At 35.4% G+C, this 119,716-nt stretch overlaps 11 protein-coding genes and 1 pseudogene across 13 annotated transcripts; 7 read left to right on the top strand and 5 right to left on the bottom strand.

Annotated features, from left to right (window-relative positions):
• The first annotated feature begins 38,369 nt into the window (after positions 1-38,369).
• On the top strand, positions 38,370-41,820 carry LOC110687809 (transcription factor bHLH62-like). Its single transcript, XM_021864453.1, has 8 exons — positions 38,370-39,670; positions 39,766-39,945; positions 40,081-40,146; positions 40,273-40,341; positions 40,444-40,515; positions 40,638-40,841; positions 41,135-41,219; positions 41,361-41,820. Exons 1-8 carry the CDS (start codon positions 38,759-38,761, stop codon positions 41,396-41,398), a joined length of 1,626 nt encoding a protein of 541 aa, XP_021720145.1. The 5' UTR covers positions 38,370-38,758; the 3' UTR covers positions 41,399-41,820.
• A 9,651-nt stretch (positions 41,821-51,471) lies between these two features.
• Positions 51,472-57,172, bottom strand: LOC110687808 (transmembrane protein 208 homolog). The gene is made up of 6 exons (XM_021864452.1): positions 56,883-57,172; positions 56,589-56,686; positions 54,851-55,044; positions 54,468-54,552; positions 52,157-52,222; positions 51,472-51,922 (listed from the first exon to the last, which is right to left on the bottom strand). Exons 2-6 carry the CDS (start codon positions 56,670-56,672, stop codon positions 51,830-51,832), a joined length of 522 nt encoding a protein of 173 aa, XP_021720144.1. The 5' UTR covers positions 56,673-56,686; positions 56,883-57,172; the 3' UTR covers positions 51,472-51,829.
• A 363-nt stretch (positions 57,173-57,535) lies between these two features.
• LOC110687671 lies at positions 57,536-60,797 on the top strand. Its single transcript, XM_021864297.1, has 5 exons — positions 57,536-58,008; positions 58,313-59,722; positions 59,834-60,260; positions 60,346-60,489; positions 60,654-60,797. Exons 2-5 carry the CDS (start codon positions 58,314-58,316, stop codon positions 60,795-60,797), a joined length of 2,124 nt encoding a protein of 707 aa, XP_021719989.1. The 5' UTR covers positions 57,536-58,008; position 58,313.
• Positions 60,795-61,595, top strand: LOC110687807 (branchpoint-bridging protein-like). The gene is made up of 2 exons (XM_021864451.1): positions 60,795-61,252; positions 61,326-61,595. The coding sequence occupies exons 1-2, from the start codon at positions 61,076-61,078 to the stop codon at positions 61,584-61,586; spliced, it is 438 nt and encodes a 145-aa protein (XP_021720143.1). The 5' UTR covers positions 60,795-61,075; the 3' UTR covers positions 61,587-61,595.
• A 286-nt stretch (positions 61,596-61,881) lies between these two features.
• Positions 61,882-62,355, bottom strand: LOC110687670 (uncharacterized protein At4g04775-like). Its single transcript, XM_021864296.1, has one exon. It carries the CDS (start codon positions 62,353-62,355, stop codon positions 61,882-61,884), a length of 474 nt encoding a protein of 157 aa, XP_021719988.1.
• A 4,089-nt stretch (positions 62,356-66,444) lies between these two features.
• Positions 66,445-67,542, top strand: LOC110687806 (jasmonate-induced protein homolog). 2 transcript variants are annotated; one of them, XM_021864450.1, is made up of 2 exons: positions 66,445-66,590; positions 66,695-67,542. In XM_021864450.1, the coding sequence occupies exon 2, from the start codon at positions 66,704-66,706 to the stop codon at positions 67,283-67,285; it is 582 nt and encodes a 193-aa protein (XP_021720142.1). In that variant the 5' UTR covers positions 66,445-66,590; positions 66,695-66,703; the 3' UTR covers positions 67,286-67,542. The 2 variants fall into 2 exon arrangements, with proteins under 2 accessions (XP_021720142.1, XP_021720141.1); XM_021864449.1 differs by having other exon boundaries at positions 66,474-66,590; positions 66,698-67,542.
• A 3,485-nt stretch (positions 67,543-71,027) lies between these two features.
• Positions 71,028-78,241, top strand: LOC110687805 (probable xyloglucan glycosyltransferase 6). The gene is made up of 5 exons (XM_021864448.1): positions 71,028-72,172; positions 74,649-74,957; positions 75,244-75,534; positions 75,610-75,723; positions 76,903-78,241. Exons 1-5 carry the CDS (start codon positions 71,408-71,410, stop codon positions 77,539-77,541), a joined length of 2,118 nt encoding a protein of 705 aa, XP_021720140.1. The 5' UTR covers positions 71,028-71,407; the 3' UTR covers positions 77,542-78,241.
• A 1,251-nt stretch (positions 78,242-79,492) lies between these two features.
• Positions 79,493-83,993, bottom strand: LOC110687804 (peptidyl-prolyl cis-trans isomerase FKBP62-like). Its single transcript, XM_021864447.1, has 13 exons — positions 83,646-83,993; positions 83,461-83,547; positions 82,173-82,433; positions 82,008-82,082; positions 81,810-81,890; positions 81,531-81,725; positions 81,355-81,447; positions 81,091-81,266; positions 80,882-81,004; positions 80,646-80,792; positions 80,426-80,553; positions 79,859-79,965; positions 79,493-79,780 (listed from the first exon to the last, which is right to left on the bottom strand). The coding sequence occupies exons 1-12, from the start codon at positions 83,827-83,829 to the stop codon at positions 79,866-79,868; spliced, it is 1,650 nt and encodes a 549-aa protein (XP_021720139.1). The 5' UTR covers positions 83,830-83,993; the 3' UTR covers positions 79,493-79,780; positions 79,859-79,865.
• A 12,707-nt stretch (positions 83,994-96,700) lies between these two features.
• On the bottom strand, positions 96,701-100,231 carry LOC110687803 (peptidyl-prolyl cis-trans isomerase FKBP15-1-like). Its single transcript, XM_021864446.1, has 6 exons — positions 100,078-100,231; positions 99,919-99,974; positions 99,000-99,062; positions 98,732-98,822; positions 97,284-97,388; positions 96,701-97,021 (listed from the first exon to the last, which is right to left on the bottom strand). Exons 1-6 carry the CDS (start codon positions 100,124-100,126, stop codon positions 96,912-96,914), a joined length of 474 nt encoding a protein of 157 aa, XP_021720138.1. The 5' UTR covers positions 100,127-100,231; the 3' UTR covers positions 96,701-96,911.
• Positions 100,232-103,455: 3,224 nt separating this feature from the next.
• Positions 103,456-107,541, top strand: LOC110687581 (annotated as a pseudogene).
• An 841-nt stretch (positions 107,542-108,382) lies between these two features.
• Positions 108,383-111,835, bottom strand: LOC110687802 (pentatricopeptide repeat-containing protein At3g25210, mitochondrial-like). Of its 2 annotated transcripts, XR_002504467.1 has the most exons (2): positions 109,725-111,835; positions 108,383-109,419 (listed from the first exon to the last, which is right to left on the bottom strand). XR_002504467.1 is itself a non-coding variant. In XM_021864445.1 (1 exon), the coding sequence occupies exon 1, from the start codon at positions 111,633-111,635 to the stop codon at positions 110,367-110,369; it is 1,269 nt and encodes a 422-aa protein (XP_021720137.1). In that variant the 5' UTR covers positions 111,636-111,835; the 3' UTR covers positions 109,610-110,366. The 2 variants fall into 2 exon arrangements, 1 of the variants encoding a protein (XP_021720137.1); XM_021864445.1 differs by lacking the exon at positions 108,383-109,419 and having other exon boundaries at positions 109,610-111,835.
• A 3,884-nt stretch (positions 111,836-115,719) lies between these two features.
• Positions 115,720-118,421, top strand: LOC110687801 (probable glucan endo-1,3-beta-glucosidase A6). The gene is made up of 3 exons (XM_021864443.1): positions 115,720-115,930; positions 116,646-117,950; positions 118,035-118,421. Exons 1-3 carry the CDS (start codon positions 115,882-115,884, stop codon positions 118,073-118,075), a joined length of 1,395 nt encoding a protein of 464 aa, XP_021720135.1. The 5' UTR covers positions 115,720-115,881; the 3' UTR covers positions 118,076-118,421.
• The last annotated feature ends 1,295 nt before the right edge of the window (positions 118,422-119,716 follow it).

Raw genomic sequence — 119,716 nt, 5'->3', positions numbered from 1 at the left:
GGATTACTCATTCAGGGGTTACTTGAGAGGTTACTCGGTCAGGGATTACTCGAGGGGTTCGGTCATGATTACTCGAGGGGTTACTCGGTAAGGGGTTACTTGAGGGGTTACTCGGTCAGGAGTAACTCAAGTAACCCCTGACCAAGTAACTTGAGTAACCCCAACAATTCGAGTAACCCCTGACCGAGAAACTCGAGTAACCCCTGCCGCATACAAAAAATTGTGTAATAATGTGTGGTTAATTATCTCTAAGTAATACTATTACTGAATTTGGGAGTGAAAGATTGCATTACATTCAAATTATTTTTTCTTGATATAATATCTTATTGAATAATATCTTATACAATAAACGATATGAAAAATATGTGAATACTTTTTTAGAAAATGAATCACAATTATATGATTTAGTGATTTTTTTAAGGAAGTGAACCACAATTATATAAAGAAGTGAATACTTTTTGTAAGGAGGTGAATAAATAAAAAAAAAAAAAAGGTTTTGGAGGGAAATAAACAGCATCAAGAAGTGACACGTGTCATTCTTGGTGTCTGTTTTGGTATTATGTTATTGATTATTATTATTATAATAATTATTTTTTTTACAAAAATGCTAAATTATGTACTTAAACCTTAAGTTTTCTTTTCTTTTCTTTTTCTTCTTCTTCTTTTTTTTAAAGAAAAACCTTATGTATTATTATTATTATTATTATTATTATTATTTTGGACGAACTAATTTTTGAATTGGGAAATAATGGACTATATAAGGTGTTATATGGTTGGAGGTAAAATACATGGGAAATTCTATTTCCTAAGAAATGGATATGGCATGTGTTGTTTGGTTGACACAAAAGTATCAAATTGGGGGAAATAGAAATTCCAAGGGAAGTTTGAATTCCCATGAAACATGGGAAATCACTTACCAAGCCCCCCTTGGTAAGTCACATTTCCCATGGTTATTGTGGGGCCTACTTGTATTATCAGCACTAATTTCTCATATTTGTTCCCTTGATTAAAATATAATTAAGCTAACTAATAAAACATAGGAAATCACTTTCTAGGAAATTTAAGTTCCTACATCTTTAACCAAACAAACAAATGTCAAATCCTAGGAAATGGACAAGGAAAATTACTTCCCACAAAATATAATTTCTCATGGAAACTCATTTCCCATATCAACTAAACAACACCTAAGAAATACACATATAGCCCATTACTCAATTAGCCCAACCAAAATATATATAATTGTCTTTGACCTTCAATTTTATTTAAGGGTAATAGACTAATAGGGTATTGCACAAAGGGTTTGGAAAATTAAAGTCATTATCATTTTTACATCATTATTTCTTTTTTTTGGTACTAAAGAACGATGGAATTGGACGAGAGTAGGAGACATGTTCCGTAGTACTTACTATACAAAGGTGGAGGTAAGATAATTGTTTAAGCAATGCTTAAATATGTTAGGTTATTAATCAATAATCATCGATCAATCAATCATCATCAATCAATCAATCAGCCTATATACTAAAAGATACACTAGCAATGACACGTGTCATATCCTGGTATGTCCTTAGGGTTTTTTTTTTTTTTTGAATAAAATTTTATTAAAGAAACAAATCTTATACAAAAATCATTCACTAATCTTATACAAATTACAATATAATTACTTAAAATCAAAAAAGATTTGACAAATCTTTAATACAAATTTTTTTTTTTTTAAAAAAAAAAACATTCTTAACATAATTATCATCATTTTATATCTAACATATCTTTCATTATCCTTTATTTTGATACAAATTTATCAACTTTACAATAAAAAACTAATTATGATGATAGTTTAATAATGATTATTGAAAATTATAGTGCATAGCACGGAAACTAACCTAGTTATTAGCAACGTTCAATCAATAACTTGCTTTGTAGAGGTATGAAACGATAATGTAACAATATAAGTAAATTTAGTTATATATAGTAATATAGGGTGAATGCCTAATTTTCTAAGAGACAATCCATATTTTAATTTTTGAATTGTACTAATTCTTGTGTGTACTTTAGCATATTAGATACGAAGTATATTCCTCTAATTCACTCTTTATCAATCACCAGCACAAAAAGTAAAATTAACCACACAAATATAGTATTCAAAATTGAATCTACTCATTTCATTTGATTACTCTCTCCGTTTTTAAATACTTGCTCCATTTTTTAATGCACGGATTTTTAGGAGAAATTGGAGAAAGTAATAAAATATGAAGGTAGTGGAGTAGGTGAAAGAATAAAAATTGTAAAAAGAAAAAGTAGTTGAGAGATTTGGAGGAGAGAGAATATGAAATTAATAAAATATGATTTATGTTGGGTCACTAGTTGAGAGAACTGAATTAAAAATTGTAAAAACTTTCCAAAGAAAGAAATGAAACAAGTATTTAAAAACGACCGAAAATAGAAAATGGAGCAAGTATTTAAAAACGGAGGGAGTACAATATTAATCAAACTTGTACCATGACATTATATGATTCATATCTTTATTGTGACTAGACTCGAAAAACGGTTTGTTCGGGTTAGGTTCGGGTCGGGTCAATTTTGGGTTAGCAAATATTCGGGTCGGGTTCGAGTCAATTCGGGTTTTGAGTCACACTTCGGGTCGGGTCAATTTTTAGGATCAATTTTCGGGTCAATTTTGGGTCGGTTCAATTTCGAGTCGAGTCAATTTGGGTCGAGTTAGTTTGGGTTTCGTCTAGTTAGGGTCGGGTTACCAAAATAAATTCACTTAAAAAAAATAGTTGGAAAAATAAAGTAAAATCGTTAAGAAAATAAAAAAAATTGTGAGTACCTATTACTTAGAGAAAAAAGAAGCCCTAAAATAAGTAATTCACCATTTCACCCTATTCATTTCAGGAATCGGGTCACTTCGGGTTTAAATCGGGTCGGGTCACTTCGGGTCAGGGTCACGTCAAGTTCGGGTCAGGTCATGTTCGTCCGGTTCGGTTTAACTTCATTTTGGGTGAGGTCGGATTAGTTCGGGTTCGAGTCATTTTCGGATCAATGGTTTCAGATTAACTTTCGGGTCACGGATCGGTCATTTGGATCGGGTCAGGATTGCCAGGTCTAAGTGTGACCGTGTGAGGAATAAAGATCCAAGCTTCCTATAAATAAAATCAAGTTGATACTCTTATTCTCAAGGTGTTATCTAATCAAATTAAAAAATATGGTAATTTTTGTACGAATAGATACTCAGTAAATAAGAACAACATAATGTGAATTTCACGCTTCAAACTAATTAAGTTGGTTAAATTGTTGATTTAAGCTTTCACTGTATTCAACCATCTTAGCCCAAACAACCTTATACCCAAAGCCCCAACTTGCAGAGTTTGCATAAGTCGTACTCGCTCTTCTGTGGGCTGTAACACTCCATGTCAACCCAGTATCCTATACTACATCAATGCTATTTTAGCCCATATATATTTAGCCCAATAGCCCAATCGGTTAGAGTGCATAGTCCACATCTAGAAAATTTATTTACTCCGTCCTATAATATAATGTTTTTTATAATGTTTTTTTTCTTTTTCTTTCTTTTTATTTTTGTTTCCACTTTTCACGAGAATGGTATAAGTAACGTGTAATACTTGTACGAAGTGACTAATAAGGAGAGGGGCCGAGGGGGGAATGTACAAGGCTAACATTTGTGTCGTGGGTTCTAAGTTACCTGGGTTGGGAAATCTCATTTAATTAATGTAATATGTTGTGTTGGCCCATTTAATAAAACGTGTCAGAAATGCTTATCAACAACTCGTTTTTTTCATGTTCAATTCGTGTCGTGTTATACTCCCTCTACAATTAAAAAACACAAAAAAAAAAAAAAAAAAAAAAACAGAGGGAACATTTTTGAAGAGCATTCGGAGCGCCATGTAAGAAATATACTTATTTCGACCAATAAGAAGAAAGATTTGTATTTTATTTTTGAATTAAAAAAATTATGTCGCCACCTAGATAAAAGCAACGAATTAGATTTGATATATCTAAAATTTTAATGCCATGTAGATTATAATCCACGAATTAAATTATTTTAATGAAAAAAATAAAGTAAAAATATAGGAAAAGATAAATTTTTAATTCAATACTACGAGTATAAGAAATCCAAAAAAAAATATACTAAGAAATATTTAAATGATAAACGCTTATAATAGAGTTTGATACCTATTATTATAAGATAAATTTTGATAGTATTTATGATAAGAAATACAAATTGTTCGTTAATTATAATTAAATTAAAATTTGTGATATCTACCATTATAAATTGACACATCATACGACACAAACAAAATTTCGTATCAATAAAAAACCCTATCAAGCGAATTTTGTGTTAGTAATTTTGTGTTAATTTTTGGTCAACAATGGCCGGTAATTTTTAGCTTAATTTTTAAAATCCCAAGTTAAATTAGTATTTCTAATTATTACTTACATTGTATTAATTTGGGATACTCAACGATTTTATGTTTATGTTTTATTTACTAAATGTTTTTTTACATGCAGGTCTAACACATCATACGACACAAATAAAATTTCGTATCATACAAAACCCCATCAAGCAAATTTTGTGTTAGTTTTAGGTCATCAATGTCCGGTAATTTTTAAAATCTTAGGTTTAAATTTATATTTGTAATTATTAGTTACATTGTATTTATTTAGGATACTTAACGGTTATTTGCTTATGTAATGGCATACGATTAGATGTTGTATACTTAATATATAGATGACTTTGGTTATTCTATCGAATAAAAGATTGGTTATTCTATCGGATAAAAAATATGATAAAACAATGAATACTGATTTAGGATTTAAATTATTCAAAATTTATCATTTCACATTAAAGATTTTATATAACGGAAAAAATATCATGTTTAAAATTTATTTATACAATAAATCAAATAATTAAAAATCTTAGATCAAAAAACCGTGCATCGCATGAGCTTCCAATAGTACATAAAAATGTTAGGTAAAAATGTCAAAAATAAAATGACCTTTCACGGGTCTTCTAAATATAAAACTATCTTTTGATTATTCTAAAATAAATCAACCTTTGACATGCTTCCGCTCAAAATAGAACATGACCTGTTGGTGATTGGTTTAACAAGTTTGTTAGGACACGTGTTTCATTGTAATTGGTAGTTTTTTTTTTAAAAAATATAAAACTGATTCTAATTTTATTTTATTTTATTTTTCTTAAAAAAAAATCCATAAAACCACTCTCCTCCCGCAAGCGCTGTCCAACCGTCCACCACCAACACCTCCCTTCCCCGCCAGTAAAACCCATCTCAACCCCTCATCCTGCAAGCCAAATCCATCCCCACACCCCTTCACCTTCCCTTTCCTCTATCTCCATTGAAAGGTGAGTTAAATTAGATGGGTGAGCTAAATCAGAGGGATTTTGGTTTTGGGGTGGAGTGGGCTAAGTTACCGGTTGGTTGGATAGGATTTCGGGGTGGTCAGGTGGAGTTTAGGGGTTTCCAATTGGTTGGGTGGGTTATTTTGGTGGTTTTCTAGGGAAGCAGTGCCGGAGGGTGAAGGGTGGGCAGCACAGAAGGGGGGGTGGAAGGGGTAGCAGAACGGGAATGGGGAGGGAAGAGGGTGGTAGTACGGGAAGGGAAGGAGAAATTTTATTATTTTGTTTTTATTAAAAAATTAAAATCAATTTTTTTATAAATGAAAATGTTAAAATTAAAATAAAAAATCTTAACCAATCACAATACAACACGTGGTTGGTGTAACTTATTTGATCAGATTCATATCAAAGGCCGTTTTATTTTGAAATAATCAAAAGGTCGTTTTATTTTTAGAAGACCCGTGTTTTATTTTTGACAATTTTTCCAAAATGTTAAGCTCATTCAATATCTTTATCATTAATTCCATAAATTATTGTTTTGTTTCTTAGGTGAGTTTAGTGATATTTATATCATCTTGGAGGAATCTTAATACTAACCCAACCCGTTTAATTAATCATGTTGTAATCTTGTAAACCCCTTAAGGCCCCGTTTACTTCACTTTATTTTTGCTGAACTGAAATTATTTTTGCAGAACTTAAATTGTCTATACTGAACTGAAATTATTTTTACTGATTTTCTATTATATTTCTTTAAGTTTACTGATTTTACTGAACTGAAATTATATTTACTGAACTGAAATTATTTTTGCTTAACTGAAATTTTTGTTACTAAACTGAAATTAATATTACTGAACTGAAATTATTTTTTTAAGGCAAAATGAACAGGGCCTAACACTAACCCAATTTTTTTTGTATCAGTTCGTATCATATTGTCGTGTCATATCAACTTTTGCCAGCTCTAATACATAGTGGTAAAGTTATACACAATATATCATTTTGAGACACACAAAAAAAGACGAGAGAGTACGATTTTATATTCGGTTTAAAGAATTACTGCTGATCATCTTTAGACCACAAGGCACAACCTAAAGAGTTAGTTATTCTTTTTAAAATTCTGGGCCAAAGCCCAATCAGACCAATCCCCAATCCCCTAACACTTGATCTCAAAATGGGTCATTTTAGCCCGACCAATAATCTACTCTAGATTTTACAAATTTTAAGAGTGTAGTTTTTTTTGAAGGAATTTTAAGTGTGTAGCTTGTACAGCAAAACTCCATATATTTGAGTAGAGACCAATAGTTAATTAGTTTCATTTTGTCAATCATTAGTTATCTTAATAGTAAGTGGCTAATAGTATAAGATAGTGCTTTCATTGGAAGTTAGTATATTGTGGTAATATCTGTGAAAAGCTATTGGATCCAAAAAATTTGTGTCTAGAGGGTGCATTTTGGATCTATTTCCCAAAATATTCACTATCTTAATACAAGTATATGATACATGTCATATTGTCATACATTTGCTTTCGCTATAGTCAAGATTGCCAATCATAATTTTCAATTTAATTAATTGCACCTCTACAAGTTAACTATTAAAATCTAACCAATATCCACTAATTATCAAGATTGTTGTCCATAGTTCAAACGATTTGAAATATAAATAAATAAAAACTTTTATAAAGGCTTTTTTTTTTTTTTTTTATTATCAATTTTATTTTATGGTCATTTTAAAATTTCAAAAGTTGTTTGTTAGACCATTCTCAGCAGTGAGGAAAAAAAAAACCTCTCAATCTCTCTCTACCCACTTTCTCACTCCTCCCATACAATTTCTCTCATCAAATGTTTTTTTCACCACAGCAATGAGGAGAAAAAAAACCTCTCATCACTTTCTCCTCCACTATTTTTTAATTTATTTTTTAATTACGTTTAAAAATAATTTAATAAAAATTTATAATTACGTTTAAAAATATTAATAATACTAACTAGAAATTTTTTTTATAAGAAATAATTATAATAATAATAATAACAAGAAGAAATTGGGAAAATATGTTAATTTCTCTAATTTATGGGTTTTTTTGAAAGTATATCAAAATGCATGTCTATTTATAGAGAAAAAAATTTTATGGTCGTTGCTGAATTTTTTTTTTTTAAAAAATAATTACAACGGTTATATTTCAAATACAAAATATAACCGTTGTAAAAAAACAACAAAAGCAGTGGGGGCTACATGTTACTGTTCATCACCAAAAGCCCTCAACTCTTGAGGGTTTTTATTTTCACTCATCGGTGAGTGTTTTTTCACTCACTGATGTAGTGTTCGGATTTTTTTTTACACCCTTATTTTTACTCGTGAGGGCTTTTCTCCTCACTGCTGGGAGTGCTCTTATAACTTATATAGTGAAGCTAAACGTAGTCCTATATGAACCAGACATGTTGATTTTAGTGTTAAATAAAAACTTGAAAGTTTGTATCAATAAAACTAATTAAATTTGTCAAAAACGGCCAATGAGAGGCCTATTATATTCATCTTCTTTTTTATTATACTTATTTTATTTGAACTTAGCCTTTTTTGTTTTATCTGAACTTATCATACCTATTATAATATGAACTCATCATATCTTATAAGAAGTATTATTTTAACTTATTTTTACTTTACTAAATGATATACATGAGTGTTTTTGTACTTATTATTTACTGTAATAAGTCATAGAGTATAAAACATATTCCTGAACCTCAACCATCAACTTAACCTTTTAGTTGAGTTGGTACATTAATAATAAGTTAAATGAAAGAATTACTATTTCTATATACCCCATTTTATCACTTGCGCCGCTACTTAAGTGTATAAAATAATAAATCGAAAAGAACCGACCAATATTATTTAATCTCCCTAGATCTTAAAAGAAAACATAAGATAAGAACAAAGTAGTACAAGTGTTAATCAAGAGAGAGGACAAAAAACACTAATTTAATTAACTACAAAAGGGAAGATGTAAAAAGCCAAAGACAAAGAAAAGCAGTTCACCAGCATCACCACTGACGATTGTACTAATAATTCCTTAAACCATTCTCTTAATGAATTATTACTTTAATTAATTTTAGAGATAAGACAATAACAACTTGTCAGTTAATTATGTAATTATGCAATATTATACTAATAATTAACAAGGTTGTAGAGTAGTTTATGTTGTACGTGTAGTGTTAAGTTGTAGACAAAAGTTACAGAACTATTTGGAACAAACATTAGTGTATTCTTCACAATATAAGCATATAGTATAAAAGACATCTAAGAAACAATTATTAATTTTAATTTGACAAAAGAAATATTATATTCGGTGTACAATAATTAGAACGAAAGTACGTACCACCCCCTACGATAATAAATAAATTAAGATGTAATTAGAAAAATAATTAGCAAATGGGGATGAATTAATTATATAGGTTGAGTAACACCTCTTATGTTGGAAGTATGTCCTAAAAATCCCACCAAAATTTTTATAATAAATTTAGTTTAATGTTTTAACATGATGAAACATACATTAGCCTTTGTCACACGAGCACCCAATCAAAAGGCTATTGGTTAAGGTTGAATTATTTGTTTATTTTTTGATAAGTAGTATTCCTATTTTTCAAATGGAAAAGAGCATAATCCCCATCATAATGACTAAGGAGACTAATTAATGAGAGCCATCAAATTCACATATTGTAGGATAATACACTTTCAAATGTTTTTGAATTGTATTTGAATATTTCATTATCGATTTGTCTCTTACAAACGACCCATCACAATTTTATGATATTTGACAATGATTATTATAAGTTTTATAACTTTAAATTAGGCCTAAATCTGAAGCCTGTTTCATTTTAATTTTGAAGTATTATATAAAGTTATAAACCCCCTCAATTTTAATTTTACATGTTTCTAGTATTCCTCAAGAGTAATTAAATTTCCTCTCGCTTATCTATATGAACGTGACTAACATATTGTTAGTAAATCATTTGAATATGTTATCTTTGATGTAATCCTTAAACTTTCTTACATATGTCACAACAAATTAGAAGCCATGTTATCCTTAATTGTATGTATGCGATTTTTTTTACTACAAATAACAACGAAGAACACAAATCTTTCACAAATAAACACTTCAAATTCTATTAAGAAATCATACTTTAATTTGTATCCTCACTATACATGAAGTTGTTTAACTAGTAAATTAAAGTTATGGATAATCAATACATGTGCTCACTCGATCAAAACAGGTAGATTATAATAAGAATAACTTCAGTTTGAAAAGAACGTTATTTGTGCCTCTACAAAAATACATACACTCGCTCTCTTTCATGTACATAAACCGAAATTTCAAGCTTGCTTGCCATTTGTGACAAAAATGATGAAATTTCAATCCTAAATTAACTGACGACTTGAACATAGGTAGTAGTAGTATGTATTCAACGTTTCAAATCCTAGAATATCTTTCATGTTTTATTAACATTATTATGATGGACTTCCCCATCAACTTCAAATAGTTACAAGACCATCAGCCAAAAGTGCCAAAGATACTATGTATCAATTTAAGTGTGGTGCCCCATTATTCATGCAATTGAGGAATCATCCCAATATTTATTAGTAGTAGGACTACGTACGTACCACTAAAGACATAATCACACAAATATAGATAAGGTGTATGTTTCAACCTTTTCAAAATATTTTCATTAAATATGAATATTAAAGGACCATCCACTTATAAAAAAATCATTTCACTAGTGTTTATTTATAATTTTATATATTTCATGTATCTATCGTTTCTTTAAAATACCATATATACGGCCAAATTTGTTCTATTTCATTCTATATATTTATCTTTGAAAGATACTCAATCGATATTCAATTCTTATTATTATATGTAATAATTTTGTAGCATATAATATATGATATGTGATCTATCTCCATAACATCTTGCTAAGTTTTGGTCTGGGAGAAAGCATTTCTATCACTTTCAGCTTTTATTTATTTCCTTAAAAAGTGAGTAATGGCTAGGTGTGGTGAACTTGTAACTAACTAGATCGAATAAATCAAACAAAATGCTAAATTTTATTTAATAAACAATTAAACATTGAAATATGTTGGACACTTATATATATTAAACGATGAAATTGAAGAAGTCTAGTACAATTGACTTACCAAATCTTTTAGTGTACTAAAAATATCTTAAATCGACTTGCAAACGCTAGCAAACAAAAGTGTCAAATTTGCATGGTTACTTAAATTAGGTAGTTGTAGGTTTCGATTTTTTATAACAATAATTATATGATATCTTGGAATATTTCTACCCTCTTTTAATATGAGCTTATTCTATCTGTATTAGAGAAATCATCTTGAGACGGTAGGCTGATTTTGAGAAAAAAAAAATTATATACATCCGGGTGCAAAAAAGAAAAAAAACAACAAATAAATAAATGAGCAAAAATTAAAAGTACCTTTAATTTGGATACGGTGCACCTACCTTTATATGCATGCACCCGAGTGTGTATAAAAAGGTATTTTAAGGTGTTAGATTTGGAGTATAATTAAGGAATTATTTACACTTTACATGAAAGATGATAACTTTGATTTTCAAATCCCCCTAATTAGTTAGCTTACCACTTTAATTAGTTAAGCTCATTAGAGATATATCATAATTATAAACGATGGAGACTAGAATTTTAGATCGAGATAGAAAGGAGATAAAAAAAAAAGAGTACGCCAAGTAAGGTAAGGAATAAAAGAGACATGTTACAACTGGAATTAACGGTAGTTCATGTTCAATTTGTTTAATTAATTTTGATAAGAAATGTAAACTAGAACAATGTTTAGAGAGAATGATAAGATCAAAGAAAACATTTTTTTTTAAATGTAAATGTATATTACTAGTTTACTCTAAAAAGAGAAAATAATTTTTTTGTCAATTTTCATAGAAACCATCTAAATGAAGTATATAAAAAAAAAAAAAATTGCCATTTAATTTAAGCATTGGGAGATTTTTTTGACACAAAGCATTGGTTGCATTGCTTGACCAAACACCATGGTAGAAAATTTGTAGAATACATACAAATGCTCCTTTCAGCCATTGGTAGTCATATTTCAAAAGACCACTATAAAATTTTCATGATAGGACTTAAAACTACTAGTAAAACTTTAGATTTTGATGCAATGCATGCATATTGAGCTTATGTAAATAAGTCGATGCCAATTTCTTTATCTCTTATGGTCAACATAATTACATTTTTCAATCAAACAATTAAAAGCTTTCATGATATATAATTATCAAACAATTAAAATAAAGATCGAAGTAGCCTATCTAATTTAGTTTTTCAATCATTATTGTATATAATAACCTAGGGCATCATCCGAGTCACACACTAATTTCCTACTCTAGCTATATTAACCAATATAATCACTATTCCTCACCTGACATACGTAGCATGTACTAGGCCACCTCTCAAGCCAACCCAGCCCCCCTAGCTCATCCTGCAGGCCAGCCATTTCTGCTACATCTAATATTCAAATACACAAGCATGCACAGCTGACCTAAGCCAAGGAATTGTATAAAAGTAATCACTGATCGATTATTTATTTATTAAGGAAGAAAACTTGGGTTTTCATAATCATAATTGTAGTAATAATAACTTCCATAATAAAATATATATCAAGCAATCTTGGACACTTGGTTATGGTATGTGAACCCGACCGGAGCCCGGTTGAACCGGCAAAGAGAAGGAATAAATTGGTACAATTGTTAATTTGTAATCAATGAAACATAATATAAACAACGTATTAGCTTGCATCATACTATTTACAGATCTATTTGACTGAATATATCGTGCAGAGCATAACAACACCATGAGATTAACTTATTTAGGCAAGAGTAAAATTCATTTTAAAAAATGTATATGACGGTTATATTACATACTACATACATCACTATAAGTTTAATTAGCCCCCTAAATTGATAATAGTAATTCACAAATAATTGACTTTTATATGATTTGAGGTCACTAATACGAGTGCATGCCTTTATCTTATCAAACTTATTTGATCTAAGCTAAGTTGAGCTTATTAGATCTGATTGCAACTTATTGAAAATTTGAAATTGAATCATTAAATTGCAACTACTTGGACCTGATTGCAAAAGTAGACCTAAATGAAATTTATTGGACTTGAATTTATTTTATAAGGTGAGAATACACCGTTTTGTTTACAAATTAAAATACCCATTTAATTTATCTACAAACAAATCTTAGGCCCTATTTAACGGTAACATTTTAAATAGCGATTAGCGTTTGGACTAAGCCAAAACACTTATGGAAAAAAAATAAAATAATAAAAAAATAAAAACTAAACTTACTATTCTTGGATAGCGGTTTTTTTGGGGGTTTTAACCAATGTAACAAAAAATTGATATAATACTCATGGAATTGAACTAAGTGGGAATTAACTTGCTAAGATGGTAACGTGAAGAATAAATAATATGCTTTGACTTTGCATAAGAGGTACATTTCTGTGTAAATGGCCACTTCCTAATTCCTATCGTGCTACATTATATTATATACGAATAGTTCTGAATGCCCAACTTATATATTGTCGTTGGTTGAATGATAAAGGAAATAATGCTTAATTATTTAGATACTTATAATCTCTTAATAACTTCATGATTAATTTCAAACTACTGAAACAAAAAATCATAAAAATAATTGAATGCTATTTTTCTTGCATTAAAGTCGTTTATAATACTTGATTACAAAATCTTGCTACATATACTTATACGAAGTATATAAGTTTTGAGATTTCTTGTGTCAAAAAAAAAAAATAATAAAAAAAAAATTATTGGAGTAAAGAGAGGAAAGATAGGTGACTTCTCGCCTGATCGGACCGAGCTAGTCCGATCGGACGCGAGAACAAGTGTTTTTTGATACGTCCGGGTGTCTGGTCGGGTGGTACTGCCCGACCGGGCGCAAGAGTAAAGTTGATTTTGGTCGTTTGTTCGCCCTATCGGGCGGGAGCTCACCCTGCCAGGCGCGCCACCAGGCGGAGCTCGCCCTGTCGGGCGCGAGACTCACTTGGCTACGCGTCTTCATTTCTTCTCCTTGGATTCTTTGTTTTTGTAACCTCCATATAACTCCTCCTTAATAATGTGTTGAACGGGTTTTTTATTCACCATAATTTCTTATGAAGGCTTTGTCTCTTTGGATTACTCAACTCTTGATTATCCCATCTTTTATTATATATTTCATGGTTGAGAAAATCAGATTACAAGATTACATCCAAACACATTAAGCTAAACACATTCCTCTTTTTCAGCATAAGTTTATATGACTCTAACCTCTCATCCAAAAGTGCATTTGTATGAGAGTGGTGTGTTAATCTTAGGGAACGTGACGACGAATACAATTGAGCACCACGGTTGCGCCGGAATTTCGTTTTCAAGTCAGTGATCTGCATCACGACACACCATATTTGTTCCATTGATTATAAGATCAATTTTTCGATCTTATTGTTTATTTCTTTCTCGTAGTCTTGAAAACACCTTATTTTACAACAATAAGTTGAGATTTCACTTTCATATTTAGTTTTTTTATTTTTTTATTTTAAAATAATACAAAGTACATGAAGTTTATAATGTGTATATTTTCATTCCTCTTATCTAAGGAAAAGTTGTTATAGAAAATTTATAAAATATCACAAATTAAAAAGATCTAAAGATGTGATAAGATTATAATGTAGCTATAGGTGAAATTCCATACTTCGTACTAAATTTGGATGCCAGCAATAAGATTCTCAATAAGTCTTGTATAAGGCGGGTTTACGTTAATTTTATTGTAAAACGGTTAATTTAAGGGTAACTTTAGCAATTTTTATGTTAACTTTAACCCCATTAAGGATAACTTTTAATTTTTATAAATTTGATTGTATTTTAATGTGTAATTTCTAATAAATATATGCTTTGAAGGCTAATACGATTAATCTAATAGATTATTTTTAAGGGTAAAATTTTTGATATAAAAATGGTAACTTTTAATTTGTAGTATAAAAGGGTAAGTTTAAATATTTTAGGGTAACTTTAACCGTCTTACATTAGCTTAATGAAAGTCCGTCTTAATCAAGAATTTGTATAAGATACTAATCAATAACATAACATAATAACATAATACTAAAACAGACACCAGGGTGACATGTGTCACTTACTAGTGCTGTTTTTTCCCTCCAACTTTTAAAAAAAAATCTATTTTTTTTTAAATATCCATTGATGGATTATATACAGGATTTTCCATAAATTTATTTTTTTTTAAAAATATTTACCATACATTTACCAAATCAGAAAATCATTGTCTAACATTATACATATATATTAAATTAGGTCACTGGATACTGTAATTTTTATTCTATTTTTTTAATATATATATATATATATATATATATATATATATATATATATATATATATGAATGCAATGTCTCCTATGTAATTAAGAAAAATATATTAAATAAAATATTTTTAAATTACAACTGTAACACTTATACGTGCGAAGTATATTACTGTCAGATTGATTAAAAATCTCAATTTATTGTTAGGTTTTCAAGTAATTCAATAACAAGAACTACTTTAACAATTGTGGGAACAAAACCTAACTATGTATAATTAATATTGAATTATACAATAATCCAAATACAATTCAATGTATCACAACCAAACACCAATATATCAAAGTATTACAGAAAACACAATGAAAACACTAGTTGTGAAAGATAATATACTTGCCTCTACTCCAAGCCTTAACAATCAACATGAACATGAGAAAACCGGTGACCACTTGAGTCTAATTCCTTGATACACTATCTTAGGCGTATGAATACTTTCCTAAAGAGTTTAATTTCCCCCCACAATGGTGCCTGGGTTTGATCCGGAAATACTCTTTAAGATACAAAAGACAGCCCAACGTTCTTTGCACTAAGAATCGATGAAAGATGATCAATTCACAATATAGAAATAATTGCAAGAGAATTCTCACAAAAGTTTGCAAGAAATTTGAGAGAAAATGTAGAGAATACTTGTGGAGAGAAGAAGAGAAAAATTCTGTGTATCTTCCCATCTGAAAACAAGCCTTTTAATAAAGACTTAACCGTCATAATTTCGCGAAAAAACAGACTGGCGCGGGCGCGCCTCTTCTGAACTTGCGAAATTCACAAGGGAAGGCAGAGTGGTACGCGGTTTAGGCGCGACCACAGGCGCGGGCGCGCCATCCATGACACGCGGGCGCGCCACCAGACGCGCGTCCGCGCCAACTTCACCCTTCCAAATATCCAAATTCCAGTGAGGTCCGCGGTTTTAGCGCGCTCACTGCGCGACCGCGCCTTCACAGCGTGGGCGCTCCTCATGGTGCGTGAACGCGACACCATTAATACTCTAAATAATCCAACAATCCTCCCCCATTTAGAGTGTTTCTTTAAACATTCTCCACTTCTTGCAATTAACCCACATCTCATGCATCAATGTTAATGTCCCTTCGGATTGATTTGACACCTAGTACAACACACTTCACGATGATCATATCCCATGATTTCCTTATAAATTGAATCACACGGATATATCCAACCATTCGAAGGTGAAGTACACACAAGACAAATCGAATTTATCATCACTTGACACTTTTATACAGCCATGTGTCCGTATCTTTCATAAGTTCATCGAAGTCTATATGTCCAACTAGATTTCTTGAAGCGGCTAAACTTCGAACTTATATAGGTAGGTTCTCATATACGCGAATGTGCCCTTGTGACAAGACACTTACATTTAGAGCTTCTCAATTCTAAATCTTTGAGAACTTTTAAATGACGCTACCTTACACATCACAAGTATCATAGCAATATGGGTCATCAAATATTGCTAACAAACATAAAAAATGCGATTTAACCACATTGAATCTAAGACTTGATGTTTCTTCAAGCGTTAGATTGGGTTTCACAAATTTGTGTTTTTGGACATAAACCCATTCCATTCATAGCAAATATGATGGAATGTCTTGTCATTGCCTTTGTGAAGCAATCCGCCAAATTCAATTTTGTTGGAACATAGTCAAGACTTATGACCCCATCATGGATAAGCTCTTTCACTAGGCTATGCCTTAGTGAAATATGTCGAGACTTACCATTGTACACTTGACTATAAGCCTTTATCAACGCCGAATTGGAATCACAATGGATTGCCACCGGTGGCATTGGCTTAGACAATAAAGGCAACTCTATCATGAGATTCCTCAACCACTCAGCTTCCTTACTAGCTGAAGCAAGAGCAATAAACTCTGCTGCCATAGTGGAGTTAGCGATGCAAGTTTGTTTCTTGGAAGACCATGAAATGGCACCTCCTCCAAACATGAATACCCAACCACTTACAGAAGAGTCATCCTCTTTGTAAGTGATCCAACTAGCATCCAAAAATCCTTCTAAAACCGAAGGAAATCCACTATAATATAGACCATAGTCTAACGTACCCTTAAGGTACCTCAAGACCCTCCTTATTGCAAACCAATGTTGTGCACCCGGGTTACTAGTAAATCTACTTAGTTTTCCCACAACCAATGCAATATCCGGTCTTGTACTAGTCATGGCATACATCAAGGATCCAATTATCCTTGAATACTCCAATTGGGAAATCGTTGTTCCCGAATTCTTAACCAATTTTACATTGGGTTCCATGGGGGTGTTCACAGGACACTTATCAAACATATTGAACCGTTTGATCATTTTCTCTATGTAATGAGATTGACTTAATTTAAGCCTTCCATTGTCCCTAATTATCTTGATGCCCAAAATGACATCCGCCTCCCCTAAATCCTTCATCTGAAAAGATGAGGATAAGAATTCCTTGGTCAATTCTACTTGTTGTAGACTTGTACCAAAGATAAGCATATCATCAACATATAGAAAAATGATGACACCATAACCATTGTAATCAAATTTGCTATATATACACTAATCAGCTTGATTCACTTTGAATCCAAAGGACAAAATTGTGTCATCAAACTTCCGATGCCACTGCTTTGGTGCTTGTTTAAGTCCATACAAGGACTTAACCAATTTACACACCTTATCTTCTTGTCCTTCCAAAACAAACCCTTCGGGTTGTCTCATATACACTTCTTCCTCTAGATCTCCATAAAGGAATGTCGTTTTGACATCCATTTGATGGATTACTAGATTATATACCAAAGCCATTGCAATTAACAACCTTATCGAGGTTATTCTTGCAACCGGTGCATAAATGTCAAAATAATCAACACCATGCTTTTGCCTAAAGCCTTGGATAACCAATCTGGATTTAAATTTCACTATGGAGCCATCCGGTCTCATTTTCCTAGTGAAAATCCACTTGCAACCAAGAGGTTTGCAACCGGAAGGTAAATCCTCTAAAACCCAAGTTTTATTTCCCATGATGGAATCCATCTCATCATTTATAGCCTCTTTCCAAAATTCACTATCTTGGGAAGAAATTGCTTCACTATAAGTTTTTGGGTCACTATCCACATTGAAACAATATGGAGTAAGTAGAACTAAGGGTATCCCGAGAACCTTCCAATAGGTAGATTATAAAATCATCACCATAGTTCTTAGGTCTCCTATCCCTAGTACTCCTCCTAACTTGAGGAGGTTGAACATTCTCTTCATTGAATGTTTCTTCATGAGGAGGTTCAAGTTGTACATCCAACTCTACTATCTCCCTATCATTATCACTAATTTGTAGATCTTTAGGTCTACTCATTGATGAAAATCGGTTTTCATCAAAAATTGCATCTCTTGACACTATAACCGAATGAACGGAAATATAGTCATTTTGTTCTATTACATAGAACCTATAGGTTTTTCTAAACTCAGCATAACCTATAAAAATGCATTCCAAGCCCCTTTCACCGAGCTTTCTCTTCTTGTTGCCGGGCACTCTTACGACTGCCCTACAACCCCAAACCTTGAGATACTTCAAGTTTGGCTTTCTCTTGTACCAAAGTTCATAAGGAGTAGATTCTTTTCCCTTTTTGGGAACCCGGTTTAGAATGTGACATGCTGTCAACATTGCTTCACCCAAGAACCCTTCACTCAAACCTGAGTAAGATAACATGGAATTAACCATTTCTTCAAGGGTTCTGTTTTTCCTTTCAGCTACACCATTTGATTGTGGTGCATAACCAGCTGTAGTCTCATGAATTATACCCAAAGATTGGAAATAACTTGGATCATAGTATTCCCCTCCTTTATCAGTTCTTATTCTCTTAATAAATGAATCTACTTGCAATTCTACTTCTCTTTTATATATCAAACTTGGTTAAAGCTTCATCTTTGGAATGCAAAAGATACACTTAACAAAACCAAGAATAATCATCTATAAAAGTAACTATGTATCTTTTGTTCCCCAAAGAAGGCGTACTATGAAAATCACACAAGTCATTATGGATTAGTTCTAAAATGTTAGAACTTCTCTCAACTCTCTTAAATGGAGTTCTAGTGATCTTGTTCAACATGCAAGTAGAACACTTATTAGGAGAAATATCACAACATGGAATCAAATCTTGTTTTGACATGAAAATCATTTTATTATAATTAATATGTCCTAATCTAGAATGCCACAAGTCAAATAAACTTAAATCAACATGATTATCACTTGCATCAACATTCAAACAAACATCATCAAATCCATACATGTCCTTCAAAGAAAGCTTAAATAATCCATTACATAAATAACAACGACCTATGAAATTTGTTCCTCTAGTAATAATACACCTATTAGCTTCAAACACTAGTTTATAGCCAAGACTATTCAGGGAAGGCCCCGATACAAGATTCCTACTAATATCCGGAGCATACAACACATCCCTAAGAATGATTGCATTCCCCGAGCTAAACATTAGTTCTACTTGTCCTCTACCAAGGACCTTGATGGTTGAATTGTTCCCCATAAAGAGATCTTCTCCATCACCAACCTTGTGAAAGGTTTTGAACCAATGCCTCATCTTGCATACATGCCTTGAAGCCCCCGAATCAATCCACCATGAGTAATCATCCTGCACCATAAAAATGTTAGGATCCGTTGCATTTAAATCCAAACCAGAATTAAATTCAACCTCATGAATCGGATTACCTTTGGTGCGTTGGTCCTTGCTAGTTCTAGCATGGCCCTCCTTGGCTTTCTCCATCCTTTTCTTGTAAGAAAAACAGTCCTTCTTGCGGTGACCAACTTTACCGCATTCCCAACAAGCAAACTTGTTATTGTTTTCTTGCTTCTTGGACTTTCCCTTGAAAGAGGTATTATTCTTCCTCTTTCCACTAGTGGAAGCACCAGTTTTTCCTTCCTCCACCAAATTACCAAATTAATGGTAGATGAGCTTGGATTCCCATCCTTAGCATTTTCCATGACTCTTATCCCTTCTTCAACTTGAAGATGGGTGGCCAACTCGGACAAAGACATGTCCTCTTTCTTATGTTTAAGCTCATGCTTAACACTTTTCCAACTAGCAGGTAACTTGTCAATTATACTTGAAACAACAAAAATTCATCCATAGATATACCATGTTGTTTCAAGTTCCCATAGATTCGTTGTAATTCATGAAATTGGTCCATTATGGACCGACCATCAACAAACTTAAAATTATTAAAATTACTTACTAACAACTTCTTACTTGATGCATCTTCAGCCATATATTTCCCCTCCAAAGACTCCCAAAGCTCCTTGGCCGACTCCACATTTTGATAAACATCAAAAAGATCATCCTCCATACCATTCAAAATATGACCACGACAAATAAAGTCATCGTTGTCCCATTTTCACCTTTCCCGAACATTCTCCAAGGATTCATTCTCATGTTCACTAGGTCTTGGTGTACTAATGACATAGGCTACATTCAAAGATGTAAGAAGAAAGTACATCTTCTTCTTCCATCTCCGAAACTCCACACCGTCAAACTTCTTGAGTTTGACAAAGTTTGTGGTCAATTCTTTCACACTAGACATGCTTGCTAAGATAAATTTAAACTCTTTAGATTGTTAGGTTTTCAAGTAATTCAATAACAAGAACTACTTTAACAATTGTGGGAACAAAACCTAACTATGTATAATTAATATTGAATTATACAATAATCCAAATACAATTCAATGTATTACAACCAAACACCAATATATCAAAGTATTACAAAAAACACAATGAAAACACTAGTTGTGAAAGATAAGATACTTGCCTCTACTCCAAGCCTTAACAATCAACATGAACATGAGAAAACCGGTGCCACTTGAGTCTAATTCCTTGATACACTATCTTAGGCGTATTAATACTTTCCTAAAGAGTTTAATTTCCCCCTTAATGGTGCCTGGGTTTAATCCGAAAATACTCTTTGAGATAGAAAAGACAGCCTAACGTTATTTGCAATAAGAATCGATGAAAGATGATCAATTCACAATATAGAAATAATTGCAAGAGAATTCTCACAAAATTTTGCAAGAAATTTGAGAGAAAACGTAGAGAATACTTGTGGAGAGAAGAAGAGAAAAATTTTGTGTATCTTCCCATCTGAAAACAAGACTTTTGATAAAGACTTAACCGTCAGAATTTCGCAAAAAAACAGACTGGCGCGGGCGCTCCTAAGCAGGAGCGTGCGCGCCTTTTCTGAACTTGCGAAATTCACAAGGGAAGGCAGAGTGGTACGCGGTTAAGGCGCGACCACAGGCGCGGGCGCGCCACCAGACGCGCGTCCACGCCAACTTCACCCTTCCAAATATCCAAATTCCAGTGAGGTCCGCGGTTTTAGCACGCTCACTGCTCGACCGCGCCTTCACAGCGCGGGCGCTCCTCATGGTGCGTGAACGCGACACCATTAACACTCTAAATAATCCAACATTTATAACCTATATTATTGTCTTTTCATTTTGGTAATATATTCAATTTGTGTACAGCTAGCTAAAACATTTATACATGTCTTCTAGAATTAGTGTTATATTCCTGGGTGTAAGTCATAACTGTCTTTTTGTCGGCTCTGTTATGCACGTGCCTGAGTAATACTCCCCAATTCATCATTTCTAAGTTCTAACCATTTTCTTTTTCTGAAAAAAAAAAGTTCTAACTATTTTCTCTCTCTCTCTCTAATCTCCCTATTTCTAGATTCCATCTCTTCCTCTCTCTTCAGTTTGATATTTTTTATTTTTGTTTTCGAATGAAGTGTAGTTCCAATAATGGTGAATTCTAGATAAATCTTCTTCTTCTTCTTCTTCTTTTCTTTTTTTTTTTCTTTCTATTTTTTGTTTCATAATTCTGATTTTGTACTAAAATTTTGTTGAAATCTAAGTTACAAATTCGTTGATGTGTAATTTTGATTTTTGTACTATAATTTTGTTTCATAATACTGATTTTTGTTCTATAACTTTTCTTTTTTCATGAATTTTTTGCGTGTAATTCTTGCTCAATTTTTGCATCTATCGCTCATCTTACTTTATTAATTGCTCAATTTCTGTTTAACTTTCATCAATGTGTCCTTAATTGTGTTCAATTTCTGTTTAAATTACATTATCGTGTCATTAATTGCTCATTTTGCTCAATATTTTCGCGTGTAATTGTTTTCCTTCTATATGTCATTAATTGCTAATTTTGCTCAATTTTTTTGTGTATTTTTTGTTTTATGTTTGCTCATTTTACGTATGTTTGTTCATTTTATGATTTTTTTGCTCATTTTATGTTTGTTTTTTCATTTTATGTTTGTTTGCTCCTTCATATTTTTTTTTGCTCATTTGATTTTTATTTTAGCATTTTTATGTGTTAATTTGTTGTTTTTCTGTATTTATTAAGTTTGCTCAACTGAGCATTTTATTTATTTGAGCATTTTTAGTTCAGCAAATTTTAGGATACTTAGGTATTGAATTTGGAGATTGGTTTAGGCCATTACAATGCGGAGATATTGTAGGAAATTATGAGATAGAAATCATACTATTGCAAGAGGATGGCAGAGAAAATAATCATGAAATAGCCACAGTATATGCATCTGCTAGAAACTCCTTTGGCCCTTTTGAAAAAAGCATACATAATTACATAGTGTAGGAAATAGTCATATTTAGCTCCTTAATTATAGGAACAGAATATGACTAATTATGTTAGGCATATATCTTGTATAACAGTTTCCTTATTTTTCTATGTTTCCTCCTGTATAAATGTACCAATCTTCTACAGGGTAATACACAGAAAAATTAACCCTTAAAACATTCTCTATACTTCTGCTATTCTAAACATGGCATCAGAGCCGTAAGGTCGATCCTCGGGAGATCGTTCTTTTTCTGGTGCTCATCATCTACCGTAACTTACCTGTGATGGAAGAATCACCGGAAAACACCAACTAACTTATTTCTATGGAACAAATGGAACAAATGTTTCAAATGTTTCAAAAACTCAACAAAAACCCAACCAACACCGAAACAGGGACCTCACAAACAGTGCGTGTCGCTGAAAAACTGAACTTCACCAATTACACCAAATGGTGTAAACTGATGCAGATAGAGATTGGTGGCCGGGGAAGGCTCAATCACATCATCGCCAACCCCGTTTCACCAGACGATCCAGAGTACCAGCAATGGGCTCAAAGAGACTCGATGGTTCTTTCATGGATCATTGAGAATATTGACGGAGACCTTGTAAACCAGTTCTTGGACTATAAAAATGCCCGAGATTTATGGAAAGGTATTGAGACTCTCCTCAGTAGCGGGAGAGATGAACTGCAGATCTATGATCTGAATTCGAAGGCTGCTTCTATGAAACAAGGGACTGACACTATAGAGGTGTATTTTAGCAAATTAAATACCCTCTGGAAAGAAATTGATAGACGAATGCCCAACCCGATGAAATGCGCAGAGGACATCACATTGTTTAACTCGTTTATACAACGACAGAGGTTGTATCTGTTTTTGGCCGGTGTGAATGACTCGCTTGACAAGGAAAAACGAGATATTCTGTATTTAGATCCCCTTCCAACCATTGATGCCACGTATGCCTCTATCAGACGGGAAATTGCCCGTCGCGGTATAATGATCGGCGACTCATCACTGGGACGAGGTCCCTCAGAGGTTGGAAGTGGTCTCGTCGCTCAACGCCATTCGGATTCCTCATCCCGGCGAGAGGATAAAAACCACCTAAAGTGCAGCCATTGCGGGGGGGACAAAACACACCAAGGAGGGGTGTTTTAAGCTCATCGGCTACCCATAATGGTGGGAGGACCTAAGACAGCGCAAAGCCGCCACCAAGGCCACAAAGACCGGCGGCAAGGCTAATGCCGCCATCGGAGAAGGCGAACCGACCAATACCAGTGGGGACCCACCTACTACCGTCACTGACAGGTGAACAGGTACGAGTAGCGAGGATGGGTTCACCGGATTTTCTGGTGAACCATGGCTGAAAACGGAGGAATTAACGGAAAAAGGACATGGAAGGTTTCTAGAGGAAGCTTCCTCTAAAAATTTCTGTGAGGCAACAAATGAAACCCACAACATAAAAACCGGAAACCCTCAAACACCCTGTACCCCTCATTTTTTTCCTTTTAAATCAGAAGCCCAACCCACTAAAGCCCAATACACTCCTTCCCTTCATACAACTTACGGTTTAGGCCTCATGTGCAATAAATCCACTTGGATTTTTGACTGTGGGGCCACAGACACTATGTCCTACGACCCGTCCGACTTTCATTCCTCCAAATCCACTACCCGTACCAAGATTCAGACTGCAAATGGGGAATTTATTCCAATTACTCAGGCCGGAGATGTAGATATTACATCAGAAATTCATTTAAAAAATTGTCTCTTAATTCCGAGTCTTACTCACAAACTCTTATCCGTTAGTCAATTAACCAAGGAACTAAACTGTACAATTCTAATGACTTCTTCTGATTGTATTCTACAGGATGCTCAGACAGGGCGGATCATTGGTCGTGGTATTGAACGAGGAGGCCTATACTATGTGGACGAGGCGACTCAACAGGGTAACGCTTTGCTTGCTCATGGGTCACCGGAATATCAGATCTGGATGTGGCACCGACGGCTAGGTCACCCATCTTTCGGTTATCTTAAACGATTATTTCCCTCTTTTAAGGACATTGATTTTGTTTTGGATTGTGAAGCATGTGTACTTGCAAAAAGCCATAAACACTCTTACTTTCCTAGTTTGACTCATGCTGCTAGACCATTTACTTTAATTCATTCTGATGTATGGGGTCCTGCACCTGAATTTGCTTTTCATAACTATTCTTATTTTGTCTTGTTTGTGGATGATTGCACCCATATGAGTTGGGTTTATTTTCTAAAAAATAAATCTGAAGTGTATGATGTGTTTATAAATTTCTACAACATGATCTGTACTCAATTCGATGCCCATCCCCAAATCCTCCGATCTAATAACGGGGGAGAATACATAAACCTGGATATGAAACAGTTTATTTCTGATCACGGCCTTATTCACCAGACCACCTGCCGGGATACTCCCCAACAAAATGGGGTAGCTGAACGGAAAAACCGAACCCTTCTTGAAATTACTAGAGCCATTATGTTAGAATCCCATGTTCCTGTCCATTTTTGGCCAGAAGCTATTGCCACAGCCACATATTTAACCAACCAACTACCTACAAAACCTCTTGCCTACCAAACACCTCTTGGCACTCTTTCTTCCCATGTTTCCATTCCATCCTATCATTCTTTACCTCCTCGGGTGTTCGGATGTGTTGTCTATGTTCATCTTCCAAAAAGGGTTAGAAATAAACTTGAACCACGAGCCATTAATTGCGTTTTTATTAGGTATGGGGTTGATCAAAAAGGGTACCAATGCTATGATCCCATTCAAAACAAAATCTACACCACTCTTGACTGTGAGTTCTTTGAACACTCCTATTACTATACCCAGCTTGGTCCTCAGGGGGAGACTACGAGTGATGACCTTAGCTGGTTAATAAATCTAGAAATGATGGACCATGACCCTCCAACACAAGTAGGCAATACCACCGATGTTGCCACTGAAACGTCAGTATCAGCTCCTTCTCTTCAATCCACTCCAATGGCGACCACTGAGCACCCTGAGTCAATATCAGTTGAGGTAAACTCTGAAAACCATGAATCATGTATTGTTCCTACTGACTCTGTATCTGTTCCTAGTGAAAATTGTCTAAACAGATATGAGTTACCTCCCAGAAGCACGAGAGGTGTTCCTCCCAAAAGATATGACCCGGAATATGAAGACCAACGATCTAAATACCCCATAGAAAAGATCAGCAATGAAAACTTGTCTGACACAGCTGTTGCCTTCACCGCCTCCCTATACTCCACTACCATTCCTAAAACCGTGGAAGAAGCTCTTGAAGATGAGAAGTGGAGACAAGCTATGGAAGATGAGTATGTTGCCTTGAAAAAGAACCAGACATGGGAAAAATGTATCCTGCCTAGAGGAAAGAAGAAGGTGGGATGTAGATGGGTGTTCTCCATTAAGCACCGGGCAGATGGAACTATTGAAAGATACAAAGCAAGATTGATGGCCAAGGGCTACACTCAGACTTATGGGATCGATTATTCAGAGACGTTTTCCCCGGTAGCCAAGATAGATACGATACGAGTGTTGTTCTCTATAGCAGCAAATAAAGATTGGCCCTTGTATCAGTTTGATGTCAAAAATGCCTTCCTTCATGGAAGCATTGAAGAAGAGGTCTATATGGAAGCTCCCCCAGGATATTCTCATGATTTTGAGGTTGGAGAAGGATGCAAGTTGAAGAAGGCCCTGTATGGTTTAAAACAGTCCCCAAGAGCTTGGTTTGGAAGGTTTACTAAGGCTATGAAGAAGTTCGGATATAGCCAGAGTAATTCTGATCACACTTTATTCATAAAAAGGGCAAACCAGAAGATCACCTGTCTAATCATATATGTAGATGATATGATCATCACCGGAGATGATGAGGAAGAAATTGCTGCCTTGAAAGGGAAGTTGTTTCAAGAATTTGAGATGAAAGACCTGGGAAACCTGAAATACTTTCTTGGTATAGAAGTCCTAAGATCTAAGCAAGGGATTTTTATTCATCAACGAAAGTATATTCTCAATCTTTTAGCTGAAACTGGAATGTTAGGATGTAAGCCGGCCGACACTCCAATTGTAGCAAATCATGGTCTTCATATCGTAGAAGGGGCAAAGGCAACCAATAGGGAACAATATCAGAAGATTGTGGGAAAACTCATCTATCTAGCCCACACAAGATCAGATATCGCATATGCAGTAGGGGTAGTAAGTAGATTCATGCATCTCCCTCAAATACATCACATGACAGCCGTAATGAGGATCCTGAGATATCTAAAGGGTACAGGCAGCACCGGGATTTATTTTGGCAAAAATGATAACCTCGATTTAATTGCTTACACCGATGCAGATTGGGCCGAGGACCGGGATGGAAGAAAATCCACTTCTGGATACTTCACCTTGGTAGGAGGAAACCTTGTCACTTGGAGAAGCAAGAAGCAAAAAGTAGTAGCCTTGTCAAGTGCAGAAGCTGAGTTCAGAGGAATTGTGAAAGGGATAACTGAAATCCTGTGGATTAGAAAACTGTTAAATGAGCTCGGTTTTCCTCAGAAAACAGCCTGTAAATTGTTTTGTGACAACAAGGCAGCAATAAGTATTTCTGGAAATCCTGTTCAGCATGACAGAACAAAACATGTTGAGATTGATCGACACTTCATCAAAGACAAGCTAGAAGATAAGATCGTCAAACTTCCATTTGTTCGATCAAAGGATTAGTTGGCAGATATCCTAACAAAAGCTGTCAGTACTGAAGCCTTCAGTAATACTTTGCGTAAGTTAGGCATTGGGATTATGAGTGCCCAACTTGAGGGGGAGTGTAGGAAATAGTCATATTTAGCTCCTTAATTATAGGAACAGAATATGACTAATTATGTTAGGCATATATCTTGTATAACAGTTTCCTTATTTTTCTCTGTTTCCTCCTGTATAAATGTACCAATCTTCTACAGAGTAATACACAGAAAAATTAACCCTAAAAACATTCTTTATACTTCTGCTATTCTAAACACATAGATGTTCACCCTTGGGATTAAGCCATTCAATATGTAGGTGCACACACCCAGGTGTAAGATGGATATGTTCTTAGACTTAATTTATACTATGCAGTACTAATTTACAAGCTGGCTCAGTTAAAATGTCTACCTATGATGCAGAAGGCTGGTTTTCATTAGCCATTAGCTGATTGCAAGTATCACTATAGATAAACATTTTCTTCCTGTAGGACTGTAGGAATAATCTTCTCAGAATTATCTTAGGAAACTTTTGGCTAGAAAGAATGGGGAAAGTGAGACTAAACCCATAAAAATGTAGGAGAAAGATCAAAGAGATGCTAAACAACTCTATGACATTCAAATATGTGCCTTTAAAATAACCTAACTTGTAAGCAATTAAGAAGAAGCTCCCCCTTTCTAATGCAGACTCCTGGATTTGGAGGATGAATTGTTAAGCGACTCTTGTATGAATTAAGCCAAGCTCTATCACTATATCAACAAATAATCTGTTGTAATCTTATAGATGGGGCAAAATAGCAGTAATTACATCCTAAAATCAGTTGTTAGCTTCTGGGGGTTACCAAACAGGGCTTAGATTTAGGTACAGTATAATATTTCTTCCTTATTTGAACAAAAATTATTAGAGGTTTAATTACTCCAGCATGTTTTGCTCTAATTTTGCAGCTCAAAGGCAAGTAGGGGAAACTGCCTTGAATAATAACATTTTCAAATCACATCAGACACTAAGACTGGTATTGCACCTGCTTTGATTGAAGTTTATAGCCAAGCATTTACTAGTTTAAATTGTTAGCCTATTAGCTCAATTGGTCGAGCACTGTGTTTCTACATTGCATAGAAGATATAGGTTCAAATCTTACATAGGCTACTAGTTTAAAACATTTATAATTGTACTCAATTGGGTGTACACAATAAGATATTATAGTCACAATCATTTCATCTAACTTATGATTACTCTTATCTTCAAAACAATGTTGCTCATTTCAAAGATGAGCAATATATTTTTGCTCATTTCACAGATGAGTAAATTTTTTTTGCTCATTAATTTTCTCATTGTGATTAGTTTTACAAATTTGGAATATATGTATGATTATTGGACTCGAATGAGAAAAAAAATTCGATACATGTTTGCTCAAATTTCAGAAGTTTTGTTCATTTGCATATAAATCTAATTAATAAACTTATGTGGGATTCGAACCCATTTTCTTTGTGCATTTGCACAATACTCTACCAATTGAGCTAGTAGGTTAGTATTATGAGAAAAATTGTCAATAGAATCATCTCAAATCATTAGTGAAGCATATCTCACGTTGAGATTGTTCACTTGATAACAAGAAAACAAGTTTCTTTACCCTAAACTGTAATCAAAGCTGTCTAGTGACTCGTATGTGTTGCCTATATTATACGTGCCCATATTCCAAAAAAATTTTTAAAAGCAAAGCATTAACCAATGATGCTTATCATAGTTAATAGAAGCACAAGTAACAAACAACATCTTATGTATAACAAAATTATTACTACCTCCGTTTCATATTTTTTGCAACTTTGGGGTATTATTTGTGATATATAAAATATTCCAAAGTTGCAAAAAATATGAAACGGAGGTAGTAAACTATTTGCTTGATTCCGAAGACTAAACCACATACTTCCTCTGTTTTCTTTTAAATGCAACATACCTTTTAGACACGTTTTTTTAGGAGTTGATTAGATTAGGTAAACGAGTGACTTCAACAAAATAATTTGAACACCAAATTTAGCAAAGGGTTAGGTACTACATGTATAAATTATTTTGATTAATTTGTTTGTTTATATTACTTAATCTCTTTCTCAAAGTGCGTGTCAAGAAGGTGTGTTGCATTTAAAAAAAAAACGGAGGAAGTACTTTTTATTTACTCAAAAAAAAAAAAAAAAAAAAGAGATTTACCTTAGGTCCGAGATTGGCTCCATTTGAAACACATGGGTAACGACGCTAAATCATGGACCTAGTGCATTGCTTCCATCCTTCACAAGCACTAGGCCATACAACCTTACCTTATTTCTTGTAAGCCAACCACCTTATGTCATGTTTTATGTATAAAAGAACCTTACCGATATGCAAAACTAGAATACACACGGCCCTCCCTCCACCACCTCGTCTAACCTTGCCTCCTCGCATACCTTCCTAGTAGCCGGGCACTAATTGATTAGAGAACATGAAGTTTAGTCTCCTCGTCACAACCGCATCTCAGGCACTTTGCCTCAACGTTTGTCACTCTTTTGTTAAACCCAACTCAAATAGGGATAGCTCCATTACACGTTCTCCATAAATTAAACAAACCTTAAGGGAAAAGATGCTAAATGAGAAAATTTGATTATAAAAAACCTCACCTCAATTTTTAATCAAATTTAATCGTTTATCATATGTGAAAGAACAATCATCAAGATGCTAAATGAGTTGATTTGATAATAAAATGTTAAGTACTGATCAAATGTAAGAAAAAAATAACAATAAAAAAAAAAAAACTTTCAAAATCAATGTTGAATTATATTTGCTCATTTAGGTTTGCTTATATTTTTTAATAATTTGTAAATAAAAATCAATTGTTCATTAAATTTTCTCATTTATTTCGGTTTGCTCAACTACTGTAAAATTTCTATAATCAGTAGCAAATTAGCAATTTATGCATAATAACGTTAAATTTATAAATTTAATTTGCTCATATTAAATTTATTAGAAATTTATGTATTTGAGAAATTCATCATCAATTATGCTCTGCAAATTTGTTATTAAAGTTCATGCAAAGAAATTCGAAAATTTCGTATATAAAAAAATAAATTAATAACTAATAAATGGAGATAATAATACCTGGTGGATTAGATTGTTGAACGATTGTCTGAATTGGATCATATGAACTGAAATTAATTCCCCCATTATTACAGAGCTTGTTTAACGATTATTGTTTTCAATTTCTGTAATTTGAAGATTTAAATTCATGAAATTGATGAATTAAATCTTCATACCCATAATTTTTTCGAAATACCATGAAATTGAATATCCCCTTGCCAAAAATTGTATATGTATTTAGGTTTAATTTTGCAGAATGCAGGAATTCTTTGTTGAACGTTGTTAATCGTGAAAAGAGGACAAAAGAGGGAGAAAGTCCAGTTGGGCAAACTAATCGGAAAATTGCTAAAATGCCCCTGGGTGTAACTAGAGGAAGGTACACCCGGGTGTACAAAACAGGAGCTGCATATCTTCAAAAACTAGGTAAATTTTTATATATATATACTGTTAAATAAGGTAATTAGAATTTTCCTAATCAGAATAATGTCATTATCAATGATTACATTTTTTTTTTCTCAAACTTTATTTTTTGGCTATAGAATTCATTTCATTTAAAAAAAATTATTTTGATAACATATACGAAATATATAGAAAAAAAAAACACGAAGGGTGATAACTTTGATGTCTTTGGTATTGGATAAAGATTAAATTTAAGTTATTTGGTTAAAAATAATTTTTTTTGTTAATACATCATAAAATATAATTCGATATAATTTAAAATAACTGTGGGGCACGGGACTTTAGCTAGTGTAGAGAAAAATTAAAGTTATGGATTAGCTTTCCTAAAAAAATAATTATGCGGACTAGCTGATTAAGCTCAAACAATTCCATTTTTCAAAAAGAGCTCTTAATCAAGACTTTAACAAGCTTCTGGTTGAAAAGCTAGATTTTTGCTCAGGCCAAACGTAATTGTTGTAGGCAAACAAGTAAGCTAAGCCGCTAAGGTTACTTACACCACGCGCGACGAGGTGTTGCAAGGCAGCATTATTTAGGATAATTATGCACGGCTAACATTCGAGGAATCACGATTGCAAGTTAGATACGTACAGTCTACAGACGACTGTACTATTGCAAAAATGTATGGTTTAGCAAAAAACATCATATAGTTTCTTCTATTATTTCTTGTTAAATTTTTTAATGGTTTCTTATATAAGTCAAAATAAATATTAACCATAATAGAAACTAAAATGTATAGGAATGGATAATTGTAAACTGTTGGCACCCATGGTTTATGGTTTTGATGAGATAGCCTAAAATTAGTGGACAGTAACAATTGATTAGGTACGTAAGTGTGAAAATTAGTGCTTATGATTTTAGAGGGTACACGATAGAACAGCTAGCTAAGGAGTAGTTTCTAAAGTACTCATTTTTATAAGATTTTATAGTAGTTTGCCAACTTTTTCCTCTTTTATGAACAAAAGCAAAATAAGCCAAAATTAGCTTTAATACTTTTCATATTATGGAAACTGAGATTGTATTATTACTAGATGTGTTTAAATGTTTAATGGTATAATGTAATAACATAGAGGACATACATTAGGACAATGCCTTCTTTGCTTGATTTATGTCTGTTCTTACAGAAAAAAGAAGTACTTATATTATTGTCATAGATAGATGATAATGTAAACCTAACGATTTAAGTTGGCGATTTAAGCGAATTACTGTATACAAGCAAAAACCATGCAAAAATTGCAAGATGCGTATAATCTTTTATTTTGTGACAACGGAAATATCAGCGAATTGGTATACATTATACAAGCCAAAATAATTTAAAAAATTATTACAAGATTCATAGATTATCTTTTACTAAGTATTTTGTTACAACAGAAATATCATTGACGATTCACACTTTCAACATAGTAGGAAACACAAAATTGTTTATTGCTGAAATAACAACCCTTCACGAAGGTATTAAATTAGCAATTAATTGCGACATTTTATCAAATAAATTATTATAAAATTAAAGCCGATAACCTTCTATTCATCAATTATGTTCAAGGCTCGTGAGCCCGTTGCCCATAGAAGATTGATCACTTAATAAGTTGAGACTATGAGTAAAGGACTAAAGGGTTTGAACCCTCAACAAAGGTTATTTCCTTATTACTTGATTGGGCCATTGCATGTTCTTTAATTTTAAGTTGAATTGAATTGCAGTAAACGAATAAACTAATTTAAAGCTGAACTGAATTCAACTAAACTAAGTTAAAATTATGAACAAAATTGAAAATAAGTTCAAAAGAACAAGGCCTTAACAGGGCCAACACTAACTTAGTTGGTATATACAAAGTATATTTTGAGATTTTAAACTGTTTCTCCTTAGATATCTAGCCTGACTCCAATCAGTGAAAAAGGAGTGTCCTCAAAGGTACCCTTGGGCTTGGCTCGAACCTCAAAATAACATCCAAATAAAACTCTTAAATAGTGCTAGTGGTATTTTGGAGGTGCACAAGAACTCTAAATTCCAAGCAATATTGCCAATTATGTCACACCGACCAAAAATTATGGTCAGCGGATAAATTTAATGCAACAACGTAATCTGTCTAATAGTTATAGTTTATAGCCTACAAGATTATCATTATCATAATTCCTATATTCAATCATTGACCAAAACCCTACGTTCTAATTTAATGCCCACTCTATTAAACAACTTTTTTTCATGGCTTTTATGTCTTATCTTGTGAGTTTTTTTTTTTTTCTTTTTTTTTTCTTCTGATTATATAACTTCTCTTGATCGAGTTGGTTTCTATGGTAGCTAATTATCGTTCTCTATACAATTTTATATGAATAATTGCATGATTAACATGTAATCAATCATCTAACAATCAATAGAATAAGAAAATCGTATATAATTAAGCATTTTCTTTTTTCTTTAAAACTTAAAAGCATTCATTTTAATATGTTTCAAGGTCATATTTCTCAATTTTAAGTGTTTTAGGAGTATAAAGTTATTTTTTTTTTTTTATTTTTAAAAAAATTATTATTTGTTTTGATCCATACATGTGTAATGTATGTATGTCTAGCTAATACTAAGTCTATTAAATTGTCTTAGCTTAGTTAATTAATAGCAATATAAAGACTTAAACTAAACCTTCTATCAACTTTAATTGTCGTTATGGTTAAAAGAATAAAAGATACTCGTGCCCAGCATGTAGCCAATGCATAAGTAAAGTAATAAAGTAGGAGTCTCAACCAGTCTTATAAAAAAAACATACGAATATCTAAACTCATTTTTATTATCTATGAGTATTCACATTTCCTAAATGAGTCTAATTAGTTTGAACCATTTTTTTTAGAAACATTAAGCATTATCCAAAAAAACAAAAAGATATCATAATTCTTACAGATCTAATATAAGTACTGTACTATAGTAATCTCTTCCATTACTTTCTTTTGAGGAGGACCCGATACCTCAACTAAAGATACATTTTTTTTGTATCTCAAATGACATATTTGTTATTTTATGCCTATGAATTCGTGCACAGTGATCATTTAATTGTTTTATTATTTTTATTTGGATGCTCATGACTCATTACACGACTGCACCCCTCTTCATCCTTCCTTTCTTGAGTTTCTTCCTCCTCCCTTCCTTCCTTTTTCTTTCATTTTCAACATTACAATGGCAGTTTCTTGACTTTCTTCACCACGATCTCATACAACAACCCAACACCACAACATACATCAACAACAACCCATCAAGCCGCCGAATTCAACGAAAACCCTAAGAAAATTGGAGAAATTAAGGGCATTGTTAACCCTAAAGGGTAGGTGCTTTCCCTCCTCCATTGAAGTTGCTATACTAGATAAAGAAATTGAAATACTATGATCAACGATTAACACTAAATTGTGAAACTGAAATTCGATAATTAACTGGGCGTTTGATAGTAATTCGATGGTAAAAAAATTGCAATCATCTTATCTCAGAAGTTGCTTCAAAAGGTGGAGAGGAAACTCAAAGGCTGCTTCAATGGAGGTACTTGCGGGGAGAGAGAAAAAAATAGAGGAATGGCCGTGAATGGAAAAAAAGGGAAAGAGAAAGTGAAACTACATTTTTATCCCTACCTTATTAGTTGAAAAGACAACTTTAACCTCTTGAGATATATTGAATGTATATAAGAAGAGATACTTGTATTTTCTCCTTTCTTTTCTCTTAAAAATAAAGGAAAATACTATTGTTGAATCGAACAAATGTACGTGAGATAGCTCATTGGTAGTGAATACCGTCTTAAAGCCTATATACATATATACTAAAACATAATTGTTAATCTGAATAATATTCTAAAATAATACGAAGTATTTCGTATATGTGACTAATGCATGTGTATTAGCTACTATATATTTAAATAGTGAGTATTAGCTCTAAGCTAGACGAATGGAATCTAATCTAAGATTATTGAAATAACAATTTAAGTTTGTTTCATTTGGCCACCATCTTATATATTTTTTATTAGTAGTTAGTAGTTCATCAAATATTAAAAATTATTGCGTAATAATACAGCAGGAATCCAATTTGGAGTAATTCAAAGTGTAACTTACGACTTTATTTTAATTAATTTTTATATTAATTTTGTGTAGAGAACAACAATTAAACCAAAAAATAAAAGGGGTACTGATGAAGAATATTCCTACAGTTTTTCCACAGGGCACGAGAAATTCTACGCGCCCAAATTCAAAGTCGAATAAAAAAGTACAACTATACAAGTAGAATTACGTACCTAAAGACTGAATATCCGTGTTATAGATGGTTCCTTGAATATATACTATATCACAACTCATCATTAACTTCATAACTTGGAATGAATTTCCAATGTCCAGCCTTTCATGCCCACTACACTATCTACGTACCTAGTACCTACATATAGGGTTAGACGTTAATTACCATGAGGAAATTAAAGAAACCGTGTATTGGAGAGAAATATGTTACCAATTTTATAATGTTATGTAATGGAATTGAAATTCAATGCTTTCATATTTTATAAGGTGAGGGTACCATTCGTCCTAGTTTCTAAGATTGAATCGATATTAAGATTTGAGATTTTAGGTCCGTGAGAGGTTTAAGAGAAATATGTTACCGATTTTATAATGTTATGTAATGGAATCGAAATTATAAGGTGAGGGTACCTTTCGTCCTAGTGTCTAAGATTGAATCCTTACTAGAGGGTTGTTATCGATATTAAGATTTGAGACTTTAGGTCTGTGAGAGGTTTAAGAGAAGTAGCCTGGAGAATTTCGTTTACAATAAAAACATAATCGAATATTGTTTGTAATGTGTATAAATTTTACAGTAGTCGTTTGAAATATGACTATCATAATGTCTTAATGATTATATAGTTCATAACTGACATATTTTTTCCAAGTAATTAATTATATTACTTTATTTTTGGCATAAAATAGTATTATCAACATTTTTAAATTATCAAATTTTCAATTTTATTTATGTAATTTTTACTCTTATTTTATAGTTTCTCGAAAAATATTAATTTATGTTGTATTAAAAATTTCAAAAATTATATTTGCGTTATAGATATTAGAAGGCTAATTATAGTCATTTTATAACGTAAAAAAATGAACCGATCATATTGTAAAAAATAATAAGGTAGTCATTTTTCAAACGACCGCTGTAAAGTAGTAATTCTAAATTTGATAAAAAAAATACATTGATTTTGATTCTAGCTCTTGGCCTTGACAAATATTGTTGACATTAAATATACCATCGACACATATAGCCTTGAATCGTAAATTTGCACGTGGGATTTACGGTCACACTATATTTGTGAAGTGCTAAATTAAAAGTTCAAGGTGCACAAAGTTAGAACGGGAAATAAGACTAAAGATTATCCATTTATCCAAGCTACATATGACAACACCATAGTCGTTCTTGCATCACAACTCTGCCCTAACAAAGAGAAAATTGAATTAGAAATACTTCTAGATATAGCTAGCAATAGTGGAGTGATTCACGCCACCTAAACATCAAAATAAGATATCATTGTAAACAATAATTTAGCGACATTGGCGATGATAATTAAGATTTGATTTAAAGTTATCTTACGGGTTAGAAGAGAGAAGAAGAGAAAGAGGTTGGTAGAAAATAGGAAGAATGAGACAACGGAGTTTGGAAAGTAGAGAAATCACTAGAGGTGATGCATGCCGTGATACTATGGTCAAGTGATTCGGAATTTATCTTGAAGGAAAAGAACGGTTTTTATCTTTGTTGATAAACATGTACACTTTTTCTCGTTTTTTCTTTTGTATTCTAGTCTTGATGTATGTATATATAAATTTAATTAAGTGTGGAATTTAAGTCCAAGTCATGTTTAATGCAAACCAAATCAACCAATCATACATGTTTATAGCGTAAACTATAATGAAAATATTTGAAAAGTACTAAGTCATATATAATGTCCTCATAATCTAGTCAAATTGAGTTAACTAATTAAAGCTTACTTTTGTTATATTTGATGCTAGACACTAAGGTTATGTACCGTCAAGTTTCAACCAAGTTTTCTAGAGATTATTTGCTCAAGGAATGATGGAAACTAGTATAAATATCTTTCTTTTTTTTTTTTTTTCTCCCTCTCTCTCTTTTTTTCCTTTTTTTTTTTTTGGACAAAGGATTAAATTGCTTGCATATATTGAAATAATTTAAGCTAAAACAATAAGAACTAGGTCTATCAAAACTTTTACGAGAGCAAAGCTATGACTCTATGAGCGACACTTGCTCTTATGAACACAGGATAACAAACCAACATAAAAGAAACTGCTTTCTTAGTTGTCCCATGAATGTTGGAATCACTTTGTAGGTAGCATCACCTTGATATCTTGATCATGTGTGTAGTTATTCATATCGATATACTTTTTTCTAGCACTTTTACTTACATAATGCAGGGAAAAACTGAATTGCTAATGGTAAAAATAACATTATGTTCTTGAGTGTAACCAAAATTTGATAATGACATGGATTTAAGTGATCGACTTTACTTATGTTATGCAGGGGAAAAAACTTGCGAGAGTTGAGATAAGAAATACTCCGTACTTCGTATATTTTTGTTCATGAGTGTAGCCAAATTTTGGTAATGAAATGGATTGAGGGATTGATGAGAGGCAAAAAGGATATTGAGATGAGAGAATGTATGAAAGAGGGATGAACAACTCCATTTTATTTCATGAGTGTAGTAATTATGTCTACTTGCAATGAAACAATAAGCGTTTGTGCAAGGGTTCGATTTTATTTTCTGATTTAGATAGTATCTTAGATAATATTTTATCTTCTTGTACTGGCTTTAATTCCGTTTCTTGGTGCCATGTTAGACGGGATGGGAATGTGGTAGCTCACAACTTAGCCCATCTAATTCCTTTTGGTGTAGAAAATGTGTGGGAGAACAATTGCCATGGCGAAGTTTCTCCTTATGTAATGATGGATAAGTTATCAATATATAGCACCCCTTGCAGTTTCTCAATAAATATATATATATACCGTAATACAGAAGTATTTGATAATTTAAGTGATAATTGATAACGGTAACAATAGTCATAATTCACAATAAGGTCAAGATAAGATAGTTATTTAGCCCCATGAGTTAAAACATCACAACATTAAGTTTAAAAATTAAAAAAAGTTATAATAAATCAAAAGTTGAGAGAATAAGATACGCTAATCAACCTTTTTCGTATTTTTACACAAAAGTTAGATTTTCATTCAAAATAATAATGCATAATGACATAATGTCATCTACAAAACTAATTATAATACGATGTACGAAGTACAGAGTATATGTTTTTTTAACTATCGGATCATTCACTGATGAAAATACCAAAAGCCAACGAAGAAACTAGGAAGAATGACGGATTAATAATTGATCACACGACAATCCCAATATTATAGACCATGTAGACATGCAAGCGATGCAAAGTAGAACCCAAGACTAAGAAAAAGGGGCAATTCTTGCAACTTCACCTCTTCAAGTCCTTCATCCGTCTTTTGCGGAGACTAGAAAGAATTCTGATAATCCTTGATGAATTTGGAATGCTAGTTATGCGGGAGTCAGTAAACCTGTACTATGTCTTATTAACCAGGTCAAACTTTCCCTTTCATCTACTTTCAAGAACCCACCCCGTAAAATATCATTTTCCATTTTTCTTTATTTTTTATAAAATAAAATAAAATATTTACTCCCAACTAAACAGTCCTTTTTAATTTCCTATATAGCTCCATTCTTCCCACCCAAATACCCTCCCCACTTTTTTTTCCTCCCTTTCTCAATTCTTCATTATAACACTTCCCCTCTTTTCCTCTGCTTTTATTTATTTTAATTATTCAACCCATCAAAAAAAAAAAAAAAAAAAAAAAAAATTGTAACACCAAGACAAACTCTAACTTACACTCATATGCAAAAACCTTAATAATCTCTGAATACTATTCACAACTCTCGGTTCGAGTTGGATTAATTTAGACTCTGAATTATGGAGAAGGAATTCTTTCTAAACACAGGCATACCGCCTTCACTACACTTTGATCATCCATTCTCTTCATCCACAATGCCAACATGGCAAGCTTTGTCGAGCGCAATGGAATTACAATCACCTGATTGTTTTCTATCTACACCGCCTCCTACTTCAGCAAATGACAACTTTGAGTCCGCCTTAAGCTCTATGGTGTCCTCCCCGGCCGCCTCGAACCCGGCCTTGTCTAATGACAATTTCATGATAAGAGAATTGATTGGTAAATTAGGAAACATTTGCAGCTCCGGTGATGTCTCCGGTGGCGGCCACCATGCCCTGCCACCGTACATTGGAAGCGGTGGTGGTAATCGTAGTGCGAGTAACTCGTGTTATAGTACACCACTTAGTTCACCACCTAAGATGGGCGTGTCATTATCTAATCTTGATCATCTAGTCAATGATAAATTTCCTACCTTAGGAAATTCGGTTGGTTTGAGGTCAAATTTACCGGCAATGCCCGGTGATCCGGGTTTCGCGGAGCGAGCAGCAAGGTTTTCTTCGTTTGGTAGTCGGAGTTTCAACGGAAGAACAAGCCAGTATATTGTCAATAATAATCATAAGAGTCATAATCGTAGTAACGATAGTAATAACGAATTTATACATCGATCCAATAGTAAGTTAACAAGGGTTTTAAGTAGTCCTTCGTTGCTTAAGGAGGTTGAAAATCAAGGTGATGAAAAACTCAAGATTGAGAGAAAACAAGGTGAAATGTGTGGTAATGATCATGGTGAATTCTCTAATTCTAGAGAGAATTCGTCGGTTTCCGGGCAAAACCCGGCACCCGAAAATGGATCAACTAAGAAGAGGAAAGCCCCTGCTCCTAAAGGAAAAACAAAGGACACTCTGCCTCAATCTCCCCTACATACAAACAAAGTAAGTTCATCATCAAAAAAAAAAAAAAAATCAAATATTTTAAAAATTAGAATTTATACTTAGAATCATATTTTGATGATTGTGTTATGTTTTAGGTGTCTCAAAATGGTGAGGATTCAACAGCAAAGCGAAGCAAATCGGAAGAAGGCGGTGTTTTGAAGACAGAGGAAAACAGAGGTGATGCAAACCAAAAGCCTCCAGAAGCGCCAAAAGATTATATTCATGTTAGAGCAAGAAGGGGTCAGGCTACTGATAGTCATAGTCTTGCTGAAAGAGTAAGAATTATTAATACTTTGATTCTAATTTAGAAAGATTACTAATTTTTCATAGGTTAAGAATTTAATTATATCTTAGCATAATTAGTAATTTCCTATGATTGACTTTTTCTTAAATGTTGATGCTTACTTCAGGTTAGGAGAGAGAAAATTAGTGAAAGAATGAAACTTCTTCAAGATCTTGTACCTGGCTGTGATAAGGTGCAACTTTTTTCCATTACAATTTTCCATTGATTTTGAGAATTTATTTACCACTAAAATTAGTGAAAAAATCAAACTTTTATTTTGGAATTTTTGTTTTAGTAATCTTGAACTTGCTAATTACAGGTAACAGGAAAAGCATTAATGTTGGATGAAATTATCAACTATGTACAATCATTACAAAGACAAGTTGAGGTAAAATTTAAGGCTTAATTAACACTAATCACACTCAAATTAGATTATAATCAACTTCATTTTCCTTAAACTAATTATATTTTATTGTTTTTGTTTACTTAGTTTCTATCAATGAAATTATCATCTGTAAATCCAAGACTAGAGTTCAACATGGGAAACCTTTTCTCAAAAGATGTAAGTTCAACTTTAATTTTTCTACTATCTTTATAATTAATTCAAAAGTTAGCATATCTTTTTCTTCCACAAATTTACTTTATTATTGACTAATTTAAATTTCTTTTTGGTGGTAATTTCAGGTGATCCAACCAAACAACTCCTTGCCGCATCCAATGTACCCATTAGATTCCTTGGCACCAAGCCTTTATGGCCAACCTCATCAAAATCATCCTTTACAAGATAGCATAACCACCACGGCCCCATCTTCTATGGACCCTTCACATAATCAAAATCATCCTTTACATTTACATTCCCTTGATGCTTTCTCTAATGGTCTTCCTCAGGTAATCATTTTCCTCCTCTTTGTCACACTTATTTCCGGCTCATTATCAATTAATAAACAAACTAGGACAATAATAATTAATGAGATTTTGACCCAGTAGTTACAACTCAGGGTCTGTGTATGATGGGTCACTAATAACCAGTTGCCCGATCAACAAACCCTTTTCGTCTACATTTATCCTATACACTAGGCTAGGTTTAAATTTGGCAAAAACTCATAATTAAGCCAATACGTGTAGGATTAAAGAGTAATTATGTAGATTATGCGACTAATGAAACAATTTTGATTACACAGCTACCATCATTATGTGAGGGGGATCTTCAAAGTATTGTACAGATGAGTTATGGACAAAAGGAGAATGGATTCCAACAACAACATGGTAATTAATAATCTTTGTTACTAATAATATGTGATGATTAAAGTGTATCTATAACAATAATAATCTTTATATTAGTGCAAATTGATGTTTAATTTAACTTTATACTAATATTTTGCTAATCTTTAATTTTGTCTTGTGTAGGGTCAAATCCATCACCACTAATGAAAATTGAGTTCTAACCACCAATCATCAATCTTGAATATGATTGCCAGAAGAGAGGGAAGAAGGAGAGAGAGACAGAGAGGCTGCTTGATTGTACATACAAAAAAGAGAATTGAATTATTTCCAAGGCCATTGTCTAAATATCTAATCAAGAAAATTATTTTTCCTTTTTTTTTATCTTTTATTATTACTATTACCCTATTATTCAACATAGATTCATCTCTCCCACTCATATTTTAATTTTGTATTGTCATTAATTATTTTTTAGGTGTAGTTATATGCTTATAGTATGTATCCCTTGTAATATTCTATGATCATTATGGTGCAAAAGTCATGGATTTGCACCTCCCAATGTAACATATTAAGTTGAAGAAAGGAAAGGAAAGGAAAAAAAAAAATAGTTTTCATGTTGTTTGTGAAACTTTTGTTTTTCCACTAATCAAGTACGGGTAAACATATGCACTGTGTACTAGTACCTCTACAAGTTTTTAACATTTTGATTTTTGTCACTATTCACAAATTAACCTTTGAATATATACGTACTATTATGTATTTAAATTTATCTATGTTTTTTTTTCTTAATAAATTTTACAAATACATCATTTGAGATATTGCTAGCTATAGTCAAGATTTTATATTGTCAAGCATGAAAAGATGAATTGTTACGAACTTTTAGAATCAAAGGTAATATATTTTACCATCTCCATTACAAAAATTTAATGTTTGGATAATAATAATACTACCTCCGTTTCATAATTTTTTGCAACTTTGGAATATTTTATATCTCATAAATAATACACTAAAATTATAAAAAAATATGAAACGAAGGTAGTAAGTAAAAATCTAAATGATGGGGGTTAAAAACTTGATTTATTTACATCATGATTAGTCATAATATTTTCTTGATTTGCCTAAGATTTTAATGATGCATCAAATCGTGTTAAAGTGGTTGGTTACAACTTACAAAAGCATAATTAAATTTATGTTGTTAACCAGCTGTGATTAGTGGGGCCTTTTTCTTTATTGATTTATTTATACTAAACAATCATAAGCTTGAATAATTACAATTTTACAATGTAAGTTTTCCTGAATTATAGTCAACTCATGACTTATGTCATTTTCTTTTTTCTTTCTTTTTCATTCTGTAAAAACTTTTTACTATGTTATCCACAATAAAAAAATCAAATTAAAAAGAAGCTTCTGTTCTCTTTTTTCACTGCAATAATCAAACAAAATGTAAAACAATAATTAAAAATTAATTAAATTAATAAATAAATATCAGTATATAATTTAAATCTTATCCTATAATAAAAATCTATTAAAAAAAATAATTTATGAATTTGGAGCATCAAGAAGAATCCCAGGTTGGCAGAGCTGAGATTCTTGTCCAGACCCAATGAATGAAAACAGAAGCTTTAATTATCTCATCAATACTTTAATATGTAAATTGTTTGATTTACAATCATATTTATAAAATTACAATAACTATTTTTAAAAAATAAAGAAAAAAGTTAATTAAACTAGTGGATTTCAGCTAAAAATAAAATTAAAAAAAGATGCTTTTTTACCACCTTAAGAAATTAGAATAATGTATTTATATTAATAATGGAGAACTAGTAAAAATCCAGTTTCTTGGGTTTAACAAAAGATTACTCAATTGCAGCCTTTAGCAATTATTTAAAATAAGAACAGTATTATTGGCCTGCCATGGCAGAGTTTTTAGATTAAATTATGTGAAAGATGCTTTGAATTTGTTGGGGTTTAATAATTTAATTAAATTTTTAACAAAAAGGGGTTAATTAATGGAAGAGTTCGGTTTAATAATAATTATATTAAAAAGAAAGGGGAGTAATAGTAATAATGTTTCAGGTGACAGCCTTGTGTTGATTGGTTTATAAACCAAACCAATCATTTAGTAAAACCGTGTCTGACATTTAATGCATATTATAATCCTATGACTTTAATACTTGTCTTCCTTTTTAGCTCTATTAATCTTAATGGTGAAGGAGTGAGTAATTTGACATGCATGAATGTATCATCTATGTGACTATGTATTATTGATCATTTAAATCTTCAAATCTTTGGTTATTTGTGGTGTATGCACATTTTCTTTCTTATTATATCTATTTTATGGAAAATCATAATCATATTCTTGCATGTATGAGAAGCTCAAAATACAATTCGTTTAGTACGAAATTGGTTTTATTTGTCGCTTTTTTAATAATTGAAATATGTGTTTGACTTTTGCAAGTAATTATCAAATGGAGTTACATATACTTTCTCCGTTTGTAATTACTTGCAACACAGCCTTGTGGTACGCTATTTGAGGTCGAGATTATATAATGTAAACGGACAAATTATTCAATATAATTTTTTAACCGTACTCTAATCCTTGTGTTAAAATTATTTTGATATAAATTGCTCGTTTTACTTTCACTAATCATCTCCTAAAACTGTGTACCTAAAAGCTAGGTGTGTTGCAAGTAAAAAAAAAATAGAGGAAGTATTTGCTACGAAGTATGAAATTACTTATATTGCACAATTGTTGACTAAGTTCACTCTCCCTTCTTTATTCATTCTTAATCCTTGAATTTCTTTCTTTTATCATCTAATAATCACCCTTAGCACAGAGGTACATCCGTACGTGATAGAGTATAAAATATATTTCTGAACTACAACCATCATTTTAAACTTTTGGTTGAGATGATCCACTAACATGGTATTAGAGTCAGCGTGACACAAAGGTCACAGGTTCGAATCTCATCCACCCCTCCTTTTAAAGTGGAATATTAAGCGCAAGTTATGAGGAGGGTCCATGTTGCATCCACACTTTACTCGTGGGTGTGATAGAGTATAAAACATATTTCTGGGCTTCTAGATCGATATATAGATTAATAATTCTAATGGCATTATGTGTAAGTCTTCACCCTAACCGTCCCTTTTAACTCAAGGTTAATTATGAATACCTAATATAACAAAATTAGGTATCCAAATAATGTACATTGTCATTTACGTAGTATATGTTTAATAGATTAGTACTCCATATAAAAACAGTATCATTATATTTGTATCAAATTAGAGTCACAAAGCATTATTGTTTTGTACTTTGTACTTCTATTATTTTGATAAACAACATTAATTATAAAGTCTATGAATTATTGCTCATAATGTTTTGCAGAGGCTTTAACTGATTGTCTACAATGTCTTTGACAAATTTTGTGGTTATTCACAAACTTGTTTATAAAGCCAATTAAGTTGTTTCTCAATCTTATAACGTGTTTAATATATCTCATCATCTCCAATTTGAAACTACGTACTCATACATAACATTCGTTTATAAGCCGATTAGTCCAATAACAAGCCAATTAGTTCAATAACGGTTACAAGTTAGATTTCCTTCACTTAAATAATTAAGAGTAACCCTTAAGAAAGGGTTTCTTAATCTTACCGTACCCTTCAAATCTTATACTCATAAAAAGTTATGGTCTTCCTATAATAAAATATTTGCTCCTTCATCTAATACGAAGTACTATCGATGCTGCCTTGTTAACTTGCGGTTTCATTTCCTTATTTCAGCCGCAAAAAAAATTCATGAATTTGATTTGTTACGCCAGAGACCTCGAATACAGTGATAAACTACCCATAACAATTGAAAAATAAAACAAGATTAATTATAATATAAACGATAATTAAACCATGCAGTCCTCTTGTAATAATCAATTAAGTATTCTAATAAATTTTAGCGGGTAAATAGTACGTTATCACTTAATCACTTATCACTATTTCTCTTGGATTAGTCTTTTTAGAATAATTTTAACTTTGGATCAATTTGATGGTAGAGAAGACTACAAAGAGGGGAATTGTCGGATTAGTTTTTTAAAGTATCGATCATTTAAGACATATTTGATTAGACAGATTCTATTATGGAATCGATTGTAATGAGTTAATCAAAAGTTGAGAATTTAAAATAGTAACAACAAAAAGTCTGTCCATCGATCTCTATTGTTGGTTGAGATTATTCATGTTAATTTTTCTTCTAGTTCTTATCTTATTTACAAGGTTGAGCTACTTGTAATATGATTAAGATTTTCCATAAAAAAAAAATAATAATAATAAATAAATAAAAAAAGGGACATTTTGAATTGTCTTTTTCATGTTAGATTATGTTTAACATGAAAGTTGAAAACCATCAACCAGCAGCACAACAAAGAAATGATTAACAGTCGTAGTTGAAGAAACCTTTGCCTTTGCCTGCCTGCCTGCTGTAAAGACCTACTTTGTATTAATTAAAACTTAACTATAAATTTAATAATAAAAACACTAATTTTTGTTTGAAGAAGGGTTTGCGACACGAATAATACCTACTATATATGGTTGGCAAGAGCATGCAGTAAAGTTTGAAAATTATGAAATTTTATTAAATTATCTCTAAGTTAGCTTATCATAAGTTGATGTCTAATTGCTTATTATTATGATCTTATTATAGTAAGTGTAGTCAAATCTTATGATAATAGAGTTACACGTGAAACAAAATGGACCGTAACTTGTAATTTGTGGTCATTTTTATGCTAATGAACTTACCTTAGGCGGCTTAAATTGGAGGTTTATGGCTTAGCTTTTAGCTAATTTTATAGCCCGCCATTGACAATGTAGGTATAGATAGAATTGATTTAGGGGAGTGGGCACTTGGCCGAGTTAATTTTGTTATCTTGATAGTTTTTCATGCGTTAACAATTCAATTTTGTCAAGACTTATTTTAAAAATAGTTGTTGCATTATTCAACCTCATCTTATTACATAATAAACTATGTATCGATTTTATACCACTCCTATCCAGGGGCGGACTTGGCCTTATGCCTGGAGGGTCAAATGACTCACTAGGGCCCAAAAAATTTTTTAAGGTTTTTTTTTTAAAAAAAAAAAAAAATAAATAAATTATTAGTCTGTTAATTTTAGTCTTGTCAATTTTAAACTTGTTAATTATTAGTTAGTATTGTAATCTTGCCAATTTTCTATTTGGATGATCTTTGTAAATAATTTTTCTTGGGAATTTTGGTAAAAATTTTTTTTTTACATATTTGGTTATCGATTGTGACTCACCAGTCGGAAATTCCTAGTTCCACCACTAAGTCCTATCCATATTAGTCTATCAACCATTTATTATTTTGTAAAGGGATAAAAGAAAGTACTTGTATAATATTATCCATTCAAAGTAAAAGAAGGAAACGGTAAAGGATGAAAAAAGTTGCGAGCGTCATTTGGAGTGTAGACCGTGCACAAAAAGCTACGATATTCGGGGAAGAATAATAAGCTTTTAGAAGTTGGAAAACCACGACTTCCTTTCCGCTAACATAAAAAAGATTCTGACTATTTTATAAAGTCGTTGACACACTTAATTTCAAGTGCCAATCCAAGGCAGAAATTAAAGTTTGGAAAATTACATGCAATATATTTTCCAAAGTTATATCTTTATGAACAAGGTTAGGATATAACTATATAAGAATCTATCTATACATTAAAAGAGAAGAAAAAAAAAACATTAAATATTTATACGTTTGTCAATATATAGACCGTTAATATTTTCTTATCAATAATAATAATAATATTAATAATAATAATAATAATAATAAGTAGTCATTATGTTTATCTTTGGGGGACTTAATCTAAAGTTCATCTAGAACACTATTGATGGGATGTTCAAGTGTTGGATCTTGGATGAGTTAGCAAGAATGATAATATTTAACACATGTAGATCTAGCATTTGAGAGCTTTATTTGTCTTAATGTATTATGTATACTATGAGTCTATGACTTAAGAGTCTTCACAACTAATTGAGAAGTGACATTTTGATTGAGGCTCTTAAATAAGTTTTCAACTAACTAACATCATTGATGAAGATTGGAGTTCAAAAATGATTTTCTTAAACAAATATTGGGTTCTAACATTAGAGAAAACAAAGCAGATACAAAAACTTTATGAGATCCAAATGAAGTCTCACACTCGTTGTTAGTGATAATTCTACATACTGCGTCTAAATGTTTTCCAAACAAACTAAATGACATTCACATTAGATAAATTAAAAGGAATACATGCAACCAGAGCATTCTCTTGGATATCAAACGATTCAAATTCATATACAAGTATATTAATTTCCATGCAACAGAGTATCAAAAATTGCATATTCTAGGAGAACCGTTGTTCATTGAAGAAAGTTGAAGTAAGAAAGTTGAAGTACATCTTGATTCCATTACCAATCAGGATAAATTTGTTTCATATACGTAGTATCTAGTTCTGTCACTATCATCCGTATTCATATAGATAGTAGATTTTGACTAGTTAAAGACTTATAGTCTCTTAAAATTTGTATCAAAGACTTGCATGCACCATTCAAAAATCTTGTACTTTGTTAAACAAGTTCAAACAAGGAGTAGAGTTCGGTCCACTTATAAGCCCAAAGGAGGTTTAAGAGGTGTTACCTTCTCTGTTCTCTCCCTCTCTCTAATGAAGAACAATCACAAGCGCACTATAATGGGGTTTCAACCTACATCATGTGTACATTTCATAGCAACATCGCTATGCAATCTATTTATCTTGAACATTGTATGTAGCTCTTTAAATGGGTGTACTTGTTAGATCATACATTCATGCGGCAAATTTACTCATAGGTTGTGTATCTAATGACCCGACCCAAAATCACTCTGTCATATTAGTAATCAATAATTCAATATATTTGGTTGCAAATATCAATATGATTGGACTATGATTCTATGAATATAATGTAAAAAGCCAATATGATAGATTTACTAAAAACATACGAATTAGAAAGCAACAACTGTCCAAATTCAAATTCAAACAAAGTAGTACTTCGTATAATCTTGATATGTCCTAGCATATAAATCAATAAGTCATATCTCTTTATTAACCTAATTGAATAGCATAACTTTTTTGACCTTTCTTCTGATTAAAGTTTCATGCATTTCTGCTTAATCATCTGGAAGTATTAAGCATATTGTTCAGTTATAGTCATTTCAAGGGCATTAATCACCCACATTAAAAGAAAAGCATTCTGACTAACATAAGAAAATATTACTCGTACAACTTTACCAATAGCATGCATGCATGCATTCATATCTGATATCTAGCTCCAATGGATGAAAAGTTATATTCAAGCTATTAATAATTGTACATTCACCACCACCATCATATATCTAGACAGAGACGACAACAATAGTATTTTGTACAACGAGTGCATTCATGTGTGTAATAGGATTTAAAACATTTAATCACCCAAAATCACATAAAAGTAGACTCTTTAATTGTCAAGATAACAAAACTTATTGTCGTCTATTGTATACTGTACATCCGTTGTAAATATACAAGTTTTTGTTTGAGAGTGACGTTTGGAAAGAAGAAGAAGAAGAAGAAGAAGGGAAAAAAAAAAACCGCATATGTATGCATGAATCAAGTTGTAATGTAATTGTCTTAATTAGAACCTGGAAAATTAAATTCATGTCATCTCAAGAAGACAGTACAAAGCTTGAAGTCTCCGCAACATAAAAGTGAGAAATTACTTTTATCAGCAAATAGCATCAAAGAGAGATCTAAATATAGCAGGGCAGAGATTGAGACCCTACATTAATCTACACATCCAAGTTTTGGTGGAGTCTAATTTATGTTCATTGATATGTCACATATTTGGGGTTAAAATTTTTCGAGTGTAACAACTCTTACTATAAGTCTATAATATCGACAATGTCGTGTTACTTTCGAAGAATCGACCACTACATACTTCATATACAAGTACTTTGTTATCCATAGTCATTTTCAATTTTGGAAATTTCATGGCCGGTATGTTACACGATTGTAAGAAGATAACACCATAACAACGACGAATTGTGTTATTTGACATTCACCCTACCTTTTTCGAAGTCTAATCAATTAATCCTTCCTTTTATTGTGTCTTTCCCATTCACGATATGTCCTGTTAGCATCTTGTATATGGGTTTAGGCACGTTTCTTGTGCAGTACAGAATATGAAAGTGGGGTTAAATCCATCAAGTTATTCACCAAACTTAGGCATTTTATGCTCTCCGACTATAATCTGCTAGTTACATCAATGTTTTCTGCAATTTAAAGCTTCCCTTTTACCTTTTTCTTAAAGTCAATAAGTTCAATTGAGTTTCTGGCTTTAGACCTGCCATGCAATCCCCTAAACCCTAAAATCTAAAAATTCCCTTCAATTATCGAAATCCTGTTCTCTTAATAGTATCTTTGTTTTGGATACTTTTCATACTTACTGCTGTTTGAAAATTCTTTGCTGTTGCAATATGGATAATAAAAATGTACTTCATATGTAATATTTAGGCTACGGCTCTAAATATCTTAGAGGCAAACTTGTCGTTTTGATTGAGCTCGGCTTACATTATGATCAACTAATGAGTCACCCGATCTAGATTTGGGTTTATGTTTATATTAAGGTCATTTGGGAGTCATATGTGCATTAGTTGCAGTGACAAAGCCAAAACAAAATCTTGACCAGGGCTAAAATGTTGCAATGGTTGACAGTCACATGCTTTGAATGTCACAAGTTGGCAAATTCATGTATATAACCATTTAGGGCATTTACCACAAAACAATCATATAATTTTCTAAAAGTATAACAAGGACCAAGGCCACTTTAGGTCTCATTTGCCCCCCAACCCTGATTTATTGTCAATCAACTTATTATGGTAGCCCAATACTCTAATAATTAAGGCATGTTTTGTTCGCCTTATTTTCACTTATTTTAGGTGTAATTCGGTTTAGAAAAAATAAGTTCAGATAAGGATTATCCAAATACATATTACAACTAAAATAAATTTTAATAAGGCCTATTCGTTTAGTCGTTTAGATAATTTCAAATTAATTCAAATAAAATAAGTTCTAATAGTTTAAAATTAGGTGAATAGAATATACCCTTAAACATATTTTTATTTCATGTTAGTTTAAATCAAAATCAAGTCTTATTATGTGGACCATAGACAAACTTTGGGTTTTGTGGCTAAGTTTAGTAATTTTGGTCGTGTTTTGGTACATCAATAGTAGAATTTCAACTTCCTTTTGATGTATGTAGACTATGTACATCCCTTCTACAGTTCTTCTCTCATTTTCGGCAATCAAGATCCTGGATTTCAAAATATTTAACCACTTCTCAAATTCATTCCTCATGCTTATATTTGTTCTATGCACTTTTACATTATTACTTTTTGGTAATATTTTCCATCTTACGTTCTTACCCTCTAATTTTCTATCATCCCACAAATTTGCTTTATGGAACACATAAAGTATACCTTAGTCTTTATCTCTCCGTAGAAATTCACATGTAGAAACATACCACATACTCTGTACTAGACAGGTACTTGTAGTATTTCCTCATTGTTTTAATAAATGTTACAGTTTGATCAAATACGCATGTCGAGACACGACTTTGGCCATTAATTTATCTAATAAATGTTTGTAAAACTATAGGAAAATTGATATTATCAAAGTATACATTATAATGAATCCAACAGTATATTATACAATAATATTTGTTTTTTAAATATTAGTAAACTAATCAAGTCAAAACAATTATGTGAATAGTGAAAAATCAAAGCGTAACACTTATTTAAACACGGAGGGGATAGTTTTTTTTACTTAACATGATTTCTTTTTGGCACATTTGCTAACATATACTAAAAAAATTATCAAAAGTTAACTAGAAAGTATGTACATTGAAATTGATCCAACAAGTTTATTACTATATTTCTTTATGCTTATATGGGTTTATAAATTAAAATACACCTTCAAAGTAAGTACTCTGTCTAAATAATGTAAAGGTCAAAACAGGTGAAACAGTTGAACAGTGAATATGTGAAATAAAGAGGAAAAAGTTGATTTGCAAGTTACATACTCCGCATTTCCTTGACATAATCTACATTACGAGTTTCATTCTTCATATATGGTGTGAAAGGTTATATGGCAGCTATTGCCAGAAGCACATTCAAAGGATATAGCGAAACGATCAGGTACAAGACATACAACATAACAAGAAGAATTTCTAATAGAACACATTAGGCACCATAAATGGCTTTACTTTTGTCTAACATAAGATAGATTTATGGCATTTGGTTGTATCACAGCAAAATCCAGTTATAAGGCCTTTACATGAAAATCTTGTAGATGTATAATGTAGCAATATTTTCATCAATGGTACTAAAAGAATCTAGGAATTTCCTGGTTATCTTGTAGACTGCATGATGAAGATACAACAGTTAAACAAGTCCCATACTAATTAATATTTATCTTAGATGAAAAAACTAAATGAGCTTTTTGATAAGATTCAATGACCACAGCAATACAGCATACAGACCTTAAGTGAACTTTTGTTGGTACCGAATCTGCATTCTACAGCATACTACCTCAAGAGATCTATCTGGTTCGTGATTTTGCAAATTTGGGTCTTGAAGCTTTCCTTTCCATCTTTTCCCTTTTCTTACGCGTCTTTTCATCCTCCTCTTCTCCCTGCAAACAAGTTTTCACAGAGGAAAGAAAAAGAGATTGTTATTCCCCATTGACATACAATCTCATAGTAATTAAGAAGAATAGAAATAAAATGGTATAGATGTAAAACATCATAGCGTTATTTAAATGGGCGCGACCTTGGGTGAAAATAACTCTGGACAGAGGAAGTACATAATCTACTGTTATTACACAAATAATATACCAATGCTGAAAACTGCATAGAAGGGAAGGTACCTCAGAATTGTGTGACAGGAAGCCTTTGATGAAGCCAGAAGCTTTATAAGCTGCAAATCCTGGTATCTAAATGGAAAAATGGCAAAGTTGCTTAGAAAGGATATATTGTGACAAATTACAAATAAACTGTCTATGAATTACACAAAAGCTATATATGAAACTCCTGAAACAGGGAATAAGCTACTATGTTGATAGATTTTAAACTTTGTTGAAGCATAATTACTCAAGTTACTATGTCACAGAAAACAGCCAAACTTTAATCTGACATAAGCCATGGAAAAATGACTTTACTTTTTCATCTCAGGTTCCATATTCGTCACAAACAAAATCAGCATCAAATGAATCCTTTAAGAGTCAATATCGACTTAATTCTAAAAGATTTCTCCTTGTTGAAGTTCCCCTTTCTTTTCAACTTATGTTCTTTAATGACAGAATGACGTGTTTATACTCACAAAACTTTCATAAACTTTAGCCATTTTAAAGAGATGCACACAATCTACGCGATCACTATTAACATAGGTAAAAACAAAAAACTTCTGGGTCACTTCAGTCTCCATTCCAAGATATGTTGATATGAAAACAAAACAATTGTTCTAAACTTGCATAAACTGAAATTCACAACACCACTATTAACATCAATAATGTATTACGGAAACTCTGAAAGCCACTAGTCCAAGACATAAACCCAAATTTCTCATCACAAAATTTTATCCAAAAGTTTGGGTATACCACCAAAAAGGGTCCCTTAATTATCTATGTACATCCAAAACAGGTAAAAAATTATTTATCAATATACACTGAGAAACATCAATCAATTTGCAAGAAAAAGATTAGGTTTGAGTGTTGAGAGAAGACGGACCTAATTGTATTAATGTATTTTTCTTTCTGAAAAAAAAAATTAAAAAATAAAAACAAAAATTGTTTGCAAGATGCCAAGAATCATCCAATTTTGTCACTTTTTGTCTGATCAGAAACAGTACATGCTAATTCTCCATAAAGACCATGCAGTATATCTGAATACAAACACCAAATTATTTCTCTTCTATGTTTTTACATCCCTAAAGCAATTCATTTAGCTAAATAGAGCTTTAGTCAGATACCACTAATCCTTTCATAGACTGCTACAAGCCCACGACTAGCAAAGCGAAATAAGACCTCTAAATGAACCCAACTCCGGTGAAGAAATTATTTATGCTGAAGACAGACAAAGAACTGCAATACATTCTTTGCACATCCCGAGACCATGAGCATCAAGTGAGAGAAATTTTTTGACATTGTGCTTAAGTTTATCATCATGTATGCTCCTGAAATCTTTCAAATTGAATGCAGTTGTATTTGGCTGAGTATTTCAGTTGACATGAGTGATAAATCATGTCAGAGTCAGGAGTAAGGGCCTGTAATATACCCACCAAACCACAGGGTGGAAGGGGTGGGTTTTTGTGTGTGTGTGTGTGTGTGTGTGGTGAAGCTGTGGGGCAAGCCCACAGGGTAGAAAGGGTGGTGCATGCTGAACCTTTTGGTCACAGAGTCATGAAACTTATATTGCCTAGGAGCTGAACTAGCGTGACCACACAAAAAACAAAAAAAAATAAAAAAAAAAATAAAAAAAGAAAGAAAGAAAGATTTCTTGTCTTTATAATTTGAGTCCTTTGAGAGAACTCATATGCTCCATTGAGTGGGAAACAGCCTTCTTAAAAACTGATCACATAATAATTCAGTCTACAATGATGTCATTTACAGTGTGTTTGGACATAGAAGGGGAGGGAGGGGAGTGAAAAATGATGAGTTTTTCCTTCCAAATCTCTCAATTGTTGGAGGAATCAATTTCTTACAATTTAATCCCTCCGTTTTTCTCCCCTCCAATTCTCTTTTCTTCCCTTCCTTTCCCTCCATTTCCTTCAATCCAAAATATTTATTCAAAGCTAAGGAAAAAAGGCCTAATCAATTAGCCATGATGAAATACGGTGTACAAGACTTGAATAATACAAAATCTTTTAGATGATAGGATTCCTACATCAAAATTTCCTTTCATACAGCACTATTGTAAACATAGCTTAAACAATGCCAGATCTGAAATTTTGAAGCTGCCCAGCACATACCACACTAATAATTCCTAAAATAACAAGATGCCCCAAGCTATGTCTATCAATATCAAGGTTTAAACAGATCAAGAAATATAAGGAGCTTAGTGAATTCTCTGAAGCACAAAAACACAAGAATGAGAAAACTTTGATTTCTACCACCTCCCTCCAAAACACATTAACAGAGACACACATAATGCACATACAAAAGGCAGGGCAATAGGGCTTACCACTAAATATGCATACCAAAATTTGTCGGAGATGAGTGAGGCAATCTGAATGAAACTTGTAATGTAGATTATGTCATGCAAATACCTGAAATGCATAGTGAATGTTTATTTCAGGAAAAGTCCCTTTTCAAAATTTGGAACTAGGTTATTTAGCAAAGATAAGAAAAATCGAAAAGCCATTTTGTTACATCACAAACAGGAATTTTATCTAGTCATTTGTACAGAAAATTATGGAAATTAGATTGTAAACATAGCACCATAGCGCACTTCATTACTTTTTCTTTTTTTTTTGTTGGGGGGCGGGGGGGGGGGGGGGGGTACAAGAACAAGAAGAAAAGGCAAACGGTATTAAACTGAGAAATGAAGACATACTGTAACCATACCCACAAACTCCTCCGGTGCTCATATCAAAACCACCATCAATAAGCTCGCCATCATTTGTGTAGGCTGGTTTGGCCATACTAGCAAGTTGTTTATAAGGCATTGCATAGGCCAAAGATGTCAATATCAAGCCAATCCAGTGCTTCCATGTGAAAGAAGAATAATAAAAAACCATCCTCACCAAAATGTAAGCAACCTGGATGATGAGAACTATATTTGTCAGATTATTGCATCAACAATTCTTTCCCTTACTTCAATAATGGATCAACAGCAAAACTCAAATGAAAGCATTGAATGAATAACTAAACAAGTAATCAAGAGACAAAGCTCCACAAAAGAACGAGGTACAGGCTTTACAACCGAGAAGGGGAAGAGGTAGGGCATACACAAAAGGATAATGTCTAGTGTAATGGATTCTGCACTTTGGTCTCATACGCACAAGCAGAAAAGAATGATAATTTAAGGGAAAGATTAGTTCTTTAATTAAAACTGAAGTGGTGGCTTACAAAATTAGTAGCTTGAGGCTACAACTCTCTCTGTCCTCCTCCCCATTTATTTACATTCGACACATTCCCTAAGTAACAAAACACTATTCAATACCTACCTACTACCTCTACCCTCCTCATTTGTTCACATTCGACACATTTCCTAGGATGATTATAGTCGTTGTCTTGTTTTACACAAATAGCTGCAGTTCCAGCTCATTCCTCCAGATGATCTGGTTTTTTCTTCTTCCTCTTCTGGCATATTGAATGAACACAGGTGGTCTTCCCTGAATTTTTATATCTAGAGACAGCAAAAAGGTACGAATTGGAGAAGGGGAAAAAAATAATTTCTGAGGCTGAGGACTACGTAGATAAGGTATCTACTGATGAAGTGCAGTTATAACCATTGTAAGTTTACACAAAGCTTTTCATTCTAACAATAAGTACTAACCCATAACCCCTGCTGAACCATTGATGCACTAGCTTAACATGAGTTGGACAAGGTGAGTTTATATCATAGCTAAAGTCTCACAATATTGATATATAATTCTAATTGCTAGTAACACCACATTTTGGGAAGATAATTTCAGGACTGAGTGTAGTGTGAAATTTTAACTCAAGTCGAAAGCTTTCCTAGCAGGGTGAAACACCAAAAAACTAAAAGTCCACTGCACCAAAGGTTTCATCATGAAAAGGCGAAGCTCCCTAAAATCAAATTGCTCTTCAGAACACTAATGAAGAGTTAGCCCGCGTGTGTAGGAAAAGTAGTTCTAGCGAGAAAAATTGAATCAACCAAACAACGATGTGACAAAAAACAACCAGACTGAAATATAACGAGTATGAGGAACCATGAAGCATGGCATTTCAAGCAATGCTACAGTCATTGTCAATCAACACCTCGAAATGAAAGGAACTTCTTGAAAGGCAATAAAAGGAGAGATTCAAGCACAAACGGCAGGTTGTAAATTTGATGACTCTCAATAATATTGATAGAAGGCTCATTATATAACAAGTTCAGCTTCGATTTACAGCTAAAATAAGTTCAATTATGTTAAATTACAGATGAATAGGACAAACCCTTAATACTGATTAACCATGAGATAAAGAATTTGCCAAAAATGAAAATATTAAATCCAAACAATTAATGATTGCTTCTAATCACAACATCTACAATTAATGGTAAAAAAAAAACAATCTAAAACAAGAAAAATTCTTTAAAAAAAAATTAAAAAAAAAAAAGGAATTTGGAATTTACATTACACCCAATAATCAGGCGAAGAAGATTTGACATATGACGAGCATTCTCTTCCTTTCTCTTCTTAGCACCCTGGTTTGCCATATCTCTTGGAAATCCTAAAACACAAATCAGATACAAAATTCACAAACCCAGATTACATAAATTCTTCAATGGCAGATCCAAAGTTTGTCATATGATTTAAAGCAACACAAAAACAAGTTGAATGGTTCATAATTTTTATCGAAAATAATCTGAATTCAAAAATTTTGAATTAAGCAATGAAAGAAAGAAATTAAGACTAGTATAATCTACCTGAAGAGATAGTTCAATTCGATTTCTGGGAAAAGTTGAACACTTGAAAATTGGTTAATTACAAAGACTACCACCTCTTTGCGTCGGGTTTTCTTGCTCTACTCGCTTGCTCCGAATTTCAATGCCTGTAGTCTGTAGAGTTTTGTTTTTTCCGGAAAAATTTGTCAATTACTATTTCTAAAAAAAAAAATTAAAAAAAAAAACATTTTAATATTTACCCTAAAATCATCCCCATTAGACCACTTTCAATGGTGAGCAAAAACAAATGTCCACCCACTATCTCTCTCAACAAATCTGTTTTGTCCATGGGCAAATTTTTTTCACAATTTCTCTTCCAATGGTGAGCGAAAAAAAAAAAATGCTTGCCCACTACTCTCTCTCTTACTTTTTCAATACCCCATCATTACTTTCTCTCTCCTACACAACACTTCTTTATTTATTAATTTCATTTATATTTTAACAATATTACTCTAAATAAATAAAAACTAGTCTAAATTTATGTTACTTATTTTTTTTTATTTGTGTCGTTTTTATCGTTAAAATAAAGAATATGGAGGATTTATGATATTTCTGAAATTATACCAAAATGAATGTCTATTTATAGAGAATTAAATTTTAGGGTATTTTCATTTTTACCACCTTCAAATAATGACTTTGTCGAATTTACCACCTCCAAAAAAAAACATTTACTTTACCACCTCATAAAAAAATTAAACATCAGTTTTACCACCTCATCTGAGCTCAGGTGACGGAAAACGCTTGTGGGGCCCAGTTAACTGTCACTTCCCTCCAATTTAATTCTTTTAAAATCGATTTCCCTCTGTCTCCTCCTTTTCTCACCTTCCACCTTCCATAATCAATGTCTCACCAAATTTCTCACTTCCTCATCAATTTTCGTCTCTCTCTCCTTTGATTTTTCTTGATTCTCACTGTAACTGCTTCTCTCTCCTTTGATTTTTCTCTTTCTCTCTGTAAAAACTGAAACCCTAGATCAATTTGGGTGGTTGAAATCGAGCTGGAACCACAAAATTGCAACACATCAGCTTCTCTTGTCATCTTCCACAGTATGAGGGGACCAAAAGCTTGGTAATTTGCTGACAGAAATCGAGATTCCTGACTACAAGAGGTACTTTAAACCCTTTATTAGTACATTTCGTTGGATTTATGGTTGTCAATTGGGGTAAAGTATGCCTTTTTTGGGAATCTGTGAATTAAAGTATTATAAACCCTAATTATGCGAATCTTTGACTGAATTAGAGTGTGCATTTGTTAAATAATTAGTTAATTAGATTTACTTGTTTACTGTTAATTTAGTGCATAGTCAATGTGAATTGCTTTTACTTGCTGTAATTGGTGAATTGGTTGTTGTTGTTTACTGTAATTACTGAAATTGGTTATTGTTGTGTGTGCTTTTGTTGGTGTTGTTACAGAATGGACACAGTGGACTTAAAAATTACAGTAGGGGGTGCCTTTATACCTTCTTTAGCTGGTAAAAATAGAAGGGTGTTAACTTGGGATGGTGGGTGGGTTTATTGGATGAGAAAAGTGGAAAAAAATAAGATAGATGTACACTTTTTGAGGCAAGCAGCTATACATGGGTTTGTGTATGTGAATGTGAAGGTTCCTAGGGGGTTTAGTTGCTGGTATAAACAAAAGGGCAAGTCTTGGGTGAATGGTAAAAGGGAGCTTGTTGATGGTGAGGTGAATGGTTTCCTAGAGTCTGTGAACAAAGAGGGGGCATGTGAGATGTATGTTACCAGTCATGAGCCAATTGAAGGGACTAACAAAACACCCTTCAAATGTATAGCTGGGAATGAGCTAACCCCTGCACAAAGGAAGGAACTGAAAAAGAGGTTTGGTGGGCCTAAAGTATATAAACCCAGCCCAGAACTTAGTAAGCCCACTGAAGAAGAGCCATTTAGGAGAAGCCCTAGGTTAAAAGGCATTGTTATACATGACAGAGAGGCTGAGGAGAGGCTTCCTAGGGCAGAGAAAGTGAATGCTAATACACATAAAGGGAAAGGTAAACTCACTGCTGCAGATAAGGGTAAGGCTAAGGTTGGGGATGAGACTGGAAATTTTGCTAATTTAGTGAGAAAAATAAAAGAAAGAGTGAGGAGCTTAAGGGATGACAGTGATGTGTTTAGTGATGAGGATGGTGATACAGAGTCTTCTGATTCTGAGTTGAGTGATTTTGAGTTAGAAGTTGATGAGGGAGAGGAGGACTTATACTCTGATGATGATGAACAGTGGTTGAAGAAAAATTTAGACCATATTAACAGTGAGGTGAAAGGCAGTTTGAGGGGAGTTACTGAAGGAGGGGATCAAAGTGATGATGAGGACACAGGGTTTGACATAGAAAGAAATCTACAGAAAATTGAAGTGAGGGTTGAAGAGGAGGCAACTTGTGATTCTGATGAGCTAAAGACTGTGGAAGGTGATTCAGATGATGATCAGGGTAGTGTTACTTGGTTTAACCCTGAGACAGACTTTGAAAGGGCTATCAAATTTGTAGTTGGTCAAAGGTTCAGTGATGTGCAAACAATGAGAAAAGCTTTGAAACAACATGCAATTGAAAATAGGTATGAGTATTACCTCCTTCACAATGATTCAAAGAGGCTAACAGCATATTGCAAAAGGAAATGCAAGTGTGTGTATAACAAGAACAGTTGTAGGATAGTGAAGTGTACATGTAGTAAGGGTGTTAGGTGTAGGTTCAAGTTTTATGCAACAAGGCTTGTGAAATCAGAGGCTTGGCAAATTAAGACACTAAGGCTGAAGCATAGGTGTGTTAGGAGTAAAATGAACAACAAGGTGACAGCAGAGTTCCTTGCTGACAGGTACTTGGAGGAGTTCAGGGGCAACCCCAGATAGAAGATTAAACAGATTCAGGACAGGGCCTTGAATGACTTGGGGATCAAAATTACATACTCCAAGGCTTGGTTGGCTAGAAGCAGGGCAAAGCTTATAATATATGGCTCTTCATCAGAGCAATACTCAAAGGTTTGGGACTATGGGAAGGCACTGCTGAAATGGAACCCAGGGAGTGAGTGTAATGTGGTGGTGGATGATATTAATCAAATTGAAAGACCAATTTTTATGAGGATGTTTGTGTGCTTAGCTGCACTTAGGGATGGATTCATTTCTGGTTGCAGACCAGTAATTGGGGTGGATGGGTGCCATCTAAAAGGGGCATACCCTGGGCAGATCTTGGTTGCAGTTGGAAAAGATGGCAATAATTCCATCTTCCCAATTGCTTGGGCAACTGCAGAGATTGAGAACAAGGACAGCTGGTGCTGGTTTCTGGAGAGCTTGCTCAAGGCACTTTGTGTGTATGACCAAGGAGATGGCTTGACTTTTATATCTGACAGACAGAAAGTAAGTGGGTTGTGTTTGTGTTTAAATTACTTTGCTTTATTTGAATTTTCTGTACACTAACTTGTTAGTTTTGCCTTGTGTGTAGGGTCTCATAGAAGCATTTGCAGATGTGGCCCCCAAAGCTGAGCTCAGATTTTGTGTGAGGCATATTTGGTCAAATTTCAAACTGAAATTTCATGGTGCAACTTTCAAGGAATTGTTCTGGGTTGCTGCTAGGGCAAGCACTCTGGTAAGCTTCTATTTAGGTTCTTTTATGTCAGTTTTATGGTGAATTATAATGTATGCTAGGAACATTTAGTTTTGCACATATTTGCATGTCTTTCTATTTTGTGAAAACTGTATGCCATGTGTCTATGTTGTGTTGAATGGTTGACATGTGTGTGGTTGTATCAGTTTGAGTTTGAAGTTGCTATGGAAAGTATCAATTTTTTGGATGAAGAAGCATACCAGTGGTTGTCAAACATTGACCCCCAGCACTGGTCAAGGCATGCTTTCTCTACAAACTGCAAGTCTAACATGTTGTTAAATGGGAGTTGACAGGAATACCTTGTGTCCATGCATTTGCTTGCATAATGGACAAAAGGGATGATCCTGAGTTGTATGTGCACCCACATTACTATAGGGTGACATACTTGGCTGCATATGAGAACCCAATACAGCCAATGCCTGGCCCTAAGAATTGGGAAAAGGTCAAGCTCAGACAGCCTTTGCCACCTATGCTGAAAGTGCAGCCATGAAGACCTAAGGCAAAAAAGAGAAAGCTTGAACCAGGGGAGGGCACTTCTGCAGCACCTGAGGGCAAGAAGCCAAAGGTGATGAAACAATGCAAGAACTGTGGTGGGTTTGGCCACTTTGCCAAAACATGCAAGGCTGAAGCAGCACCAGAACAGCCTAACCCACCTGCAACAAATCCAAAGGGTGGGAGGCCACAGATGCAGACTCCTTGGCTTAAGGAACAGAGAAAGAAAAGTGAAGAGAAAGCAGCAAGACAGGTATTTTGTGTATTTTGTGACTTGAGTGTATTTAGTGGCTTTGTTTCTGAGTCTTGTCATACTGTGATTGCAGGCTGCACTGAAGTTGCCACAATATCAGCCTCCAACAACAGCACAGGCTGGGTCAAGTAATGCTGCACCTGCAACTGCTGTGTCAAGCCAGCCTGCAACAAGAACAGAGCCTTTGCCAACTCAGTCTGTTACCAGGAGCAACAGGAGCCTGAGTCAGCCCACAAGAGTGCCAACAACTACTCCTCCCAAAGTCAAAATACAGACCAGGTCCAAGCTTCATGTAATGACAAGCAAGAAGGACAAGGATCTCAATCAACTGTGACCCTGGGTCTACTCATTAGTATTTTGTAATAGACAACCAAGTTTATTTGGTAGTTGAACAATGATTTTGCACAAAGGTGCCTTAACTTTTGTCTCAGCCAATGTAAAACAATTAAAAACATTGTGTTGCAAGTACTAATACGAAATGTGATATGTTTCTACCAAAAAGTTCCATTTCTCATTGATTTTGTTAAAAGTAGTACAAGAAATGTCATCCCAACATCCACACATAATAATTCAACAAAACACAACATAAGTTGGGGATTTTTTTTGTTTCTAAGCATTCCTAAATGAACCTAAGATCTAAAATACATAGCCAGTACCAAACCAAAACAACAAAACACAACAATAGTATGTACTGTGAGCATTTTCTTTGTTGTTGCATTGCTGCCATGCACTTCCTTGATCATCTTCTTCCTGTCTGAGCTAAGAGCTTTGCATTTCATCTTCAAGTTGTCAATCTCATTGAGCAAGCACCTCCTTTGTCCACTAACATCATCAACTTCCCTCTTCATGTCATTCAACTCTCCCTTCATTAGTTTCTTGTCCAGCAGCAAGTTGTTAATCACCTCTGTTTGCCAAGGTGTTCCATCTGGTTGATCCACCCACTCAAAAGCTTTACACCCCCTTGACTCAGTCACAGGATCATAGAATTTGCAGGTCCTAAACTTGCGTCCTGGGTTCTCCCTAGTCCAAGCAGTCAGCCTAGACATTGGAACTCCACATTGGCATTTTTTCTCCTTTGAGGGTGACATGCTAACTGAAGACATTCCCTTCTGAAATTCAGTAAGAACAAGAATGAAATTAATTGTATTTGAACACAATCACCATAATATAACCCTAATTTCAGTAGCCAATTCACATAACAAAAACCCCAATCTAATTTAATCTTACATGAACCCTAAGTATTTTAATTGAAATTGGGGTTTAATTGACCTCACAAAACGCCCAATTTCAATTACTCTTAGCAAATGCAACATAATCACGCAACGAATTGCCAAAAAATTACACCAGAAATCACGAAAATTGCTAGAGAATTAACGACAATGGCTTACCTTTTTGATGCTTGTTGTCGAGGAGTTCAATTGATTGTTTGATAATTAGAGGGTTTGGGATTGTTAAGGTTGCCCAAAAATACTGATTTGTGAAGAAAATCGCAAAAATTAATCTCCAATCTGCAAGAATTTGGTGTACAAATGAAGAACTAGGTTTAAATAAAAGGGAATCGAGAGAAATTTGGGAAAAAAATCAAAAACTAGCCGTTATGCTGGGCCCCACAAGCGTTTTCCGTCACCTGAGCTCAGATGAGGTGGTAAAACTGATGTTTAATTTTTTTATGAGGTGGTAAAGTAAATTTTTTTTTTTGGAGGTGGTAAATTCGACAAAGTCATTATTTGAAGGTGGTAAAAATGAAAATTTCCTAAATTTTATGACCGTTGTTAATTTTAATTTTTTTTTTAATAAATATTTATTTCAGAATTTACATTACAAAAAATATAACCATTGCAAATTGTGGGGCCCACCAGAGCACTATTCATCTTCAAAAATGCTCAAGTCTTGGGCATTTTCAGAAATGCTCATGAGCATTTTTTGGCTTTTTCCCATTTGCTCACCATTGTAATGCATGAGCAAATTTTATGCCCACCCAAAATGCCCATGAGCAAATTTTTAGCTCACCATTGGTAATGCTCTTAGTAAGACTCCACAAAATGAGTTGTTTTTTACCTCCAATGGTGAGACGCAATCCACTTCTCAAATTAGCAACTTATGTGAAGTCTAATTTCCCAATGGTGAGACTCTCTAAAGTATACTAATGTCACTTTCAATTTATGGTCCACCAAATCCATATTATAAGTTTTTTTTTAAAAATAATAATAAAACTTAAATAAATTACAAATATATTATAATATTAATAAATGGGCCACACTTTTTGTCAAATGAGACTCAAAGTTGAGTATCTAAACGTAGCAACTTTCTTTTTGGAGTTGCTAAGTTTAGATACCAACTTATTGCTATCCTTTGCAAAAAATACTCTTTATCTCCCAAAAAAACTCCTTAAAGTCTCATCATTGGAGATGGTCTAAGACTCCTTTATTTCAAAAAAAAAAAAAAAAATGTTAAGACTCCTTAACATTCAACTAAATTTAGAACTTCATTCCTCATACTCATAAAAGATTTCTTAAATATATATATTATTATTTTTTTCATCTTTATATATGATATTTTTAAAGGAAATTTTGCAATGGTGTCGTAAGTTACATATTATATAGCTGAAAAATAATATTAAACCACTAGATATATAATTATAAATAATTATGAAATTACATGAATATTGTGATATACATAATGCCAAACCGTACAATTTACATTTTTTTATAATTTAAATTTCCTGATGAATACAATAGCAAATAATAGAATACTTTTGTTTAGAATACAACAAAAATTAGCAAATAATTGGGTACTGTATTTTAAAATACAACAAACAATTTTCTCAATAAAAATAAATACAACAATCAATTGCAAATAAACGTACACTTTACATTTTTTTTCCAATAAAATCTAATCAAATTGTTGTAAATGATAATTTTCTTAAGAGAAAAAATGATGATAATTGATTATCTTTCATCAAAATATTGTGCATTGGTATACATATATAGGCAGAATATAGTATATAGAGTATAAGTTGAGTCTTGAATTTCCTAGACTCCATTCAAGACTTTGTTGAGACTATGCTTCGTAACTGCAGAAATTTTATGAAGTCTTGTTTTAAGACAATTTAATAGTGATTTGTTGATGTGATGTAGAGTCTTAAGACCCAGGGCTAATTAATATTAATTGATTTTTAAAAGAATAATATAGCAAACATATATGAGTATATTGTTGTTTTAATAAGTGCAACGTCTCTGTTGCACGCTTTTTGAAAAAGAGATTATATAAGGTAAATGAATAAATTAATTAAAATTTCATAAAAAAAAAATTAACTAAAATAATTTAAACATTAACATCACTAAAAATAATTTAAACATTAACATCATTAATATCTATGCACTAATCGACTTTCTTCGAAAAAAAAAAAAAACGTCACAACATATCTGTGTTCAAATTATATTACTTCTTTCGTTTTTTTTATACTAAACTAGTTTAAAACTTGTGCTATGCAGGTTTTACAATAATATTTCATTATTCGTTTATTAGAAATAGTACAAAATGAAATCATTAAAAGTAAAAAGACATAAAATAAAAAAGTACAATAAACATTGTGATATACCATAAGATTAATCTTAATGTCTAAATTTATAGTACAATTAATGTGAGATGGAAGGAGATAACCAAAAAAAAAAAAACTTTTTGATAATATCATAAGTAGTATTTTATAAGAGCGGGTGATAAAAATAAAATAAAAAATAAAAAAAAAATCTTATGATCCCTTAAACCGGAAGGGAAGTTCCAATCACCCCTCACTTTCACAAATTAATTTATTACATAGATTATAAAATGTTTAACCGTGCATCGCGCACCGATACTAATCTAATTTTATATTATTACGTAACATTTCTTATTCTTTCGCACTATATTTTTTAATTTTATTTAAATTATTATTGTTTGGCATCATTCCCTAAATATAAGGCCAAACTTTTTCCTAAGATATAGTAACAAACTTCTTTCAATAACCAAAAAAAAAAAAAGTAACAATATTTGTTTGGCCAGAAAATTTTTAATGAGGTAATGACACGTGTACTTAGGAGATAACTATGGGGATTACTTTAGTATATACTAGGTTAGTTCAGTGCGATGCACAACTTTAATAATTAAAAAAATACTTGTAAGCATGTAATATAAATGTTTAGGAAAACATAATAAATTGTGATCCCTCTCATTAGATTAATTGAGCTAAAATGAAGGAAATGATGTTAAATATTCTAATTAACTTCATAGCTATAATAAAAGATTTTAAAATGTAAGCATTCATACTTGATTCATTATAGAAAATTTGAAACATTAATAAAGAGTGGAAAATCCAAACTCTACAATCACTAATAAAATGCATGAGATTGTCAAAAAAATTATGTAGGTGGGAAAAAAAATGTGAAAGAGACCAACCGTCAATTATTTTTACTCCATAGGAATAGAAATTGTTTATTTAGTCAATTTAGTCATTAAAGGTTTTAGAAAAATGTATAATTAATCAATCATTTTTAAACAATAGCTTTACCTTGAAAAAGAAAAAAAAAATGATAATAATAGTTTTGGAGGGAAATCTTTTTAATAAGAAGGAAATTTTGTCAACAACTACCTATTTAAGTCTCTGTTTTGAAAACAACTACCTTTTAAAAAAAAAGTTTAAAACAACTACCACAAACTTGTAAAAAGTTAGAGTAGCACTACCACTTTTAAAATTCCGGCAAGAATCTCCGGTGAGTGGGGCCCACATTCGTCCTTTCCCTCCAATTTTTGACTTGGACTTGAACCCTAATGTTGGACTTGTATACCAACAAAATGTTGGCTCACTTGGTAAGTTTCTTATCTCATACGAAGTATTCTAGAGCTATGAGGTTCAAATTTTACTAAGTCGGGGTGCTTGGGGGTATAGGGATACTTTTACCCTTTCCTCTACTCCTAAGTGTTTGACCCGTAAATATTAGACTAAAAAATGGTGATGGTTGAGATCTGGACGTTGAGGTCTGATTAGGGTCGTCTTTCTTACCAAAAAAATATATATATGACACATGTAGAAAGATAATAAAGTAGGAAACGATAAGTTAGAATAAATGCAAAACTATCCTAACTTTTTATAGTGAAGAATATATGCAAAATTATGATATCGATTGGATATCTAAAGTATGGAATTTGATACTAATGTACTATCATCGAAAACTAGTAGTGATATAAGGTAAGAATTGTATATAAATAGGCGCGAATGGTTGGCCAATATACTGGTATAGTGTAAAACACAAATAAACTTCTTTAGTATACATATAATCTAAGGTTCAAATATCCGATCAAGGTAATGCTATATTAAGGGCTCTTAAATTTGATAAAATATACTGTTATATTTTAGCTTGAAACATGTTTATCTAATTTCTTATTATATTGGTATCTGCTATATAGCAGGGAAAAATGGCCTCAGCACAAGAAGCAATTGTTATGAACGACGCAGAGAAAGCAGTCGTGGAGAAGATGGTAGAGGTGGCTAAAAGCATTGGCACGACTGAAAAGGATATGGCCGTTGATGCTAAGAATATGCAACAAAATAGCGCAGTTGTCGCCATGACAAACTCCACCTTTGCAAGCATTAATTTCTCAAACTCTCATAATTGGTTTGGGCAAATCACAGGTAGTTATCCTGGAGTTATTACTAAAGGGTCTCATGCAACCTTTACCCATAAGGCGGATGCTAAGAATGGCTCCAAGGGCGCGGTAGTGTATATGGGCACTAATAAAGAAGGAATGCCGTGTGGATGGCTTTTGGCTTGGTATGCACCCATTGATCCTTCCCCGTCGACTCGTAATAAGGTGTATGTTACCTGTGGCAAAGCTGCTAATTTTGATAATGTGAATTGGAATCAAGTCCAAACTAAATTGGATGCATCTGCTGATCTTGTTAATTACTATGACTCAACTACTAAGACCGCCATTCATGCCAACATCCAACCAGGCGCCAACTTCGCATCAGTTGGGGCTAGCTTCGGAGCTGTTTAAGCACCACGAACAACTTATATGGACTTTGGATGTGTCCTTCCTATATATAAACTAGGAATACATCATCTTATATTAAGTGCGAGTACATTTTTATGGGTCACTCATAATTATACATGCTCGCTAGCTAGTACGTTCTTATCATGGCTTGCATGTTAAATATACTAATATTGTACTCTAATAAAGGACCCAACTAGTATTTATCTATATTACTCTATCTTACACACAGGTATTTATCTTACATATCCATATTTATCTTATACTTCGTATTCTTATATGATACGAAGTACCTCTTTGTTATAATTATATATCCATGTTTATCTTACATATCCATGTTTATCTTATACTTCGTATTTTTATATGATACGAAGTACCTCTTTGTTATAAGAACCATACTTAATGGCGGTGAACTAGTGATAGTACCCTCACCTACTGGATATTGATTAATTGTATTTTGGTCATTCATTTTTTTTATTCAATTCAAGTTTTCACCTAGCAAAACTTAAAATTATTCATCGGCTTCCCCAAATATGTCATGCTCATTAGGAAACGTAAAATCAACTCAATTTAAATTTTAAATTGTTTACAAACTTATAGGTTCATTATTTCATTAATGAGCTTTTATTTTTCTATATTTTTTTTTTTTTTTGTAAAAATGGTAGGGAAAAGGGAACATCAGGGAGGACTTATGAGAATAACATCTAATGTATCAAAAATAATAATAGGCATAAACTAGAATTATCTTACGAAACAATATCAAGATAATCTGACACTAAGTATCGACATTAGCTATCCAATCTCATGTCCGAATTTCATGCGATGAACATTCCTGTTGTCGAATTGTTGAAGAAGGGATGAGCGAATATATATATAATTATGTGATCTATTTGCCATAGCTAGCCATAAACCTTGTACTGAATTGAGGACCAAAAGATTGTCTCCCTCAATGATACCCCGTAATATATTTGGTGCCTTTAGCAATTGCTAATTTGATGGCCTTATAAAGAGTTATGGCTTTATCTATGAAGGATTTTGTTTGGATTTTTCTTCATTAGACTATAATTTTTATTTTATTATTATTCTTCCCAAATTTCTGTCTAGACCATTCTTTAAGTTTTGTCTTAATTATTAACAATTTTTGTTGGACACGAAAGAACCTTGACCCTTGAATCGGAGCACATCAATTTTTCCTAACAATGGAATGCGATTCCTCATTTATGGTCCAAAACTTTAGGACATAAATGGTTATTATCATTGTTATGATGATCGATGCACATGATTTGAGAGTTGAGGCCATGTTCATTTCACCTTAAAATAATAATATTTAGTAAAAATAAGTTCAGTTCGGTAAAAATAAGTTCAGTTTAGTAAAATTAATTTCAGTTTAGTAAAAATAATTTCGGTTCAGTAAAAATTAGTTACTCTAAAGAAGAAATGTATTAAAGAATCAGTAAAAATAATTTCAGTTTAGTAAAAATAATTTTAGTTCAATAAATTTAATTTCAATTCAGTAAAATTAATTTCATTTTAGTAAAAATAATTTCAGTTCAGCAAAAATAATGTGAAATGAACGGGGCCTTAAAATTCCCATAGCCCAATGTAAAGTAGAATTTGATAAGATAGGATAAATGCAAAACAATAGTAACTTTACATATTGAAGAATATATGCAACATTAATGATATTGATGCAACATTAATGATATTGATTGATTTCTAAAATATAGAATTTGATACTATTCGAACTAGTAATGATATAAGGTAAGAATTGAATATATATAAGGAAATTTTGTTAAGAACTACAATTAAAATGACTACTTTTGAAAACAACTACCTTTTAAAAATAAATTTTGAAAAAACTACCACAAAATTTTTGAGTAATACTACCACATATAAATATGTTAGATGAAATATATTGTTATATTTTACCCAGACATGGTTTATCTAATTAATAACTGTAGGTATACTTATTAATTTGCTATTTATTTATTATGTATTAGGAAAAAAATGGCCTTGGCACAAGAAGCAATTGGTATGAACAACGCGGAGAAAGCAGTCGTGGATCAGATGGTAGAGGTGGCCAAAAGCATTGGCTCGTCCAAAAATGATCTTGCCGATGATGACACATTCGAAAATGATATGATCTTGGCGACGATGATGCTCAATATGTACATCAAAACAGTGTGATTGTCGCCTTAACAAACTCGACCTTTGAAAGTATTGATATTTCTGAATCTTATGATTATTGGTTTGGGCAAATCACGAGCAGTTATCCTGCAATTATTACTAGCTGATCTAATGCAAGTTTTACCCATAAGGCAGATGCTAATGTGACTTGTGGTAAAGCTGCTGATTTCAACAACGTGAATTGGAGCCAAGTCCAAACTAATTTGATGCATCTTCCAGTCTTGTTCATTTCTATGACCCAACTTCTAACACAGTCATTCGTGCCACCATCCATTCAGGCGCCAACTTTGCATCAGTTGGCACAAGCTTTTTAAGTATTTAAGCGCCACAAACAACTTAAGTATTTGACATAGTCCTTTCTTATAATAAGTACAAGTATCCATGCTTGCTAGTTCTTATCATGGCTTGCATGTTAATTATACTCAACTAGTTTTGAGCACCGCCTTTTTTTTTTTTTTTTTTTTTTTTAATAATAACGATGCTTTTTAATTAGTGGGTGCCTGTATTTTCTACTAGTGTAATAACGGGCCCGACTTATAATCGATTATATTACTTTTATCTTATACGAATTACATACATAATAAAAATTATATGTTCATTATACATAATTACCTCTTGTTTGTGAAAACAATACTTTTTTTTTTTGAGGCATTGTGAGAACCGTACTTAATCGTGGTGAGAATCCTCGTGCTGAGTATTAAATATTTGATATTTTAGTCGCTCATTTATTTTATCCCATTCAAATTTTCACTTAGCAAAAGTTATAAACATTCATTATAACTATAATAACTTCCCCAAATATGCCATGTTCATTATTAGGAAACTTAAAATCAGCTTAATTTAATCTGTCATACTCATAGATTCATTAAAAGGAAAAACAAGTTTATCTCCATGACAAACTTGCAAATATATCATGTGGTTTTTTCCGTCATTTCTCACAATAGAGCATGGGTATTTTTGCCATTTTCAAATAGAAGAGTTGAAATGAGAGGGAGCATGTATGTAATTGCATTATCTAGTGAGAGTTAAATTATCGTCAACAAAGAGAGCAGAGGGGGATAACCAGATAAGTAGGAAACAACAAATGTGGTTAATTGAATGAAGAATACTTTATCCTACAACTAGTTGTATGACACACAAATAACATAACCAAGGTAGAACCGCGTCAAAAAATAAATTTAACTGTAATATACGTAACATAATCGGCTATACAACATACATACATACAATATACTTTAATTAATGAACACAACAACATTTTATGTCCTAGCCATTAACTAGAGGTGTCTAAACCGACCTGATCTGAAGCCGAACAAAAAAAAAAGAAATTTGGATTTCAACTTGTTTCAGCACAATACTTTAGAATGACTCGAATTTAAAATAGACCCAAGCCGATTTCACAGAACCCGACTCGGACATCCAAATCGACACATGTAGCCGTAAGCAACCCAATTACGTAACCAAGAGTCCAAGACCCAAAACCGACGATACCTCCCCAAAACATTGAACCTTGCTATGTTGTTACAAAATCACATCAAACGTGCATACAACTATACAACTATACAAGTATACAACAACCATGTACAATAAAAAAATTGGGCTTATAAATGTACACCGTTAAACAATAATGAAGTAACTAATTATAGCATTATTAAATTAATCTACCCTTAAACTTCGGATCACTAAATCAGACAGAGGAGAGAGAAAATACAATACGAACAACCCTCCCACATCTTTCACACTCCCTTCCTCAACTTCCCATGACTGTAACATAAAATACCACCACCAAAAAAATAAATAAACAGATCTAATTTCACACAATTTAATTTAATAAATCAATAAATTATAATCAAATATCTCAAAATCAAATCTCAATTTTCCGCCATTGAAGCTTACCTCAAGCTTTTTCGATTTTCTCTCTCCTCTTCTCTTCTCTTCTCCATGCCTCGACCTCCAAACACCGAGTTTCAAGAATGGTGGAACAAGCAGCAAAAGGAGATTCACAACAATCTAACAACAACGACAACTTCTGCTACTTCTGCTAGTACAATTTCTTCTTCTTCAACCTCGGAAAACCCTAATTTTCTCAAAGTTGAGATCTCTGCTACTGATTCAATCTCATCGCCTGTGAATCACAAGGATCGTCGGAATCGGAGTCGAAGTGTTCGTCAACTTTCGTTCTTCTGTTTATTGAAGGTTCAGCAATTTCTTCACTCTATTTCATCGATTTTCGCGTCTTTTCTCTCTCTTCTGAGAACTGCGAATCGGCGAATTGCTGATTCGCCGCCATTGCCGCATCGTCATTCGTCGAATTCTAGGTTTTATCGTTTGATTAAGGTGTTGTTAGGTGTGGTTTTGATTTTGCTGTGTTTTGAGTTGATTGCGTACTTTAAAGGCTGGCATTTTAGTCCGCCATCGTTGCATAAGGCGGAGGTGTTAGGGTTTGTTGAATTGGTTTATGCTAGTTGGTTGAGAGTTAGGGCGGAGTATTTAGCTCCGCCATTGCAGAGTTTGTCCAATATCTGCATTGTGTTGTTTCTTGTGCAATCTGTGGATCGTGCCGTGTTGATGTTGGGTTGTTTTTGGATCAAATTGAGAGGGATTAAGCCGGTCGCGGTTATGGAGTATTCGTCCAAGTCTGAGGATCATAGTTTGGAGGATTTTCCAATGGTTTTGGTACAGATTCCTATGTGCAATGAAAGGGAGGTAAGATGATGTAGGTTTCATTTCCCCTGTTTTTAATTATGGTTTTGATTCAAGTTTAGTGTTTTTTGGTTATCTTATTGTCTATCTATCTTTCTTGTGATAGTAGCTGAGATAGTTGATTTATGAATTAGATGTAGTGGAATTAAAATTGTAGAATTTGATTTAGTAGGATTTTGAATTGTAGAGCTTAGGGTAAATTTGAAGATGGATTCTGATATGATAATATGAGCATGCCTTAATTGTTGAAGATTCACATGATGTGGTTAGTAGCTTACAAAATTTGCAATTTTTACCTTGAAGTTGAAATTTTTTCATTCCGATAAGTGTTCGTGTCAAAATATCAATCAATCAATCAAAGTATAAACTAAATCCAAGCATACTGGATTATTACTAACCAAGATACCAAAACATTAAGGAAAGTAATTGAAGCCTTTCCCTATAAAGTATAAACTACTCAGATTCTAGTATGTTTCAAGCTCCTAGCTTTACAAAGAAAATACTCAACATAGCATCCTTCTCACACATATTGATGTTAAAATCCAATCCTAGATGCACCTTTGATTTGGCTTTCTGGTTTCTGACTGCCTGAATCTTTTTAAATATACCCAAAGTAGCTTTACTAATTCTGAGCTTTCCTTTCCCTCCAAATAGCACCCATTTTAAACATTATAAAACTCTAATCTTGGTTGGCAGTATTTACTGCCAATTCATCTACTGATCTTCCTTCAAAAAGAGTAATTTTATAGATTAGAGCATAAAGAAGAATTTTTTTTTCATGACTTTTGGACTTCCCATAGTTTGACCACATAAACGGTGGCAAGACTAAGATGTAAAACATGTATTAGTGCCAAATTAAAGCAATCTATCTTGAGTGGTCAATACTGTTAAATCTTTTTTGCCAGCCAGCCAACCACAGACAGGAATCTTCTCTAAGTTTAACTAGCTAGGGGAGTTCATAGGACTGGTTTTGTCTAAAGAACTCTTATGAGGATAGCTTCTTATACTCCCTTGTATTGTGAGGACTGTTTTCAAGTTTCAACATTATAGCATCTTGACGAAACCATTGATAATATCTTTTTATTGATTGTCCTCATAGATTCACAGTGAGAGAAAGCGTTATGGATGCTATAAGATAGCTGGATATTTCTTGTAGCCTGTCCAAGATTAAAATATAATTGTGCTATCAAAATTTGGGACTTTTTATATATATTACATCTGTTTGTTTTCTAACCAGCAGAAAGCTTCCATTAAGTGGCACTAAGTAGATAATGTAGCAAGATTTTTAGTGGTTCTTTATAGAGTTGAAATGAAAGTCAATAGTACAATTAGCTTATGCTTTTTTCATGCCATGAATATGCCAATATTTGGACTTTTACACTATTCAGTTACTCGCTTTTGACCGTCTATTATGCTTTATACTTAGCGAAAAATACATTCATATGGGATCTTCTTAAGTCGTGTTGTTATGTACATACAAAGTATCAACTTTTTTACATTTTTACTAGTAAAAAATTAAAGATTTTAATGGTTAAAGTTTTGCGTTCGGAAGCATAAACTCTACATGTTGCCATATTTATGGAATGGAGGAAGTAGATCATTATATGATGTTAAGGCCTAAAAAATAATACTCCCTCCGTCTCTTAATTAGATGCCTACTTCTCTTTATTATGTGAGTAATAAATGCTAGAAATAGGTATCTAATAAAGGGACGGAGGGAGTAGTAACTACTGTGTACTGAGACTTGATCTATATTCTCGTCCAGTTAATCCGTTCTTCCAAAGATCTTTCATAATACGTACTGATTGATTTGACAATTGAACATCTCTTTTTTTTTGTTTATTTTTAGAAAGATTTTGAATTCCAAGTGTCTTTAGTTTCCATTGCTTACCTTCTTTTGTCACGAGAATAAACCTTTTTTTCTTTGTTATTGTTGAAGCTTTTGTCAATTTAACTTAACAGTATTACACGTTTTAACAAATTTTCTTCCTAATCCAGTTTTTAAGTGTCTGTTTTTGACAAGCTTCGAGGAAATTACTCTTTCTTTTATCCTTATGTGTTCATTTAATCCTTTTCTTTATTTTGTATCATAAATAGTGACACATGAGCTTGAAGGACCATCCATTTTTGCAAATTTCAATTGCTATTTCTAAAAATGAGAGCTTTATTCCGTATGCGTTTCCTCACTTGACCTAATCCTTTCTTTTTTCCGTATGCGTTTGCTGGCCAGATATTTGCATCTTCAAAATATTATAATTACATGCTTGCAAAACTGGGCTGAAATTGGAGATAGAACACTTAAATTTGTTGCCTTTTGAATCAAGCAGTGAAGTTACTAACTAGACTAAATGAGTTGCTGTATGTTGATATGCTCTGGGGAATTGGTGATTTAACATGCATGTCTTCTGATATAGTTGAAACATCTTTGATCATATTTGATCTTTCTCCTGCTTAAATTTATGTGGTTTATGTTGAACAGGTCTATCAAAATTCCATTGGAGCAGCATGTGTCCAGGACTGGCCTAGGGAAAGAATGCTTGTGCAAGTTTTGGATGATTCTGATGATCATGAAGTCCAACAGCTGATAAAAGCAGAAGTTCAAAAGTGGCAACAAAGGGGTGTACGCATCTTATACAGGCACCGGCTTATCCGGACAGGTTATAAAGCTGGAAATCTAAAATCTGCAATGAATTGTGACTATGTCCAAGATTACGAGTTTGTTGCAATCTTTGATGCTGATTTTCAACCAACACCAGATTTTCTGAAGAAAACTATTCCATATTTCAAGGTACTCTATTTTCTATTTATGTACTTCCTACTGTTTAGGCTTGAGTAGATAAACTTTGGTTGAGCTGCTGATATTTTCCTTCATTTATGCAACTCTTACACTAGTCTTTCATAGTTATGGGTTAACCTGGTTATCAGTGGCCTATTAGCCCATACTGTCAGAAATTTCAGATTAATGAGTAAATTGGTGAACCATTGCATATTGTGCTGTATTGGTTCGTTTGAAAGATATTATGCTATTTGCACTTCATCTAAATGCTTTCTTTGTTCTCCTCTTTGTATTTAAGGGAAATGATGACCTTGCGTTAGTCCAAACAAGGTGGGCTTTCGTGAACAAGGATGAAAATTTGCTGACAAGATTGCAATACATAAATCTGGCGTTTCACTTCGAGGTTGAGCAGCAAGTAAATGGAGTGTTCATCAACTTCTTTGGCTTTAATGGAACAGCTGGTGTTTGGAGAATCAAGGCTCTAGAGGATTGTGGTGGCTGGTCTGAAAGGACAACTGTTGAAGACATGGATGTTGCTGTCCGTGCTCATCTTTGTGGATGGAAATTCATCTTTCTCAATGATGTGGAGGTTGGCACATGCTATAATTTGAAATGTTGATGAAATAATGAAGTATGCTTGTTCTAAATTGAAATATTTTTGCAGTGCCTTTGTGAGCTGCCTGAGTCTTATGAAGCGTACAAGAAACAACAACATCGCTGGCATTCTGGTCCTATGCAATTATTTCGTATGTGCTTCATGGAAATAATTCGATCTAAGGTATGGAACTTGTTTTCTCAATATGTTTTCCTCATTGGTTTGGGCTCGAAATTTACATATCTGTTTTTTCTACTTTTTCTTGCCTTTGTAATCTTGCTGCTTATTATTTAAGGTTGTGTTGGTTGTTAATTGGGCTAGGTTAATATGGGTTGGGTTGGGGAATTCAGGGAAGTGTTATTACCAGGTTTTAGTGATTGTGCAGGAGAACGAACTCTCATCTGTGTTTAGTCACGTTATATTCAAAAGGAACCCATACCTGTTGATATAGTTCCTAATTCACTTCTCATTGAGGGTTGGACTGTAGAGAATACCGTTGGGGTGGGGGGTGGGGTGGAGGTAACCATCACAATAGCCCAGAATCTTGAGAGGGGAGAGGGTGAGGGAATCAAAGTGTCCCTAGAATTTTTGTAATTACTCATTATTTTTCCTATGGAGACTTTATAGAAATATAACTGAAGCTGTGAAGCGAGTTTATGTTGGTATAAGAAAAATTTTGAGCTGTAATATCTTTTCACAAAGAAAGGGAATCATATTGAAATTCATCTTGTAGATAAAAAAGTATGGCCTTCATCCACTATGATGACTACTAAAAGTACTAATTACTAGGGCATGTGCCTGTTGCTAGTGAGGCATCATACCGAGCTTGTTTTGGATTCTAGAAATTATTCATATTGGTTATTTGCCTATTTGGCTTCAAGATCATATTTCTGCTGTTGTACAGATCTCCCCCAAGTATAATCTGAATCTACAATTTAGTCGGGGCTTGACTTCTTGAGTAAGCCACATCTCTTATGGGCTTCTGTTTCTGAGTTGCTAATCAATTTGTAAGCTTTGTATTGCGAGAATTAGCGACTGGATTAAACCATCAATTTTGGATTTTCCTTTGGGAAGAAATATTCATAGGTTTTTGTTGGTTCTAGCCTATATCTTTTTTCTTAGTGATCCCATGCACTAGCAGTTGCAAGTAGCCATTACAAGCGCTCCCATCAATGAAGTTAAAGTAACGTTCCCTGCTGGCCGTTATATTCAATGTTGAAATTTATTTAAACTGATATTTTACTTGTTGGAGTATTTTAGTAATTTAAAATGTACTTTAATTTGTAAAAGTTACAAAATTGACCCTTTTTGTTGTGTTGCTTATACACTTTTTTCTTTTCTGATGTTCTCTTTACGTTTCAGGTGAGTTGGACAAAGAAGTTCAACCTTATATTTCTTTTCTTTTTGCTTCGAAAGCTCATTCTACCCTTCTATTCCTTCACTCTCTTCTGCATCATTCTTCCGTTGACTATGTTTCTCCCAGAAGCTCATTTACCAGCTTGGGTAGTCTGTTATGTCCCTGGTTTCATGTCTCTGCTAAATATTCTTCCAGCTCCACAGTCGTTCCCGTTTATAGTCCCCTATTTACTATTTGAGAACACTATGTCAGTTACCAAGTTCAATGCCATGATTACTGGATTATTTCGATTTCAAGGTTCCTATGAGTGGGTAGTAACCAAGAAATCAGGAAGATCATCTGAAGCTGATCTACTCGGTTTATCTGAAAAGGAATCTGAAGTTTTGGTAAACACATCCATGTTACCAAGGTCCGCATCAGACTCGGGCCTTGAAGAGTTGAACAAGCTGAACATGAGCAAGAAAAATGGGAAAAGCAAAAGAAATCGGTTGTACAGGAAAGAACTTACCCTAGCATTCATTTTGTTGACTGCCTCAGTTAGAAGCTTGTTATCAGCACAAGGAATTCACTTTTATTTCCTTTTATTCCAAGGAATAACTTTCTTGATTGTCGGTCTTGATTTGATCGGAGAGCAGGTGAGTTGAAGCCTTCTGTTACAATGCCTGGGCAGTAACAACCCGTTAAGGAATTCTTAGCCAAAGAATCTGGTCCATGCAAAAACAATGCCAAGATCTCCTTTACCAGGAGTGCGAATAATGAATGCTTCTGTGACCGCAAGTAATTTGGCAAACAGTTCAGCTATTTATTCAATTGGCATTGTGTTACAGCCTATATCTGTATCTATTCATTCGTGGAGACATTCATATTTACAGTTGCCAGATTACACAAATTTTAGTATCATATAGACTGGGTCTTCGGCGCAGACCCTTGTAGTGGGGGAAGCTCGGTGTGCTTTGGATTGTTTGTGGTGAACTTATACTTTTACTGTGAATTACCGGTGTCAAAAAATTAAAGGTGACTCCAGGTGAATATGTTGATTTGTCAAACCATTCTTTTATAGTAGTCATATAATGTCCTAGATCAGTTATAATTTGCTCTTTATGTCTGTTTAGGCTGTCAGGACCTGTTTTATTCTTGCTCTTCTTTAGATACAAAATAGGAAGCCCGGATAAAGATATTTATCGATAGCATTTTTGTTGTAGTTTATCTCATAGAAGGTTTATTACTAAAATTATCTCTTGTAATAGGATTTTATTGTAAGAAACAAGACATAGTATGAGTGTATACCCCAATTGATCTTGAGGGTTTAATTATTATTTCAGGTGTGCTCTACCTTCCCTGCCAGTAGGAGTTGGCAGTTGGATGTTTGTTTTAATTTTTATTTAAATGTGTATTGTGGTACAAACTTTTAAATAGACAGACATGTTTACATTAATTTATTGTAGACCACTAATAGTAGAGATAATAGTGGTCTTATTAATAAAATAAAAAAAAAAGTCACTTTGTTAAAATAAAGGTAATTATGTTAAAATTAAAGTGATTGTGTTTTTATAAAGGTCATAAGAGATTAATTTTTTTTTTAATGAAAATTTAAAATAATGGTCAATATAAATAATAAAGGTCACTAGGTAAAAATTAATGTTACTCTGTTTAACATGACGTCATACTTCAGGTTTACAATATTTAATATAAGGGTCTTATATTCGATATAAAGTCAGTTCTGTACGTATAGACCTTGGGTCCACAATAATATTATTGTGAACTAGGTCCACACAAATTTTTTGAGTATTGTGGTGGTTATTAACAACATCCAATCCAATCTAATCCGAAGTAGATTACAGTATTTTGGACAAAATTAAAAATTTGAGTGAAAATAAACTACCATATCAAAATTCATTTTTCAAAATATTTTAATACAATCTGATCTAATTTTTTTTAAAAAAAAATCAACCTGACTCTAATTGGTATAGACCAGATTGGATTTCAGTTATTTTACGAGTAACAGACTCCCCTACTTCCAACATTTATAACATTTGCTTCTTCCCCCATTATTAGTAGAGGAGGGGCTTTCCTACGAAATACTTTCCACTATTGTTACAAACTCATGATTTGTCCCGGCTGGGTAGCATGGATGAGTAAAAATGTACACTAACTGCAGGATATTGCATATACAACACCGTGAATACAGGTGCAACAGTATGCATATCGCAGTACCTGCTGATGCACATTTTACTGGAAGTCTTCTCAAATCCACTTTACAGGTTTACAAGCTTACTTTATAGGTCATGACGGAAACAACATGAAGCATTGTATACCCTATTCTAAGTTCTCAACATATACTTCATGTTTATAGAGTATTTTTTTTCCCAGCCTGTTGATTAGATTTTAATCTTGTACATATCCTAAAAATACCTCAACATGCATGGTTGCTTACTTATTTGCCCTACAAACCATTGACTGGATTGCTCTTTCTCCAGGAGCCCTGTAATAACCCAGAGATTCAGAAGGTTACCCTTAACTACCAACTAGTCTGCTACTTTCAGAGTATCTAAAAACTTGCACGAAAATAGAAAGCATACAAAACATCTATGAGACTTGAGAGTAAATGTAATGTTCTAGTTTTCTTTCCCCAATGTTAAGCAAGTTCTTTTCCACATTAAAGCATAAAAGAGGCCAAATGAATCAGTTCTTATGAGGCAAAAAGCCCACAAAATTATCACAATTCAAAAGTTCTATCGTGTTTTACAACTAAAAAAAAAAAAAAAAGGTATTTGATAAACCACAAGTCCCTCAAATGTTATTTGAATAATTGCCACATTAGCTGTGCTCCTTGTGCCTTTGCAGTTCTCTCCTATCATCGATCCAGCCTCTTCTAAGCACCTCCTGCATTTATTTAATATAAATCAGGACTAATTCGCTAACAAACTTATAGACAAGTCATTTGACTTCAAATAAACTTACATTGGAATCAAACAAACTTTGAGAACATTTTTCCATAAAGTTGGGCATCCTTCTTGTTGTATTCTCTCATCTTCTCCTTCAACTTCTTGTATTCTAGTTTCACCTCCCTGCATTGGTACAAAAGCAAAAAAAAAATAAGAATAGATTCCTATATTGCTGTATTGAGTGTACAACAGAAGCAACAGCCAAAAACAAACTCAGCTTCCTCGGCATGAACACTGGCCATAACCCATAAGTTGCATAACTACATTCAATACATACCCTAAAATTAAGGACCCAAGGGTATTATTGACCTTACTACTAGTGACAATGCTGGAACTTACTAATGTAGTTAAGATTAATCAATTAAAATAAATTGACATGAATTAAACCTTATAATGGCCAAAACAAAACAGCCACCAAAAGAAAATTTAAGCAAATTTTATGTACTTTGAAAAAGGGACTATAATTTAATCAGCTCATTGACTGGCCACTCATAACATATATGCATCTGTTTTTCAATAGTCATATTTGTATATACTTTTCATAAGGTAAAGCCATCAAACAAAATTCGGAATTTCAATATACCTGTTGTCAGGGTCAATTTCTAACGCCTTCTTAACATCAAACTCTGCCAACTCAAGATCTGCTAATTGTATATATGCCTGTGCTCTTCTGTAGAGCGCTTTGACATTCATGCTGTCGATATCCAACACCTATAATTTACACACAAGATAGTCGAAGGTAAAGAGCCAAATCTCGAACAAGTTCACAGTTAAACAATTGTATGGAAGATTGGAAGGCATACCTTGGTGCAAAGTTTCTCTGCTTGCTTATAGTCTTTCAACTTCAACTTACAGGCTGCATTATTCAAATTGCAAGATACCTTCAAGACCTTGGTCAGCTTCTTCTCATCATCACTAAAGGCATTGTCATACTCGACAAATTTAACAGCCTGGATAACACACAAAATGCAGATGTAAGCTTCTAACACACAAAAAACGAGTTATGGAATATTAGCATTCCCTGCTTTTAGAAGCTTACCTTCTCATATCTCTTTGATGCCCTAACATATTTGCCAGCCTTGAATAATGCATTTCCTTCTTCCTTCTTCTTGCCTGCTGCCTCAATTTTCTCTTCATTATTCATGTCCCATGACTCCTTGTCCTGAAGTAACAATTTCTTATGGTTTGATAAATAGTTCAAAATAGTCGTGTTAACATTATAATTTGAGGGTAACAGAGCCAACCAACCTTTTCAAATGAAACCAATTCTACTTCATAAAACACTGTAGAGTTGGGAGGAACCACAGCCAAGTCCTGCTTTGATTCCACAGAGCCAAAGGCATATTCTGGGGCAATTGTTAGTAAAGCCACTTCTCCTTTCTTCATTGTCAATACGGCTTTATCAAGCCCCTCTATAACTTGTTCTGCTTAGACATCAATCAGTCAAGAGTCAACATCTGTAGATGTAAAATGTAAAGAACCAGAATATGAAAACTAAACAGCGAGATTTACCTTCATCTGTCTTAAATTCAAAAAGCTCATCTCCATCTTCATGACCTTTTTTCAAGAAAACCGTGCCATCTTGTAGCTTTCCAAGTAGTTTCACTGCAGAAGTATAATTTCAGGTTCAAACAATAGTATTCCAAGTAACTACCTCTATTAGAAGAATAGAGTATCCCCAAACTTACATTTTACAACAGCTCCTTCATTAGGACGGTCATACCCTTCTCCTTCCTTGAGTATCTTTTTGACAACCTTCTTGTCATCAGTAACATTAGACACAGTCTTCCACGACAGAAGCTCAAGGGCAATCTGAAGAGTGGAATTTGGAGGAACAGCAGCTTCATCACCAGAAGCTGGCTTGCCTTTCTCTCCAAATCCATCTGCAACAGAAGAAGACAATCAGAACAAAAACACAAGAGTTCTGAGAATCTGAGAAATAACCTTCTCATGGAGAAAAGGCTTACATTGCGGCATTACGGTTAGAAGCACCTTCTCCCCCTTCTTCATAGTCTTCACAGCTTTTGACAATGCAGGACAGAAATGACCTGTTGAGACAGTATAAAACACCATCAACATCCACATATTGAGGAGAGTTCTTCTTCTTATTTTTTTTTACAGGAAAGTTACTTATTAGTATGGTACAAATTCAGAAATAGACTAACCTTCACTGACAGTGAACTCCACACCGTCAGACTTCCCAACCAAGGTTCCATCTTCAAGGCGAGCTTCAAATTTCACTGTGTAAGTAGGAACATAGAGCTGAATTAGTAATCTAAGAAGCAACTCCAACATAAATTATAACACATCAGCTTAAATGAGTAGCATACCAAACACCTCATCAGTATCCTTTGGATTTTCCCACTTCTCTCCTTGAGCAAGGACCTTCTTAAAGATTCCACCATCCTTGCATATATCCTTCACACTAACCCATGACAACAACTCGACATCAAACTGCAGGGTAGCGTTTGGCGGGATGGTAGGAGGTGAACCACTTTCACCGTAGGCCAGGGCAGGAGGAATAGTCCAAAGAGCATTTTCACCCTTTTTCATAGTTGAAATACCAACATCCCACCCTTTAATGACTTGACCTGTCACAATTGTTATACATAATAATGTCAAAAAAGAGCCTGCTTACGAGAAAAACCGCCTACTTTACAAGGCATACTATTGACAAGGATTTCCCATAAACAGCCTTATGTTCTTTCCTTTTGAGTGGAAAATGTTTTTCCATGGAAAACAACTTTGAAGGAATAAACACAATAGTAAAAATAATTTCTCTTTGCTTGTTTCCATGTGAGATAAATGGCAGTGAAAGGGAGAAGATGGGTGGAAGGAGATGAAAGGGATGTCAGGAGAGAAGTTAAATTGGCATTTCTTCCTTTCAAAAGTAACATGTTTTCCACCCTTCCGATAACCATTTTAAGCATTTACAAACCAAACAAAAAAAATTTTAAAATTATATTTTCCAGACAAAAATATGTTTTCCGCCAAAAACAAACAGAGCTTTACAAGTTTTGTCAAAAAAACAGAGCTTTAAGAGTTGCTTTAAGAGTTCAATCTTTTCTGTTTTTTCAACTAAATTATCCTAAACTAATTCAAACGTATCCTCTACGCATAAATCCAATTGCACTAACCATGCACAGGTAAAGTTTATGAAGTACAAAATTTATGAGTATATTTTCTTTATATGTTCTTCCTTCTACAGTTCTACTACTAACAACCAGTCATAAATTAGACAATAAAGCCTGGAAGGCAAAATGTAACTCCAATGTTATACAGCTATAAATTCAACCACTAACAAGGTCACTACTACCTAAACAACAAAATCCCAAGAAAATTCAATTTCTGCTACAATCAAAAACTCAAATAACCATAACATTATCAATACACATAACAATATGCAATTCCATTACAATTAACAACATAAGTTCAGGAATTTCATAATACAGTGATAAATGAACATTGCAAAACAAGATTATCATTACATAAACCTTTACTTGATCATTTTAAACACTACATTCAATTCAGATTTCAAGATTGTCAAACTAATAACATCAATTCAATTTTCATATCAATAATTACACAATCAAACATCAAAAAATGATAAAATCAAACCTTGGCCAAGAGTGAACTTGAAAGGAGTCCCTCGGTCACGACTCGAATCGAACTTCGTTCCATCCAACAATGTTCCAGTATAATGCACTGCAATTTTTCAAAAAATCACTCAAAAAATCTGGAAAAAAACACAGAAAAAATCAAATCAATGGAAAAAATCGAAGAAAATTGAGAATGAAAAATACCTTCGACTTCATCGCCAGGTTCAGGAGTATCCCAACCTTCACCTTCCTTAAGAAGCTTCTTCTTCAATCCTTCATTTCCGATCTTAATTTCTTCACCAACTTTCAAATTGGAAGATTCATCTTCGAAGTCCATTGGAGCGCCGTCCATCATCTCTTCCGTTCCAGGCATGTCGAAATCGTCCATTGTTGCAGAGGAGAGAGAAAAATTATGAGCCGAAGAATGTAGAGAGAGAAAATCTGGAGATTTCAAAAATGGTGGATTCTAGAGATAGGTGAGAGAAGAAGAAGGAGAAAGGGTTTATAAGTGAGAGTAGCTATTGAGGTTCTTCTAGATAGTTCTAATCACAAGGAAAACGGAAAAAGCGGAAATTAAAAAATGTGAAAATGAGGGGAAAAAGAAAGAGAAAGAGGTTGAGTGATTTTCGACTTTCGAAGAATGGGCTAGGGAGTCCAAGATTATTCTAGATAGGTTGAACATTTCTTGGAGGTGTGTAAAAAATACCACACCCGATCCAATTCGAAACAGATTTGTATTTGACTCAGATTTTAACTCATGTGGACACATTAATTTAGCATGACTCAAATTTAATAATAGACCTAGCTCGACCTCATCGAATCCGATCTAGACACCCGATTTGGCACTTCTAAGTTTACAATTATTCCCTCTCTTTTTATTTAAGTGTTGCATGTTGATCAATTGTCAAATTTGTGCATTGACATGTGTATCAGTTAAAGTGTTGCGATTATTATGAAACAACATCTCCTCTAATGCATCGGTCATTCTAAGCTAGCTCGACGTGCTCACAAGTCACACCTTTTCATTGGGGGTGGTTCTAAACTTCTAATATGATGTCAAATGTGTTTCGGGGTTTTCTGATGTCCTGCGGGAGAGTTACAATTCCGAGACTGGAACCGGACGCCTGTACCTGCAAAACAAACGGATGCCCCGGATGATTGGAGATCCGCCTCCGACGGTCAAGTTAGTACTTGATTAAGGAGTAATAAATGCGGAAATTAAAGTGATTGGGTCTCTCTAGGTGAGAGTGTTTAATGTGTGTAATCTGCGTAATCTGCGTTATCTCCCTTAATGAGGATTAAGGGAGGTATTTATAACCTCGGGAAACGTGCCAATCTAGGTTTAGGTTAACCTTGGGCTGATTGGGCTTCCCTCGGAAGTTGGGCCTAGGTGACCGGCTTCTCCATTAGGCATGGAGTATGCCACGTGTCATGACATAATAAGTCCAGGGTGGACGAATAAGCGTGTGCCACGTGGCAAGCCCTGAGATGTCCAACTGGGGGACACTTGGCAGGACCTGATTGGCCCACGTGGCGCATTCCGATTGGTGGGAGCAAAATCCCCTAATCATTTGCCCCTCACAGGTGGCACGTGACTGGTCACGTGTTACCTGTGACAGGTATCGCCCTGTAACAGGCGACAGCCTGCTACAGGTGTCACTCGGCGAGAGGCCGAGAGATTCTCCCGCCAAAATTTTGAATTATGGAAGTGACCCTTCGCCTTCTCACTTCGCCTATATAAAGGAGTGTTGACTTCGGTCATTTTCACACTTGAAAACTTTGTGAGAGAACATTCGGACCCCTGAACTTGCTCTGACATTTTGGACCCTTTCTGCCTACCGCCTACTCTGACAAGCCGACTGCAAAGGATTTTCAGAACTTCATCAATCGTCACTCGTTCAGGTAACCGTCGATCCTCTTACTCTTAATTTTCTCTTTACTTTATTCTTTTTTGAAATGGCACCACGGAAGCACACGACACGACCTAGGTTAGTGATCATCCGGTCACCGGGGACGGCTGAATCTAGGACTAGGAGTGTCGCCTGCCCTTTTCTGGACCCATCTTTGCCCTTTATACAAAGTCCGACTGTATCTGTGTCTATGCAGAGCATGATGGCCAGAACAAAAAAGACTGCCAGGATCTCAAACTCAGACGGCTCCTCCCACAGGGTGCCGATTAGTGAAAATCTGACCAGGCGCCAGATGTGGAAGTGAAACAAACCAGCTTGAAAGCCGGCAGTTCTGAGGGAGGAGTCAAAGTGACCCCTTCCCATTTTACAGTTGACAATTCTACATTCTCTCCTGCTCCTTTTAAAGGAGAGGAGGCGGGCCCCTCCGGGAGAGGGGAGGAGTCGTCCTCTTCGGACTCGTCAGAGGACGAATCCGAGTCTAGCTCTTCTGGCCATGCTTCTCTGGACACAGAAGAGAAAAACAGTCGCCTACAAGAGGCGAGGCTTTCTCACGCAGTTGAGAAGGGGGACGATTGGGCGGAGCCATCCGCCTCTCACCGAGAGCAAAATACCCCCTACTACTGCACGGTACCTCGGGGCCGGATCACGGCCATGCAAGAGAAAATGGAGAGCATTATCGCAAACCACACAATGGGCCCCGGCTTTTTAGTGTTCGTGCCGGATCCAGAAGACACAGTCGTCTGGCCGGCTGGTACCAGTTATGATGGCGCCTGCTTTGGCTGCTACGAGGCGGCCATCAAGGCTGGGCTGCGCTTCCCACTACATCCGGCTGTTCAGCGGATCTTGGATGGGTATGAGTTGGGGTTATGGCAGTTAGCCCCGAACTCCTGGGTCAACGTACTCGGCTATGTGGCCGGGTGCAAACTGCACGGGGTGGAGCCGAACTTCGAGGCTTTCGCCCACATGAACTACCTTAGCCGGACCCCTAAGGCAGGCGGTACCGGCTGGTATCAATTGACGAGCCACAGGGGCTACCTCATGACGAGAGGTAAAGCAAACAAATGGAAGGACTGGCGGAGCACCTTCCTTATCATTGAGAGTTCAGACACAGAGCTGAACAAGCGCTTCAACAGGTGGAACAGGAATCCGCCCCTTCTTGCAGGCGGCCGCAGCATGCCGCCTGTTCCCCCCAAGGCTAAGAAAGAGATCCTAGATAAAGGACTCTTCAAGGTAGAGTCGAAGGTGAACTCTACTTCAGGGGTACGAGAGCAAGTACCCCTGCACTGCGTCCCGAGCTTCCAATGGCTCTACGACGAGTACTTTTTGGCCGCCTGTGGCCTCAGCAGTAGGTACTCAAGAGGTAGCCGGCCTTTCGAATACTCTGTTGTTCCGTGCATTTCTTGTTATGACTTTTATTAACTTTGCTATTTGTTTTTGCAGCGGACGCCATGAGCAAAATTACCGCCTCCAAGACTGCGGCGGCCATGTTGCGGGCCTCCATCATGCAACAGTCTTCAACCGACTCCCCCAACAAGGGGGCACCCTTGGTGGGCTTCGAACCTTTCACCCTCTTTTTGGAGTTGTGTTTATGCATATACTGACTCTTTTCTTCTTTTTTAGACAGGCGCTCCAAGAGCTTCTTCTTCCCAACAGCCGGACCCCAAGGCCCGGAGGACGACTGTTGCGAGCTCTCCTGGTTCTGCCAGGAAACATGCGGCGGCTGAGAAACAGCCGGCCACTTCTTCTAAAACTCCAGTTGGGCCACCTAGAAGTATGAAATTGTCCTTGTAAATTTTAGACTTGCTCCCTCCTTTACTAGGTCTAATCCGTTTGTTTATGCTTGATGCAGCCGGCCCTCAGGAGCCTGACTTGGTCGAAGTGGCCAAGTCTATGATCAAGGCCGTACCTCCAGCTGAAAGGGAGGCGGTCAGGGGTGTCGGCACCCTTGACCTAGACGGGATTGCAGGGGTCCTTGCTGAGGTATACTTAGCATATTTTTGAGTATTTGAATTCCAGGACGCCTGTTTTCTTTTTTGTTTGGAAACTGACGCATGTTCCCCTTTTTACTTAGGCCCTGCTCCGAGTGAACGACCTTCGCAAGCCGCTTGACCGGAAGAACAAAGAGATAAAGGCTGCAAAAGCTATGGCCGCCTCTGACTATGATAAGGCAATGTTTCAAATTGCCCAAAATGAAGTTCTGACAATTGATATTCTTTATTATCAGGCGCAGGCTACCGCCGCTATCCGGGCTCAGTTAGAGGCGGCCCAGAAGAGGAATAGCGAGCTGGAGGCAACCATCAACAACCTCAAGACCGAGCCGAGACTTCTTCGCCAAAAGATGTCCTCATACGAAACCTTGGAGAAATCCTTGGCGAGCGTAAAGGAACGCCTGGTGACCCGGGAGAAGAGTCTTACTCAGGAGCTCTCGGAAAAGGCCGAGCAAGAAAAGAAAGAGCTGGTCCGGGAGATGATGGAAGACTCTGCTCAAATCCAGCGCATGACTTGGGGCCGCCTCTTCCCCAATGCCGACTTTGCCTCCTGGGAAAAAACGTACCGCCAGTGTTCTGATAGATATAATCAAGAGATCCTGGCGGCTGCTGAGGAAGTGGCGTTGGAGGAGGAGGAGCAGCCGGTAGTGGCGCTTGTGCCGCTTGGGGGTAATGCATCGAAGAAGGATGCAGCTGAAGCCGAGTCCAGCAAAAAGAGTGCTGACCAGGCGGCAGCTGCTAATATTGAAGATCTGCCCCCTTCTTAAGCTTTATGTCTTCTTTCCACGGCCTGCGTGCCGTTTGTTTGTATTTACCCGGCCAGGGGGCCGGGGCTCTGAATATTTGGCCGGTCTTTAATGACCGGCTTCCTTTTAATGAATATTTTTGTTTTGCTTCAAATTTGTTTAAGTATTGAATATTCTGATATCCAATTGCACACTATACCGACTGTTTTCATGGCCAATAGTTGCAGACAGGTACGGATAGTTAGTCACGCCGCCTATGCCCCTGGACGACTGGTTGTCTGTTTCCAGGCTAGACGATCAGTCGGCCATTTATCCAATCGGTATTCGAACCATTTTAAAGACTGGATCCCCTTTAGGCAGGCGGTTCTGTCATTTGTAAAATTAACCAAGTAGGAAAGTGGTTTCCTACTTGTCATGTTTTTAGGCTAGAGACTTTAGGCCGTCTAGGCCGACTGTTCCCCGCCATATTTAATCTAGTGTGAACAGGTGTTGTATGAACACCTTTTTAGTTTCATACTAAATTTTTAAGGAGTGACCAAGTAAACATGATTGTTACCTAGTCGCCAAGCAACTGAGTAGTAGAGGTATCAAGCGGTGGGTACCGGTTGTTCCCCTTTATTCGCCAATGTTTGTTGGCTTTTAACTCATAGGTTGTTAACCTAGCAGGAGTAGTGGTTGAGAGCCCCTGTTTGCTAAAAACAGGCGGACGACTCATACCTTTTAGGCTCCATACTAAGTTTGAGAGAGTGACTATGAGTTAACTTTGGTGTTACTCAGTCGCCGTCACTCCTGCTTGAGTAGTAAAGGTACCAGGCGGCGGAGGCCGGCTGAACCTTTTGATTCGCCAATGTTTGTTGGCTATTAACTCAAGAGGTACCCCCTGCATTTATCCCAAGTAATTATTCATTTGACTCAGATGTCAACTGCTACCACTGGTTAGGTTAGTGATAGAGTTATCCTTGTCTCAAAAACGGCTACGTGGTTTCTCTTGGGGACAGTCGTATAGGTGCCGTGTAATTAGTTTATAGAGCAATGTTCCACCCAAAAGGGAGCTGCTCTCTGCGACGAATTTCATCCAGAGGGATGCCGCCGGACGCCTGCTATGATGTTGGGACAGGTCGTATTAGTTTAAAGATTGGATCAGTTGGCTTGGCGCCTGGACTGATCATTCGGCTTGTGGCCTTGGTTAGTTCTTGGTGAACGTAGGTGCTAAGTAAGAGGAGGGTAGCCGCCTGTTAAGGCACATGGTCGGCCAGGCCCTGATCATTTTTAGCTAAGTATAAGGGGGGTGGCTGTGTGCTTTGGAACCAGTCGGCCCTCTTCTATGGAGAGTAGCCGGCTATATATCCAGACGGCATGCCCCTATGGTGATAGTGTAAAATATTCAATGGAGAGTAGCCGACTGTAAAGGTACAGGCGGCATGCCCCTCTAAAGATAAAGTAAAATACTCAATGGAGAGTAGCCGACTGTAAAGGTACAGACGGCATGCCCCTCTGAAGATAGAGTAAAATACTCAATGGAGAGTAGCCGACTGTAAAGGTACAGACGGCATGCCCCTCTGATGATAAAGTGAAATACTCAATGGAGAGTAGGCGACTGTAAATGTATAGGCGGCCTGCCCCTCTTAAGTAAGAATAAAAATTAAACATGGAGAGTAGCCGACTGTTTGTCAGTAGGCATGCCCCTCTTAAGTAAAAATGAAAACTGAGTATGGAGAGTAGCCGACTGTTTGTTAGTAGGTGTGCCCCTCTTAGTACAAAATTGAATATTAAGTATGCAAACTTTTATTAAGTAGCCCTTGACTATTTATATCATTCAAAAGAAATATTTCTTAAGATTATCTACATTCCAAGTTCGAGGCAACGGTTGGCCGTCTGGTGTTTCCAGACGGTAGGTACCGTCCCTGACCTCTTCATAGATTCGGTAGGGTCCTTCCCAGTTGGGAGTTAGTTTGCCAGACTCATTAGCCCTTCCAACTGCTTCCATTTTTCTAAGTACAAAGTCCCCCACTTTGAGTGGACGCCTGTGTACTTTTTTGTTGTATGATCTAGTCATTCTCATGCGGTAAATTTCATGGTGCAAGACAGCATTGCCCCTCCTTTCAGGAAGTGAGTCTAATGCCAGGCGCATGGCTTCCCAGTTTGCCTCTTCGTCATATAGCATTACTCGAAGAGTCGGCTCGTAGTGTTCTATTGGAAGAACAGCTTCCGCACCATAAGTTAGGAGGAATGGAGTTTCTCCAGTCGCCCCTTTTTCAGTCATCCTAATGGCCCAGAGAACATGTGGTAATTCATCCGCCCATAGGCCGCCTGCTCGTTCAATCTTTTTTATTGAGACCGTCTGAGATGATTTTATTAAAGGCTTCTACCTGGCCGTTTGCTTGTGGACGGTCGACAGATGCAAAGTAGTGTGCAATTCCTTGGTCACCCAACCAGCTTTTGAGAACAGGCGTCTCAAATTGGGGACCATTATCAAAAACCATAGACATGGGAACCCCGAACCGAGTGATGACATTTTTCTAAATGAATGAAATTACATCCTTCGTCTTGATTCCCTTTACAGCCTCCGCCTCTACCCATTTAGTGAAGTAGTCGACGGCAACAAGTATGTACCTCCTTCCGCCTGTAGCAGGCGTATATGGACCCAGAATATCCATGCCCCACTTAGCAAACGGTAGTGGGCTATGAATGGTAGTGAGGTCAGTAGCCGGACGGTGAATTAGCTTGCCAAACCTTTGGCACTTGTCACATTTTTTCACCATCTCCATTACATCTGCTTCTAAAGTAGGCCTAAAGTAGCCCTGCCGCCTTGCCCGTTGAGCAAGCGTCCTACCGCCTATATGAGAAGCACAGTAACCAGAGTGAAGATCGTCTAGTATCTCTCGTCCCTTTTCTGGAGTAACACACTTTAAGAAGGGTTGAAGGTACCCCCTTTTGTGAAGTTCTCCCTTTATTATTTCAAAACTGGTTGCTCGTTTTTTCAGTGCTGCCGCCTGTTGATGATCATCCGGCAGGGTACCGTTTGTCAGATATGCCCTGATTGGATCCATCCAGGTTGAGCTTCTGTCTAGGATTCCAATAGGGTCTTCCTCGATGCTTCTCTTCTCCATTACTTCCCAAAAAACAGTTCGAGGAGTATCACAGGAGGCGGATGATGTTAATTTTGAAAGTGCATTCGCCTGGTTGTTTTCTGATCTCGGCACTTGGGTCAGATGGAAATCCTCAAGGGAGCCGACTGCTTGTCGGACCGCCTGTAAATACTTGATCATGGCCGGATGGGTTGCTTCGTATTCGCCATTGTACTGACTCACTATCAATTGTGAATCGGAACAAGCGTCTATTTTTCTTGCCCCTGCCGCCTTGCACATGCGGATTCCGGCTAGTAAAGCTTCATATTCTACCTCATTGTTTGAGGCCTGAAAACTGAAACGTAGAGCATACTCGTACCTGTCGCCCTCTGGCGACTGACATATGACGCCTGCTCCACAACCATTTGAAGTAGAGCTTCCATCCACATATACCTTCCAGACTTGGTCTGGAACTTGAGAGTCAGGAGGACGAGTCATCTCAACAATAAAGTCAGCAAAGGCTTGCCCCTTCACTGCTTTTCAAGGCTCGAAGGTAACTTCGAGGCTCTGTATTTCTATGGCCCATTTGATCATTCGGCCTGACGACTCCATGATGGTCAATGGCCGCTTGATAGGTTGGTCTGTATACACGACGACTGCATGTGCCAAAAAGTAGGGCTTCAATTTTTTAACAGCCATGAAGAGTGCAAGACCAAATTTCTCCACTAAGGGATACCTCAACTCGGCATTTTTCAGTACGTGACTGACAAAGTAGACCGGGAGCTGACAGCCGTCTCTTTCATCAAGGAGAACAGCGCTTAACACATGATCAGAGACGGCCAGGTACATGTAGAGTACTTCTTTGGGCAAAAGGCTGACCAGCCTCGGCAAGGAATGCAAGTGAACTTTCAATTTCTGGAAGGCCGCCTCAGCATCCGGCCCCCATTCAAACCTTGCCTTTTTCTTAATTGCCTGGAAAAAGTATAGGCATTTGTCGCCTGATCGGCTTAGAAATCTTCCCAAGGCCGCCAGACAACCTGTTAACTTCTGAACCTCTCGGATGGTACGAGGCGACTGCATGTCGATGACCGCCTGCACCTTCTCAGGGTTCGCCTTTATTCCTCTCTGATTGATAAGGAATTCGAGAAATTTCCCAGACTCAACTCCAAAGAAACATTTCCTGGGATTGAGCATGACATGGTGCCGCCTGAGTGTGGCGAAAGTTTCTCGGAGGTCCGACAGATGATCTTTCTGAAGTTTAGACTTGACAATCATATCATCAATATATGCCTCGACATTTCTCCCAATCTGATCAAAGAACACAGTGTTTATCATTCGCTGGAAAGTGGCCGGGGCATTCTTAAGACCAAACGGCATGACCGTGTAACAGTATAACCCCTGATCAGTGACGAAGGCCGTCTTCTCCTGATCTTTCTTCCATAAAGGAATTTGATGGAAACCAGAGTAGGCGTCCATAAATCTCATCAAAGCATGGCCGGCTGTTGAGTCGACCATGTTATCAATTTTAGGCAGAGGGTAACTGTCTTTGGGGCACGCCTTGTTTAATTCTGTGTAGTCTACACACATTCGCCAGGTGCCATTCGGCTTTTTAACAAGCACCACATTTGCAACCCAGTCTGGGAAGTAACATTGCCGAATGAATCTGCATCAAGTAATTTTTTAACTTCGGCGGCTGCCGCCTGACTTCTTTCTTCGCCATGCTTCCGCTTCTTCTGTCGTACCGGCTTCTTTTTCGGATCCACGGCCAGTTTATGTACCTCCAGATCAGGACTAATGCCTGGCATTTCATGGACTTCGAATGCAAAGATGTCCTTGTATTCTTTCAATAGTTTGTGCAAGTCGTCACCCAGGTCCCTTAGAGCAGTCGTCCCAACCTTGATTGTTCTGTCAGGACGCGAGTCATCTAAGATCAGGTCCATATGCTCACCAGCTGGCTGAGGGCGGAATTCATCCGACCGCTCCTCTGCCAATGATTGTTATTTTCTGTCTTTTCTTGCGGCCCCTGTCTGGGATGCCTTTCTCTTCTTGCCGCCTGCTTCTTGAACAGGCGCACTCTCCTTGACATTGTCAAGGTCTATTTTTCCACCGCTCGACCCAGTGGCCATAACAGTGGGCTTGACATCCGAGAGATAGCACTCTCGGGCCATCCTCTGATCTCCCCTTAGGGACCCGACTGTTCCATTATCCCTCTCAAACTTGAGCAACATAAGAGATGGGATTATAACAGCCTTGGAATTATTCAGGGTTGGTCGTCCCAGAATCATTAGGCCGAGAGTTCTTCTACTACCAGGAACCGGACTACCATGTGTCGTCCTTCCCCTTTTTCGCCCAGGCGGATGGGTAAATCCACTCGTCCCACTGGGTGGACGACTCCTCCTCCAAACCCTACTAAGGGGTGGGAGGCCGGATGTATGCAATCAGTCTGATATTTTAGTTTTGACAGACATTTGCTGCTGATGAGATCTGAGGAGCTTCCGGTATCTATGAGGATTCGGCCAACTCTCTGGTTGGCCACTTTACATTCAATAACGATAGGGTCGTCATGCGGCCCTCTTACCCCTCCTAGATCTTCTTCAGTGATGACAATCTCAGGAAATGAATATTTGGAGGGCCGTTCTTGGTGAACGGAATTTACATCTAACCGCCTGATATTGTCTTTGTTGCCCCTAATAGTGGGGCCGCCTCCTGAGAAGCCGCCTGCAATGGTGTAGACGACTGCATCATCTGTATCGGAGCTGTCGGCATGTTGATTCTTTTTGGTCGACTGCTTTTTCGAGGAAGTGTTCCCCGTAGATTTCTTGACATAAGTGTCAAGGTCACCTTGCTCAACTAGGCGGTCCAGATACCGCATGAGAGTGATGCATTCATTGGTGTGATGACCAACATCTTCATAATAATCACAGAATTTTTCTTAGTTCCGATTGTTTGCAGAACCCTTCATGGGGACCGGCTTCTCAATTGAGATCCGTCCCTTGATTTCCTTTAGGATAAATTGGCTATCCTTGTTAAACACATACTTTGGGAGTATGGTTTGAATTCTTTTTTCTTCTTCTGGGACGGCTGTTTAGAGGAATCAGTTGCCCAGACCTCTTTTCTCTTCTCGTCTTTGTTTGACGACTGCTTCTGTCGTCCTTCTCTTTTGTCGGACCTTTTCCCGTCTGACTGTTTTACCGTACTACAAAGATCAGTCGCCTGTATATAGGCTTCCGCTTCAATCAAGGCCTCTTGAAGAGTCGCCACCCTCTTTCGGACCAAATCAAATTTGAAGGTCGACCCGTCTTTGAGACCTCTGAAAAAGTCAGTATAGGCTACTTCATCCGGTAACCCTTGAATCTGTATTCTCATCAGGTTAAATCGCCTGATGTAAGAACGAAGCCCCTCCTTCTCGCCCTGCTGAATTGTTCCTAAATCAAGGGTCGTCTTCTTCGCAGGGATGTTCATGGCGAAGTTGGAGGTGAATAAGTAAGCAAGCGTCTTGAAATTATTTACACAACCAGTCGACAGGTTGCCGAACCATTGTTGTGCGATTCCTTTGAGAGTCGCTGGGAAACACTTGCACCAAGTAGGATCATCCAACCCTTGAAGGTACATCGTGAATGCCATCAGATGGTCTTCTGGGTTAGTAGTGCCGTCATAGGCTCCTACTAATACCTTTTTCACTTTGGCCGGTTGGGCGGCTTCAGTAATTTCCTTGGAGAAGGCCGACGGCTGTTCACCAAGTCTAAGCAACCGTAGCTGCCAGTCCATAGGTTGGACATTTTTTGCTGCATGTCCACCAAACGGAGGTGGCTGTAAAAAATACTGTTGTTGCGGTACAAACGGTAAGTTTGGTACCGCCTGGTCGCTATGAAAGCCGGACTGACGGGAGGTGCCGCCTGACTGACCCTCATGATACGACTGAGTATGCCTCATCGAGGTATTTCGCAGACTGTCTTGGAATTTTGAAGTAGAGGCCAACTCTGCCAATCGGTCACTCTTCTTCTGCTCTAGCAGTAGCCGAGCGTCTGTGTATGTTTTCCTCGACCCGTCCGCCTGAATATGACGAACAGGTTTCCTATTTCCTAGAGTAGGAAAACGGTATTTTGTGAAATCAAGGGCAGGTGGCTCCCACTTCCTAGATTTAGGATGAGGGGTCGCCTCTCGCCCTTGAACTGGCTTCCTCTTCCGTGAAGTGGAGGGTTTCTTAGCCGACTGCTCCTTGTCCAGAGCAGGCGGCTTCTTGTTGATCAACTCTTGAATTTCTCCCTTGAAGTCCCTCATGAAGGTCATGAGTTCGTTCCTTGTGATGGGAACAGACCCATCAGTCGGCTGCTGCCGAACAGGCGGTGCGCCTGCTGGCTCGCTTCCAGTTTGAAGATGTTCCCGTTCCCTCCTTTCGGTATGACGGGTACGTCGGGCCCTTAGGGTCCCGTCTGAAGCTGTGTGAGCTTCAACTTCAAATTCATTCTCAGTATCGTGGTCCGACTGAACTTGAGGGTCGTCTAGGGGACGCCTCTCTTCAGGAGTCGGTACAGACGTGGATGCCATCTCAGAAGTACTCTCCCCACAGACGGCGCCAAAATGTTTCGGGGTTTTCTGATGTCCTGCGGGAGAGTTACAATTCCGAGACTGGAACCGGACGCCTGTACCTGCAAAACAAACGGATGCCCCGGATGATTGGAGATCCGCCTCCGACGGTCAAGTTAGTACTTGATTAAGGAGTAATTAATGCGGAAATTAAAGTGATTGGGTCTCTCTAGGTGAGAGTGTTTAATGTGTGTAATCTGCGTTATCTCCCTTAATGAGGATTAAGGGAGGTATTTATAACCTCGGGAAACGTGCCAATCTAGGTTTAGGTTAACCTTGGGCTGATTGGGCTTCCCTCGGAAGTTGGGCCTAGGTGACCGCTTCTCCATTAGGCATGGAGTATGCCACGTGTCATGACATAATAAGTCCAGGGTGGACGAATAAGCGTGTGCCACGTGGCAAGCCCTGAGATGTCCAACTGGGGGACACTTGGCAGGACCTGATTGGCCCACGTGGCGCATTCCGATTGGTGGGAGCAAAATCCCCTAATTAAAATGGTTTGGGGCTATGTGCAATTGATCCTTGCTAGTCTAATTGCTCTATGATAAATTTGATTTATCTTTATCTTGCAATCTTCATAATGATGGGTTCGTATTACTCTCAAGTATTCCCAATTGATTTTAGGATGATGAAATATGTTGAATTTGTATTTTGTGATTGGTTTACTCCATGAGCTTATGCTTAGTCCAATGAAATTTTCGGAATACAGGGTCGAATTCAATATTTTGATATCAGTTTCCGATCAATAATAATATTGATATGGGTAATTGTGTGTCCATTTAGGGCATTTACCCAACCAATGCACATCCCTATCTCAAAGGGTATACTCACCCAAACCACCTTTTACTCCTTAAAGTAAGGGTGTAATTGTGTAATTCTACAACGGAGAAAAGATTAAATAGATATAATTGAGCTTATCTTAACTTGAACGCATTAACTTGAATATATAGCTAAGCAAAATAGATGGAAGACAAGGTTATTTTCCCATTACTAATACTAAGTAAAAGTGAAATTTTTATGATCTCTCACTTCAACAAGGTTTTACAAGATGGACCTCCTGCTCAAATGATAAGAGAAGGAAGCCAACAAAAAGCTACGAACTATTCTGCGCAACTCAATACCATTATATGTCTACTTTGCGCACAAAATTTAAGAGACTGCTCTTCCCAGTCTATAGTTCCTCATCATCGAAGTCTTCAATGTCATCAATGTCTTCAGCTCCACTAGATGGAGCCCCATTCACGGAAACAAGCTCAGTGTCGAAGATAAGAGTTGCTCCACCTGCAAACATAAAGGGAGTTAAGGAATTACAAAACAAAACATTAACAATAATTAAGAATCTTAAAAGCATGAGATTTACGAGTAATAATTGGAAGTCATTTTCCAAAACAACAGCTAAAAGCCTAATTCTAACGAGCACATAATCAGACACAAAGTAACTAGAGAAAAACTAGAAAACACTAGTTTTGCCATGATTGAAAGTTATGGTTACATGTAATAGCCACACTTTAACTTTTCACACTAGAGATAAGTCAAAGTGTACCTGGAATAGTTGGGGGAGATCCTTGCTCCCCATAACCGAGCTTTGCAGGTATTTTCAATTTCCTCTTCTCGCCCACACACATCCCCAGCAGTCCCTGGTCCCAACCTGCATTAAACATAATTGTTAATACCAACTTAATCTTTGGTTTATAAAGAATCAATATAAAGGACAATGATTGGGTCCAATTTTGATCCCAAATCTTAGGTCACCTTCAAAGATTAAGATTTTACATCTTAGTTTGACTGAAATCAACAAATATTTAGCAACAAGTTTTACATCTTAAGTAACATGTCTTGAAACCAACAAATTTTTAACAAGTTTTACATCTTACTTTAGATGTCCTAAACAAACCCAACTACTCATGAAACATAAAGTTGAAAAGATATTAATGAAATACATATTTGTTCCAATGTCCAAGTGATACAATAATTAAAGTTTAGCAGCAACGACAAATACATAGCACATGCGCACAGAAATAGGCAACAGGTTGACAAAAATTTAAAGGTGATCATATTTGAGTTCAAAATTTCTACTGCCTCCTATTCCACAAGCTACAGTGACTGACCTATTTTACTTCTTATGATTAAGATTCAATCAAAAAGAGGTTAGAATGGAATTGAAAGATATGATTAGGTGAATAATCATTCATTGACCAAGAAGAAACAATAGTATGGAGACATAATATACGGAGGACAACCAACATAATACGACAGGAGTATCATGGTGTGGTAACATAAGGAATTTACTCCTTATTCCTTACCCATCCCTTTTTTTCAAAAAATTGGTATTGTGCAGACATGTGGATAATTTCACAAAGAATAAAGAAACAATGAGGTACATGATTTGACTTTATGATATTAGCTTCCAGGGCATCTTCTTATACATGTTGCAAAGTGAATTGCAGACCTAGAAACAGTCCACGAGAAATATCAGTAGCACCATACTGATAAGTGCAACTGTGCAAGCGCGTTAATAGCAGACTTCCTTTCAAGTTCTACCTTGAATTCCCCATTTCAAATATTGTTTACTTGGACACATGTATGTTTCAATTCAGGTCACAGGTATACTTTTAAAAATTGGCAGAAGTTAAACATCTAAATTCTAAACAATCACCCAAGTTAATGCCTTGATGGTGTATTGACTGTATTGGTCCCATACACATATTATCAACAATTGTATATTTGCTCAAACCACAACAAGTAAGAAGTGAATCTGTCATAGAAGATGTCAGGGATATGAACAAAAACTCAGGCTATGTAAACTGTGGGGAAGGCAGGTAGGTGAGCAGGAGCAATGGTTTACATATGTTTCAATTTAAAACTGTAAAATTGGGTCTATCTGTGTATTAATCATCACATTTTTTGGACTACTACAAATCTATAATCACTTTTGTTGTACTAAACAAGTTAGAAACAAAACTGACATAAAATTAGCAAATTTCAGGGTACCTTTGATCACTTGGCCACTACCAAGTTGAAACTCAATGGGGTCACCCCTTTCAAAGCTAGAATCGAAAACAGTCCCATCTGTCAGTTGTCCCTGCCAAATGAGGTAACAAATAATAGATAGTATCAGTACACCATTCTTGAAGTTGTTTGCAGCTATCTCTAATTCTCTATAAAGATTGTTGTAGTTCTTCACGAGTTACATTGTGCAGCAAATTTGATGAACTAATCAAAACTTTACAAATGTGAAATAAGCAAGAAGAGAACTAACCCGATAGTGGACCTTGACTTTATCACCTTTGTGAGCCTTGGTCTCACAAGATGCTGGCTTATACTGTAATAATCAAAGCAGACGGTAAGTTCCTACCATATATACGAAGTAACTATATAAGAGCGCATATAAGAGTATTAGACCATATGGGGCACCAGATCACCAAGGGGTGGTGTTTCTGATGCATATGTTGTTCGAGCCTATGAGCAAAAGTTAGCGACAACTAATCTAAACAAAACACACACGTACTAGTGTACTACCTAGTAAAATCCAGCATCTCTAAATATAGATGCTCAAAACATCATCCGAAAACAAAACAGATTAGTAAACCAACAAAGCACATTGAACATAGCCCGCCAGTCATAAACTACAGTAAAATTGAAATTTTTTACTGAAAAGAGAAAGAGAAAGACGGTATACTTCCGAATCAAGGGCTAAAGACTTGACCTATTATATTTAAAGGCCAAAACGGAAATAACCCACATCATATAAAAATTTATTGAAGAAAATGGTGCTAAAATTTTAGTTAAGCATAGGATATTAATAATTAATTTAAATTCATAAATGCAGGAAAAAACAACTCTGAGTTCCCCCTAATTGGCTAAGGCTCTTCTCTTCTCAACTCGGAAATAATTATTCAGACACTATCAATTTTAATTATCAAATTCAATAAAAATCAGTTATATCGTTAAAGCCAGTATAAATCAGTTAATTTCAACAATAATCAATACATATCATTTCATTTCAATCAATTCAATGAGAAGTAATGAAATCAACATCATACTCCCAAAAAATCGCAAACCCATCCACAAAATAATTACACCTTCAATTAAAGATCAGAAAATACTTTGTATATACTTTGATGCATATGAGAATAATATTCGAACTCAAAATCAGAAAAATGAAAGAAAGATTATACCTTGACACCGATCTGTAATTCTTTGACATCATCTGACTTTTTAGCATAAGCTGTACCTGTACATTAATGGGATTTAATCAGAATGTCAGATCCAAAAAAAAATGGGAGTTGGAATTAGAGAAGAAGACAAGGGAAGAACGAAAATACCAAAATAGTTACCTAATGCGATCAGCGCAAGAAAAAGTAAGATCCCAAATGCTCTCGCCATTGTTTCTTGATTTACTGCAACTCCTTCCCACCTCACTTCCTTTATCGATTTATACCCGTTTGTCAATGCGTCAAGATGTGAATTTTAAGAGGTTGTATGGGTCATTGGTTCGAGTTCAGGTTGGGTAACATGGGGTTCAACCACTTTCGAGTTTATTCGTACGACTTAGTACTGTCAAAACGATTTGACAGTTCGGTTTCGGTTCGGTTTGAAATCGGGTCGGTTTGAAATCGTTCAAATGTCTTACGGGTTCGGTTTCAGTTCGGTTTAAATAATTATCGGTTCGATTCGGTTTCGGTTTATTCTTGAACGGTTTAAATTCGGTTCGGGTTGTAAACGGTTCGGTGCAAACGGGTTGCGGTTTGTTAACGGTTCGGTGTAAACGGTTTTTATCCCGGTTTAAATTCGGTTCGGGTTGTAAACGGTTCGGGTTGTAAACGGTTCGGGTTGTAAACGGTCCGGGTAGTAAACGGTTCGGTGCAGATGAGTTGCGGTTTGTTAATGGTTTTTATCCCGGTTAGAAACGGTTCGTTTCTTTTTTAGTTCAGTTTTATTTTAGTTCGATTTATAACTGGTTTGGTTTGTTAACGAGTTCAGTTCTTCTACGATTTAATATTATTTGGATCAGTTTTATTTTAGGTTTACTAAATTACGGTTTGGGTCTGTTTTTGATTTTAAAAAATCGGATTTTTATTGAGTCGTTCAAAATACTCCTAGTAGGAAGTGGTTTGTAAACGGTTTGAATTATAAGCGATTCGGTTCATAAACGGTTCGGTTTATAAGCGGTTTGGTTTATAATCAGTTTGGTTTATAAACGGTTCGGTGCAAACGGGTTGCAGTTTGTTAACGGTTCGGTGTAAACGGTTTTTATGCCAGTTTAAACGGTTTCGGGTTAGAAACGGTTCGATTTAGATTTGGTTCGGTTCTTAAACAATTTAACGTTTACTCGGATCGGTTCGGTTACGGTTTTACTAACATGCGGTTCGGGTCGGTTTTCGGTTTCATAAAATCGGTTTTTAATCGGTTCGGTTCTCATTCGCATCGGTTGAAACGATTCGGTTTCACCAGTTCAGTTCGGTTTTTGACAGTGCTACAGTACGAGATGTGGAATAATATTTAGTCATAAATTTCACACAATTTTAGTCATAAATTTCACACAATTATGATTAATTTCTGTTGGGTTGGTTTCGTTCAAGTCATAGTTAGTTTTGTCAAGTCTACTTTTCATGCTTTTTTTTTTTCCTTTCTCTTTCACAAGGTTACGAGTTTCTCTCGTTTAACTCAAGTATCAAACCCGTCCATATAACGTAGCAACATTTCATGAGATCCACTCCGACCTATTCCCCTCTATTGGAATTACATACCTTCAAGATTTTATTATATTTTTTTTTATTTTATTTTTTTTTTTTGGTAAGAAGAAGAATTGATTAGACCTCAATTCTCGTGATTTTTTTTTAATCTGATATTTGCGGGTCAGACACTTGGAAGTGGGGGAGAAGGTAAGGGATCCTCATCCCCAAGTAACACAGTTAGGAGGATTCGGCCTTATGACCTCAAGGTTACAAGGTGAATTTCTCACCAATTACGGCGTTAGTTATACTGGTAATATGGGTATAACAGTATAACTACCTTTGTCAATTACTAGTACTCCTTATCGTATAGACTATACTAATATCAATATAAGAAGCTAACTTTCAACGATAGAACAAGTAACCCATGGACCAACAAGGCAACAAAGTTGTGGTAACATTGGCTTTATAGGTTTTTTTCTTTTACATAACTCATATGTTGAAAATAGATATGGTGAATGAAATTCATAGTATTGGCTATGGAACTATTATGGTGAGAGACGAATTGCTAGAGGAATAATTAGATTTATCGATTTGCATTTTGAGGGGTTTACTTAAAATCTTAGGGAAGAGGGGGAAAGGACATACTCCGTAAAATATATCCAAATAGGAAATAATCAAAGAATTGACAATCATTAATAGAAAATCGACTAAATTAGTTTAGTATTACCCCCAAAAATAAAAATTTTGTAGAACGTGCGGTGTATTAATTCTATATTTAATTAATCGCAATTGTCACGATAAGAACATTGATCGAGATGTACATGCATGACTAGATCAATGTTTTTATTTCTCTCAATTAGGATTGTCATTATTACATTGTCATTATTGCATAGGGAAGATTTAATCTTCCTAAGCTCCTTCCATTTTTTTGTCCTGCCAAATTCCAAAGTTTTTGGATCAAACAGATCAAGTCAAAAATTAACATAATTAAAATTTGTTACGTGGGTTATAATCTAGTTGTAGTTGTATTAAACTAAAAATTCCTCTATATGCATATAATAATGCAAATTAAGCTACATTAAAACAACCAGACATGGATATAACATATTATTACCTTTCTCCTAACAACCATAAACCATTCATTATTAGGGGCCGTTTGATTCGCATAGGGGAATCGAAATGCAATGCAGAAAGGGAATGGAGGATAATGAAATGAAACCCTCAAAATTAAGCATATTGTTTGTTTACAAAAAAAAAAGCTAGGGAATCACCCACCACCATTGCACCACCACATCACCACCACAACACCCGTCCTTCATTTTTTTCCACCTTCTCCAACCACCCCACCTTCTCCAGCCACTCCCGAACCCAAATCCAAACCCACGCCACCCCCAAGAACCACAAAGACCGAAACCCAACCAAGCAACCCCACGAACCACGACCGAAACCCAACCACGCAACCCCACAAACCACGACCGAAATCCAAACCCACGTCCGGTGAGGTACGACGAAACCACGACCGAAACCTAGCCAAGCAACCCCACAAACCACGTTCGGTGAGGTGCGGCCTTTGGTTCCGGTGGAGGGGAGGATTTTTTAAGGGTTATACGTGGGTGGGGGGAGGGTTTCCAGGTGGGAGGAGGGGCGGCAAAGGGCGGCGAGGGTCGGGGGAAGGCCGGAAAGCATCCGGCGAGGTGCAGTGAGTTCCGGCGAGGTGCTACTAGTCCCGGCGAGGTGGTTTAGGGTTAAGGGATATGGTGGCGATTGGGGAAAGGAATGGGGAAGGTAGGGGGTGGGGAATGGGATTAGGAGGATTTTAGGTAAACCCAAACATAAAAAGGAGGAATGGGAATGACAAAAGAGGGAAAACAAACACCAACAAAGGTAATCATTCCCATTCCCTTTCCCCATTACAGCGAACCAAACGACCCCTTAGTTTATTACCCCTCAAATTAAGCTCCCATCACAAAACCTCCCTTCTCTCTCCTCTCTTTCTCTCTTCAGCTCCTTCATACATTCATCCTCTCCCCTGGAGAGAGAGAGCCATGGAAGAAGATGACGACAAACTCCACACCACCACCACCATGGTGGTTATCGCTGTCGTCTTCTTCCTCTTTCTCTCCACTCTTTCCCTTGCCACCGCTGACGACGCAACCATAATGAAGAAACTATCAAGCTCCTTAGACCAAACCCCTCCTAACTGGTTAGGCGAAAACCCATGCAAATGGCAAGGTGTAAGTTGTGATTCCTCCAATCGTGTCACTTCCATTAGCCTCGCCTCCAGGTCCATATCCGGTACCATACACTCAAAAATCAACCAACTCTCTAGCCTACAATCTCTTTCTCTCCAAAATAACCAACTTACAGGCACCATCCCGCCCCTCGCCAACATGACACAACTCTTTCTCATCCTCTATCCTTTCTCCCAACTTTCTTGTCGGCCTACAAAACCTCCAAACATTAAGTATCAATGACAACCCTTTACGTAGCTGGAGCCTCCCCAATGGGCTATCTGAGTCGTCCTCTTTGCAAGAGTGTCGCGCCTCTAATACAAACTTGGTTGGATCCATTCCTGACATTTTTGGGGCCTTCCCTAGCTTAAAAGACCTAAGACTCTCCTACAACAACCTCACCGGTTCCTTGCCTGACTCTTTCGCGGGGTCAGGCATTCAATATGTATGGATAAACAACCAAAAACAAGGACACTCAGGAGTCCTTGACGTGTTAGGAAAAATGCCTAGTTTAGCACAATTATGGGTTCAACAAAATGCCTTCTTTGGTCCAATACCCGACCTTTCGAATTGCACCTCATTGTTTGATCTTCAACTAAGGGATAACCAATTGACCGGAGTGGTTCCACCTTCTTTGAGCAAACTGCCTCATTTGGTAAACATTTCTATGCAAAACAATAAGCTTCAAGGTCCAATGTCAGCTTTCGCGAGAGGTGTTCAAGTCTCCCTAGGGTTCACTAATACTTTTGTAAGGATACACCAGGCCCTTGTGATCCTCAAGTCACTACGTTGCTTGATATTGTAGGTTCCTTGGGTTACCCTAGCGATTTAGCCGATTCATGGAAAGGAAATGATGCTTGTAATAGGGCGTGCCCTAATTCCTCTTCTTGAGAAACAGGGAGCGTTTCTCTAATGGCATTTAAGAAATTATAAAGCATTGGGAATTGTAAAGTAATAATATTATAATGAAAGGAAGTGTTGACTGTAACATTCACTCAAACTGCTGATGTGGACCGGTTTAGAAGGTGTGAAATGATGAATTTACTGCTGTTAACGTCGTTCTTTAACATCCATCCAATTTATTGTTACAACCAAAGTTACTCCATCAAACAGGTGCGAATTGCCATTTTTTCCGTCATCATTTTGCTCGCAAACCACCATCACCTTCGTTGCCCCTATCTTCTTCACTCACATTCGCCTTTCCGGCGGCTTTGCCACCGAATCAAAACGAAATACCCTAAAAAAATTGGAAAAATTATGGCATGGCTAACCCTTAAGGGCAAGGTTTGTCTTCCTCTTCCATTGAGGTTGTTCGTGCGTTCCAATTTCTGTATTGGAGGTTTTGATTTCCTTTAATGGAGGTGAGAGAATGGAGGAAGAAGAACATGGACGTTGGTGGCGCAGACGATTTTGTCTTGCATTGATGGTGAGGTGGATAGAGAAAAGGGCGGAGAATCCAGGAAGGAAAGAGAATTTGTTGGTGGTGGTATTTCCATGGAGGAAAGGGGTGCTGGGTTAGGATGAGGAGAGAGAAAGTGAGGATGTTCGGAGTAATTCCGTGAAGTGAATACCTTACCCCAATTCAGCGTCTGTTAACCCCGTTACCCAACTTGACTATGTGATAATTGACAGATATACCGAATGACCAATGTACCCCCAATTTCCAACGTAAAAAATACAAATTTAGCCCCTTAAGATACATTCCATGTTTATCAAGAAGAGAAACTTGGAATTACCCCTTGTAATAACTGGGCTCATGTGACTTGTGATTCTAAAGGAATGTTGTGGTGGTGAACTTTGCTAAGCAGAATTGGGGTGGATTTATTTCGCCGTCGTTTGCTAATCTAACTTCACTTACTTCCATCATTTTGAATGGTAATGACCTTGTTGGAACAATACCAAGTGTTTTAACAAACCTTAAAATGTTGCAAAGATTTGATGTTTCTAACAATAGCTTAACAGGAAAGGTACCTAATGGGAATCCTTTCTTAGGGACAAGTGTTGATACTACTAAATCTTTAAAGTCACCTCCTGATATGACTAACTCTCCTTCCGGAACAAATGGTAGTCCTTCACATTCGTTGAAATCGCGTCTTTCTTCCTATGAGATCGCGGGGATTGTTATTGCTGCTTTAGTTCTTATACTAGCTGCAGGAGTTCTCTTGCACCCGCGTTTCAAGAGGTTGTTGTTTATGAAGGTGTACGGCTCAAAGAAGTAAAACTTTTACAAGGAGAAGAAGAGTAAGGCGAAAGATTTGAAGACGAGCCCAAATGGAAAATATTCTAAAGGAAATCCAATTGATAAAAGTGGTGTGCTAAGTAACGGGCAAATTTTGTTTGACCATGGTGATAACATCCCAATTGAAGTCCTTCGTGAGGTGACCGATAATTTCAGTGATAGCAACATTCTAGGCCGAGGAGGGTTTGGGATAGTTTACAAGGGAGTTCTTCAAGATGGGACTGGAATCGCGGTTAAGAGGATGGAATCTAACCTCCAAGGCTCTAAAGGGAAGAGCGAGTTTGAGGCAGAAATTACGGTTCTAACTAAGGTGAGACATAGGCATTTGGTGGCACTCTTAGGATATTGTGTCAATGGGAATGAAAGGATTGCGGTTTATGAGTATATGCCTCAAGGAACATTGGGACATCATCTTTTCGAGTATGATCAAGCAGGGCAATCCCCTCTCACGTGGAAACAAAGACTTGTGATCGCTTTGGATGTTGCTAGAGGTGTTGAATACCTTCATAGCTTGGCTCAACAAAGCTTTATTCATAGGGATTTAAAACCGTCGAATGTACTCCTTGGGGATAACATGAGAGCCAAAGTTTCGGACTTTGGATTGGTGAAATCTGCTTCCGATCAAGGAAAATACTCGTTGGAAACACGTTTAGCAGGAACCTTTGGTTACCTTGCACCCAAATATGCAGGTAAGTAAGCTCATAAACCATATCCCCTCCCTCCCATTTAATTTGTTAGTTTGAGATGATCTATTTTCATCTTAGGATGTACCATTTTTGACTTTGATTACTTGATTAGTGTTGTGTAATTAGTTTCTCTAGTATGGTCTTTCACATTGTGTAATTAGTGTTGTGTACCATTTTTTAAAAACTAATGTCTATCAAAATCATTAGGATTGGAGTTTTAATTCCACTCTTAACATAAATGAATGGAAAAAAAAACGAAAAACATGAAGTTTTAATATGAATCTTTCTTCCATTTGGGCTTCAATTTTTATTTCCAATGTCTTTAATCTGTCATGGCTTCCTATGTATTCTGCCATATAACTCTCCATTTTGCAACTGTCCCATTTTTTAATAAATAATAACTTTTTACTTAGTTTTTCAACGAAATGTTCCCTTTGTTTAACTATACAACATTTCAATGCAGCAACCAGAACAGTAACAACCAAAGTCGATGTGTTTGCATTCGGAGTAGTGTTGATGGAGCTAATAAGAAAAGCCTTAGACGAAAGCCTACCAGAATAACAAGCACAATTATCAACCTGGTTCAGAAGAGTCCTCATTACCAAAGAAGGCATCAGAAAAGCCATAGACCCCAAACTTGAAACAGATGATGAAGAAATTTTCGAAAGCATTTGCAAGGTGGCTGAGCTATCAGGGCACTGCACGACTAGGGAGCCACAACAACGGCCTGACATGAGTCACGCAGTTAATGTTCTGTCGCCTCTGGTTGAGTAGTGGAGGCTTGCAGAGTCGGAAGGTGACTATGATTATGTTAGGATAAATATCAATGAGTCTTCCTCAAGCTCTTCAGCGATGGCAAGCTGGCGAGACAACGACTATGAGTGGTTATAGTAGTGTAAACTATCATTCTAGTGCTCCTACTACACCACCAATGGAGGAAAGCTTTACTTACATTGTAGGTCAATGATGAAAGATTCTACTGATTTATGTGATGTTGTTATGCACTTGTATATATCAGTGGTAAGCCCTTGGAAATGGTAGAGGTTGGTGAAGAGTGATGTCCTCATCTCATTGATGAGCCACTATTGTCGAATTTCAGCCTCTTGAGGGCATTTTTTATGCTTCAGATGTACATAGAGGTGTTATGAAAACATCGAATTGAAGATAAGGAGTAATGTGTTTCAAAGGAAAACATTTGAGATTGGCTCTTTTGCCCATCTAACCCGTCTTTAAGATGGGTTTGGGTATCACTATTTGAGGTTATCGCTTAGTTAGGAGTCATGTGGTGACAAATCTCTCTTTTATTCTTGGTTTACAAGGGGTCTTCCTCTATAAGTACTCAATTAAATTTAGTACTTTATATCATATCAGAAAAAGGTAAAAAAAAAAAAAAAAAAAAAAAAAAGGCGATTTTTTCTTAGGACATGATTGTGACTTCGTATGATTTGGAGTCTTCTTGATTCCAATAGGCAATTTATGTATGCAAGTGTTTGGGTTTTTAGTTCAAGATTATTGTCACTAGTATTGGTTCTCTTTAATTTAAAAACTAGCAATCGCTGAGTAATACTACATATCAAGTACGGAGTATTGATTTTCAAAGGACTAACAAAACTGAATGGCCAAAACAGATTAAATCTGGCTCAATAATTTTGGGGTAAGCAACATATAGTAAAACTAGTAAGTTTACCTGTGTATATATAAAATATATATATATATATATATATATATATATATATATATATATATATATATATATAAAAAAAAAATCAATAAATTTAGGTCTGAGATATCACAATAAAGTTCGGATTCAAATTGTATAAATAGGATTTCTTATTCCTCAAATAAGATTGGATTGTTTTTCTTTGATCAGATCTAGTTCGGATAGAACTTGAATGAACTACATAATATAAGTAAAACTAACCCCCAACTAATTAAATAGCCAACTCAATACAATGCTGTAGCAATTAAGTGGTGATATGGTCTACATTCTAACTCATTCCTGAATAGACAGTTCTCAAACTCTTCAAATCTTCGTTTTTCCAGGAATTAGTTTCCTCTTCAACGACAAGATTTGCCTATAAAATACTTTTACGAAGTATGAACCAGTAATATTCTACTTTTAGACGCCAGATCCTCCAAAGCAGAAGGTATCATCCTAATCTGATCTCTTTCATTAATCAATACTCTATAGTCTGTAGTTGTATTCTAGAGACTAATGTTTATTTTTCTCCCCTCTGTTACTTGCAGTAGCTTACGAAGTATGAACCAGTAATATGCCCGGTAAGCTTAATTAGCAGCCTCCTACAATTCTGGAATAGCACTAGGAGCAACCCGATTGTTGCATTTGACACAGAATGGGGTTGCAACATGATACCAGAGAGCCAAACTCAAACAAAGCCCGTACAAAGTTGCTTAAGCTGTACAAATAAAAAACACTTGTCTCACAATAAACCTCTCTGCTCTCTCTGTAACCCCTCAACTCCTTGTAAAATTTCTCGCAGTAAAAGTTACTTGTATGTTTGTGGAGATCAGAACTGAAATTGAACTCACAACGAAATGATTGCTGGGATGAATTTGCTAAGAAACAGAAACTTAAGTTCTACTTGTATGAAGTATGGAAGGATTTTAAAACATGCAGGCCTTGCAAGAAGAAGGGGACATACCTCTTGGTGGCATTCACCTTTTGTAAGCAGTGTTGCTGGCAAGAACAATGAGACCACTTTGGATTTCAATTATCTTGCAGTCCCAGTTTATGCTACCCTTCAGATTGGAGTTGAGTTGCTCGCTTAAGAATAGTAACATTTCAGACGACCAAACATTATAGTACTGTACTGTTTACACATTTCTGCAAAAAAATTTACAAGTAGTCCTGTTCAAATTTCCATGCTTCTGGTTATAGATACTCATACTTCTATCTAGTAAATTATCTGCTGCATCACAAATGAAGTACTTGCCAATTGTTAATTAAAAATTAAAACAATAAGGGGTACAAACAAAAATCACTTGGATATCAATACATTTAGTAACATCAAACCTGAACAATGATAATGTGTTCAATATTAAATTAAGAAAATCACTTTTGGTGATGAAGATTATATGAAAATAATCCAGATAATACAAATTAAGGTTCTAACAGTAAAGAGCACTTACAGAAGATGCTATTTATAACATACAAATACTTTGAAGCCCAAAGCATAGCTAGAAGTAACTATCTTTTCCATACATCGAGAGCTTACAAGAAGCCGTAATTGAGGGCTTGCTCTAGAGTGCCATGTCTGTATAACAATTGTATGATTCCAATCCATGGACAATGCACTGAAGACTGTGACAAGTAGGTCACTTAGACGGCTACAAACTAATCCAAGATACCAACATAATAATGATAATATATCCATCTATGGCTCACTGAACCAAGAGAGACTTCCATTTGCATTTACAAAGCTTGCAGGCAATTTCTGTGACCTGTGATATGACTGATATCTCATATTCTGTAACCATAAAGAAGGCTCCAAAAGCTTCCTGTATGAGTCCAATTTCTCAGCTAAAAGAAGGCAGGAAGCCGGAAACAGGTTGCTCACGCAATTGGATTTAAGACTCAACATTCCAGACCATCATAGCCCCTTCTACAACTCCAAACTTTGCATATGGCCAATCATAGAATTGTTTCCATCGTCCTGACATGACATCCAAATGATCCGAAATTATGTGACAATTTCCATTAATACCATGATAATTCTTAATTGAATAGCACAAACACAGAACACAAGAACCAAGCACAAACACCATCCCCTACTACCGATCCACAAAATGCAAGGAATCCACCAACTCATTATAAGTCCTCTCCCCCATTGCAACATCCTTTTTCCTAAACTCCTCAAGAAGCTCTAAAGCCTCAATTCCCTTCCCATCCCTACACATCTCCTCCAACAATGTCCTATACGTCAACAAATCCGGTTTCAAAGAATTCCCCAACATATCACGCAAAACCTCAACCGCGTCCTCAAACTTCCTCTCCAATGCCAAACTACACACCAACACCATATACGCCCCACTCGAGGGCACCAACCCTTTCTCCCTCATCTCCTTAAAAAACCCAAACCCCTGCCACACCCTCCCCTTCTCACAACACCCCTTAAACAAATAACCATAACTAAACGCATTGGGCTCACACCCATACAACCCCATCTCCCGAAACACTCGTACCGCCTCGTCAACCTGCAAACACTTAGCATACGCCTTAATAATCATATTCAACACATACGTATCCGGCACCACACCAAGCGCCTTCATCTGCTTATTCAAAGACCTCACAGCATTCAAATAAACATAACTAACATTCAACTTATTAAACTTCTTAAGCAAAACATTAAACAACATAGCATAAGTCTCCAAATTCGGCTTACAATCAATACTATCTTCCTTCATCATCTTCTTATAAACATCAAAAGCACGATTAAACAAACAACGATGAGAGCAACAGAATCGAATCAAGGAATTGTAAAGGGGTAAACTAACAGGGCAAGCACCGGCGAGGACTTCCTCGAGGAGGGCTTCGGCGTGGCGGTGGCGGCGGCCGGCGACGGCGAGGTGGATCATGGTGAGGTAAGTGGAGGAGTCGTGGGTGTAGCCGCGTTGGTGGGAGGTCCAGCGGAAGATGTCGAAGGCTAAATCGGGGTCGGATTGGGAGTTTAAGGCGTGGTTAACGTCGGAAGGGGTGAACCCGGGTTTGAGGAAGTTGACCCATGTTTGGAATTGTTTTTCTGAGGGGGTTTGGGATTTGGGGAAGTGGGGTGGTGGGGTTGTGGAGAGATGGTGGTAGTGCAGGGGAGGAGAGAGAAAATGGCGGAGGTTGGTGGTGATGGTGCGGCGGAGGATGGTGGTTGTCATGGTGGTGGAGGGAGAGAGAATGAGCAGAAAATGAGGAATGAGTGATATGAAGGATGTAGGAATGGGCCGAGTAGATTTGGAATGGAGTTTGGGCTTGGATACTTTTGGACGAGTCATATTGGCTCCTTGTTCTACGATAATTCTTAGTTGCACTACGCCCTGTAAAATGAACATTTAATTTAATAAAAAAAATATGAAAACGTAATAAAAATGAACATTAAGTAATAAGAAAATAAACACATAAAAAAAATGAACATTTAGTACTAAAATGTGAACATAATGTTATAAAAATGATTATTTAGTATTTTAAAAATGAACATGATTATCATATAATTATAAAATTGTTGGACCACGACTTAAAGAATGAACTTTTAGCCAAAAAAAAAATAAAAAATAAAAAATAAAAAATTATGAACACGTTAAAACAATAAAATGAACAATTAGTAATAAAAGATGAACATTTAGTAATAAAAAGTGAACATGTCCAAAAAAAAATATGAACAAATTAGTATAATAAAAATGAACATTTATCATACGATAAAATATATGAACACATTAAATAAATTGAAGCTTTAGTATATAAATATAAACATGTCAAAAAATGAACATGTCAAAAAAAATTACTTATATGAATAAATTTGAACACATTTATATTTATATTCATCTTTCGTCATGTTTATTCAATTTGAACACGTCATTTATTCAATACACGTAAATTACTTGTATGAATAAATTTGAGCACGTCATTTATTGAATAAAATGAATATAAATATAAAATGAAAAAAAATACTTGTATGAATAAATTTAAACACGTCATTTATTCAATACACGTAATAAGAGGTAATTATTTATATATACAATACAAGTAATAAGAGGTAATTATTTTTCGTTAATAATTATATACAATAAAGATAAAATAGATCATTAAAATATGTTTATATTTTATGTACTAAATATTCATTTTTAGTGTACTAAATAATAATTTTGTACAAAATGTTCAATTTTAAAATGCTACGTGTTCATTTTTTTGTACAGAAATAATACACAAGTTCAATTGTAATTATTTTAACTCTAAAAATTTGAAAATTTACTTTAAATCTAATTTTGTTTCATCATAGAGACAATAATTATCGATTTATAACATGATAGATTAGAACTATAAATGCAAAATAGATCAAAATGAACAATTTTGTAATATTCACATTAAAAAAAATGTCAAAATTACTTGAAGATTCATGATCGCAATGATGACGATGTAGCAACAATGGTGACGAATTGGAGAATATTCAAAGTAGATGGAGAAAGAAGTTTAAAGATTGAAGGAAAGTGAGGTAAGAAAGAAAAGGACAAAAAAGAGGAGAAAGATAATTTTGAATGGAAAAGAAAACAGACGAAAGAGAAAATTGATGGAGGTAAGAAAGAAGAAGAGAGAGAGAGTTAAATATAAGGAAGAGAAAGAAAAAAAAAAAAACGTATGTTCATATATATTGCTGTTGCACCTAGCTTAACTGCACAAGTGTGTAGCTAAGATGGCAATCTAGTTCGGATCTGGTCCTGGTTCGATCCAATCCGAAGAAAAAAAATCTGAGCTGAATCCAACTTTTCCCTACCTTTTAGTATGAGCTAACTCTTATGAATAGTGTTTGGACAATTATATGCTCTAAAATATTTATTTACTTAATTTGTCCTCATTAATGTTAATTATCTCTTATTTTGAACTCTTATGAATAGTGTGCGGACATTTATACCCTTAAAATATTTGTTTACATATTTTCTCTCATTAATACTGTCAACAACTAAATTTAAATCGAAAAAGCTCCTTGGAGATGGCTAGCTATGGCGCGCATCGCACGCGTTAGCGACCCTAGTTTTAAAAATTTGACTCTGGAGTTAGAGGAGAGTCGCATTTGGATTTTCCATACTCTTACAGAGTATATTAAGTAACTTTTCTATGTTTGTGAGTTTGTATTGATGCATGTGTGTTTAGCGCAAGTTACATTGCATGTTGTTATTCTTTTTCGTAGTTGTTTATCTCATGCATTTACACAGATACATTCTAGTTACTACTAAAGTAAGGTTAACGGAATGCAAGTATTAATGTTACATTTCCAAAGCGAACAAAAACTTCGTTTCAAATTAATTGTAACATTAGTTTTGGTAATTTTTTCTCATGATCTTTTCTCCTGAGGTAGAAAACTTGCACTATTTTATCTATACTTCATATTTTCCTTGAAATTTGTGAGGAAATAGTTTGTGCTCCGTAACAATGGAAATGAAAGAGAGCCTCGAGAAGTCAAGATCTTATGCTTTGGTGCAACCTACCAAGAGAAGAACAAAAAAAAAAAGGAACTGCCGGGTTTTTTTAGCCGTTGAGACTCGGCACCCATTAGTCCATTACAACATAATTAAGCCATTAAATATTAGATAAGCAAAAAAGAATATTAGTAGATGTTTCCACAATTCCACCCGTTGTAGATTTTTAGCTTAGATTACGTTAATCTCTTATTTTATGCTAAAACAAGATTTAGGAAAAAGATGTAAAGTGTTAACATCTAGCTTTTGAGCCTTTTTCCTTTCAACTTTTATTTTTTTTTATTTTTCTTCTGTAAACATCAAGTTTTAGCCTTTTCGGCTTTCCCCTTTGCAATTGCAAAGTAACGTTCTTTTAATTTAATTTGGACCCACCAATAGTATACCCTCTTTGTTTTACTCCTATCTTATGGTTTTAGCAGAAATTTCTCTTGATATAGCATCAAAGAAGCAACGTCATCTAAAAATAGTACGGTGTAATGTTTAAGGTGTGTTTCCCACCAATGATGTCGTTTTCTAAACCAAGTCGTTGAGGAGGCTAAGTCGTTGTACTAGTCATTAATGACTTGACTCTCTTCCCCAATACCCCAATACATAAGTCTCCCTTCCCTAGTGTTTAGAATATCGATATCCTCAAACCGGCTCTTTTAATTGTACGATTATACGAGTATTCTGTTTTAATTAATAAACATACGGAATAATAAATTAATTGATGTTAGTGATGATTTTGTTTTCTTGATGGATGATAACTCGTATAATTTCATACTTCATATGTGTTGCATTTGTTATAGCTAAAGTGGATATGAGTATGATTTTAGTGGTTAATGGGCGGATATGTACAACAAAAGTCACGTCTATCAAGAATAAATGGACAAACAATTAGGTGGTGGATTCAAAATCATTAATACCTCATATATGTTCACCCTACGTGTTTACATGATCTTAGTTTATTTGTGTCCTCTAATTAATTGGGTGGTAGATTTACGGAGTATGTCTTATTAGATGGTGAGTATGACAACACAGGGGGACGTTTGCACCTATCCCACTTGTTTTTCACCTTTAAATGTTTGATTTAGTGATTTATACTCTTATGTTTAAAATTTGAAAAATATTAGTAAAGTACACAGTATAATGTAAAGGAAAGGGAATGTTATGGCATACCTTATTGTGATTGTTTACAAATATATGATTTTTTTTCCCTTTATTTACTATGTAAAATAATTCGAGTTGTATCAATTGCACTGTTTTCTATTATTGTGTTGAATCAAATGTATCACAAAGTTTCAGATTGAGTGGTAGGTAGATAATAATTTTTGATATCTTGAGGCGTCATTTCTACTATTTCTTGGCAATTAACCATTATTTGGATTGGACTAATTCAAGAACATTCTACAAGATATAAAGTGAAAAATGTCATGAGTAAAGATAGAATATGATGTTTTTGTGTTTTGCTCACTTTGTTGCAAAGATGACATGTAATTCATCAACATACAAGTTGTATCGTTGACATTTTCTCGGAGCTTACTATTTTGGCTAAGGATGAATCTATCAAAACCTTTTTTACACAATTAAATTATCTTTATCCTTCCGTTGTTACAATTTATTTCATTCATCTTCACTAATCTTAGAAAATAATGCGTCAATATATCCTAAACATTATCATATGTCAAAATAATCCCCCTATTAATAAAACACATTAACTATAATGATAATTCCTATAAAACCACAAACCAAATGTCACAATTAATAAGAAACGGATGATGTGAAAGAAGGAAACTAATAAAGCCACAACACTTTCGAGTATTGACAACATCAATTTAAGCGGTCCAACTAGGATTCTCCAAGAAGCTTCAAATAATTATAGTGGCTACACGAGATTATATTTCATAGTACTAGCCCTACAAGCAATTAACAATCAACATAATTATCAAACCCTTAATAATAAGTTTATTTTAAGGCTGCTTCCCTTTTTCTTTATATTTAGGCCCCATTTTCTTCAGCTCTTGTCTACTCTTTCACATTCCACTTTCTCTCTCCTCTTTTTCTCCCATTTTTAAATAGTACAGAAGCTATCTCATAATCAACTGTAGAAGAGCTTCTACCATTAACAATGAAGCTCTTTAATGTCTGCCTCTTTTCTTTGCTACTTTCTATTTCAAGTAAGTTTTCTCTTCATTTTTTATTTGGAATGTTTCTGTTTCAGCATTAAATTGGTTGGAATTTATGTATTTCTTTAAGCATTTGTTTCTATATATTTTTATCATAGTAATTTATAAAATGGTAAATGTGTACAGATTATGTAAGTAAGATTTTTGTTTGTCATTTTGTTCTGAATGTTGCTGGCATTATGTTTGATCTGAAATTACATTTCAATTTTTTTTTTTTTGGATTTTTCTGTGGTATTTTATTTAATTTTTATGATCTAAGACTTATGGGTTTTATGTTATAATGTGCTTCCATGTATATACTTTGGTAGAAAATTAACCAACTGGGTGTTTTTCCTTATGACTTTCATGCTCATTTTGTTTGTTTCTAAGTTTTGAACTTTTCTGGGTTTTATTTTACCTCCATTGTGTTTGGTTATAGCTAAATCTTTTCTGAGTTACTATGGTTTTGTGTTTTGGTTGCATTAACTAGTTTAATTCCCGTGCTATGCGCGATTTATATATAAAAAATACGGAGTATATAACAATGTTTGGTTTGAATCTTGTGTTGTAAAAAAAAAATCAGGATTTATAGATTTCCAATAATGAGAAAGTCAGAAAGTGTGACAGCATTTATGGATAGAAGATGATTTAATTTGCAACTATTTAGTGATAATAATTGGATATTTCATTCAATCTATCAATTAAAATCAATTTGAATTAATTTCAGGTGCTGCAACATTTTCTCCAAAGGTTGGTGTGAATTATGGTACATTAGGCAATAACTTACCAAAACCAACCAAATCAGTTGAACTTATCAAAAGCCTTAAAGCTGGGAGGGTCAAACTTTATAGCCCAGATCCAGAAATTCTTACTGCCCTTGGTGGTACGAATCTTCAAGTCTCAATCATGGTTCCGAATGAGATCATTTCGAATATTTCGACCAACCAAAAAATGGCTAATGATTGGATTAAGACCAATTTGGTTGCTTATCCTCATACCTTGATTAGGTATGTTCTTGTTGGGAATGAAATTCTTAGTTTCATGACTGAGGCTGATAAAAAGATTTGGCATGGTCTAGTCCCGGCTATGCGGAAAATCCAATACGCCCTCAAGGTGAATGGCATCCGCAAAGTCAAAGTAGGGACAACCTTGGCGATGGATGTCCTTGAATCGTCGTTCCCACCCTCAAATGGCACCTTTAGGTCTGATATTGCTGATACTGTAATGAAACCCATGTTGCAGTTTCTCAGCAATACGAAGTCATTTCTCTTTATAGACTGCTACCCGTATTTTGCTTGGTCACAGAGCTATAAAACTATCAGCCTAGATTATGCATTGTTTAATGGTGGTGTAACCTACAAAGACCCTGGCAGTGGGTTGACATATACCAATTTGCTTGATCAAATGCTTGACTCTGTTCATTTTGCGATGAAGAAGCTTGGCTATCCGGATATTAGAATCTGGATTGCTGAAACAGGTTGGCCGAATGGTGGTGATATTGACCAAATTGGAGCTAATGTCTACAATGCCGCTACTTACAACAGAAATTTGGTTCAAAAGTTGAATGCTAAACCCTTGGTTGGAACTCCTGCTATGCCTGGTGTTGTTTTGCCTACCTTCATATTTGCTTTGTTTAACGAGAACCAAAAGGGTGGTCCAGGTACTGAGCGACATTGGGGACAATTTTACCCAAATGGGTCAACTGTTTATCCAATTGACTTGACAGGGAAGACCCTTGTTTCATCTTATCCGCCTTTGCCAAAACCAGATAACAATGAGCCATATAAGGGGAAGATATGGTGTGTAGTGGCCAGCGACGCTAACATGACTCAACTAGCAGATGCAGTAACATATGCCTGTGGTCAAGGAAAAGGAACTTGTGCTGCTATCCAGCCCAAGGGAAACTGTTACAATCCGAATTCATTAGTTTCTCATGCTAGCTATGCTTTCAGCTCATATTTCTCACAAATGAAGAGTCAAGGTGGTACTTGTTATTTCAATGGGCTTGCTGTGCAGACCGCCAAGGATCCCAGTAAGTACTTTGCTTAATCTTTCGAGTACTAGTCTTTCACAGTTTTTCGTTGTTTTGTTAGTCTAACATGCTGCTGCCTTTCAGGTTCCGGTAAATGCAAGTATCCGAGTGTTACCCTTCCTTGAGGGTGGTGGTGAATCAAGTTGGAAGCAGAACAAGAATTCAGTGCCTCTATTAACGCCGAATAATCTTATAGGAGTATTAGATTAAATTAATTCTTGGGGGCAGTGATTTGGGTGCCGATATGCTTTTGATGATGATTGAACATTAGGAAATTATACAAACCAGGCTGCTCTTGGATAATTTTAGTGCACATCAAAATCACTTCCCATGTTTTGGTACCATTCTTTTCTAAGATGCCTTTTCGGCTTTTTGTATCAAGTTTTGGTGCTTGTATCTATCACAGGCACATCTTCTTGAGGAATGGCTGTAATTTTTCAATTATTAGCAATTGACTAATTGTTGATCTTAGGCATGGTTTAGTATAATAATTTTGGCACTAGTATTTTTCTTATTGTCATTATCATTCTTCATATTCTATGTTAGCAATGTGATCATTTCGTTGAATTTTCCTAGCTAGTTTTGGTTGTTGAGCGATCAATTGTTTTCTTTTGGTTGCTTGCTGAATTGTTTTGATGTCATTGGGATATTTATTTTTAGTGGTATGTAATGGAGGTAATATAAAATCAAATGCGTAGTAGTTGCATTGAGAAATTAGCAACCGACAATAGCAAGCAGCAACGTTTGCATATTTTTGTTTTGTAGTCTTTGATTACATTAGCCAAGAAAAATTCAGACTAAATTAAAACTACTTGATTTTGTTTATCTTTATATTCTCAACGTTATTTTTAATTGCAACTTTGAGATTTTCACACTTATGTATATTTTATACCTTTAACATTTCTAGTCAATTTAAGTAAAAAAAATTATAAAAGTTGATATTTTAAAATAAGTCTTGTGTAAGACGGGTGTACGTTAATTTTATTGTTAGACAGTCAGTTTGAGGGTAAGTTTAACTATTTTTATGGTAACTTCTGGGACTTGTTATTCATCGCCCGCAAATCTCTACATAAAGCCCACATTTTATAATTTTTTGACAAATTTGCCCTTTTTATAATTTTAACCGAAGATAAATTTTTCGCACTAAAAAAATGTGGAGCAGCACCGGATCGCCGAGAATCACCGGAGAATCGCCGTCGTCATCGGAAAACGAGGTTCGTAACGCATCGTAAGGACGAAATGGTGGCTGGCGCCTAGCCAAAAGGCCATGCCGTGGTTGTGGCGCCTATCCAGGACGCCGCCACCGTGGTATCGGCGCCTGGTGGAGAAGCCTCGACCATGGTAGTGGCGCGTGGCCAGGACGCCGAAGCCACGGCCAGAGCGCCTGGCCAGGACGCCGCCACCATGGCGACGGCGTCCTGACCAGGCGCTCCGGCCGTGGCTCCGGCGTCCTGACCAGGCGCCCAGGCCGTGGCTCCGGCGTCCTGGCCAGGCGCCACTAGGGGAATATATCTATTTTATTTTTTTTTTTTTTTGATTTTTTAATTTAATCCCCTTTTTTTTTTTTTTTTTTTTTTTTGTTTTTGTTTTTTTTTTATTTGTTTGTTTGTTTTTATTTTTGTTTGTAGTGCCGTGGTAGTGGCGTCTGGGCTAGGCGCCGTCACCACCATATGGGCGTCTTGCCTAGGCGCTTCCTCCGTGGTGGTGGCGTCTCGCCTTGGCGCCCCACCGTCGCCGGAGGTTTTTTTTTTAAAAAAAAAATTACA

This window comes from Chenopodium quinoa, unplaced genomic scaffold, assembly GCF_001683475.1.
Source record: "Chenopodium quinoa cultivar QQ74 unplaced genomic scaffold, ASM168347v1, whole genome shotgun sequence".
Classification (NCBI taxonomy): Eukaryota; Viridiplantae; Streptophyta; class Magnoliopsida; order Caryophyllales; family Amaranthaceae; genus Chenopodium; species Chenopodium quinoa.
This window is presented reverse-complemented; position numbering and strand designations above follow the sequence as displayed.

What these genes read in the sequence shown, in the direction of transcription:
- LOC110687808 (XM_021864452.1), bottom strand. Translation starts at nt 56,672, where the DNA reads ATGGCAAACCAGGGTGCTAAGAAGAGAAAGGAAGAGAATGCTCGTCAT. An exon ending in GCCTGATTATTGGGTGTAAT is followed by an intron (nt 55,045 to 56,588) that starts GTAAATTCCAAA and finishes CTCATCATCCAG; the next exon opens with GTTGCTTACATTTTGGTGAG. An exon ending in TTTGGTATGCATATTTAGTG is followed by an intron (nt 52,223 to 54,467) that starts GTAAGCCCTATT and finishes TTTTCCATTTAG; the next exon opens with ATACCAGGATTTGCAGCTTA.
- LOC110687802 (XM_021864445.1), bottom strand. Translation starts at nt 111,635, where the DNA reads ATGTTCATTTTACAGGGCGTAGTGCAACTAAGAATTATCGTAGAACAA.
- LOC110687806 (XM_021864450.1), top strand. Translation starts at nt 66,704, where the DNA reads ATGGCCTCAGCACAAGAAGCAATTGTTATGAACGACGCAGAGAAAGCA.
- LOC110687670 (XM_021864296.1), bottom strand. Translation starts at nt 62,355, where the DNA reads ATGTCTTCAGTTAGCATGTCACCCTCAAAGGAGAAAAAATGCCAATGT.
- LOC110687801 (XM_021864443.1), top strand. Translation starts at nt 115,882, where the DNA reads ATGAAGCTCTTTAATGTCTGCCTCTTTTCTTTGCTACTTTCTATTTCA. An exon ending in TTTGCTACTTTCTATTTCAA is followed by an intron (nt 115,931 to 116,645) that starts GTAAGTTTTCTC and finishes AATTAATTTCAG; the next exon opens with GTGCTGCAACATTTTCTCCA. An exon ending in GCAGACCGCCAAGGATCCCA is followed by an intron (nt 117,951 to 118,034) that starts GTAAGTACTTTG and finishes GCTGCCTTTCAG; the next exon opens with GTTCCGGTAAATGCAAGTAT.
- LOC110687804 (XM_021864447.1), bottom strand. Translation starts at nt 83,829, where the DNA reads ATGGACGATTTCGACATGCCTGGAACGGAAGAGATGATGGACGGCGCT. An exon ending in CAAGTTCACTCTTGGCCAAG is followed by an intron (nt 82,434 to 83,460) that starts GTTTGATTTTAT and finishes CAATTGTGACAG; the next exon opens with GTCAAGTCATTAAAGGGTGG. An exon ending in CAGAGAAACTTTGCACCAAG is followed by an intron (nt 80,554 to 80,645) that starts GTATGCCTTCCA and finishes TGTAAATTATAG; the next exon opens with GTGTTGGATATCGACAGCAT.
- LOC110687809 (XM_021864453.1), top strand. Translation starts at nt 38,759, where the DNA reads ATGGAGAAGGAATTCTTTCTAAACACAGGCATACCGCCTTCACTACAC. An exon ending in CTCCCCTACATACAAACAAA is followed by an intron (nt 39,671 to 39,765) that starts GTAAGTTCATCA and finishes GTTATGTTTTAG; the next exon opens with GTGTCTCAAAATGGTGAGGA. An exon ending in GAAACCTTTTCTCAAAAGAT is followed by an intron (nt 40,516 to 40,637) that starts GTAAGTTCAACT and finishes TGGTAATTTCAG; the next exon opens with GTGATCCAACCAAACAACTC.
- LOC110687805 (XM_021864448.1), top strand. Translation starts at nt 71,408, where the DNA reads ATGCCTCGACCTCCAAACACCGAGTTTCAAGAATGGTGGAACAAGCAG. An exon ending in CTATGTGCAATGAAAGGGAG is followed by an intron (nt 72,173 to 74,648) that starts GTAAGATGATGT and finishes TATGTTGAACAG; the next exon opens with GTCTATCAAAATTCCATTGG. An exon ending in AAACTATTCCATATTTCAAG is followed by an intron (nt 74,958 to 75,243) that starts GTACTCTATTTT and finishes TTTGTATTTAAG; the next exon opens with GGAAATGATGACCTTGCGTT.
- LOC110687803 (XM_021864446.1), bottom strand. Translation starts at nt 100,126, where the DNA reads ATGGCGAGAGCATTTGGGATCTTACTTTTTCTTGCGCTGATCGCATTA. An exon ending in AATTACAGATCGGTGTCAAG is followed by an intron (nt 99,063 to 99,918) that starts GTATAATCTTTC and finishes TGATTATTACAG; the next exon opens with TATAAGCCAGCATCTTGTGA. An exon ending in TAGTGGCCAAGTGATCAAAG is followed by an intron (nt 97,389 to 98,731) that starts GTACCCTGAAAT and finishes TGTTTAATGCAG; the next exon opens with GTTGGGACCAGGGACTGCTG.
- LOC110687671 (XM_021864297.1), top strand. Translation starts at nt 58,314, where the DNA reads ATGGACACAGTGGACTTAAAAATTACAGTAGGGGGTGCCTTTATACCT. An exon ending in GCAGAGTTCCTTGCTGACAG is followed by an intron (nt 59,723 to 59,833) that starts GTACTTGGAGGA and finishes TTGGTTGGCTAG; the next exon opens with AAGCAGGGCAAAGCTTATAA. An exon ending in TTATATCTGACAGACAGAAA is followed by an intron (nt 60,261 to 60,345) that starts GTAAGTGGGTTG and finishes CCTTGTGTGTAG; the next exon opens with GGTCTCATAGAAGCATTTGC.
- LOC110687807 (XM_021864451.1), top strand. Translation starts at nt 61,076, where the DNA reads ATGAAACAATGCAAGAACTGTGGTGGGTTTGGCCACTTTGCCAAAACA. An exon ending in AAGAGAAAGCAGCAAGACAG is followed by an intron (nt 61,253 to 61,325) that starts GTATTTTGTGTA and finishes CTGTGATTGCAG; the next exon opens with GCTGCACTGAAGTTGCCACA.